Source organism: Macrobrachium rosenbergii, chromosome 21 (assembly GCF_040412425.1).
Source record: "Macrobrachium rosenbergii isolate ZJJX-2024 chromosome 21, ASM4041242v1, whole genome shotgun sequence".
In the NCBI taxonomy this organism is placed as follows: Eukaryota; Metazoa; Arthropoda; class Malacostraca; order Decapoda; family Palaemonidae; genus Macrobrachium; species Macrobrachium rosenbergii.
The window spans coordinates 13,747,390-13,849,889 of NC_089761.1; the positions used below are offsets into that span (position 1 = coordinate 13,747,390).

General features: G+C 42.6%; 2 protein-coding genes across 2 annotated transcripts in view; one reads left to right on the top strand and one right to left on the bottom strand.

Moving 5' to 3' along the window:
• The first annotated feature begins 16,667 nt into the window (after window positions 1-16,667).
• On the top strand, window positions 16,668-98,014 carry LOC136849690 (uncharacterized). Its single transcript, XM_067123035.1, has 6 exons — window positions 16,668-17,196; window positions 27,644-27,832; window positions 29,322-29,448; window positions 85,379-85,537; window positions 88,341-88,499; window positions 97,196-98,014. The coding sequence occupies exons 4-6, from the start codon at window positions 85,531-85,533 to the stop codon at window positions 97,405-97,407; spliced, it is 378 nt and encodes a 125-aa protein (XP_066979136.1). The 5' UTR covers window positions 16,668-17,196; window positions 27,644-27,832; window positions 29,322-29,448; window positions 85,379-85,530; the 3' UTR covers window positions 97,408-98,014.
• A 1,241-nt stretch (window positions 98,015-99,255) lies between these two features.
• Cog3 (conserved oligomeric Golgi complex subunit 3) overlaps window positions 99,256-102,500 on the bottom strand; it is a 200,283-nt gene continuing 197,038 nt past the window's right edge. Inside the window, exon 11 of the mRNA XM_067123036.1 lies at window positions 99,256-101,507. Coding sequence (XP_066979137.1) covers window positions 101,250-101,507 — 258 coding nt within the window. The 3' untranslated portion in view covers window positions 99,256-101,249. The remainder of the gene's footprint in view (window positions 101,508-102,500) is intronic.

Below are 102,500 nucleotides of genomic sequence, written 5' to 3' on the forward strand. Positions count from 1 at the left end.
ATTGTTTATATGAATCATGGCATTCTCCTCTCGCATTTAAACACCTCCCAGCATCTGTGGTCTTAGTGTATATGGTGGTATTGTATTTGTTATCTTTTTGTCACAAGTACGTCCAAGAAGGGAAGCATTTTGTAAACACTTTTCTACGGTGAAGTTTAATGTTGTTTGCTCGGAGTTTATTTACCAGTTCTTCTGTGTCATTGTCGCCCTTTGTTGTGATGAAAATGTCATCAATATATCTCCTGTAGATTCTAGGTTTTGGATGTTCTTCAAAGATGACCTTTAGTGGGTTCCCCCTTAGGGGTACTTTTTGCAAATGCGTACATGGCACACACGAAGATGAAAAGAAAGCCATCCTTGGTATACTGCGAAGAGGAACCACCCCCGTAGCGCCATATAATAAAATAACAACAAGAATTTACTGTAAGCTGAACCACACAAATAATGGCTACCCAGATTAATATGATCCAGCAAGTGATCAAAAAGAGACTACAGGAGTTCCATAACCCAGCCCAGAGGGATGACACACAAGAAAAAGACAAGGAAATAATAATATACCACCAGACAACATACAACAAACACCACGAAGATGAAAAGAAAGCCATCCTTGGTATACTGCGAAGAGGAGCCACCCCCGTAGTGCCATATAATAAAATAACCACAAGAATTTACTGAAAGCCGAACCTCACGGCCTCTTAATAATGAAAAACAGTATGGCCCCGTCAACGGAAAAAGAGGTTCAATCTGATATAGTATACAAGTTTGTCTGTACTGGCGAGCAATGTCAGTCCCCCCCAAAATGCTATGTCGGACACACAACCACTACATTGAAATGATGTATGCAGGCCCACAGAAAGCAAGGTGCCATTCATCAATGCTTTGTAGACACCCATAATAAGAAACCATCCCTGCAAGAACTACTCCTGAACACCAAAATTGTACACAGGGAATACAATTACAGCCGTTTATTGATAGCAGAAGCAGTACGCCATACAATGCCCTAGCCTTAACATCCAACACGAGGCAGAAAGATCCTTGCCCTCATGTAGGAGACAGCCCTTCAACCACGTGGGACAAGATGAAATGGACTAACCAGGCATGCAAGGCCTGAGAGGTTAATTATAACTGGGAAAACTTGAAATTACATCTGTTGGTGTGACAACTAACGAGGCTGATACAAGGCACAGTCAAGAGAGATTTCCACTGCTACCAGACCCTCTGTAAAAGAGAGGTTCACAAATTAAAAGCCAGTAAGGACACAATAAAATATACATATGACAAGGCAAGCACAGAGGGTGCCATGAAGCCTTGAACATACGATTTTATGTAATTATTCAAACACAGGCATTTACGTAACACTGGCCTAACAAGACAAGGTGGATATGGGAATACTAGCACTTAGAAATGGAAATAATTCAAGAAATGGAACAGTGTGACTGACACGGAAGAACTTTTGCAACAGATCACTGTACCGTGTTGAAGAGGTGGCTTCAGCGAGAAATGGCCGTGGAGGAAAGGCTGGGTTTTCACTGTTAAAAATACTGAGGGTCCCTACAAGATGAGGACCACATGTCTTGCTAACGATGTGTCCCCCCCCCACCGCAATCCTACAGTGTCTCTCTCACATCCAGTAGTGCATCTCTCATTGTTTCCTCGGTCTGTCCCTTATATAACGTTGATCAAGGGCAGGAGGATACCTCCAGGTAGAGGGGTTTGGCTTTTACCTATGACTCAAATGCCAGGTGCAAGGCCCATCTGTCATTCTTCTTAATCTTCTCGGCTCGGTTGTGTCTGTAAACAAAAGACCTCCACAGTCATATGTTCCAGAAGAGCAAGTTGAAAGAGGATTAAAATATTATTAAGATTAAGGGAGGGGCCTAATTCCTTTACGCCCTTCCCTCCCTGTCAGGCAGTGACCAAAAATGCACGGTTGTATTTCAAGCATTAAATGAAGCACTGGTGGATGGGATTCTTGGTAATATATATATATATATATATATATATATATATATATATATATATATATATATATATATATATATATATATATATATATATATATATATATATATATATATATATATATATATATATATATATATATATATATATATATATATATATATATATATATATATATATATATATATATATATATATATATATATATATATATATATATATATATATATATATATATATATATATATATATATATATATATATATATATATATATATATATATATATATATATATATATATATATATATTGTATATATATGTGTATATATATGATGTATGTATATATATATATATATATATATATATATATATATATATATATATATATATATATATATATATATATATATATATATATATATATATATATATATATATATTATAATATATATTATATATTATATTTATAAATATTTACGCTGTTCGCCTCTCGAACATTTTGGGATAGTAGTATCAGCCTGATCAAGACAGGGAAATTGCTTTGTCCCACGCTAGGAGCGTCTTCAGTTCAAACTTTAACGTCCGTTGAAAAGGATAGGTAGCATTTAGCCATTTTTTCCCCTATAGGAGAAATTTCCATATTCAACTTTAAGAATAGGTGGTCCTAAAGTCCTTTTTTCCTTTCTACCTGTCTCTCGTGGCGAATGTTTTTAACAGAGCATAGACGCCTAAGGCATGACTGTAGGCCTGTTTTGACCCAGGCTGGTCAGGGGAACTTCAGAGAGAAACTAGCCGCCGTCTCGAGCAGACGTCTGGAAGGTGGCCCTGTCCCCGCTTTTCTTTGTCTATTATTTTATTAGTGAATGGTGGAGCAAAAACACACACCCGAACTTCAGCACGTCCGTTGTAAATGCGCGCCAACGCCGTCATTAAGGTATAGTCCGTGTGCTGTTCAAAACTTCGTCCATTCTTTTAACCTCTTTTCTGTATTTCCAACTCTTTCTTTGTTTTCTTCCTTCAGCCACCACTTAGGGTATATATGTTTACTGAAGTCTAGATTAAGCCTAATTATTATATTGTGAGCTTCAACCCCATTTATTCCAGTAAAATACCTAGGATTTAGGGTAAGCAAAATCAGGTTAAATCTCGATGCTTTGTATGCCTCAAGGTCCGAATGTTTGGGAGAACCGTTGCGTTTAAAATCAAATTCATCTCAAATATTCTTTGTTAAGGTTAATAACCCTTAACTGGCGACCTTTGGCTAATTAACGACTGTCTTTGAGGTTAACTTTTGGCTTCAAGTGGCAGGTTACGTGTAATCTTGGTTTGCAGGGCCGTAAAAATTACGTAAATTGAATAATACATGATCAACCAAGACCCTCACACGTAACATTGGCGACCTTGCCAGGATCTAAAGTACATTTTAGAGAAAGAATCTGGAGAAAAGGAAATTAAAATTACATTAATTCCAAAGATAAAAGTCAGATATTGAATTCCATTTCATTCTTCCAAACAAGGAACCAGGCATAATAATAAGCAGTAAAGAGAATAGTTATAATAACAAGTGTAGCGAGAATTAGCGTAGGTAGGAAGTGTGCGACTCGAGAGCAGAGCGTCATAATTTATAACGGTTAAGACAAAGGGCATTTTACCGTGTTCGGATCGTGAGTCAAGTCGTTCAAGTAACGAATTCAAAGGCCGAATCGCGGAGCCCAGTTCATATACACAAAGTAATGTAGAAATCGCGTCGGCAATTCCGATCGTTATTGTTTGCATATAGCGGGAATCATTCAAAACCGTGTCAGTGAAGTAGCAAACGAACTGAAATAGTAATTTTACAATAAAGGTACCGTTCAACAACGTAAATTTACGCAGGCAGGCTAGCATTTCTCTTTTCATTCTTTTGTTTAATGTCCGGGTGAGAATACGATAACAAAAGACACAAAGTTGTTGGTAATTTCGTTTTCCAACCTTAACGTAAAACACTATGCATGATTGGTATATTTAAAGTAAAATCTGGATACCTGCATTTGTTTCGTTTGTTGTTTGAATTTGTGCAAAAAAGAAAATACCCGCCATTTTGGATTCCTCCGCCATGTTCGCGCGGTTGTTTTGGATTTGTTTGAACTAGAGGACCGGCCATCTTGGTGTTCCTTCGCCGCCAGAGGTTGTTTTTGAAATTTAGGCCTAACGGGACCTTGGCCGCCATCTCAAAGACCTTGTTATTGTGACCAGACTCTGCCCGAGCCACTCTTGGGTCATTTTCTTTTTTTCCTTTCGTAGCGAACCCACCTCCTAATATCTTAGCTAGGAAAAAACCAAAAGATAATTTAGGCAGGGAAAGATAGGCCTTAGTTAGGAGTAATAACAAGTTCTTATACAGATACCTGCTATAAAAATCATATAAAGAGAATTTAAAATTTTACGATAAACTTTTGTGACGTCGGCTCCCAGGAAAATTAAGATAATAAAGTAATCCCTAAGGAAGCCAAGACGACGCATCTATATCATTTTATTAAGATCCATGCCATTGTGCATGTATAAAATCTTTGTTTACATGTTCTCAAGCAGCAAGAAATTAGCTGATTGAAAATCTCTCTCTCTCTCTCTCGTCATTCAAGTAAGCATTCCTAACCTAAGTGTACGTGACCCTCTTCAAAGAAAGAACGGCCGACACTAGGCTAATTAATTCGAATACAATAAACCAAATAAAAGAAACACCTCTGTCCCACAATAGATGAGGACAAGTTAAGAGTAATTACGATACAGTGATAAACTGTCGGTCACGAGTGAGGCCTGCTATCCAGACCGAAGCAAACAGTAGTTTTCACCCTCTGAAAAAAGAAGGGGCCAGCACTGGGGCCGGTACTGGGACCAGCCACTCACGAGGATCTTTAAAGGAAAAAAAAAAAAAAACCCAAATTCACTTTATTCCACAGCGCCAATAATTTGCAGCACTGTCATCACTTGAATAGCTTACTTCTCTCTCTCTCTCTCTCTCTCTCTCTCTCTCTCTCTCTCTCTCTCTCTCTCTCTCTCTCTTTTTACCTTCCCTTTCTCTCTCATTCGATTGTTGCACTCTGCAGGGGTGTAGAGTGCCTTTCCTCCCATATAGCCTAGTTGGACTCAGTAGAGGGTCCCTAGGAACACATTGGCACCATAAGTGCCACTAAAGAAAAACAAAAGGGAACACAGAAGAGAAAGTTCTTCTGGGACCTAACCTGCACCAGTGCCTAGGGATACTGAGTGCCACCAGTGTGACCTGTACACGGCACACCCAAACTACAGTGCCACCTTTTGAAACGCCCGTCGACCCGGTTAGACGCCCTTCCCCACCAGAACCATGGCAGCAGAGCATTATAAAACTTTCCTGGGGCTGGGGACGGCGGCAGGTCTCACCGGCTCGAACTTACCACCTGGGTTAAGGAGCAAGTGGACGACTTGGCCAAGCGGGAGAAGGAAGAAAGACTCGAGCAGAGGAAGTATGAAGCCGAGCAGAGGAAGTATGAAGAAGAAACGAAGGGTGTATGAAGCTGAGCAAAGGCAATATGAAGAGGAAAGAGAGTAAAGAAGGAGACAGCATGAGTTAGCCTGCAAGGAAACTGAGTTAGCCCTAAAGGAGAAGGAGCTCGAGCTTGAGAGAGCGAAAATGGAGAATGCCGAAGCTATGGCTAGCCATCAAGCCTCCAGTCCTACACCTGCTGCATCAAACGCTCCAATTTCGAGCATCAATTCCCTAGTCCCCAAGTGGACTGAGGACGAGCCAGAAGCATGGCTGGAGGAGATCGAGGCTCTTTTCGATAACTACAGCACCACAGAGACGGAGAGAGCCTTAATACTAGCCAAGCATATGGAGGGAAAAGCCAAGGCAGCGCTTCGCTCACTGGAGAAGAGCCAGAGAGGTAACATGGCGGAAGTTCGTAGAGTCATTACAAAGGCCTATGAGATAACCCCAGAAAAATGGAGACAACGGTTCCGAGGTCTTGCCAAGGAAGTCGGCTGGTCTTGGACAGAATGGGCATGTCATAAACCCAGTCCGATGCGCGCTGGTTTGACTCCTTGGCCTGCACGACGTTTGAGGATCTCTTCAATCGGACCATGCTAGAAGACCTTTTCCAATGTGTGCCAGGGCCCCTGCGGTATATCTTAACGATAAACAGCCCTCCACACTTATGGAAGCTTGTCGCATGGCTGATTCGTGGGAAACTTTCAATCAGTCGCATAGCACCTCTCAGAAGCGAATCATCCCTCCGGCCTACCTCTCAAACTCCACTCGCCCAAGAATAGACTGCCTAGCAAGACCCTGTGCAACTATTGCAAGAAGGGGGCCACGCTGAAGCTAAATGCCGATACAAACTCGGCACTAATAAGCAGCCTAACCCTACCAGCCAGAACTCCGCTCCCGATTCATCCGCTCAGCCCTCTCCTCCAACAGTTACTGCAGGCCACCGAGCCCATCCAAAAGGCCCTTGCAGATCCTGTGGGGCTGCCAGCCACTACAATGCTGGATCTCCGGCCTGTCCACATCATGTCCCCACCACCAAATTTGTCAACCTAATCAGCACTTCATTCTCTGCGGCTGGTCCGCACCGGATCCTTTACCCCGAGAGACTGGAAACCCAGTTCATCTCGGTGGCCCCTCTTCAGAGCACTAGCCTGCCAGTGACCCTTCCGGTCACAGTAGACACTGCGGCAGACATTAGCCTGATCACTAGGGCCCAAGTGCCAGCCGGTGCTGTGGTTGACGAAGAAACGCGGTGGGAAATGAAGTGGATAGAGGGCCACACCATCACCGTTCCCACGGTCCAACTCCAGGTTACGACGCCTTGGGGTACGCTACCCCACCGCCTTGGCGTGGTAGGTGGAATTCAGCCCGGAGTGGTCTTCTTGTTGGGTCGGGATCTTCTCTGCGGAAGCCCGTTACCAACGCCACTTCGCAGCCACGTTACCTCCTCCACAGAGGCCACATGTAAAACTCTCAACCATGACAAACCTCCACCTTCCGCCCACCAAAGTGGTCCGCGGAAGGGGCACAACCCAAACTATTCCAGGCCTAGCCCTCTCCAATTGCGAAGGGCTGGCTCACCAAGAGGTCTTCCCCCTCCGCGAAGAGAGATTCAGGAGGAGCAGTACCGCTGCAGGACGTGCAAGCGGGCAGACCACTCCACAAATTGGGAGGGCTGCCCAACCAAGCAACGCCCAGCGGACGCCCCCGAACAAAACTCACCGAGAGGCTACGATCTCCTGCTGGGGCAGGAATCTCTGCCGCAGCCAAACCCAAGTCGTCCGAGAGGTATTGCACCTCCGGACCCCTTGTCAGGCATGCCTGACCCTCAACTGCTGCCAGTGCCACTTGCGAGCACTGAGCAGTGCCAGACTCCATCCGCCACGGACGTTGAGCTACCAGTGGAAAAGGCCCCCCCATGCCGGGTCTAAATCATGAGGCGAATCCTCCTCCGGGAGATTTAGGATTCCCCATGCAGCTGATCATTGCGACTGGAGAGCCTCCAGCACCCGAACCTTCTTCTTCGCAAAATTTGACTCCAGGATGAACCCTGGAGGATCGAAATGGTACCCCTTCCTTGGAAGACCAGGAACTGGCATCCTCGGATGCAGAAGTTGAGATCGCTCTCGCTCCGGTTGTCGCAGCAGCCGGAGTAGGGAGTCCTCCCGCAGCTTTTGCAGTTGCCCCTGACTTCGCGCCCGCTAGCCCTTCTGGCCTGTCCCCGGAGTCGGTGCTTTCATCACCTGCTAGGCCAGCTGCTGATAGGCCTTGGAGGAACCCGAAGAAGAAGAAGAAGGGGCGGAAGAGAGCCCAGTAGTTGCCGAGCTATACGCTCATCCTGGCACTAGTGCCCTCTCGGCACAGTGCCCTAACATCCAAGAGTGATCCTGGCCCCTTGCCCAGAGGAGGTAGCCAGTGTGATCTCTTCCTTTTAGTTGTACATAGCCTAGACAGCCTTAAAGTACGGTACATCAATTTAGTAACCTTGTTCTTTCCACTTACCACTGAGCCGCAGTAATCCCGTAAGTAGCCTAACAAATTTCAATAATCTTAACTATTGTGAACTGAGCCACGATGCTCAGGACACGCATGGCCTAAGACCTCAGTGAGGCACCCATTTATCATATGAGGCAACCCTCATGAATTAACTAGTAAATTTTAATTGTATTAAACATAAACCATGTTGTAATTTAGTTAGAATATTAACTCTTATGTTGGTGCTACGGTCGGGTTAGGATAGGTTAAGCCAGGGAATATCATAGAATGTACCACTAGGCTAGGTCTAAAACACATCATGATTGTAGGAGGTAGCCTATAATAACCGTGAGCACCTTCTAGTACTATTAGAATTAGGTTAAGTAGTGATTATAGCTCATATCCTATCTAGGGTTAGGTAGTTCTGTAGCCAGGTAGGCTAACCAGGACTAATCTGCTCAGGGAAGGAGAGTAACCTACGAGAGGCGAACAGCTTGCTTAGTATAGACCTTCACGCCCGAAAAGGGAGTGAAGGCCCTCTTAAAGGGGGAGCTTTTATAAATATTTACGCTGTTAAGCCCTCGAACATTTAGGGATAGTAGTATCAGCCTGATCAAGACAGGGAAATTGCTTTGTCCCACGCTAGGAGCGTCTTCAGTTCAAACTTTAACGTCTGTTGAAAAGGATAGGTAGCATTTAGCCATTTTTCCCCTATAGGAGAAATTTCCATATTCAACTTTAAGAATAGGTAGTCCTAAAGTCCTTTTTTCCTTTCTACCTGTCTCTCGTGGCGAATGTTTTTAACAGAGCATAGACGCCTAAGGCATGACTGTAGGCCTGTTTTGACCCAGGCTGGTCAGGGAACTTCAGAGAGAAACTAGCCGCCGTCTCAAGCAGACATCTGGAAGGTGGCCCTTTCCCCGCCTTTGTCTATTATTTTATTAGTGAATGGTGGAGCAAGAAACACACACCCGAACTTCAGCACGTCCGTTGTAAATGCGGCATGGCGTTCGTCATTAAGGTATAGTCCGTGTGCTGTTGAAAACTTCGTCCATTCTTTTAACCTCTTTTCTGTATTTCCAACTCTTTCTTTGTTTTCTTCCTTCAGCCACCACTTAGGGTATATATGTTTACACGAGTCTAGATTAAGCCTAATTATTATATTGTGAGCTTCAACCCGTTATTCCAGTAAAATACCTAGGATTTAGGGTAAGCAAAATCAGGTTAAATCTCGATGCTTTGTATGCCTCGCGTCGAATGTTTGGGAGAACCGTTGCGTTTAAAATCAAATTCATCTCAAATATTCTTTGTTAAGGTTAATAACCCTTAACTGGCGACCTTTGGCTAATTAACGACTGTCTTTGAGGTTAACTTTTGGCTTCAAGTGGCAGGTTACGTGTAATCTTGGTTTGCAGGGCCGTAAAATTACGTAAATTGAATAATACATGATCAACCAAGACCTCTCACACAACAACATATATATATATATATATATATATATATATATATATATATATATATATATATATATATATATATATATATATATATATATATATATATATATATTTATGTATATACATATACTATATATATATATATATATATATATATATATATATATATATATATATATATATATATATATATATATATATATATATATATATATATATATATATATATATATATCAATATACATATATATGTATATATATGTATGTATATATTATGTAAATGTATATGAATTTTTATATATATATATGTGTATATATGTATACTGTATATATATATGATATACTGTATATGTATATCATATACAGTATATGTATATATTTGTTATATATGTATATATATTTATGTATATATATACAGTATATATGTATGTATATAAGTATATATATGTATATATATATGTGTGTGTATATATATATATATATATATATATATATATATATATATATATATATATATATATATATATATATATATATATATAAATATATAAATAAAAAAATTAACCAAGTTTTTCAGAGAATATATCTTTAAATTCTTGGAATTTCATTGAAACGTCAATGAGACAAGATCTTTATCTTACATCTGTAAATCACAAAGCAGGTTCTAAATGTTGTAAAATTGTTTAAGTTACTTTCTTATTTAGCAGTGGAAAAAGCTCTCTCAATTTGGCAGTAATGTTGTCATTATTTTGCATGGCTCACATTTTTTAAATGATAAATCTGAGTTAATGTCTAAACTACTATACGAGTATGGTTCCTACTTACATGGAACTTTGAATGATAGCTGTTGGAAATTATCACTTAAGTGTTTTACATAATTCAGGCAATAATTCTAATTATTGGTTGTTATTGATGATGTTGCTAATGGATGGTTTTATCAACTGGTGTGGCTGCATGTTGCATATTGCAAAATGAATTTATTAGACTTAGTAAGAATTTAATCTGATTAAAGAATATAGGTGGTTACATTCTGATAATGAAAAAATCTGAATGTTTAAATGCTTACTGTACACTCACTAGCAGATCCAGAAAAATTTAAGGGGGCGGGGTCACCAATTTTCATACTATACATGCATATGTATATATATATATATATATATATATATATATATATATATATATATATATATATATATAAAAGATGATATCAGACTGGTGAAATTATCAAAGAAAGCTATATGGAAATACCCTGTACAGCCAGAGAAAAAGCACTAATTATTAATTTCGTTCCCCTCTTCCGAGAATATCTGCTATGTCATTGATTGTTAATAGAAAGCTTGGTGATGGTACATGTAGTGTAATATGAAAATACAGTATCCGTACTAAAGAGTAAAAACTGTTTTTGTATTTTGTTTTTCTTTAGAGAAAGGGTAAGATTGGAAACGAGTATTAGGGAATGTGTTGTGGATTACAGAACTGGCCCTTAGAAAATTTATGACAACCTTTTCTCAAGATTGCAAGAAATTGAATTTCAAACATTTCTGTTGTGAGTGTTCTGGGAAAGGTTAAGGCATGACCCAAAACATTCATGGCAGCAAATAACTGTGCTCCATGTTATCCCCAAAAGTTGTCTGTCCTCAACAGTTTGTCATTTCGCTCTGTATTATCCTCAAGATATTCTTTTGTTCCAACTTGTCTGCTTTGACATACCATCTTTTCAAAATGAATCTCTGATCGTGAAGTAGTAATTAATGTTTCATGGGGCACCATAATACCATGAAGTCAACAATCAACTTTTCACATGATTTAATGTAACAGAATTAGCATTATAAGCAATGGAAAACAAAATGTGGTTATAATTTTTTCTTTGTTTTAACTATTATTACATGTGTAACATACCGCAATTTAAAATGGGCAGATTTCTATTGAAGAAGTCTTATTTTTCATTTAACGTCCATAGCATCCATAGATTAGAATCTGTGCGAGCAAAGACAGAGGAAAACTAGGTAAAAAGTTTATTAAAACACACATAAAAGTGAGAAAGTAAAAGTTAATTGTATGTAAATACAGTATTATAGTTGAGGAATGTGATAAATATAAAAGCATTTGTAGCCTGTGGTGATAGGATTTTGTTTTAGAGGCAAGACAGCCAAAGCGCACCGTGTGCGAGTAGTTCCACTTATGAAAGTGTAGGTTTGTATCTTTAAATAGAAATTAATTTTAAAATTTGTAATTTCACTCTGCGTTAAATCTACATGGCACTACCAGAAAGATGGTTTTACAGTTTTGCAAAGGAAACAACACTTTTGTTACTTGAACACTATGATATCTAAGGACTCCTGATTCCTTAACACAGTGTTGCTGATGACACACGGTTATGAGTAGCTCATTCCAGCTACATGCACAGGAGGTAATGACACAAGTCCTCTATGAATTATAAATTACGGAAACCATAGCCTGCGGGAATGCTGTCTAGAAAACGGATCCCTGGGGGCTACAGACTTCTTAACAGGTAAACAATAATCCAACAATGATGAAGCAAAGAGAAACACGATACTGAAATATTGCCTTTGTATTATAGGAAGCTTAATGGACGATATTAAGTTTCATGGCTACACTGAGTTAGTTTTAGGTAGTACTGAATGTACACATGGATTCAAAGATAGAAGCAAGCTTTGTCAAATAAAATATAAGTAACGATTCTCCTCCCCTGAATTGTGGAGTTGAGTGTGATACAAGACTTGCTGTTCAGTAAAGTTTTAGATTTGGAGTCTAGTCATATTGCTCACTGACTACACCTGTTGTTCAAATCCTCTATATTTTTCACAAGAACTGAGCTTATAACTTAGAGGAGGAAATGTTGCATCACCTGCATACTCCACTATCTTATTTTCTTGGCCTGACCAGGAACAACAAGAGTACAATAACATTACCTTGTGGAACATCAGGGATAATAGGTCTATTATTATTATTATTATTATTATTATTATTATTATTATTATTATTATTATTATTATTATTATTATTATTATTATTATTATTATTATTATTCAGAAGATGAACCCTATTCATCTGGAACAAGCCCACAGGGGCTATTGACTTGAAATTCAAGCTTCCAAAGAATATGGTGCTCGTTAGGAAGTGAGATAAGGTAAAGGGGAATACAGAAAGGAGAGATCTCACTTATTTAAAGAAAAAATAAATTAATAAATAGATAAAAATGTATGAAAATAAATAAATAAAAATATAAGTAAATTATTAAAATACAAGGAAAATTGTACTAGGGTAGTAATGCATTGTATCTTCGCTTGAACTTTTTTTTAGTTCCAATTGCATGACATCCTCAGGGAGAACTGTTCCACAGTCCAATGGTGTGAGGAATAAAGGACCTCTGGAACTGGGAAATTTAACAGCAAGGCATATTTACTGCATATTTGTGCTGCTGTTCAGCAAATTTGGTTGCTCTTAGCAGGAAAAGGGGAGCAGGGGTCAACTGTGAATGTGAAAGATCTCTATTAAAATACAACTTATGAGAAATTGACAAACAAGGAACTATCTGTCAATGGTCCAAGTCATGACTGCTGATATTAGGACACAGGAACCTACCACCACGAACCACTCTATTATAAAGAGATAAATTTCTGGCAGAAGCAGCCATCCACAATGAACAGTTTTCTAGTAAAGGAAGGACAAATGACCTAAAACAGGTTGCACTGATTTTATTACTGTTATCAATATATGAGGCTTTACGAACAATACCTAACTTTCATGCGGCATTTGCTGAAACTCATTAGATGTTGCTCAAAAGTAAGATGTGATTCAAAAGTTACACCTAGAATAGCTAAAGCTTTAGAATCATTCAGCAAAGTCCCATCCACCTGAATCGGAGGATGGAGTATAAAATCTGTATGAGATCTGTTAATCAATACTGTTTTTGTTTTACTGGAATTCAGTCTCATATCCCACTGACTACACCATTCCCTGATCCGGTCCATGTCCTGATTGATGCTGATGGCAGCTTCATTTCTCATAAGTGGAGACTTTACTACACCCACAAGTGTTGCATCATTGGCATACTGAACAATCTCGTTTTTTAGGCCGACAACCATATCGCTTGTATACACCAAAAATTATAGTGGACCAAGAACAATACTCTGTGGAACTCCGGACACAATAGATCTTGGTTCACTAAAGATCCCATCAACAGCAACTCGCTGGTTCCTACCTGTAATGAAATTTTGAAGTAATTCTAAAACATACCCACTCACACCAAGATTCTGAAGCTTATAAATAAGTGCTTTGTGACTTAGTAAATCGAAAGCAACACTAATATCTATTTGAATTACTCTGGACTCAAAACCCTTACCAATGAGGTATTAAGCCACAAATATCGTTTAAAATCCGGTTTATTATAAGTTGGGAATTATATCTGATAATTGCTTCCACCCAGGCAAATAACTTACACTCCTGGACGAAGCACGTGTCAATTATAATTTCTTTAGGGGGAAAGTTATTTCCAGTATAGTGAAATGCATACTAGGTGATTTTTTTGGCTTAATATTTGTAAAAATGCAAAAATTCAAGCTACACATACACACACTGCACACACACACACACACACACACACACACACACACACACACATATATATATATATATATATATATATATATATATATATATATATATATATATATATATATATATGAATGTCTTTTCCTGTAATACCACAGTGTAATATGAATATATATAAAATAGGCCCATAAAACACTATTTAAACGTTGCAACGTTTAAATAGTGTTTTATGGGCCTTTTTTATATTCTATATATATATATATATATATATATATATATATATATATATATATGTATATATATATATATATATATATATATATATATATATATATATATATATATATATATATATATATATATATATATATATATATATATATACATATATATATATATATATATATATATATATATATATATATATATATATATATATATATATATATATATGTGTGTGTGTGTGTGTGTGTGTGTGTGTATGTATGTATGTATGTATGTATGTATGTATAAGTTCCTTGAAGGAAATACATTTACATTCTTCATTCAATATGCTAAAATGTTAGGTATAGTATGGTAAAAGGGACTGAACAGCTTTATAATTCTGAAATGTTGGTTGCAAGGGTTTAATGGAAAATGATACAAGAAAGATGTTAAAAAAAGAGCCCATTCCAATACAAGGCTGACTTAATCTAAAATGAACGAACGGCACCCACAGTATTCAGTGAATAGTTTTATTATCTAAAATTACCTGAAAACTAGTCATTCAAGAAGAAATTCAACGACATTACTATCAAAACACACACACACATATTAACTTTATCACATACACAAGTGTTTTGTGCTTTAGTAGAATTACTAAAAGGACGTCATTCAAATTGGATAGTATCTAATGGAGTATTTATTCAGAAAAAGTCACAAGCTTTCTTGTTTGTCCAAGAAAGCTTGTAACTTTTTCTGAATAAATACTCCATTGGATACCATCCAGTTTGAATGAGGTCCTTTTAGTAACACACACACACACACACACACACACACACACACATATATATATATATATATATATATATATATATTATATATATATATATATATATATATTATATATATATATATATATATATATATATATATATATATATATATATATATATATATATATATATATATATATATATATATATATATATATATATATATATATATGTGTGTGTGTGTGTGTGTGTGTGTGTGTTTAAATAGTTATATATATATATATATATATATATATATATATATATATATATATATATATATATATATATATATATATATATATATATCTTCTTCTTTAACGTGCATTTTTCCCATTATTATATGGGGTAAGCACGATGCCTTCTTTGAAGGACTTTTGATTTGGCGGTGGGGTAGGCCGTAGCCTCGATCGGCTGCCCTGCCAGACATCGCTTAGACCCCGGTAGCGAATGTGTACATGTTACCAAACCCCAGCTCCCTTTCTCCCAGCAGCGAGGAGAACTGGGCAGTAGGTTGACAGTTCGAGACGTGTGAGGTATCTGTTATGTTTTTGAAGGTGTTGGAGTGGCTTTGTTTATGTGTGTATTAATCTGTAACACCCATTTGCTTTCAGCAAACCTATCCGTTGATTACATACGTAATCCCGGGGTGTCTACACGGATAGCAAAGTGTCCACCTCTCTGACCGGTCGGCTGCGAGGATTGAACCCTCGCCATAGACTTCTGTATATATATATATATATATATATATATATATATATATATATATATATATATATATATATATATATATATATATTACTAAAAGGACCTCATTCAAGCTCGGATACTTGATAATGTGGACTGTTTGTCCAAGAAAGCTTGTAACTTTTTGAATAAAAACTCCATTAGATACCATCCAGTTTGAATGAGGTCCTTTTAGCAATTCTACTAATGCACAGAACAATTGTGTATGTGATAAAGTTAATATATATATATATATATATATATATATATATATATATATATATATTAATATATATTAACTTTTTTTTTTTATTTGTAAACCCCTACATTATTTGAACAATATCTGATGCAAAGTTGTTACATTATATATATATATATATATATATATATATATATATATATATATATATATATATATATATATATATATATATATATATATATATATATATATATATATATATATATATATATATATATATATATATATATATATATATATATATATATATATATATATATATGAACAACTTTGCATCAGAGATACTGTTGAAATAATGTAGGGTTTACAAATAAAACAAAACTTACAGTTAATAATATTAGGAATGAAAGGACTGGATTGTAGATGAAAGCTTTTTCAGATGAAGATGAGAAATGAGCCGTCAAGTAAATCCTGTAAAGATAAAAGAGAAAAGTAATATTCACGGAAGGATTTGAGGCCCAGCTGCAACTTGCAAAGGTATAACCTCTTGCAACTTAACATCTGAATAAAGAGGAATTTATATCTAACATCCTTCTGTTTGCAGATCTATCAAAATAAGAAATTGAACATATGTAAGAATTTATTAAAAAAAATATATGGTATTACAGAGCAATAAATGTAAACAAATACAAAGGGAAAACAGAACAAGCAAGAGAGCCGTTTCAAAGGCACGCCCAGTCTTCTACTACCAGCGAATTTCATCTCTAAATGGATCTAAGCAAAGTGTCATTCCTGCGAGCTGCGAGCACTATTTTCACATTTAACGGTAGTATATCGGTATTCGGTAGCTGCCACGAAGAACTGTTCTACCTGAAGAACGTGGATGTTACGCTTAAGTAGACTGACTAACAATTAGTGACTTCGAGCTTGGTCCAGACTGTAGCCTGTCATAACATGAACTCGTCAAGGCTAATGTTAACATAGGCTAGCCTAACACAGTTGAAAATAGGCCTAGCCTTACTCAACCCAGCTGGAGAAATCCACCCATCAATGGGTTATCCTAGGCTTTATCGGTAGCTCAGTCTGGAATCAAGTTAACTCGCCTAGGCCTAGACAAGAATATCTGGGGTCAAACATTTTAAGCCCAGGCTACCTTCGCCAAGACAGCCTTCATTTCATCTCTGGGGATCAGTCGAGAAATACCTGGCGACGATGGAAGCTTGCCCGAGCTTAGTGATTCTAACTTTGCACAGCAAGAAGGGTGAAAATATAGTGAAAGGTATGGTTAGAAGAGGTAACAGGTGCCTTCTAAGTTAGCCTAGTGTCCAAATACTTGAATCATATATTTTCATGATTTGTGTTTTATGCATTTCTAAGCATTTTTTTGGTGCATAGCCTACCATTTAGGGTATTTCTAAGCAAGAGCCCCGCACGAACTATTACCTTGGAAATTGATTTTTCTTATGCTTTTAGTGCCGCTGACGAAGGAGGTGGTGTTGTTTATCGTTGGTCAGTTATTATTAACCTCATATCTACCCAACATGGTTGGGGACCCTTTAGGAATGTGGGGTTTTGGAAACGGGAGTAAGACCAGACCGCCATGTTGTTATGGAATGGTTCCACGCATGCGCAAGTCATCAGGGAGCCTTATGTTTAAGAGGGGATTGGCTAAAGAAGCCCATTATAAAAGGAACTATATTAACCTGAAGTACCCTAACCTAACCTAATCCAGCAGGCCATGTTACTTAGTCGGGGTCGGACCCCCCAGTGAAGGAAACTCCAATTTATACCAAAAGCTCCCCTATAACACTGCGCATGTGCGATGGCATTCCAGGATGGCCAGTGTACAGCTTCTGAGGTTAATTACAGGTTAATTACAGTCAATGACAAAAAATAACAGCAAATTCTTAATAAGCAACCAGAATACTGTACTACAGTATAGGAAAAATCAATTTCTAAGGTAATACCAGCTTAGTTCTACCCCATTTAATATGGGGGACCTCAGTTGGAAACTGGATTTTTTGGGTTGGGAGAAAAACTGACTGCAGTGCACCAGTCAGAAATGTAGGACATGCATAAATCACAACAGAATCAGTAAAAACAAATCCAGTATGTAGTTTATATGTTCGAAGATTAATAATAACCAAAAAGTTGGCAAAGCATGAAAATGTTGTGAGAATAGGCAAATTGGGGTAAAACTATAGAACAGCTCCACACGGACTGTTACCTAGGAAATTGATTTTTTCTATACTTTTAGTGTCGCTGATGAAGGAGGTGGTGGTGTTTATTGTTGGTCAATTATTATTAACCTCATATCTCTATCCAGCATGGTTGGGGTCCCTTTGGGAATGCAGGATTTTGGGTGGGGGAAATTGCTGGGAGAAAAATCAGACTGTCATGTTGTTGTTATGGAATGGTTCTGCACATGTGCAAGTCATTAGGGAACTGTATGTTCAAGGGGGTTGACTAAGAAAACCTATTGTAAAAGGAACTATACTAACCTAATGTATCCTAACCTAACCTAACCTAACCTAGTAGGCTGTGTTACTTAGCTGTGGGACTCTGCCCCCCCAGACCCCTCCCGGTGAAGGAAACTCCACTTTTACCAAAAGTTCCCCTATAACACTGTGCATGTGCGATAGCCTTCCAGGATGGCCAGCATACAATAACATATCAGTTCTGAGGTTAGTTACAGGTTAATTACAGTCCACTGCCAAAAAATAATGGTAAAATCTTTGTTCTGACACGATATACAAACCCTTGGTCCTTTACATTAGAAATTACTTTTAGCGTAGCCTGGAAATAGCCGTTGAACTTTCGAACAAGGTGGTTAGGCAGTTAACTACCGTCCGGGAGGCAGGAGTACCGCCTGCCCGGATGTAAACATTCCAATTTGCTTTCGGCCATTGTAGAATGCGGACGTTGTTCTTCGCTCTCTGCCTGACTGCCCTTCAGCTTTCTTGGTGGGATTTTTCCTTATTTTTGTAAATGATGAATGTTGATAAGCCTTCTAAGCCCTCCTATCCCCAGCGTGTGTGTCCTGGGGTAGGAGGTAAAAGATGTAATACCTTTCGTTCTAGTGTTGACACAGACCCACATGCCCTTTGCCCAACTTGCAGGGGACAAGTGTGTTCGCGCGATGCTCCTTGTAGTGAGTGTTGTTGCTGGTCTCCCGAGCAATGGAAGAGGCTCGAAGGGAGGAGACGCTACCGTCGGAAGCCCGCCAAGGAATCATCCGAGGGTAACACGCCCCCGACGACTCCAGTGGTGACTAATGTGTCGGGATCGTTTCTCCCTCCCTGCGAACATCCCCTGCTTGCTCCCTCTCCCTTGGGTGAGGACTCCCCCTCCCCTTCCTCATTCATTTCATTGGGTGTGAAAGGGCGTTGGGAGGTGGTTGATCAGGACATCCTCTCAGGGGCCTCTCCTCGCTCTGGGGGCAAAATTTTTCCCCCAGAACGAGCAGAGGCTTCCCATTTTGACCTGAATGTTTCCTCAGGTTTTGGTGGTGGAAGTTCCTATGGACCAGGTATTGAACTTGTTTTCTGCCTGGATACACCTGGGTCCACCTGGTGTTCGGTCACTGGAGGGCCTGGTGTCCCACCTGTCTGGCGCTCCAGTGACAACCCACTCGGCTACCGCTACCACCACCATGACTGTCACCATGTCTGCGTTCGGGAAGCTGCCTGTGATGGTGGCTTCGCACTTAGACGTTTCAGCTGCTCCTGCCTCTCACCATCCTGTGCCGCTGCCCCCTGGGTTCCTGGCCCCAATATCTTGACCTGGGCCTTCTTACATGGTGAAGTCATCGTTGCCGTACATGACATTGCCTGCCCCTGTTGCTGACCCTGGCTCATTTGTGACAATGGTTCCGGCTCCTCGCTTCCCTGTCTCTCGGCCCGGCCTGGCTGCTGATACGCCTCCCGTGCCTTCAATCCTGGCTCGGCCCGCCTGGCTGCTCACGTGAAGCAACATGCCTTCATCCCTGGCTCCTCCACCGGACATTCCTGGCTACCGAGCTGATGTTTCTGCCCCGGCAACTGCTGGCCCGGGTTGTCCCTGCTTCTGTGGCCCCCCTGGTTGCTCCTGAGCCTCGGCTGCTCCTGAGGAAGATGGCGAAGAAGTCAAAGAAGAGATCGCGGAAGGTGTCGTCGTCTTCATCTTCATCTTTGTCATCGTCGTCTTCGTCTTCGTCTGCTGCCTCTTCTTCCTCTTTTTCTGAGGCTACCCCGCCAAAGAAGAAGAAGCCTGCCTCTCTCCCCCATAAGAAGTCTTGCGCCGAGACCTCTAAGTACCCAGGTTTCCAAGGAGACCGGGATACCCGTCTGGTACAAGAGAAACCTCTCTCTGTACAGACTCGGGCGAGAGAAAGAGTCCGGGCATGCAGGTGCCCCGACTCTTCCTGCTGGTACTTCTGCAAGTGCCAAGCCAGGTTCCCGTGAAGGTGCACCAGTCCCTTGGGTCCGGACACCTGGAGAAGCAGAGAAGAGGTCCCCTGCTTAGTCTTCCCGAGAGGTTACGGCCTCGAAGAAGACTGGGGCACGTCTAGAGGACAGCGCAAGTTCGCACCAGCCAGCCGCACACTCGACTCCTCCCAGTCCCCGGCCATGTCTGTGCGGCCAGCCTGGCTTGGGGGGGAGACTGATGTGCGGCTCGATTCACGCGAGACGCTCCGCTCTCCTCAGGAGACTGCTTTGCCTAGGTGAAAGCTCTCTCCTCCACCCGAGCTGCCAGTGGGAGCGCCCAATCCTCCTCGCCTGTCCCTCTACCTCCTGGGCTCCTTCCAGGGGACGCGAGTCGGACAGGAAGAACTCTGACAAGTTGTCTCCCCAGAGTTCTACCGTGAATTTAAAAAAAAACTGCTGCGTGAGTAGAAACGTTAGCTATGTAATTACTTGGTAAGTATACTGTGTATGAAACTTAATTTTTAAACATCTAACTTACCTGGTAGTTATATATATAGCTTAAGTCCCTGATGTCACGGCAGAATTTCTCAAAACTCATGCAATCGCCGATCGGGTAGTCAGGTGAACCACCTGTGGCGCTTCTCTACCCAGGTACTGGAACTATCTAACTATTCCCTCAGACTTTCCCTGCCGCTGTGTCGGTAACATCGATGGAATTTCATTCGTAGCCTGTGTTTTTCAAGAACTTATTTTGGTGAAGTACACTTTGGCTTTGGCTTTCGCTTGTTCGCTTTTTGGAGATTTTCTTATAACATATCTGACTTCATCGAGTGTGAAAATGTGGGGATGTTACTTGCTAAAGTCTCCTTGGACTTACTTAGTATGTCTGAAGAACGGAATGAAAGACTGCTCAGAAGAGCCAAGAGTACTGTTTCTCACTCTTCTTGATATAACCAGGAATAGCAATTTTTTCCTTGATAACTATCTCTATTGATCCTTCTCCCGTAGTGGTAGTCTCTGAACCCCCTACTGAAACAGTAAGGACCTAATATTCTTAATGATTTGTTACTGCCATTCAGACCCTGGCCCAACAGGTAAAATCCCTCTCAGAAGACAGGGATAATACAGTGATCGAGCACAAGAGATCTAAAAATACAAGTGTTAATATGTTGTTAGTGCAGTGCAGGGGAGGGTGCATCGCCGGTCCTGTTGTGCTCCTAGTCCTAGACCTCTTCCAAGCTCACCAACCCCTGTGAGAAGGAAAGTCGACAGACGGCGAGGCAAGAGGCTTTAGCACGAGCAGTCGCCCTCGAGCGCACCTGCTGACGTGCTTCTCAGACGCCACCGCCATAGGAAAGGCGAGGTTAAAGTGTTTTTCGTCCATTGGTTGCTGTACATCAACCGAGGAAGTTTTTGACCGGATGTCGCACAGGCGCTGCTCGGCAATCCTCTAGGTTTGACGGGACAGCGTAAAGTTAGAAGTATGGACGCCAGGACGCCGAGCCGCCGAAGCTGGACGCCAGGACGCCGAAGGCCGAAGCTGGACGCCAGGATCGCCGAAAGGCCATGAAGCTGGACGCCAAGACATTAAGCTTCAAGAAATGGACAACACGCCAGGCGCCAAGAGACTGGACGCCAGGACGCCAGCGCCAAGATGATATTTTGAAAGACGCCGCTACTTCGCTCTTCGAAAATCGGAAGAAGGCGAATGACATTCGCATTCTCCTGTGAATCACAGAGATTTCTGACTAAGACAATATAAAGCGCCATCAGCTTCTTTTATCAGACTTGAAAAGGCTTATAAAGCTGTTTTCGAAATTTTTCCCAGAGAAATTTATCCTGACTGCTCGCTCCTCGCCTTCAGAATTTACTCTGTAGCGCGCTCTAAGAGGGCAGCATTTACGAAGAATGGATACTTCAAGGAGAAACAATGAAAGACAGCCTTTGTTTTTCCTCCAACCAAATCCAGCTCAAGGTCTAAAGGCTTAGTATCAAACTGGAGAATCGTCTGCCTCAAATACCTGCCCCTTCCAGGAACCTTCTCTAATCTTGTTGACTCTTCTCTGAGTGGCCATATGGGGGAAAACGGTTGTTATCGACATCAGAATTGGACCACCCCTCAAAAGAATTTGGAGATTTAGAAGGAAGATGGAATATTCAACACGCACTGACAATCAAGAACTCATATATCTGATGTCGTGTATGGATAAAGGACTGAGATAGTTCCAACGAATCAACTGCACCTTTCAGCGGACTCCTGGAAGAAAAGGGCCCATCTTTGCTCTTTCCTGGCTGGGTTAATGGGTCACGCCCAATCAAAATCAGAATTCGATTTATAATTCTTTTTTCCTCCTCACCCCTTCTCTCTCAAGGTTTGCATAGAGGCTTTTCATCTTTTGGCCCAGAAAACCACGTAAGATTTGGGTGATTCAAAACAGCAAGAAAAGTCCTACCTACGACTTTCATCGCTAAAAAGAGTAAGGCTGAGGTTCCTGTGTTTCAGGTATCTCAGCTCTTTCGTGGTCGGCCCTCCGATAGAGGTTCCTCTAGGGCGGGTAGATGAATGACAACGAAAAGAGGCTCTACACTGGAAGAAGGAGGACCTGCCTTCTTTCTCCTGCAGACCGCGTGTAGGAGCCGGACTGTCCAGCCTGAGTAGGCCCTCAGTAACAAGACAATCTGACTCCTTCTCTGCCAAATGCAACGACAGAACCAAGGCAAAGGTTCTACAGCAACAAGTGTCTATGATGTTGCAAAGGAGACCAGACAGAGTTCAGGATCCAATTCCCCAGGATTCTACATTCGGCATTCCTGGATCCCCCAAACGCTTGGGGGTTAGAGACCGGTGTGTTAGACGGATTGCACTCAACTTGTGCACAAACAAAGGTCGCTATGGAAACGACAAAATCGGTTCTAGCAGCGTGTCAGACAGCATGACTGGAAGGGCCCACTGGACCTCCAGGATGCGATTACTGTCCCCATGCACCCGATCTCCAAGAATTTTCTGAAGTTCGTCCACGGAAAGGTTTTATAGTTTCGGCCCTCTCTTCGCCCAAACAAGGTTGACGCCTGGCTCTGAGCCAGACCTCTCAAGAGCAAGTTACCCAATATTGAGGGACGCCATGATAAGACTTCATAGACTACAGATTGTAAGCCACAGCAGCAGCTCCGAGCTCTTCCTTCCAGCCCTGGCGTAGCTCTCCGCCAAGAACAAACGACAGTTCTATTCAGCCGATACCGCTGCAAGAGTCGCGGGCGGACACTGTGCTGCCTCTCGCACATCCTCCTCTTCCTCCTTCGGATTGGTACTGCTCATGAACCTCCACGGTCCATTATTGACGATGAGAAGGAAATAATTGCCGTGAGCTGAGGCTCCAGCTGTCCCCAACAGCAGGAAGCCCCGGTGATATAGCTTACTATAAAATATGCAGCAGACTTTGTCTTCCCAAGCATGCAAGCGGGATAACCAGGCAAAGAGAAGGATAATAGACGCCCGCAACTAAAGCTTCGACGTCCAGAAGTTTAAGACGCTGAACGTGTGAATGTGAAACTCTAGATGCTGGATGCAGGGCGTCAAGCATCTAGGAGTGAAACACCATGATGACAAGCGTCGATTTAACCCAAGACGCCAAGCCGCCAAGGCATTGACGTCAGGACGCCAGGCTTCAAGATGTTGGAAGCAGATCGCGGAGCAGCTTCCAGGACGCAAGATGCACTGGGCATCGCCGCCTAACAAAGAATTAGGTCTACTGATAACAGATAGAAATCTCAGCCGATCCCATCCCAAGAGGTTCTGGTGCCTTAGGATGAAGATTCAGAGTCAGGATTTTCGGCTTTTCCGCTTATTGCAAAGACAGGACAATTTCAAGAAAATTTCTGAGCTTTATAAAGAGACAGTCATGTTTGGCAAAAGGGAATTGATGAGTCTGCTAAACCCTTTCCTCGCTGGAATGTTTGTCTCCCTCGAGAGGTTAATTCTATGCCCGTTACAGTTTCATCACCGAACTGGGATATGAAATAGAACTGGAGACCAAGTGCATCCCCATTTCGGAAACCAATAAGACCAGATTTGTAGTGGTGGAATGTCCTGTCAAGCTCCAGGAGGAACCTTCTATATTAGAGGAACCCAGACCTAGTTGTTATCCCACGCTGGCCGGATTCAGTATGGGGAGCAACACGAGGGAAATAAAGTCTCGGCTCCTGGACCAGAGAGCAGGAGAAGTTAAACATCAATTAGAAGGAACTAACTGCAATCCTTCTAGCTCTCAGGAGTTCTAAACACATGCACATAGTAGTGCTGGGTGGGGAACAAAGTGAGGTGCAGGTCAACACCGACAACACGGCAGCGCTGGCCTACATCAGCAAACACAAGTGACTTCACCTGAGGTCTCTATAATGAGACAATAAGAGAATCTTCTTTGGGCAAAGGAGAGAATGTAAAACTAGTAACCTAATTTTATCCAAGGAGAAAATGTGAGGGCGGACATTCTGAGGCAGGAAATAAAGTCCTCTCAAAAGAATGAACGCTACATCAGGACTTCAGACGCTCCATAGATTCTTCACACAAAGGCAAACGTGGTTATGTTGACACTTACTGTTTCAGTACCAGATCCTGGGTTATATACATAGACGCTGCTCTAGTGGACTGGTCCACCTTGGACGTATGCATTTCCTATTTCAAGATAATACACAGGGTACTGAAAAAAAAATTTTGTGTCACATGAGAGGACCGGAATGACCCTTGTGGCCCCTTACTAAACGACAAGAGATTGGTTCCCAGAAGTACTGGATTGGATGGTGGACATCCCGAGTAGCCTACCTCAGAGAGTAGATCTACTCAAACAACCCCACTTGGAAAGATATTACCAAAACCTACAAGCGCTACTAGTAACTGCTTTCGGACTATCGGAAAACTCACAAGAGCCAGAAGTTTTTCGAAGGAGACAGCTGGCGCTATCGCGAAATCAAGGAAGTTATCCACCATTAAGGTATACCAATCCAAGTGGGAGGTATTTAGAGGAGGTACAAGGACAACCATGTGTCCTCTTCCAATATTTCCTGTAACCCAAATTTGTATATAGAGAACTCACAGCATGGAACCCAGACGTGGTCCTGAGGTTCCTCATGGGAGTAGGTTCGATCCCCTTGCAGAGGGACATCTTTAAAGGATCTTTGAAATGGTGAAAACTCTTTTCTTGGTCAGTTTGGCCACAGCTAAAAGAGTTAGTGAGACATGCTCAGCAAGAATATAGATTTTATACAAGGCAAGGCAATCTGCTCACTGCAACTAGGCTTCTGCAAAAAAATGAATACTGTCACAAATTCCTAGCCCCAGAACGCTTGAGATTCGGAACCTAACGGACATAAATAGAGAGTGAGAGAGAGAGTCCTATTCTGTAAGGGCTCTAAGGCTCTACTGGATAGGACAAAGGACTATGAAGAAATTGTAAAGGGCTTTGGTGCTCAGTCAAAAGTTTCTCTTGTATAGATGTTTAAGAATGCTCTGTTTTATTTTATCAGACAGTTGATAAAAGAAGCAAATATGGAATGTAGAGAGATAGACTACAAGATTCTGAAAGTAAAGACGCACGAGGTCAGGGCAGTAGCAACCTGTGTAGCTCTTAAACAGAACAGGTCCCTGCAGAGTATCTTGACACCTAATCTTCTGGATAGCTAAGTTAGTATTTGCCTCTCACTGTATCTAAAAACAAGTCAAGACATTATGCGAAGATTGCTATATCGCTGTGCCCGCTTATAGCATCTAATTCAGTAATGGGAGAGGGGAATAATTCCTACAATCCCATAAACCAATAATTTTTCTTACCTTGAATTGAGAATTTTATGGTTGTTTGTGAAGACTGGACGCAGTCTTCCGCAATCATTGGGATGAAAGTTCCTTGGTAGAGCCCGAACAAGGGTATTGAGAGGAGGTCTAGCTTACAGAGGTTACATAATCGTTGACAGCCCCTAGAGATTTTCAGCCCCCTGGTGGATCAGTTGGATCTCTTATGAATGCAGGCATAATGAGAGGGAGTTCATTGAAGTCAGCTTCCCAATCCAATCCTATAAAATAATACCCTTTGTTCTTGCCTTGGAATGGTTGAAATTTGATGGTTGTTTGTGAAGATTGAACGCAGTCTTCCACAATCATTGATTTTAGGGGTATTATAGGTTGTCTGTCACATAGAGGTTGGTACACCGGTTGGCAGCTCCAGAGGTCTCAGCCCCTGAGGGATCGCTGACCTCTTAAGGAATACAGACATAATGAGGCGGAGCCATTGAACTCAGCTTCCTTAATCCAATTCCATAAAACAATACCCTTTGTTCTTACCTTGGAATGGTTGAAATTTTATGGTTGTTTGTGAAGATTGAATGCAGTCTTCCACAATCATCAATTTTAGTCAAATGATCATTTTTGTTCCTTGGTGGCGCTCGGAACAAGGGTATTATAGGTTGTCTGTCACATAGAGGTTGGTACACCGGTTGGCAGCTCCTAGAGGTCTTCAGCCCCTGAGGATCGCTGGGATTCCTTAAGGAAAGCATAAAATGAGGGAGTTCATTGAAGTCAGCTTCCTTAATCCAGGTAAGGACCTTAAGTTGGTTCTATTAACCCTACAAATTCCAACGATGGCTGTCTTGACCCTCCACCAAAGGTAACTGGAATCAAGCCATATATAACTACCAGGAAAGATAGTGAAATGATATTTTTACAATAAAATAAATTTTTGAACATACTACCTGGTAGTTATATATACCAAATTCCCACCCTCCTCCCCCCAGAGACTAGGGGCATGGGAAGATCTGAGGAATAGTTGGAATGGTTCCAGGTACCTGGGTAGAGGGCTGCACAGGTGGTTCACCTGACTACCGATCATGATTGCCAATGAGTTTCTTGAAATCTTCTGCCGTGACATCAGGACTTAAGCTATATATATAACTACCAGGTAAGTATGTTCAAAAATTTATTTTATTATGAAAATATCATTTTACTATGAAAATATAATTTTGTAAGTTACAGGATTTTTTATTGATTTTAGTGTTAATTATATTTATATAAAAGTTTAGCAAAGTGAAAAATTGTCTCTAGAATTACAAAAATTAACTGTGGAGAATGATTTGCTCTAGTTTTCTGTAATATTTTATTAAATAAGAGAAGAGCAATATGCTGTACTCATTTGTACCATATTTCAGTCTATAAATAATATTGCTTCAGCACATTTTATGGCTTATTAATACATTTAGCATTCTGTAAAATTTCTAATGAAACCAGACTAGCTTACGGAATTCTGGCCTAATTTATTTACATTTTTCCATTTAAAGGAATTTGATGTTGATGCTTTGTACCAGCACCTTCAGTTGTTGATAGTAAGTTTCACTCATGGCCTTGAAGATCAAGAATAAGTGATTATACTGCAGATATTCAGATAAGCAGTGTGGAAATGTTTGGAGAAAGCCATAAAGAACAGAAATACCACTTGTGAAGCCTTGATAGTACGTGATTCACATGAGGTAAGGCATAGATTCATTTTTTTTAAAGTTGCTTGATCTTGTGAGTTATGGTTATCATATGTATTGTCTATTTTTATCCTTAGGTCTTATTTCAGGTCTCATGTCTTACTTTTTACAGTACCAGCATTGTATGTATTATGATGTAATATATATATAGGTGTGTGTCAAGAGTTATTTGTTTGCACTTCCATACACAACCATATAGTACACAAAAGGTGGAGGTTCAGAATATGATATTTATAACATTTTTATGGATTCAGGGAAACACAGTTTAAAAAAGTTATGTAATGCCTATTTTGATAACCTTTAATTTTGAGGAGAAGAATGTTTAAAGTACAAAAATGTCAGGTCTAGGGAAAAATTTATATATCCATCACCAGATTTTGTATCTTATGCCTGTGTGCTTCATTTCCACTATAAACCATGATGACCTAACAGTTGGCAGTCATCAGTCAAAAATAGGTTAAATGTCATGTTGAGTTTTTTACTTAAAGAATAAAAAGAGAAAAATGGAGCAAAAAAGAAAAAGAGGAAGCCAAATCTAATTTCCCAGGAGCAGTTACATATATCTGTGTGTCATTACATGTATTCCCTCTAAGAGTCTAGAGGGAATAGTACATGTAATGACACATGGGTATAAAATTGCTCAATGAAATTAGAGTGGACTTCCTCTTTTTCTTTTGGCTTCATTTGTCTCTTTTTGTTTTTAAGTAAGAGACTCGGCATGACATTGAACCTACTTTTGACTGCTCTTAGAACATCTAGGAGCAGGTGATGATGGATGGCAAACTGCCTCACCTATAGAATTTTAGTAGCTGACATGTGATGCCTGGGTCTCAATTATTATAATATAATTCCTAGGATGCCATTAGCAATAGAACCAGATTAATTTCTGGGTAAAGGTAATCATTTGCATGTAATATTAAAAAATAACTAAGACTAGAGTAAGGCAAAAAATTAAATGTGCAGCCATCCTTTCTCCAAAGTACAGTACAGTATAGTGAATCATCCTATTTGGAAAAAGGGGCCGTAGGAGTTTTGAAATAGTTGCAAATGAAACATGAAATACTACCAGAAATAGTACTTACTCATTGCCATGGTGAACATGATATGTAAAAGTAAACTTAGACATTGAATGAGGAGGAGTAAGCACTTGGTTTACTGATTTAAGTGTGACCATAAGTAAACTACTGTATGCAGATGTTGCCAGAGAAGTGGTTTGCACAAAGGGAAAAAATTTTGGGTTTGTGTGATGTTAGGATCAGGCTCTATTGATCTGTTCAGGTCAGCTTGTAATGTTCAAATATATCTGTCATTTTGGGGAAAAATACTTTCAATTGGTGTTCTGAAACTCTGATCAGATGGTTGGGACCATTTTATAGGGGAATTAACTACCAGGTAATTTGCTTTTTTCTGTGATGAGTGCCAGAAACTTTACATAATGTTTTTTTTTTATATTTATATATATTTTTATATCAAATACTTTCAGGCAACAGCTATAGAGAACTTGAACAGTCTTATGGAATCCCTGGGAGGTTTTGAACCTGAAGTGCAAAATGTTGATCTGTGACACATGTTCAACAGATGAAGATAGCCCTGACTTTCAAGACTGAAAGGTAAGTACTTTTAGGTTGAGAGTAATAGTTTTTTTATTTAATGAAGATGTCTTCAAATCCACCCGGAGAAGTACTAAGCAAAGATATGATCAGCATCAGCATTTACATGCATAAGGATCCTATTAAGGAAAAATTTGATGGAAGTCTTTCTAATATTGTAATTGTGCATTTTTAAACATCTAACTTACCTGGTAGTTATATATATAGCTTAAGTCCCTGATCAATGGCAGACCTCAAAAACCGCAATCGCCGATCGGGTAGTCAGGGTGAACCACCCAGGCGCCTCTACCCAGGCATCTGGAACCATCTCCAACTTATTCCTCAGATCTTCCTGCCGCTGTGTCGGTAACATCGATGGAATTTCGCTCGTAGCCTGTGTTTTTTCGCAACTTATTTTGGTGAAGTACACTTTGGCTTCGCTTTGTTCGCTTGGATTTTCTTATAAACATATCTGACTTCATCGAAGTGCGAAAATGTGTGTGTGGGGATGCGTTGCCGCTAAAGTCTCCTCGATCCCTGTACTTAGTATGTCTGAAGAACGGAATGAAAGACCGGCTCAGAAGAGCCAAGAGTACTGCTCTCACTCTTCTTGATATAACCAGGAATAGTTAATTCTTTCCCTTGATAACTATCCTATTGATCCTTCTCCGTAGTGGTAGTCTCTGAACCCCCTACTGAAACAGGTAAGGACTCACTTAATGATTTGTTGGCTGCCATTCAGACCCTGGGTCTAACAGGTAAAATCCTCTCAGAAGACAGGATACAATATGTGACCTATAATAAGAGATCTAAAAATACAAGTGTTAATATGTTGTTAGTGTAAGTGCAGGGGAGGGTGCGACCGCCGGTCCTGTTGTGCTCCTAGTCCTAGACCTTCCAAGCTCACCAACCCCTGTGAGAAGGAAATGACAGACTTAAGGGAGGCAAGAGGCTTTAGCTAATGAAAGAAGCTTCGCCCCCGAGCATCTGTTGACGCTTCTGACGCCACCCGCCATAGAAAGGCGAGGTTAAAGTATTTTTCGTCCATTGGTTGCTGTATCGCCAACCGAGGAAGCTTTTGACCGATGTCGCGACAGGCGCCAGTTCGGCAACCTCAGGTTTGATGTGACAGCGAAAAAGTTGGTAGCGGCGTGGACGCCAGGACGCCGAGCCGCCGAAGTTGGACGCCAGGACGCCGAACGCCGGTGGTGCTGGACGCCAGGACGCTGAGCGTTGAGAAGTTGGACGCCAGATGTCAGACGTGAGAGAAGCTGGACGCCAAGTGTCGAAGTTGGTGACTCAGGACGCCAGGGCGCCATGAAGCTGGGACGCCAAGACATTAAGTCAAGAAAATGGACGTTGAACACGCCAGGCACCAAAAGAGACGCCAGGACGCCAGGCGCCAAGATGATATTTGAAAGATCGCCATACTCCGCTCGTGAAATCGAAGAAGAAGAGAATGATAATATCTCGCATTCTCCTGTGAATCCTATTGTAGATTTCTGACGAAGACAATATAAAAAGGCCATCAGCTTTATCAGACTTGAAAAGGCTTTATGAAGCTGTTTTCGGAAATTTTTCCTAGAGAAGTTTATCCTGACTGTTCTCGCTCCCCGCCTGCAGAATTTCTACTCTTTGGGAAGGCGCCTAAGAGGGCAGCATTTACTTAAGAATGGATACTTTGGAAGGAGAAACAACAGCACAGCCTTTGTTTTTCCTTCCTCCAACCAAACCAGCTCAAGGTCTAGCGCTTAATATCAAACTGGAGAATCGCTCGCCTCGAAATACCTGCTCCTTCCCAGAACCTTCTCGATCTTGTTGACTCTTCTCGCCGAAAGGGTCATGGGGAAAACTGCTGTTGGTCGATATCAGAATTGTACCACCCCTCAAAAGAATTTGGAGATTTTAATAAGGAAGATGAAATTATTCAACACGACTGATAAGAACCTATATATCTGATGTCGCGTGGCAAATGGATAGCGACTGAGATAGTTCCAACGTAATCTAACTGCACCTTTCTCAGAGGGACTCCTGAAGAAAAGGGCCCATTCGCTTCTTTTCCTGGCTAATGGGGTCACATCCAATCAAAATCAGAATTGATTTATACCTCTTTTTTCCTCTCACCCCTTCTCTCAAGGTTTGGTATACAGGCCTTTTCATCTTTGGCCCAGAAAACCACGTAAGATTTAAGATCTAAAACAGCAAGAAAAGTCCTACCTACGACTTTCATCGCTAAAAGAGTAAGGCTGAGGTTCCTGTGTTTCAGGTATCTCAGCTCTTCGTGGTCGCCCGATAGAGGTTCCTCTAGGGCGGGTAGATGAATGATGAATCGAAGAGGCTCTACACAGGGAAGAAGGAGGACCTGCCTTTCTTCCTCCTGCAGACCGCGGTAGGAGCCGACTGTCCAGCCTGAGTAGGCCCTAGTAACAAGACACCTGACCTTTCTGCCAAATGCAACGACAGAACCAAGGCAAAGGTTCTACAGCAACAAGTGTCTATGATGTTGCAAAAGGAGACCAGATAGAGAGTTCAGGATCCGAATTCTGGTGTGATTCTACATTCGGTTATTCCTGGATCCCCAAATGTTTGGGGGGTTAGGAGATCGGTAAGTAGGACGGGATTGCACTCAACTTTTTTTTTGTGCAATAAACAAAGGTCGCCATAGAAACGATAAAATCGGTTCTAGTAGCGTGTCAGACAGCATGACTGGATGGCCTCACTGACCTCCAGGATGCGATTTTCACGCCCCCAGTGCACCGATCTCCAAGAATTTTCGAAGTTCGGCCCATCGAAAGGTTTTATAGTTTCGCCAGTTCCTCTCTTTCGGCCTAAACAGAAAAGGTTGACGTCTGGCTCTGGAGCCGAGACCTCTCAAGAGCAAGTTACCTAATATTGAGGGACGTCATGATAACACTTCATAGACTACAGATTGTAGTCATAGCAGCAGCCCGGAGCTCTTCCCTTCCAGCCCCAAGGGTAGCTCTCCTACTAAGAACAAACGACAGTTCTATTCAGTCAGGATACCGGCTGCAAGATGCGGCGGATACTGTGGCTTGCCTTCCGCATACTCCTCCTCTTCCTTCCTTCGATTGGCACTCGCCTGCGAACCTCCACGGTCCATTATTGACGATGAGAAGGAAATAATTGTTGCAGTTGAGGCTTCCCCAGCCTGTCCTCAACAGCAGGAAGCCCAGATATAGCTTTACTATAAAATATGCAGCAGACTTTGGTTCTCCCGGCCGTGCCGCACAACCAGGCAACAGAAGAAGCCGATAATGACGTCCACTGCTTCTAGACGCCCAGAAGCTTCTAAGACGCTGAACGAGTGACGAAACTCTAGGACGCTGGATGCAGTGGCGCCAAGCATCTAGGAGTGAAACACCGCTTACTTATTAAATCGCTGATGAACCAAGACGCCAAGCGCCAAGGCATTGGATTAGGACGCCGTGCTCAAGATATTGGAAAGCCAAGACGTGAGTTAGTTCAGGACGCAAGATGCACTGGCATCAAGCTAGCTTAACAAAGAATTGTGGTTCACTGATAAACAGATACCAGCCAGATCCCATCCTAACGTGCCATGCAAGCATGTATAGGGGAAGGCAGAAAGAGGTTCTATGCCTTAGGATGAAGATTCAGAGTCAGGATTTTCGGGTTTTTCCATTTAATAAAAGACAGGACAAGCCTCAAGAAAATTTCAGAATTTTATAAAGAGACACGTCATGCTTTGACAAAGGAATGAATGAGTCTGCTGGGAACCTTCCTCGCTGAACGGCTTCATTCCTTTGAGGTTAATTCTGGCGTCCTTCGCTACAGTTTCATCTAAATCGAACTGGGACAAGGAAACAGAACTGGCACCAAGCACCCCATTTCGAACCAATAAGACCGACGGTGGAACGCCCCTGGGCTAAGCTCCAGGAGGTCCTTCTATATTAGAGGAACCTAGACCTAGTGTTGCTTATCCGACGCTACCGGATTCAGTATGGGGAGCAACATCTAGGGAAATAAAGTCTCTGGCTCCTGTGACCAGAGAGCAGGAGGAGTTAAACATCAATTAGAAGGAACTAACTGCAATCCTTCTAGCTCTCAGGAGTTTTGAATACAGTGGGGAACAAAGAGGTGCAGGTCAGACCGATAACACGGCAGCGCTGGTCTACATCAGCAAACAGTAACGTACACCCAGGTCTCTATACGACAATAAAGAGAATCTCTTCTTTGGGCAAAGGAGGAGAATGTAAAACTAGTAACCCACTTTATCCAAGGGGAGAAAAAAATGAGGGCGTGACATTCTGAGCAGGAAATAAAGTCCTTCTCAAAAGAATGAACTAACATCAGACTCTCAGACGCCCTTGCATAGATCTTTGCCACAGCTAGTTAAGAGGTAAGCTGGGATTAATTTCATTGCTCTCCAGTACCAGATCCCGGCTATATACATAGACGCTGCTCTGGTGGACTGGTCCAACTTGGACGTGTATGCATTTCTCATTTCAAGATAATACACAGGGTACTGAAAATTTAGTCACATCAGAGGACCGAATGACCCTGTGGCTCCCTTACTAAACTTATTAAGAGATTGGTTCCAGTAGCCTACCACAGAGAGTAGATCTACCAAACAACCCCACTTGGAAAGATATTACCAAACCTACAAGCGCTACTTCAGTAACTGTTTTTCGGACTCATCGGAAAAACCTGCTACAAGAATGAAGTTTTCGGAAGGAGGTAGCTGGCGCCATCGCAAATCAGCGAAGTTATCCACCATTAAGTATACCAATCCAAGTGGGAGGATGAGAGGATGGTGCAAGGACAACCATGTGTCCTCTTCCAATATTTCTGTAACCCAAATTTGTGTATAGAGAACTCACCAGCATGAACCCAGACGTGGTCCTGAGGTTCCTCATGTGAGTAGGTTCCCATCCTTTGCAGAGGACACTTAAAGGACTCACTGAGGAAACTCTTTTCTTGGTCAGTTTGGCCGCAGCGAAAAGAGTTAGTGAGTTACATGCTCTAAGCAAGAATATAGATTTTATACAAGGTAAGGCAATCTGCTCACTGCAACTAGGCTTCCTTGCAAAAAATGAATACTCGTCACAACCCTAGCCCAGAACGTTCGAGATTCCGAACCTAACGGACATAACAGGGAGGAGAGAGAGTCCTATCTCCCGTAAGGGCTCTAAGGCTCTACCTGGATAGGACAAAGGATTTAAGAAGGAATTCAGAAGGGCTTTGGTGTTCAGTCAAAAAGCTCTCTGTATAGATGTCGAAGAATGCTCTGTTTATTTTATCAGACAGTTGATAAAGAGGCAAATATAAATGTAGAGAGATAGACTACAAGATTCCTGGTGCAAAGACGCACAGGTCAGCAGTAGCAACCTGTGTAGCTCTTAAACAGAACAGGTCCCTGCAGAGTATCTTGGACACGACCTTCTGGAGAAGCAAGTTAGTATTTGCCTCACTATCTAAAAACAAGTCAAGACATTATGCTTAAGATTGCTATACGCTGTGCCTGCTTGAGTAAGATCCACTAGTAATGGGAGAGGGGAATACCCCCTACAATCCCATAAACTAACAATTTTTCTTACCTGGAATTGAGAATTTTTATGGTTGTTTGTGAAGACTGGACGCAGTCTCCGCAATCATTGGGATGAAAGTCTTGGCAGAGCCCGGAACAAGGGTATTGAGAGGGAGGTCTAGTCATTACAGAGGTTACACAATCGCTGACAGCCCCTAGAGATTTTCAGCCCCTGGGTGGATCGCTGGATCTCTGTGAATGCAGACATAATGAGAGGGAGTTCATTAGTCAGCTTCCTTAATCCAATCCTATAAAATAATACCCTTGTTCTTGCCTTGGAATGGTTGGAAATTTGATGGTATTGTTTGTGAAGATTGAACGCAGTCTTCCACAATCATTGATTTAGTCAGATGATCATTTTGTTCCTTGGTGACGCCCAACAAGTGTGGGTATTATAGGTTGTCTGTCGTGATAGAGTGTTGGTACACTGTTAGCAGCTCCTAGAGGTCTTCAGCCCTTGAGTGATCGCTGGACCTCTTAAGGAATACAGACATAATGAGGCGGAGTTCATTGAACTCAGCTTCCTTAATCCAATTCCATAAAACAATACTTTTTGTTCTTACCTTGAATGGTTGAGAAATTTTATGGTTGTTTGTGAAGATTGAATGCAGTCTTCCACAATCATCAATTTTAGTCAAATGATCATTTTGTTCCTTGGTGGCGCCCGAACAAGGGGGTATTATAGGTTGTCTGTCATACAGAGGTTGGTACACTGTTAAGTAGCTCCTAGAGGTCTTCAGCCCCTGAGGATCATGGATTCTTAAGGAAAGCAGACAAAATGAGGGAGTTCATTGAAGTCAGCTTCTCTAATCCGTGGTAAGGCAAATCTTAAGTTGGTTTATTAACCCTTACAAATTCCAACTATTGGCTGTCTCTGACCCTCCACCAAAGTCAATCAGTTATAGTATAACTACTTCAGGTGTTAGATGTTTAAAATGATATTTTCATAATAAAATAAATTTTTGAACATACTTACCTGGTAGTTATATATAATTAAATTCCCACCCTCCTCCCCTCTAGAGACTAGGGGCATGGAAGATCTGAGGAATAGTTGGAATGGTTCCAGGTACCTGGGTAGAGGGCGCACAGGTGGTTCACCTGACTACCGATCGCCATTGCCGCGAAGCTTGAAATTCCGCCGTGACGTCAGTGACTCCTAAGCTATATATATAACTACCAGGTAAGTATGTTCAAAAATTTATTTTATTATGAAAATATCATGTTCATGCAAGTTACAAACTTCTGCTAATGCCCTTGTGCTCCATCACATCAGTATTAATTGCTACTAATACAGTAATTATAGAGGATGAATAAATTTGTTTGTATTTAGCATTTCCCTAAACGTGCTTTGAGAGAGAGAGAGAGAGAGAGAGAGAGAGAGAGAGAGTAGGAGAGAGAGAGAGAGAGAGAGAGAGAGAGAGAGAGAGAGAGAGAGAGAGAGAGAGAGAGAGAGAGAGAGAGAGAGAGAGAGAGAGAGAGAGAGAGAGAGAGAGAGAGAGAGTGTAATTGTCGTAAGTGAGTGCTTCGGTTGTTGGAAGAGGGATGAGGTCGTTAGTTTGTTTACGGCGCTGTCTGTCTGTGGAATATATGTGAGGATTTTTCGGTTTTGAAGGCAGTTTGTATTGAGTCAGAGCTAGTGCCAGTCAGTCGTTTTTTTGGTCAAAAACAGTTTGTGTGCTGATTCAGAGTTGTTGTTTTTCCTTGTTAGTGTGCTGTTCTTGTTGCTGTATGTTCGTAGTCGTGTTTTCTTGTTTTGGTTTGGTTTAGTGGTTTTGTGTGCTGTGTTGGCGACCAACAAGGACGTTTTACTCCATCTTCCAGCAACCGAGGACCAGGGTGAGTGTTGTGTACTGTTTTTTTGTGTTTTAAAATCCCGCCACATAATGAGAAAACCAGTATTGCAATACATTCCCTGAACACTTGAATTCGCCCTAATTCCAGTAGTTCAATAACTCTCAATTACCAATCCACTATTGGGAATTTAACAGCCAGCATTACCAACGCTGAAGGTAAAATCTTGTCACTTGAGCTACCATAACAGACGGTTGGCAACGCTGATGCAGGTGTGCACCGACACTCCCACTTTCGTCAATTTGTTCGCTGCTGGAAGGTTGTTTCTTGCAGTGCGCAGGTTTGATCCACGTCTCACTTCTCTTTGCATTTTGGACCTGTGGTGATGACCTGGATTATATTTACCTGTTTCTTCTGGTTTCTTCTGGATATCTTCAATGTGGAACATCTTGTAGAATTGGACTCGCTGGTTCCTGGTCTCGATTGGTCATCATGGGGTCTTTCACCTTCTACTACTGCTTAGTGCGGAGGTTCGGAGGGTTATTCTCTTAGTCCATGTGTAGCGTAGCGGCGAAGTCTATTAACTAGGATGCGTTCATTTAGCTGAGGTGGTATTCACTTACTGAGGAGATTCTTAGGTTAACCAGATAGAGGAATTCCTTTTAGTCTTTAGAATTCTTAGGCAACAGTGATAGTATAATCACATGAACTTAGGTTTAGTGCTGCTTTAAATATCTTGTGTCTTTGATAGCTTCCTACTAGAGTCCAAGGGGGTGCTCTAGTAGGCTAGGCTATTTCGTTGGTGCTGAGATACTTTCGCTGTTGATTATTGGCCCTTATCCGAGGATCAGTGGCTCGGCACACTGCTTCATTTCTCACATACGAGAGTTGCGAATAGCCACATGGGAGGTCGACGGACCAAGAGTACTGACCTGATTGTCAAAGTACTCTCCGACATGTCTCTTCACTGAAAGATTTGATTGATATGGTGAGCGTATGACTAAACGGATATTTTATGCAGAGCAGATTGGTGAGCTACCATCTCTGCGGTTGTCAAAAGGCGTGCAATAGAACTGATCCCTCCTCCTCTAAATGTTGTTAATCAGGCAAATTCCGACGTTCAGGGAGTGCATTGCAATATGAAGTTTTTATAATTAAACTAATATTGTAATACTTAATGCGGAACACCTGAATGATTCCCACCCTTCTTTCCCCACATCAATTTTGACCTGGACAAAAGCAATCGACTTAAAGTGGGAGTGTCGGCATACACCAAGCGCCGCTGCCAACAGTTTGTTATGGTAGCTCATGACAAGATTTTACCACAGTGTTGGTGTAACGCTGGCTGTAAAAATGCCCAATAGTGGATTGGTACTGAGAGTTGTTCGCTAGGTGGGATTAAGTAAGAATTCAGGTGTTCAGGTAAGTAATACAATATTAGTTTTATTATGAAACTTCATATACTTTACAGTACTGTATTTAGGATTGTTGAGACTTTCCAGAGTAGAAGTCCCTATCCCACATACCCAAAACTTCCAGTTATATGAAGCAGGCGCTTTTCAGTTGATCTTGTCTCTTCTCACTTTTTTCTTCATAAATTATTTTCACTTTTCAAAATTATTACATCATACAGTACATCTTGTTTGTTCCGACACAACTTACAAACCGTCGGTCCTTTACATCAGGAATTACTTTCAGTGTAGGCTGGAAACGGCTGTTGAACTTTCGAACAAGGTGGTTAGGCAGTTAATCATCGTCAGGAGGCGTGAGTACCAATTGCCCGGATGTAAACATTCCAATTTGCTTTTGGCCATCGTAGACTGCAGATGTTGTTGCTCTTGCTCTCTGCCTGACTGTTGAGCTTTTCCCTGTGGTAACTTTCCTTTTGTTTTCAGTATGAATGTTGATAAGCCCTCCTACCCCCAGCGTGTGTGTCCTGGGGTAGGAGGCAAGAAATGTCATACCTTGCGCCCTCTGCCCCACTTGCAGGGGATGTGTGTGTTCGCGCGCTTCGCCTTGTAGCGAGGTTGTTCCTGGTCTCCCGAGCAGTGGAGGAAGTTTGAGGAGAGGAGATGCTACTGTAGGAAACCCGCCAAGGAATCGTCTGAGGGTAACACACCCCCCCCCCGACTCCTGTGGGAGGCTGATCCGCTGGGTCGTTTCTCCTCTCAGCAAGCTCTTCTGCTGCTCTCTCCTTGGGGTGAGGACTCCTTCTCATTCATTTTTTATTAGGTGGAAGGCCGGGGAGAGCGGTTGCTCAGGACATTTTTCTGTTTCTCGCCTCCGCGAACTTTTCCCCGGAGCAATTAGGAGGCTTCCTTGACCCTAATTTCGTCCTCAGGTTTTGGGGGTGGAAGCATCTTCGTTGGTTGGGGACCTGATCTGACATCTGCCTGACTGCACCTGGGTCGCCATGCCATCACTGGAGGGCCTGGTGTCACACTTGTCTGGCGCTCCGGTGACGACCCACACAGCCACTACTTCCACCACCACGACTGTCAACGTGTCTTCTTTTGGCAAGCTGCCTGTGACGATGGCCTCACACTGACACCCAGGTTTCGCCGTGCTCGCCATATCTCCCACCCGCGCCCCTGCCTCCTGGATTCCTGGTCCCGTTGAACCTTGCCTAAGCCCTCGTGACATGGTGACGTCGTTGGTGCCTTATATGACTATGCCTGCTCCTGTTGCTGACCCACGCTCGTTGTTGACCATGGTTTCGGCTCCTCACTTCCCTGACACTTGGCCCGGCCTGGCGCCCAACCCTGGCTTCCGTCCCTGATCCTGGCCTCATGCTGCCGTGTATCTGCTCTGGTAGCTACCGGGCCCTAACACCATCTCTGGGCACCCGGTTGCGCCTGCTTCTGTGGCCCCCTGGTTGCTCCTGCTTCTTGGCCCCTGGTTGCCGCCTCTGCTTCCATGGCCCCTGGCTGCTCCTTTGCCCTCTGCTGCTCCTCTTCTTCGTGGGTTTGGGACTTGACTATGATCCTGAGGAAGACAGAAGAAGAGCCGAAGGAGGAGATCGAGGAAGGTGTCGTTGTCTTTTCTTCATCTTCGTCATCGTCGTCTGCTGCCTCTTCTTCCTCTTCTCCTTCCAAGGCTCTCCAGCCAAGGAAGAAGTAGTGTGCCTCCCCAACCACCAAGAAGTCTGGCACCGAGACTCCTAAGGACTCGCCTTCCACAGGGAAGGCAGTGATCTCTGGCTCTTCCCGGGATCCGTGATCAGGAAATCGCTGTGCTGACCCCTGGGTCAGTCATACTGTGGGAACCAAGGTTTGCAGACACGGGTTTGCACTCCCGCTGTGCCAAAGAAGCTCGTTTATAAGGCCAGCCGGTCCGCTGGACACTTGCTCGCGAGTCGCCCGGTCAGCCTTGTGCTTGGTACTTCGAGAAACCTTCTCTCCGTACAGACTCGGTGTGGGCGAGAGAAAGAGTCCGGTATGCAGGTGCTCAACTCTTCCTGCTGCGCTTCTCTAGTACTGTTGCTCCCGAAGGCGCACTGGTCCCTCGGGTCCGGACACACCTGGAGAAGCAGAGAAGAGGTCTCGCCCAGTCTTCCTGGAGAGGTTTGGCCTGAAGAAGACTAAAAGGCCCAGAGGACAGCGCAAGTTCGCACTAGCTAGCCACAAGACTCTAATTCTCCCAGTCCTCGGCCGCGTCCGTGGCCAGCCTGGCTTGGGGAGGTGAGCGCATGGCTCAACTCGCACGAACCACTCCGCTCTCCTTGGGAGACGGCTTTGCCCAGGTGAAAGTGCTCTTCTCAACCCAGGCTGCCGTCTCCACCTCTACAGACCGCCTGGCCCACTTGCCCCTATTGGTTCTGCCAGCAAGACTAGTGGGAGCGCCCAATCCTCCTGCTCGTTCCCACCTCCTGGGCTCCTCTGGGGCGCGAGGTCGACAGGAAGAACTTTGCAAGTTTTCTCCCCAGAGTTCCCACTAAAGGATGTCTGGCTTGGTCCCTCGGTTCGACCAGGTCTTACGCCCATGGTGCAGGAAGGATCACGGGGTTCGCCGGTATTGTCCCTTCCTGCAGGAGTAGATCGAGGCACCGCGACTTCGAAGGCACCACGTAATCCTTCAGGATGACACACCCGAGATACAGAGGACGTTGCTGAGGCAATTGGCGCTGATTTGTCACACAACGCCTGTGGATTGTCCGTCGGGCCTCGAATCCTTACCAAAATCGGCGCATGGAAACCTGGCTTTGGTGGCTGTTACGGAACACGCCGCTTCAGGTACTCGATCAGGTGAATAAAGGCCCGTGTGCAGGATACCTTCCCATCGACCTCTCGGGCAAGCTTCTTCCCCTCCTCCTCTGCCTTGCCAGAAGCCGCTTGGGCGCACCGTCGGAGAGGTCACTGCCGCCTAAGCAGGCTGACCTGGACCTGGTTCGCCTAGATCCAGGTCTCTCGTTGCAGCAACATACTGCAGAGAGCATCTCCCTCTCTCAGCAAGAAGCAGCAATCCTGGAAGCCACCGCCATGGCGACCTTCCAGGCAGTCTCCTGGGTGGATCTGTGGTCCTTCACAGTATCCAAGGTGGCTGCTTCCTCAGCTGCCATTGTACCTCGAGGACTCTGCTTCGAGACTATGCCAGTCTGGGAGGTAAATATCTCCGCCTCACCCACCAGAAGGCAAACCTGTGGGCTAACCTGGTCCTGAAGCAGCGGGACGTCGTTCTTCTCGCTTCTCCAGGTCTTCTTTGGGTCTGAGTTGGCAATGATCCCAAGTGAATGGACCGCCAAAGGCTCCGCCTCTCTTCCCTAGAGAGTTGGTGGATGCTGCGGTGGACAATCGCTGGGCCGATGACAGCAACTGGTTTGTTCACCAGGCAGTGGCCAAGACTTCCGGGTCTTCGCGTTCCACTGCAGCCAGGCCCTCGGGTCAGGCTAGCTCTTCCACGGCCCCAAGAAGTCCTAGTCTTCAAGGGATCCTATGGATTATCTCTGTCCTTTCTTCTTCCTCTCTAGAAAGGGTGGGTCTTCCTGCTCTCTTTCACGCCCACTTCTTCCAGTCAGGAAAAGGGGGCAAGGGGAAGAAGAAGAAGAAGAAGAAGAAGAAGAAGAAGGAAGTGAAGAAGAAGAAGAAGGGAAATGCTAGGGCGTATGCCTCCCAAATGCTGCCGAAGGTGGGGGGCTGCTTGTTGAGCCATTGGTCAACATGGCAGCGACCTGGATAGTGGATGTCCTTCGGGAGAGATATCTACGACCCTTCGAGTCTCGGCCTCCCCTCGCCTACTCTCTGGTCTCTCTCCGCACATACGTCCAAGGCACTCTGAAGGACTCCGCACTGCAGCAAGAAGTGCAAGCCATGCTGAGCAAGGGTGCTGTGGAAGTTGTGTCAGACCAGTCTCCAGGCTTTTACAGCTGTGTCTTCCTCGTAGAGAAAGCCACAGGGGGATGGAGACCAGTCATAGACCTCTTTCCCCTGAACTGATTCGTTCGTCAGACTCTATTCACGATGGAAACAGCGCAATCCTTGCTTGCCTCCATCAGGGAGAAAGACTTCATGCTTAGGGCAGACTTGAAGGATGTGTATTTCCAAATACCCATTCATCCGTCTTCTCGCAAGTACCTCTGCTTTATCCTTGGGGAGCAGTCTTCTGATTCAGGGCACTCTGCTTGGGGCTCTCGACCACTCTCCAGGTGTTCATGAGAGTCTTCTCTCTCTTGTCAGCTTAGGCCCCCCTCACACGGGATACGTCTATTGAGGTATTCGACGACTGGTTGGCCCTGGCGAGCCCCGCCGCAGTTGCTGCAGACAGGATGGACTCTCTGAAGTTTTGCCAATGACCTGGGATCTTGGTAACTGCAGTTGATCTCATCCTCGTACAGAGGAGGCAGCTCGGGCATGCTGATCACGTAGCAGTGAAAGCCCTCTCGAACTCGTGATCAGCAGGTTTAGGCAGGCAGCACAGCTGTTCCTGTCACGACAGGAGCAGCCAGCCCGGCAATGGCAAATCGTTATCACCTGTCGTCGCGGAGAAGCTGGTACCTAAGGCCTTCACCTAAGTGTCTCTACAATGGAGACTGAAGGAGCATTGGTCCCAGTCCTGAAGACCCCAGTCCTTTTCTCATCCTCTTCCTGAGTAGGTGAGAGAGGACCTTCACTGGTGGATGGACGACAGGAACCTCTTGATAGGAGTATCCCTGCATACTCCCTCTCCGGACATGCTGCTGTTCTCAGACGCATCGACCGAGGGATAGGGCACACACCTAGAGGAGTTGCTGACTTCGGGAGTGTGGCACCGAGACGACAAGCACCTTCACATCAACATCCTGGAACTCAAGGCAGCCTTCCTGGCTCAAGATTCGGGATCGAGTGATGGACACTCCGGTACTGATGAGCGACACCATGGTAGTGCATATGTCAACAAGCAAGGGGGTCTAGTATCCTCCTGCTCCACCAGTTGACAGCACAGGTGCACGAGTGGGCCGTGGTCACTCGGGTAGAGCTGTGCGGGGCCAGGCACCTTCCAGGCAAGAGGAATATAGTGGTAGATAAGCTCAGCCGCCAAAATCAGGTGATCAGAACCGAATGGTCCCTTCACTCGGAAGTCACAGAAAGGCTAATCGACCTGTGGGGGCGTCCAGTCATCGACCTGTTCGCCACCCGGCACAACAGAAAGCTCCAGGTCTTCTGCCCTGTTGTGCTGGACCCATGGGCCGCTGCAGTGGACGAGTTCCAGCACCCATGGGACAACCTCGACGTTTACACCTCTCCTCTGTTCTGTCTGATTCGCCGAGTTATCAGCCAAGCGATGATCACCCCAAATCTCAAAACGATTTTGGTGGCGGCCATTTGGTATCCCGGCCTGCAAGCTCTCCTCTCCGAGGCGCCGAGAGAGATCCGCCCCTGGCCCAACCTGCTGTGTCAACCCCACATGGAGCGGTAAAACCAGGCAATGCAGTCCCTGTGTCTTTATGGCTGGATGTTATCCACCATCTCCTGCGAGCGAGAGGCTTTTCGTGTCGCGCAGCAACAGAGATGGCTGGGTACCTCAGACGATCCTCCACAGCGGTATACCAGGGGAAGTGGTCTGTTTTCTGTGGTTGGTTTCATGAACGGGGTATCTCTCCGGTCGGAGCTACTGTTCAGCAGGTCGAGACTTCCTGGTTCCTTCGCCGAGAAGTTCGCTTCAGCTGTAAAGGCTACCGCTACCGCACTCGGCCTATTCTTGCAGCTGAAAGGAATACACATTTCTCCTCTCCCTTCGAGATCTCCCTACTGATAAGAAGCTTCCAAAGGTCTTGTCCACCCAGGGATCTCAGGCCCCTTGTGTGATGTGACTCTTGTTCTAAGGAGCCTGACTCGCAATCGTATGAGCTCTTACGAGAGTCGTCAGACAGGGATCTGACCCTCAAGACCGTCTTCCTGCTGGCCCTGGCATCGGTGAAGAAAGTTGGCAAACTACATGGACTTTCCTTTGATGTTAAACACTTGTCTCGAAAAATTTACTACGTAATTGGAAAATTAATACAAAGAGCAATTTTCTTATTTTAATGAAACCTTCATAAAATTATGAACTTTAAAAACTTTAATTAAAGAACAACTAAGAAATTGAATAAGATATAATAAAATGGTTTCATGTATTGTTGCTCAAATTAAACCAATGCTGTTGTTGCTGCTGTCGGCATGATCGCCTTAAATGGAGGTCAAAGCGATGGTCACATCTCCAACTTCCAATCATCATTTTCAAGAACCCCTGTAGATAAATATAAAATACCAAATATCAGTTACACTTCAAAAAAGGGATTTTGACAAAGGAAAAATCTATTTCTGAGGGAGGCCCTGTCAACCGGTGAAATTCCATACTACCAATTTCTAGGTATAAACTGCTAGATATACCAGAGAAAAAGAGCTTTCAGGAATGCTAGTTATTACCCTGAGATCGAGCCGCTTCCTTCCCTAAGGAAGACGTCGGTATAACCAAGGGTGAGTGAAAGGATCACAACCACAGAGCCACACTCGACAGACATCCCCATGTCAAAACCCTCGAAAAGAGCGAGCCGCTCCAGCCCCACGTCATCTTCGCCTGGGCCAGGCCGCAACCCAGCGCCATCTACACTCTTATTCCCAGACTAGCACCACCCCAGGCTTGGTAGGCAAGTAGGAGGCGAAAGCAACTTGAAACATTGGAGTGGCTCAAGGCCTTCAGAAATAGATTTTTCTTTGTCAAAAATCCTTTCTGAGTCCAGCCCCGTGGTCAGCCGGTGAAATAGTGATAGGAGAATCATGCCAAGACTGCAAAACTACAGAAAAAAAGACAAGGCACTTTGAACAAAAACACAGGCTATGAAAAGGATTTAATTAGAATATCTCTCCACATGAAAATATGATTAGTAACAGGTATACATTAATACAACCTTAAAAGTAGAATAATACAAAAATAGGTAATACAATGGCAAAACATAGTAGGCAAAATACATCCAATAATACAAAAATTACAAGGAGTAAATATAAACTTATATCTAAGAACAACAAGAGAGAGATTTACAACATGAGAAATTCTTTAGTATATGAGCAAAAATAAAACAGCCCAGTACCCCTAAGACAATCCAAAATCACAGCATGTCAAAATACAGTCACCAAAAAAGATAATAATAAAGGCTATAATAATATCAATTCTGAGTCCAGTCCCGTGTCAGCCGGTGAAATTCCATTACAGCACGAATTTCTAGGTATAACTCAGATATACCAGAGAAAAAGAGCTTCAGGAAAGCTGGGGTTATTACCTCAGCCTTCCAGCTGGCCTCTAGAAGATCGCCGGTATATGAGTGTGAGTGAATACCACTACCACGAAACCCCACTGGAAGATCTCTCCCTGTCAAACCCCCGAACAGGAGCCGCAGCTCCCACACCAAACACTCCGCCAGGACGGCGACACCAGCGCCACCTACCTCATTCCATTTTCTAGCACGTGAAATCTCTGTTTCTTTGTGTGTCATTTCCCATTATTTTGGATTTTTCGTTTTCTGAGATGGCGCCGAGCAGCTTTACCATTTCCGTTATACCATCTTCTTTAGTTTTGTTCTGAATTTTGGCTGTTAAGGTTCGTATTTTCATAAATGTTGAGATCTTATTATAACGCCACGAAGGCCCCTGCCAGTTATGTCGACCATGCAGGCGACTCTTCTGGTTCTTCCAGCTGGAGCGTCTCCTGCCGTTATAGATAAAATTTGCCCTCGGTCCCCTTCCTGGTGGTTCCCGCGGCCCCTTTATGAATTATTTCATTGGCCTACGGGCCTTGGTGAGAGTGATGCCCCGTCTAGGTTCCCCCCCTCCAGGTTGGGTTCCTGTTATTTTTGGTCTTACTAGGCTAATTATTTTGCTTGAAGATGGTGCTCTCTCTTTTAGTTTTATTTTTATTATTATTTGTTGTTTGTTTAGCTCCTGGTGCTGGCGGCAGCCTCAGATCTAACCGCTCGTAGTTACGCTCTCTGTTGAGCAACATTTTAGTTTTTATAGTGATGGTTATTTTGTGGAGTAGGCTGTTTGCATCCATCCTTGCCCTGGGTGAGGAGTTCAGGTTGAGGGAGTTTTGCTGCGTTTCCTCCGGGATCGCTGGCCTGTGCAGAGTGAGCCCCTTAGTCCTCTTCCTCCATTTTGGGGGGGAATCAGTTCTTGCTGTTTCCTCTAGGCTAGTCGCCCCCTTGCCCGCCATTCTCGATCCTGGTTGGTTCTCAGCACAAAATTTCTCTCCCTGTTGCTTCCTCCTCCCTTCTGCCCTCCCTTTTTTCCTAGCCTATGTTAAGGTTAGGACCATATTAGGCTTCGCCTAGGTAGAGTCGGGCTTCGGGTTGTGTTGTCAGCATTCCACCCCTTCCAAGATTCACTGCCTGGGAGGTATGGTGCAGCTGGAGCCGGGTGAGCTTCTCCCACTCCTGTTCCTTCCTGGTAGCCTACTCTCTCCCCTCCTTCCCCCTCCTCCTCTCCAGCCTCGTTTCACTGCGGCGGTGACGCTTAGATGATGCTTTTCTCCGAGTTCAGGGACTTCTCCTATTGTTGAGAGATTCGCTCCTCCCATATCATTCCTAGCATCGCGCTGTATTGGGGTTAAGGTTTGTTTACTTTCTCCCCCGGTCAAGTTACGCTTGATACGGTAACATATTGCTTCAGCCTATGTTAGAATCATACGAGCATTTTACCTGTCTTGTTTCTCCGCGGGAAGTAAGGCGGAAGGTTGTTCATTCTGGAGAGGACGGATCTCTTCCGTCTCTGAGTTCTTACTTCATCACTTATTATTGTTTTGCTTTTGTTTTAGATAAGTTTATCTACAGGAATATTTTCCTAATTCATTATATAAGTGAGTCCGGTCCTATACCCGGGCTCCGCCAAGTATTTTACTGGCAGCCCTTAGGGCTGGTCTCCTGGTCTCTTCTTTCTTCATCCTCCGGAGTACCCGGGTCTGAAACCTTTACCTTCCACTCTATGTAATTTAGAGCTTATTGGCCCAGTTTATGATTAGGAGTTCTTTCCGCCGGAGTATTCCGGGCTGTGGTGGAGCTTCCCTGCCCGCCAGCTTTAGCTTGCTTAGAGTGGGAGGTTCATGTACTGCTTTTACTTACAGACTGTTCGCTGTGAGGAGCCGGGTGTACCGCTCCTCCAACAACCCACGGTCACGAAATTGTCGGACTCCACGCTGGTTGTGCGTCCGACCGGGATGACCTGGTTGTTCACACCCTGATGGTTGTGAGGTTTGCTTCGCCTCTGCACAACTGTCCAGATGAGTCGGGTAAGTAACAGTCTTTACATTATCTTCTGGCCTTATGCCCCTATATTATATGTGGTATATTGTTTATGAGTCCCGAATGGTTTTCGTTCTTAGCTAATTGCTGGCTTTCACAGGCGGATGAAGCTCAAGAAGTCTGCCTTGGAATCCCTCCCGAGCCTAGTATGGCTGGGCTTGCAGGAACGTTCGCTGGGAAGCCCTACGCCCTTTGACGTAGCGAGACTGCTTTACCCCGGGCGCACGGTGGCGCGCCGAGTGCCTGAAGACCTTGCCACCCCTATCATCCAGCAGATCCGGGGATGAGACCCAGCCACCCCAGCGGATATCCTCTACGCTGAGGTCTCGGAGGACGTAGCCGCCATGGATCTCAATCTGGAACCCATGAACGTAGAGCAGGACCAGGTGGTAAGTGGTGAGGTAAGTGAGGTTGTTGGGGCGGGCCCCCCTTTATTTGACTCCCCTGCTTCATCAATTTCTTCATTTGCAGGTTTTGTAAAGTCTCTCCTGGGTGATAGAGCTCCGCCTGCTATCCCTGTTGAAGTTGAAGACTTTATGGCGCTTAAGGGCTACAAGTCCCGACTCTAGCAGGCACGCTCCTCTCGCCGGCTAAGGCTTCAGGGCCTTGTAGCCTCCCGGGAGCAAGTCTGGTTCTCCAGCAAAGGCGCGAGTAAGAGGCAAAATCAAGCCTCCTCGCCAACCTGCTTCGACGCAGAGGCCTTTGCTAATCAGCTGTACAAGCGCTTACGGAGATTCTGATTCGAGATTTACAAAATCTCGGAAGTTGGCCAGTCATGATAACATACTGGCGTGGAATGGCTCACCCACCCCAGCCAACCACAGCATGTTATCCCACACCGCGGACCTCCCGCTCGATGTCGGTAACCCTTGGCGATTTGCACTCCGGGCCATCCAACATGATGGCAAACTGACACTTGATGGTCTTGGCACGAGACGGTTGGAGGAATTGGAGTTCTTCCCCCCCGATCTCCTGCCCCCTTACCCAGGCTTCGTGAGGCTTACGGAGGAAGCTTGGATTCGGTCAGACAAGGTCTCCTAGGAGACTGTCATCGTTCCTAGACCAAGCCTTCAGTCGGCTCTTCGCAAGACTTCTGACGGAGTGGCAGGCAGACAATACGGTTGACTTTCTTCAAGGCAACTTCACTATGTTTGCCCTGGGAGACAACCTCCCACCCTTGCTTGACAAAGTCGCTTCCTGGCTACGGCCCTGCTGCTTTGATGGTAATCCCTACCACAGCTAAGGGAGACAGACCCTACTCTCGGTATTCCCAGGAAGTAATGAGTTCTGGCTGGAAGCCCCGTCCACTCTCACGTCGGGAAGTTGGACCCTTCGCGCCCATCAGTTTAGTGAGCAGCTCCCTAAGCCGCCGGAAGCCTTTTGAAAGCAGAGTTTGATGCTCGGTTAAGTTAGCCCGATCCTGAACTCCGCATGCCTTTCTGAAGTTACCGCCGCCTCCCGTTCGGTTTAACCCTTTCTTTCAGGCATTGGCAAACTTGCTGGCAGGCTTCCAGTCTGGACTTATTTGAGTTTATTATGGCTTCAGACTGGAATGTCGAAGTTCATCTTGCCGATGCGACCATCCGCCACGAGCCTAACAAGCCTGAAAGCTCGATCTAGACCTAACCTCTTCCTGAAGAGGAGGTCACGAATGTTATGGCCGAGGCTACATCGGCCAACCAGAAAGCCTCGCTCGCTGGCATTTTCGCCTATGTTTAAGACCCCAGAATCGGCCGCCCCCAATCGAGGAGGTAACGCTTCAGGAAGCTAAGAGGCCCTACCATCAGGCGGTAGTCCGCCGCCCCGGTCTCGCAGTAGAGCAGCCTTCACTTCCAAGGCTCACTCCCCAACAGTATGTGCTGGTCCAACCAGCTGCACCCTCCTATGTGGCCTCACCGGCACAACCCATAACACACAAGGCCGTGGTTACTTTCACCGGCCTTAATGGGCTGCAAGGGGAGGAAGAGGCCCCATAGAGGAAGCCCAACACCACCCCAAGGGGAAGACCTGACGTAGGGACAAACCCGCTCCTCCCACTGAGAGAACACAGGTAGGCGGCTGTCGCTGTTTTGGTTCAGGGACCAATGGACCTTCAGCCCTTGGGCACACAGCATTGTGTCCAAAGGACTAGGATGGAGCTGGATCAAAGACCCTCCTCCTCTAACCAGGTTTTACCAGCCACCCACGTCAATCCTAAAGGATTACGTGACAGAATTGCTTCAACAAACGGGCACAAAGAAAGTAAGGCACCTAAAGTTTCAAGGCAGGTTATTCACTGTTCCCAAAAAGACTCCGATCAGCAAAAGAGTGATCCTGGATCTGGTCAAAGGCCTAAATCTCTACATAAATGCGACAAATTTCGATGCTTACGGTAGCTCACACGACTCTACTCCGCGGAGCCGCTACCACCTCTATCGCATCTTTCTCAGACGCTATTATCATCACCCGGTTAGCGCCGAACTTCTCTCAGTTCCCTGTTTCAGACTCGGGAATCAAGCCTACTCCTTCAGGTCATGCCCTTCGGGCCCGAACATTGCGCTCTGTGATATTACAAAGCTGGCGGACACGGTAGTACAACAACTCCGTCTCAAGGGATATCCCTTTAGCAGCATATTTAGACGATTGATAATTTGGGCACCAACAGTTCCGGAGCGTTTGGTGCCACGCCCATAGTCATCAATTTCCTGGAGTCGCTAGGTTAACTGAACAGAGAGAAGTCCCGGCCTGACTCCGAGTCCCGGTTTCAGTGGTTGGGTCTCCAGTGGATCTGTCGCCTCACACGCTCAGTCCCTTCCGCCTTCCAAGAGGAAAGAGATAGCATCTCTCACCAAGAGATTCCTCAAAATCCATCAGCATCCCGCCGTCCCAAGAAAGGGTCCTTGGATCTCTTCAGTTTGCCCCAGTGACAGACCTGGGTTGTTAAGCAGAAATTAAAAGACATAAAATGAGTGTGGCGGGAGTCGAGCCATGCTAAGCTCAGAGACAAGGTCTCCTCCATTCCTCAAATCTTATAAAGACAAGATTGCGCTCCTGGGCCTGGCCGAAGGGCCTGTCCACAGTTCCGCTCAATTTCCTCTCCGCACTATTGTTCACACAGACGCTTCCCGGCTGGGGGATATTCACCAAACAGTTTGCCATGAACGCGTGGGTCCACAATGTTTCAGCAGTTCCATATAAATACCGAAGCTATGCATGTGTCTTTCTAACTTTGAAGAAAAATCCCCAACCGATTCATATCAGGTTGGTATTGACAGCGAGTGGTAGTTCATTATCAACAGGCTGCCCAAATCAGGCCGAGTAAACCAAGTAATGGTTGCCATCTTCCTGGCGAACAAGCACAGCTGGCACCTGTCAGCCACCCACCTAGCGGGGTGCGAACGCAAGTGGCGCGGATTCCCCGTTCAGGACCAATTGGAGACGGAGGGTCCCTGGATCGCGGATTCTTTCAAATGGATTTGCCGGGTTCCACCCAAGTGGATCTGTTCGCAACGGAGAGCAACTTCAAGCTCCCCGTTATGTGGCCCCCAACCTGACCCTCAGGCGATGCCATAGACGCAATGACAGATTGGAACAATTGGGAGAAGATTTATCTTTTCCTCCAATAAATTTACTGTTGAAAGTTTTACACAAACTCAGGACATTCAAAGGTCAATTAGCCCTAGCCCTATTGGCCGGAGCAATTGGTTCCTCTTCAGGAATCGATTACGGAGTCTTCGATTCCTGAAGCCCATTCTGACGCTGACAGTACAAACCAAGACTGTGCGTCATTTCCTCAAGAATTCAGAATGCCCTAGTTTTATGGATTTTATAAAATTCGCAGCCCAAAAAGGAGCGAACATTGGACCCCGGCTTTCAACACTCTTGTTTTTAGAATCAGATAAAAGAGATTCTACTATTAGACAGTATGACTCAGCAGTCAAAAATTAGCCTCCTTCCTAAAAGCATCTGAAGCCAAAGTGTCATGACAGCTAATTTAGGAGTTTCCTTCTTTAGATCATTGTTTGAGAAAGGCCTTTGTTCGCCACTATTACCAATAATCAAATCAGCATTAAAGAAAGTATTTTAATGGGCTTTAAAATCACCTTACAGATTCTATCATCTATCCTCAGAGCTGCCTGAGCACCAAAGTATCACGCCCACAGTCTGTTACGTGGTTTCTCAATGACGCCTCAAGTTAGCATCAGAGATGGATAACTTCATTGTTTTGTATTTAGATCTGTTAAGGAAGACCTATTTTTGATTAGCTTATTTGAAAAGAATCTCAGAGCGTCGGCTCTCACTAGAGGTGATAATTATGTGAACTTCCTCCCGTCTGGAGAGGTCCTCCTTTCCCTGGACCTCAGATTTAGCTAAGAACGAAGACTCATAAGACAGGTGGTCTCCTTGGAAGGTGGTGCCCTTCCTCAAGACCAGTCTTTATGTCCGGTTTATACACTTAAATCTTACCTTAAGAACTCCACAGTGTGTCGGGTCCTCTTTTATCAGGGAGAAAGGTGGTACTCTTTCAACAAATGCTATGGCAAACTACATGGACTTTCCTTTGATGTTAAACACTTGTCTCGAAAAATTTACTACGTAATTGGAAAATTAATACAAAGAGCAATTTTCTTATTTTAATGAAACCTTCATAAAATTATGAACTTTAAAAACTTTAATTAAAGAACAACTAAGAAATTGAATAAGATATAATAAAATGGTTTCATGTATTGTTGCTCAAATTAAAACCAATGCTGTTGTTGCTGCTGTCGAAGATGATCGCCTTAAATGGAGGTCAAAGCGATGGTCAAGCATCTCCAACTTCCAATTACCATTTTCAAGAACCCCTAGATAAATATAAAATACCAAATATCAGTTACACTTCAAAAGGGATTTTGACAAAGGAAAAATCTATTTCTGAGGGAGGCCCCGTGTCAACCGGTGAAATTCCATACTAACACGAATTTCTTGGTATAAATTGCTAGATATACCAGAGAAAAAAGAGCTTTCAGGAATGCTGGGGTTACTACCCCTAGATCGAGCGTCTTCCCTAAGGAAGACGTCGGTATAACCAAGGGTGAGTGAAAGGATCACAACCACAGAGCCACACTCGACAGACATCCCCATGTCAAAACCCCTCGAAAAGAGCGGTGAGCCGTTCCAGCCCCCACGCTCATTCGCCCACCAGGCCGGCAACTCCAGCGCCATCTACACTCATTCCAGACTAGCACCACCCCCAGGCTTGGCATGTGCAAGTAGGGGAGGCGAAAGCAACTTCTGGGAGGGTCACCGGGTGACACGGGGCCTTCCTCAGAAATAGATTTTTCCTTTGTCAAAATCCCTTTTCTGAGTCCAGCCCCGTGTCAGCCGGTGAAATAGTGATAGAGAATCATGCCAAGACTGCAAACTACAGAAAAAAAGACAAGGTGACCTGAACAAAAAACACAGGCTATGAAAAAGGATTTAATTAGAATATCTCTCCACATGAAAATATGATTAGTAACAGGTAAGTACATTAATACAACCTTAAAAGTAGAATACAAAAATAGGTACACAATGCAAATATAGTAGGCAAAATACATCCAATAATACAAAAATTACAAGGAGTAAATATAAACTTATATCTAAGAACAAGAGAGAGATTTACAACATGAGAAAATTTTTGGGGTACATGGAGCAAAATAAAAACAGCCCAGTACCCCTAAGACAATCCAAAATCACAGCATGTCAAAATACAGTCACCAAAAAAGATAATAATAAAGGCTATAATAATATCAATTATGAGGAGCAAGGCAGTGAGGCATGATCGATCCAGAAGGGCAGGCAGAGAAGTAAATGAGGCAGGCGGGGCGGGGAAGGGAGAAGGATAAAGGATAATTAAGGTGGGGGAATGACACTCCCCACAGCCACTGCTGAAAATTTTAGGGCTAAATAATGGCGTTTAAACACTAGAGGTGATTTCCATCCCGTATATTTGGTAAGTTCGGCAAAATCCATATTATGAAAATAATTAGTGGAAGTAGCTACTGCACGGATATCATGAACCTTAGGGACTGAACTGGGTTGGCTTGTTTAATAAAATACAGAATTTGCTGTCTTATAGCATTCAACGAAAGAGTTCCACCTTTCTCTCTGATAAAAAGAGGACCCAACTTACACTGTGGAGTTCTTAAAAGGTAAGACTTTAAGGCATAGACTGGGCATAAGGACTGGTCCTGTGGAAGAGGCACCACCTTCCAAGGGGACCACCTGTCTTGAGGGTCCTTGTTTTTAGCTAAAAATCTATGGTCAGGAGAAAAGGAGGACTTCTCCGGACGGAGGAAACTAACAAAATCATCACCTCTAGAGAGAGCCGACAGCTCTGAAATTCTGGCACCTGAAATGAGCTAATCAGAAATAAGGTTTTCCTTAACAGATCCAAATAAGAGCATTGTGAGTTGTCAATCTCAGATGCTAACTTAAGAACATCATTGAGGAACCACGTAACAGAATGTGGGCGCGATACGGGTCTCAGACGAGCGCATGCTCTAGGGATAGATGAAAAGTAAGAATCTGTAAGGTCAATTTTAAAACCATATAAAATACCTTCTTCAAGGCTGACTTAGCTGTGGTAATAGTGGCAGGGGCAAGGCCCTTTTTCAAACAATGATCTAAAGAAGGTAACTCGCTAGGTTAGTAGTCATAGTTTGAGCTTCAGATGCCTTCAAAAGGAAGCTAATTTCTTGACTGCTGAGTCATATTGTCTGAGAGTAGAATCTCTCTTATCTGATTCTAAAACAGAGTGTTAACGGGTCAATGTTTGCTCCCTTTGAGCAGCGAACTTTACAAAGTCCATAAAACTAGGGCATTCTGAATTTTTAAGGAAGCTGACACAGTCTTGGTTTGTACTACTTGGGTCAATCTGGGATTGGGAACCGATGACTCCATTACTTGAGTTCCTGAAGCAGAGGGAACCAGTTGCTCTTCAGCCAATAAGGGGCTATCAGGGCCAGTTGACCTTTGAATGACCTGAGTTTGTGCAGTACTTTCAACAACATGTTTATTGGGGGGAAACAAGTATATCTTCTCCCAATTGTTCCAGTCTATGGTCATTAAACTGTCCGTGGCATAAGCCTGAGGGTCCAGGTTCAGCCACATAACAGGGAAGCTTGTAGTTGCTCTCCGTCGGGAACAGATCCACTTGGAGTCCCGGAACCCGGCAAATCCAATTGAAAGACTCTCCGTCCAGAGACCACTCAGTCTCCAACGGAGTGGTTCTGGACAGGAATCCGCCACCATGTTCCGCACCCCGCTAGGTGGGTGGCTGACAGATGCCAGCTGTGCTTGTTCGCCAGGGAGAAAATAGCTACCATCACCTGGTTTACGCGACCTGATTTGGAGCCGCCCTGTTGATGCAATGAACTACCACGGCTGTCAACACCAGCCTGATGTGAATCCAGCTGGGGGCGGATTTTCTTTAAGGTTAGAAATACCGCCATAGCTTCCAAGGTGTTTATATGGAACCGTTGAAACATTGTAGACCATGTTCCTTGTACTTTTGTTTTGGCGAATACCCTCCCCAGCCGCTAATGAGGCGTCTGTGTGAACCACCAGCGCTGGAGGAGGGAACTGAAGCGGGACTGTCTTGGACAGGCCGCTGACTGTGGACCAAGGCCGCAGTCTCGCCTTTAAAATTCGTGGGATGGAGGAGACCTTGTCTCTGAGCCTGACATTGGCTCGACTCCGCCACACTCTGTTTATGTCCTTTAATTTTGCTTTTAAGAGCAGGTCCGTCACTGAGGCAAATTGAAGGGAGCCGAGGATTCTCTCTTGGGACCGGCGGGATGCTGCTTTGTCCCTCAGAAATTTCCTGGTAAGGGAAGCTATCTCCTTCCGCTTGGACGGCGGAAGGGATAACGTGTACGAGGACAGATCCCACTGGAGGCCCAGCCACTGGAACCGGGACTCCGGAGTCAGGCGGGACTTCTCTCTGTTCAGCTGAAAGCCTAACGACTCCAGGAATTCGATGACCATGGCCGTGGCCTTCCGGCACTCTAGAACTGTTGGGGCCCAAATTATCCAATCGTCCAGGTACGCTGCTAGGGAGATCCCTCGGGACCGGAGCTGCTGCACTACCGTTTCCGCCAGCTTTGTAAATATCCTGGGGGCTATATTGAGACCGAAAGGCATGACCCTGAAGGAGTAGGCTTGTTTCCCGAGTCTGAAACCCAGGAACGGAGAGAAGTTCCGCGCAACCGGGACGTGATAGTAAGCGTCTGAAAGATCGATAGAGGTGGTGACGGCTCCATGCGGAAGTAGAGTCCGTACCTGCGCTACCGTAAGCATGCGAAATTTGTGCATTTTATATAAAGATTTAGATGCGACAGATCCAGAATCACTCTTTGCTGACCGGAGTCTTTCTTTTGGGACAGTCAACAACCTGCCTTGAAATTTGAGGTGCCTTACTTTCTTTATTGCTCAAGCATTGAGCAGTTCCATACATAGTCCTGTAGGACTCTGGAGGGTGGCTGGTAAAACCTGATCAGGGGAGGGTCCTGGTCCAGCTCCAACCCAGACCTTTGGACACAATGCTGTGTGCCCAAGGACTGAAGGACCACTGGTCTCTGAACCAGTAAAGACGACCACCTACCTGACTGGTCTCAGTGGGAGGAAGCGGGTTTGTTTCCTCTACCACGTCCAGGTTTTCCTCTTGGGGCGGTGTTAGATTTGCCTCTGTAAGGGCCCGACCTCTTCCCCCATGCATTCCTATTAAGGCCGTGAAAGAACCCACGGCCCTCATAGGTGGGATTATGCGCGGTGAGGAGACGTACGAGGGTGCAGCAAGGGATTGAGCTGGTTGGACCAGCACGTACTGTTGGGGATGAGCCTTAGAGGTGGAGGGCTGGGCCACTGCCGAGACCAGGACAGCTTGGACAACCGTCTGGTGATGAGGTCTCTTATGTCTCCTGAAATGTTTACCAGACTTGGTCTGGGAGCCGCCAGATTCTGGGGTCTTCCGCTTGTAAGCGGAGATACCCCAACGAGAGCGAAGACTTTGGTTGGCTCTAGTAGCCTCGCTCAGCACATTGGCTACGTCTTCATCTGGGAAAAGGTTAGCGCCCCAGATAGAGCTCTTCATGAGCTTGTTAGGCTCATGACGTATGGTGGCCTCAGCAAAGATGAATTTCCTACACTCCAGTTTAGCCACCATAAAGTCATACAGGTCTGACTGAAACCCTGCTAACAGGGATTTAGCCAGAACCTGGAAGAAGGGCTCTTCTGCACAGGAGACGGCAGTCGCTTCTGTGAGGCAGATGGAGTTCAAGGACCGGCCTAACCTAGTCCGGGCCTCAAATTCTGCCTTTAGCAAGGCTTCCGGGAGCTTAGGAAGCTGCTCGCTAAACTGTGTAGATGCGCAGTGAGCATCCAGCTTTCCCACAGTAAAGGTGGACGGGGCGTCTTTCCAAAACTCCTCACCTCCTGGGAATACCAGGGATGTGGAGTCTGTCTCCCTTAATTGAGACAAAGGGTTGCCTTCAAAGCAAGCTCGAGCCGTAGCCAGAGCCACTTTGTTGATGCAGGGAGTAGGCAACTTATCACCTAGGGCAAACATGGTGTAGTTGCCCTTGAAAGGTGTAAGCTTGGTATTCTCTGCCTGCCACTCCGTAAGAGTGCGCAGGAGAGTAGACTGAGCTTGGTCCCTAGGAAAGATCACTGTCTCTCTAGGGACCTTGTCCGACCGTACCCAGGCTTCCTCCGTCAGCCTAACGAAGCCTGGGTAAGAAGGCAGGAGATCGGGAGGGAAAAACTCCAACTCCTCCAAACGTCTCGTGCCAAGACCTTCGATCGTCAGCCGAATGGCAATACACAATAAAATAGAATATTAAAGTGGCATGAATGGTTATGTTCAACTTTCCACACAAGTTCATAAGTGTCTTGAAATATGGTAAAAATCACAAGTTCACAGTTCACACAGAAAAAAGAAGAGTCTGAACTTTACCTTATTCTGCCAGTTTCTAAGAGATTGGAACACTCAAAGCTACGTCTGGACGATCTCGCTCTAGCTTCGATAATGAACGATCAGACTTACTTTTGGGCAGAATTAGACACAAAATCTATATTTTCTAACGCACAAACTTATGTACTCGCATATCAACTCGGTCGTCTGTTTCACATACCAGAGCCAATATTGTGTGTTCACCACGCCAAACAGCTGAAGTAACCAAACTATTTGCTGAATGCAATGATTTTGCGACTGATTGCTTGACCTAGTACCATCTTGCAGCTATCTCTCTTTCATCACATCTTATAGTATGGCAGTTATGAATTGGATATATTTCCCTTAAATAGTGCACGGCCACCCCATAAGAGTGTCTCGCTCTCTTAATGGCGAACTAAAATGAAAGCATATGTATAAAACATAACAAATAGAGCTATGCTCAATTAGCAATGTCTACTGCACTGCAGTTTTAAGTACTGCTCTCATGAAGTACTTGCAAAGTCACTGAGGTCGTTTTCTTAGAGCCCTTGCATGTAGTCTTACAAGCACAAATAAGCTTTACTACCCCCACAATAAGAATTATCAGTAAAATAGCCACTAAGACTACCAAAATAGAAGGTAATATATATTGCTGATACTCGATCATCAATGGATCATCGTCTTCTTCTAACGGCGGAACAGTTACCGGTACCACTGTTGTAGGCACTGGAACTACATCATGATCGTTACGCATATGACACATGAATATCTTCTCGGAACTGTTAAACACAGCACGGCTAATTACGAGGAAGTCTGTTGATACCACACGACACGAAGTGTCAAACAGCTTAGATCCTTGAAGAATGAATGACGTCGACTTGTTACCCTTGCACATCGTCGTAACAGGACATTCTTTGCAGTATACGGCAGTAAGAGTTCTGGTGGAGATTATGTGGTATTCACGTGGAAACTGTATAAAGTCACATTCTGTCGGTGTCTGTCTATGAACCAGTGATAATTCACAACCACCCACAGATACAGCTCGCAACTGGAAAACATTACTGTCACACACATACTTCTCCCTAACCAAGGTACAACCTGTCTTATAATCAACTCCCGAACCTTGATATTGATCTCCTAAAATGAACATGGTCTCTAATCCATCCCATGTCACTGTTAAGTCTCCAAAAGCACTTTCGGAAAAGGTCTAATAACAAAACTAAGAAAAGGCTTCATGGTACTGACAGGAACGTATACTATTAATCCCCGATCAGACAATCTCACTCTCAAAACATTATAATATAAATACAAATCTCCTCCCATGAATAATACTTTCGCCCCATGTAGATAAGCGGAATTCCTTAGAACGTTTTCTAAGTATCCTAAAGGTAATATATCACCATACACACGACCATCTGCTGCAGCAATAATTGCTTTTATTTGCATTTGCACTTCTATCCTTAGAGAATCAGTTTCTTTCTCAATATTAAGAAAAGTATGTTGGATCGTAAGAAGTGCTATTGTCACATCAAGATCTTTCAACCCTTCTACTGTAACTGACAAATCATTCAAAGAATGTCTAATTTTTCAAAACCACTTCTCAATTTCTCATTACTCTTGCAACTGATTTAACTGTTTCCCCTGAGCTATTAGGTCTCTTTGAACTTCTGCTACTTTGACTAAACTTCCGATAGACATAGCTCCAACCGCGCAATCACACCAACACCTAGAAGAACTAAAGGTGCTGCTCTTTTACTTCTCCTATTCTGTACAGAAGGTGAATTTCCTGGAGTAACGTCAGGAATCCATTGTAACATTTTATCTATCCCTTTATCAACTCTATCTAATGTTATTCTTATTTCTCTCATTAATCTATTTAAAGAGATTGGCAAAGTTCTCTTATTTTCTACTTCATCTAAAATGAACACGAGAAAAAAAAAAAAAAATAAAAAAAATAAAAAGCAATAAATATCATATACAAATATCAACCCATTTATCCCTCTAATTATATACAAATGTTCCATTACATCCCAACTTTCTTTAATTTTGAAATATGAGTCAATTTCGTCACACCAGTATTTACATCTTTTATTACAAATCTATTCCCTTTTTTGATCTCTACAATCTCAAAAGGTCCATGGAACTTTGGACTTAATTTATAATTCGGATCATTCCAACATTCACTTTAACAAACACTCTATCACCCATGGAAATAGCTACTCCCCGATTTAGCGTTACTCTTCTCTACCATTGCACGCGAACTAAGTTCAAGTTCTTTACTGATACGCCGCAAATCTTTCTCTCTCTGTATTTATCAACGAAGTAACCGTAACATCGCCCTTAACTTGCTCTGGTGACAAATCAAAAGGTCCTTTCAACTTGTACCCATACAAAGCTTCTGCTGGAGATATCTTAATTGTGTCATTCATCATAGTGTTGATACTATATCGCACTTCATCCAGAGATCTGTCCCAATGTGTATCGGAACCACCACTGTCATGCGTAAAGCTTCGATTATTTTCCGATTCGCCCTCTCTCACATAACCCGTTCGCTTCAGGTCTATACGGGATTATAGATACTTTCTTTATTCCCAGTAAATTAGCAAGACCCTCTAAAGTCTTATTAATAAATTCCCTACCATTGTCTGTGAGCAGACATTCAGGAACACCATATCTACAAATTATCCCTTAAAGAATGCTATAGCTACTTCCTCAGCTGACTTGAATTTCAGTGGGAAAATCTCGACAAAACGAGTTAACTTTCGTCAACAACTACTAATAGATGTCTATATCCATAAGTAGATTCTGAGAAGTTACCCAGAATATCCATATGCACTCTCTGAAACGGCCTATTTGGTATGGGATATGAACCCAAACGACACGACACCGTCGCCGCCAATTATTCGCATTGCAAATAGCGCAATTCTTCACAAAGGCCTCTACTGCGGAAAACATATTTTTCCAGAAAACTTTGACCTGACGTTTTCATCGTCTTGTCAACACCTAAATGAGGAGAACCAAATTTACAATGTACAATATCTAGAACTTTTGGTACTAGACTCTCTGCACGATGATTTGTGTAATTTCACCCATGCTTAGACTACTTATGCAAGTTATACTTAACCTTCCTAACTAATAAATTATTCTCCAATTCTAGTCCAGAAAAAGGCAACTTATACCCTTTCTTGGTGAAACTCCTCTGAGAAATGCCTTAGCATCTGATAATAATTTATCTTCATCTTGCTTCTGTTCGAGCAAAGGTATGTCCCAAGTGACATTTTCACCAGTAACATAACACACAGCGTTTCTCTCAACATCACGAATAACAATCTCTTCCGAGACTGCCGACTCTCTCCGAAGTATGCACTATAGGAACGTGTATGTCCCCTACATGCGATATCTCAGAACTACTAGTATCCGAGACATGAGACACCAAATGTCTACCCTCGTCTTCCTCACAGGATTCGGTACTCCCTCATCCTCAACCGGAAAATATCTGCTCAATGCATCTGCAACTACATTATGCTTACCTTCAATGTATTTGAGGCTTGCATCAAAATCTCTCAATGTCAAAAACCAACGTGCTCTCTTGGGCGATAAATTTGGCTTATTAAAAAGCTCTAGCAACGGTTGATGATCTGTAAAAATCTCAACTTTATTTCCCAACAACAACATCTTGAAATGAACAAGGCTAGAGACGACTGCGAAAGCCTCCTTGTCCACCACTGCCATCAGCCTTTCGTTACTACCACGCGTTTTGAACTTTCTGCTATAAAAGCAATTGGGTGTAATTTTCCTCAAATTTTGCATCAAACACGCACCTATACCTTCCTGACTTGCGTCAGTCACCAAGGTGAACGGTTGACTAAAATCTGGAAACTTCAAAACAGGTGGATTCACTAAAGCATTCTTTAAGCTTCTCAAAAGATAATTGCTGACTGTCACCCCAAACAAATTTAACGTCTTCTTGTAATAGATCTGTCAATGGAGACGCTATCGTAGAAAAATTCCGCACAAAACGGCGAAAGAAACCCGACATACCTAGGAATGAACGAATCTGCTTCCTGGTTTTGGGAACTGGAAAACTCACGATAGCCTGACTTTGTCATCATTAACTCTGACTCCTTCTTTAGAGATAACATGACCTAGATAGACAATTTCTTTCTTCAGAAACTCACATTTGGCCAATTTGACCTTTAATCCAGCGAACCGTAATCGCTTGAGGACTTCTTTTAACACCTTTAGATGTTCTTCGATTGTATCTGTGCATATGAGAATGTCATCCATGTACACAAATACCGACTTTCCTAATAAACCATGAAGTACTGTGTTGACCAACCTAGTAAATGTTATTGGGGACCCTTGTAATCCAAAAGGCATCCTATTAAACTCGTAATGTCCCTTTGGTATAGAAAATGCTGTAAATTTACGACTATTCTCGCTAAGTGGAACTTGCAAAAATCCCTGCATAACATCTATAGACGAATATATATTCTTGCCACCGATTTCAACAAACAAATCAGGCAAACAAGCTGCAGGGTATCTATCTGGGCATGTCTTTTCGTTCAATTTACGAAAGTGTACGCATACTCTGATGCTACTGTCTTTCTTTGGGACCGCTAGTAAAGGAAAATTAAAAGGTGAGGAACTCGGCCTAATAATACCTTCCGACTCCCATTTCTGAACTTCTTTTTCTACTTCTCTGATCTTAAAAGGAATTCGATACACTGGAATATATATGGGATTTGTACCTTTCTCTAGGCGGATTGAATGTTCTAAAACATCTGTAACCCCTAGTTTATCTCCCTTCAAAGCAATAATATCTAAATATTCTTTCAACACTTTCTCTACTTTATCTGAATACTCGGAATAATCAGCTTTAGCCAAATGTTCGTGAAGAACTTGACTTCTGAATTGTAGCTCCTCACTGGGAAACATATTACCGTCTCCACAAAAACTCACTATCTTATGTTCTTCCTTAAACTCTTCAAAATCAATTACGTAAGTACCCTTGTGATATTTTTTCACTGAGTCTTGATAGCTTACTAATTCTACTGCAGTTACGCCTGCGACTGAAACTTCATTTACTGACACCATACTTACAACGTCTTTGAATCTCTCGGTTCCCTCAACAACGCATACTTGAGAAGGAAAATTCTTCTCTTACACCGACACTTTAATCAATGTAGGAACTCGCGGGTGCAATTCAATGTCTTCTAACAAAAATCCTTTGAAAGACTTTTGCGGAATGTCTTCATTCTCTAATGAATGTGTTACACGTGTCGCAATCTGCGTCTTGGGTTTCTCACAAGTTTTTTCCATGTGTCTACTTTGAACGAAACAACCTGGCTCACCTATTGTAATCCCCTGAATTCTCGTAAGAATATTGATGTCATGTCACATACAAGAAGGGTGTCCTAGCAAAACCATTTCACGTAAGGCTAATCCTTCTATGACCAAAAATGGTTCTACTATTGTCTTTTCACCGATACAAAGCGTAAGAGATGACGAACCTAAGATATTCAATCTTCTCGCCTGTACATCACACACTGTCTCATTAGTTGGGACTAATTTACACTCTGGAAATTTCGAGTGAGAAAAGATCAGCATCTATCAGGTTAACTGAGCTGCCAGAATCAATGAAGATAGAAATTTCAATGCCATTAGAAAAACCACGTACAATCGGCCTAGGTTCTGGTGACTCTAAGACCTGATTGCTCATTATCCTGTGTCCGTCTTCGAACTTATCTTGTGAAAATTCTGATGTTCGTTTGTGTACCTAGAACTTGCATCATGTGGAATTCTTCTGTCATATCTAGTAAAACTACCCCGTGTTTTCCCTGAATATTTCTCTATTCTTTGTGGCTGGGCAAAATTTCCACCCATGGTCTGAAGATTTGCAAAGCTGAACAATATCTCACTCTGCAATTTGACTTACTATGTCCTACTTTATCACAGTTAAAACAACGAAATGTTGTTACTGATCTCTCTGAGGTTTTCTTGATTCCACCCGCCACACATGCCTTCGCTCCTGCATCGTTTCCTAGATGTGAGGAATTTGCATTATTCTGTGGTTTTGAAACTGTTGCTGAAATTTTAGCACCTCCTTCACAAAACTACTGTCCAGCGTCGGACATTTTGATAGATTTTTATTAATCTGTGCAAACAAAAGGATTCATCTGTATCCTGATCAATTCTTTTATCAAAACTATCTGTAATTACATCTGGGACTGATGTTAAAAGGCAGGCAAAGTGTAGCAGTTTTTCAAAATTATCTAAGAAGATATTATTTCCATTTACCCATGGAGAGTTTTTCATAGATTTCTTTAACTCACCTACTGCATCAAACAGGCGAGCACTGTACGCGATTAATGAATCGTTACCTTTCCTAGTTCTGATAAGCGCTCGCAGATTCCGAACAATGCATTCGCGGTCGACCCCGCCATACGATGCACGTAAAAATTCCTGAAGTTCTTTCCAAGTTTTACACTTTCTGAACCCAAAACTGCGTGCTTGTTCTCCAGTGTCCCCTTTGTCTAAGTCTAGAAAAGCTTTCGCTTCTGTTAAAGCTTCGGCGCCATTTGTAATTTTCTTAGAATTCAGATAATTTTCTACTGATTCAATAAATGTTTCCACATTCTGAGTTAACTTCCCGTCAACTAGGCCCTTAAAGTTTGTAATGCCTGCATTGAAGTTCGTCAGCCTATGAGTCACAATTGATTGTGATGTACTTGCGTCTGAGTCATTCATTTTGTGAATAATCACACGCCCTGATCGTAATAACATGAAAAGAAAAAAAAAAAAAGGCGAAGAGAACACTCCTAATAAAAAAGAACAGAAAACGGAAGACTTGCCTTATCACTCGTGCTAACAGAAAACAGAACTCTGTGCGAGAATGGGAAGTCAACCAACTCGAAGAAGAGACAGAAGATGATATCTTCGCTCAGAAATTGCAAAGCTCATCACACACTTAATTAACTCACAGTCGCCACTATTCACACTTATTTGGGTGTTTTCTTAACCCCAAACTACTCTACTTATCACCCAGATCTATTTTCACAATCCGCCACTCTCGAATACTTAAACAGAAAGAGAAATCACTATATCGATGCCTAATTGTCAGAGTATAGTTCTCCCATCACTCGAGATCTCAACACTAATCATTCAGCTAAGCCTTGCAGCCAGCCAGTCAGTGCCCCGAGGCATAATGTTATCAATTAGTCTATTTCTAATTCCTATCCCTCTTTCGCTATCTTAACCTTAGACATCGCTGTTATCAATTAAACTTTTTAACCGCTGCCACCAAATTAATCTGTTATACCCCCTACAACAGATTCAGCATTTCGTGTAGAAATGTTTACGTAACGTGTCTTTGTGATCTATCAACAGGAAAGCATGGTGATTTCGACCCTGGTACCTCTCCCTGACACTCAGCCCACACAGACCCTCCCCTCTCTCACTCGCTCTCTCTCTTACAGCACACCGATTCCTCTCTCTCTCTCTCTCTCTCGAACATACTCAAAAAAAGAAATGGATCATCTAAGGAAACACAATCTTTCCTACAAAAATAGATTTATTATTCAAACCAACCCAACCAGTAATGAATGAACAAAGAAAAGATTAAAATGCATAATAAATGAGTTATCAAGTCAAAATAATCTAACTCTGACTAAAAGTCTTATTATGGCTAAGCCTTTTAAACACAAAAACTCTCACATACTCCATATTAGACATCATAAGTCTAGTCTTAAGTCAACCACATGAGAAACACCGACATTGCAAAGGTTTGCATTGTCTTCTCTATAACCACACCAATTCCACAGATATCATCATAATGTCACCACAGTGTCACCACAGACATCTGTCGAAAGAATTAAGCACAATAGTAATCTCCCAAAAATATACAAGTGCAAAACATAATAACGAAAGTCTAAAATGCATGATTAATAATGGTTAAGCAATACACAATAAAATAGAATATTAAAGTGGCATGAATGGTTATGTTCAACTTTCCACACAAGTTCATAAGTGTCTTGAAATATGGTAAAAATCACAAGTTCACAGTTCACACAGAAAAAAGAAGAGTCTGAACTTTACCTTATTCTGCCAGTTTCTAAGAGATTGGAACACTCAAAGCTACGTCTGGACGATCTCGCTCTAGCTTCGATAATGAACGATCAGACTTACTTTTGGGCAGAATTAGACACAAAATCTATATTTTCTAACGCACAAACTTATGTACTCGCATATCAACTCGGTCGTCTGTTTCACATACCAGAGCCAATATTGTGTGTTCATCATGCCAAACAGCTGAAGTAACCAAACTATTTGCTGAATGCAATGATTTTGCGACTGATCGCTTGACCTAGTACCATCTTGCAGCTATCTCTCTTTCATCACATCTTATAGTATGGCAGTTATGAATTGGATATATTTCCCTTAAATAAATGTATGTCTCTAGGCCTACTGGTTCACTTCAAATGTGCCCATTCATTGGCAGTATCAAGTGGATATTTTGCTCAAGCACTAAAATTGTGAGTCAGACACTTGTAATGTTGAATTATTTTGACCGTTGACTGCTTGTCTTCTCTGTGCATTGTTAAGCAGCTTTTTTACAAAAACAGTATAAAGCATATTAGGTTTAGCCAATGTTCTCTCCTATAATATTAATTCCAAGAGGTAAAAAGACAGAGAACAACTAGGCATTTATAACTTACTTTTCCTATACAAATAATGTTTTTATTTTTTTCACCAGTATTTGAATAAGAATACAAGTGGGCAAGCAGTTAGCCAGTGAACAAAAGAGCTCCATGTGTAAAGAGTCAAGGAGTAACTGTAAAGTGCGCTGTGTGATTTTTTCCAGCGTTACACAGTATTTTGATTGCTAGATCCAGATTTTTTAACTTGAGGGAAAAAAACAGTTCTGGTGGAATTCAGAAACAAAATACCAGTAACACTTTATCAAAAATTATAATGATAAAAGTTGAAAGCTAGCAAATTTTAGGCTTAGTTTAACTGGGAGTGATATTGGTAGATGCTAATATTTTTACATGATGATCACTTGACTAGCCAACAATTACTAGGTTTTCAATGAGCAAACAAACATAGATTATACAGTGAACCCCCTGTATTCACAGGGGATGCGTACCGCACCCCCCCGCGAATAGTTGAAATCCACGAATACTTGAGACCCCTCTAAAAACACTTAGAACTGCCCATTTTGATAGTTTAAACACAAGAAAAACCTTGTAAAAAAGGGATTTTGACAAAGGAAAAATCTATTTCTGGGGGAAGACCTGTGTCACCCGGTGAAATTGGTTCCATCAAGCACATTTCTAGGTATAAGAATTGCTAAAATTACCAGAGAAAAAGCTATCTAGAATGCCGGGGTTACTACCCCCAGTTCGCTCATCTCCAATCTCAAAATCCCGGAAAGTGAGGGGCCGTCGCATATCCAACGCCCATCACCCAGCCAACCAACACCTCAGCTGCCATCTTAGCCTCATTCCAGGTTAGCACCTCCCCAAGCTGGTATGCCACTCAGGGGAAAGGAGAATAGGGGTGGGTCACCGGGTGACACAGGTCTTCCCAGAAATAGATTTTCCTTTGTCAAAATCCCTTTTCTGGGTTCGACCTGTGTCACCCGGTGAAATCGTAACAGAGAATTAATCATACAAAGCTTGGATAAACCCCCTGACAACTACTGTGATGGAGATAAATAAAACTATCAGTAATTACTGAGTTTTAATTACCCAAGAAGCAAAAATAGGACATGATTAATAATACAGGATAAGACCTGGTTAATAACATAGGGCATATATACACAAAATATTGGTTAAGACCAAGACACTTGAATGCTAACAAAAGGGAATAAAAGTAATATACAATATGGTCAGGAGTCAGGCTGTGAAGCATGCCTGACCTAAGGATAGACGGCAAGGTGAGTAAACGAGGCAGGTAGGCGAGAGAGGAAAGGGACAGGAAAATTAAGATTGCATAGGCTAATCTAGGGTGGAAGGGACAATACTTCCTGCAGCCACTGTGGAAAATTTAAGGACCTCTAGAGATTTAAGATAGTGGCATTTGAATACTGATGGTGATTTCCAACCCGTATATTTTTTAAGATCCTCAAAGTTCATATTATGAAAATAATTAGTGGAGGTGGCCACTGCTCGGATATCATGAACCTTAGGTACTGAATCTGGGTTAGCTTGCTTAATAAAATACAGTATTTGTTGCCTGATGGCCTTTAAGGAAAGGGTTCCTCCCTTTTCCCTGACAAAAAGAGGGCCAGACATTATATTAGAAGTTCTATCTAAATAAGCCTTTAAAGTAGTAACTGGACATAAGGACAGATCCTGTGGAAGGGGGATAACCTTCCAAGGGAACCATCTATCTTGTGGATCTTCATTCTTAGCTAAAAACTTGAGATCCGGGGATAGCAGAACTTCTCCTGACGGGAGGAAATCAACATGGTTCGGTTCTCTAGAGAGAGCGGACAGTTCAGAAATTCTGGCACCTGAAGCTAGGCTAATTAAGAATAACGTTTTCCTTAACAGACTCAAATATGAACACTGTTCATTATCAGTGTCCGATGCCAATTTTAGTACGTCATTTAAGACCCAGGAAACCATGTGGGGACGGGTTGCTGGTCTCAAACGAGCGCATGCTCTAGGGATTGATGAAAAATATGAGTCCGTTAAGTTAATATTGAAACCATGTAAAAATATCTTTTTTAAAGCCGACTTGGCTGTAGTAATAGTACTAGAGGCCAGTCCTTTTTCAAATAATGACCTGAAGAACGAGATTGCAAGATTCGTGGTCATCACTTTAGCTTCAGATTCTTTCAGGAATAATGCTAACTTTTAACTGCTGAATCATATTGTCTGAGAGTAGAGTCCCTTTTATCTGATTCTAAGAACAGAGTATTAATAGGATCAATATTAGCATCTCTCTGAGCTGCAAATTTCATGAAGTCCATAAAGCCAGGGCATTTAGAATTCTTGAGGAAGCTGACACAGTCCGAGTTTGTACTATTTGAGTCAACTTTGGCCTGGGGATTTGAATACACCGGAGTTTCAACTCTAGAAGAAGAGGAAACCAACTGCTCTTCGGCCAGTTGGGTGCCACCAGGGCCACTTGACCTTTGAATGACCTGAGCTTGTGCAAAACTTTCATCAACAGGTTTATTGGTGGAAACAGATAGTTGTTCCGACACAATATACAAACCCTCGGTCCTTTACATTAGGAGATACTTTCAGGCGTAGGCTGCAAAACGGCCGTTAAACTCTTGAACAAGGTGGTTAGGCAGTAACTACCTCCAGGTAAACGGGGATACCCGCCTGCCCGGATGTAAACATTCCAGTTTGCTTTTTACGGCCGTCAGCCGTTGCTGGCGTATTTTTTGTTCTCTCTGCTGACTGTCGTTAAGCTCTTACGGTGGGATCTTTCTGTATTTTTGTTTATATATTGCGTGTGTTTGATATTTGGTAATACAAACCCACGATTTGTGATAACCTGTGTAAGCCGTCGTTTCCCTGCCTGTGTCTGGGGTTTGACGGCCAAGGGCATAGCTGGAGTAGCGTAGCCAAGTGGTAATGCTTCTCTCCAGCGGCCCTTTTCAAAACCTGGAGGCGCCCTGTACTTGGGATTAGTTTGGGACGCTTTTTCTTCACTTCCCCTACATCCATCGGGACGTAAGATTAGTCCCTTCTTGGAACTTCCGCCCTCCGTGTGTTGTGTAAGGGGCATCACTAATTTCTTCCTTCTTTTGCTGAGTGTTTGTCTCCGCCTGCGCTTAGAGATTTCCGGGCTGAGTGGGAGGTTACGGCGTCGTCGATAAGTTCCTTCCACGGGCGCCCTTGGTGGCCTCCCCTCTGTCCTTTTTCTCTTCCCGTAGGTTCTTCCCTTCTCTCTCCTTAGCCCTCTTGGCTCGCCTCGTCGGGTGAAGACACGAGGGAGCGAGCAACCTCGTCTAGAGTAACTCCTAACGCTGCGTAGGGCTGTTCCCCTTGTAGCGGGAGGAGCCTCCCTCTACTAATCATATTTGTTTTTTCTTTCAGGTTGACAGTGAGCATTGCAGAGACAGCAGTAGTTGGCTGGATATCATATATCAAGAATATCTTGCATGAAGCAGTCCCGACTTTCATTCAGTGTTGCCGGGATCGACCACAATACCTGATTAGATGACATATTACCACGTCGGGGATTGCTCTGACTCTGTTCCCGCTGATGTAGTTCGATCGCTGTCATTGCTGGTTTTCATGTATGCTGTTGCAATGCTTCCCTGCGTATCTGTGGTCTATCTGCTCCTGCTGTTCCCTGTGTTTTGCTCGTGTCAACTCTCACGACAGTCTCGGGGCTGCTCTCCTGGTCTCCTGCAGCCGCAGCCGCCTGATCGCTCCTGTCGATGCTGGTGACTTTCAATGACACTCTGTCTGTTGCATTAGCTCCTGCCTTCCGAACAGCTACGTAAAATGCATCGAATGTCCTGATCGTGCCCGCTTCTCCCTGGTATGGTCGTGCCCGGGGCCACTTCCGTTGTGTTCTGCCTGCTGCCATCCTGTAGAAGGCGTGGGCGTGAAGGGAAGGAGTCGCCTTGTGGAAGTGACGTTCCTGGCCGTTGCATAGCTCCTGCTCTCGAACCTTTGCCGTAGCTCCTGCATCGGCTGTCCTGATCATTCCTGCTGCTCTGGCGGTGGTGCCCGGTCCGCTTCCGTGCGTTCCTGCCAGCTGCCCCAGAGGTTACGATGTCCGCCATCCTGTAGAAGATGTCGTGAAGATTTAGGAAGTGGTCCTGTTGAGGTGATTTTCCTGGCCGTTGCAGTAGCTCCTGCCCTCCGATCTGCTGCTGTAGCTCCTGCATCGGCTGTCCTGATCATGCTTCTCCTGCGTCCGTTGTGTTCCTGCGGACTACCCTGGAGGTTACGATGTTTCGTGTCGACCATCCTGTAGAAGATGTGGGAGTGGAGATGAAGGAAGCTGTCCTGTGGAAGTAGCCGCCGTCTTCTTCATCTTATCTTGATTTCGTCTTCTGCTGCGTCTTCCCTTCCTCTCCGAGGTCCTGGAGGTCCCGAGAATCGCAGACCTTCATCGGCCGAAGGAAGGATGCTGCTTCTTCCCTTGATGCCCTTGGACATTTAGGGACTGCCTCCTTCGAGGAGGCAGTGGGTCTCGTTGGCTCTTCCGACCTTCGGGTTAGGGAACCGATTACGCATAGCCGTGGGTTTTGTGTTTGGAGCTTATCCAGCGCAGACCTCAGTTTGCGTTCCCGTTCCCGAGTCTTAGAGGTTCCGCCTCTAAGATGGGGGCTGCTTGGCGCTCGTTCGCGGAAGCAGCCGAGTGCTCGAGATTCTATGGAATATCGAGTATCCCGATCTGGTCGGAGAGATTTTCCTGGGCCCAGTTCGGGAGCAGTCGCGAGAAAAGGGCCGAGGCACCCAGGTGTCTCGGGTTCCTCTTCCTGCCAGCACCGCAGCGCTCCCAGTGTTTGCCAGTGCTCGATCGGGTTCCCAGCCTGGTGTCTCGAACCTCTCGGTTGAACACCAGAAGAAACAAGAAGATTCACTTTGGGAGTCCTGGGGACTTCCAAGGGACTGACACTCTTCCGAAGACAAGTTGGCGTTCGCATTTTCCTGTGGGATCTTGGTTTTGGGGGCCGCGAGCACGGCCTCTCGAGGCCATTCCTTCGTTGCCAGTCTTGGAAGTCTGCATCTAAGACTGGTTCTGTGCTTGCTCTTTTAATCTATTAGGTAACAAAGCAGCCGCTCCCGATTTTCGAAGTCTCGTGGGTAGCTCGAATTCTATGAATCACGAGCGCTCTCCTTCGAGAGGCATAGGGCGAGAAAGTGTCGAGACACCCAGGTGTCTGGTTGCGGGACACCCAGGTGTCTGGTTGCCGGGGCCTTTAGGTAGACACCCAGGTGTCTGGTTGCCAGAGACACCCAGGTGTCTGGTTGCCGGGACGCCCAGGTAGACACCCAGGTGTCTGGTTGCCGGGGCATTTTGTGTCTGGTTGCCGGGACACCCAGGTGTCTGGTTGCCGAGACACCCAGGTGTCTGGTCGCCGGGACACCCAGGTGTCGGTGTACCCGGACGCCAGGTGTCTCGATTCTGCCCGCCAGCTGCCCGGTTGCTCGAGGGGCTTCGTTCTTGTGTCTCGAACTTTGGGGTTCGAGCATGCAAGATAGCAGACACAGAATTCCCCTATGAGCCTTCTTCTCGAGGGCCTTGCCTCGGTTTCGGCCTCGAAGGAGTTTAGAGTTCGGGAAACTAGCAATTGTTCACAGCAGACGAGTCTGGCCTGCCCAGTTATGAGTCTGGCTCTGGCTCGGCTCGACTTGGCTTGCCAGACTGGCTCGGTCGACTTCGACATGGCTTGCCAGACTGGCTCGGCTCGACTTACTTCGGCTTGCCAGACTGGCTTGGCTCGTTTCGCTCGCCCCATCTCGCCTGCCTCCCAGTCTGCGCGCCGACCAGCTGGATCGCGTTCTCGTGATCGGCTCGGCTCGCCGGCCCTACTCGGTTTTTTCGATTGGGTTCGTGGTATGCTCGAGTGAATTTTGCTCTTCCCAGGAAAGCACTTTTGCCACGGCATAGGCGCTCTTCTTTCCCGTGGGCAGTAATCTCCTTGGTTGATTATTGCTCACGGTCCGCCTCCTGCTTATCATTCTGGCAGGACAGGTAGGGCTACTCTTTTCTCCTCACCTGTTCTCCTCTCCTTTCGGTTGTTCCGAGGAAGCGAGAACAGAGAGAGCTCCGGACGAAATTTTCTTTAGGAGTTCGGCTGCCTGGCGTGCTTTGGGTATCGGTCCCCGATTCTCTCGTATTATAACCAGGTAGCTGAGAAGGGTTTCTGGGATCTGTCAAGGTCCCTCCAAGGGAGAGAAGTACAGGGGTTTCACGCATCGGAACAGCGAGGTCTTCCTCTTCAAGCACGATCGCCCCCCGTGTTCTCGGGAACTTCGCTGATTCGTCAGCGCGAGATCCCTGGGACAGGACCGCGGCTCCCCAATGAATAACCTTCATCACTTGCAACCCTTGCAGTTTCTGAGGGGCCGAGAATGTCAGGGACCGCCGCAGTCCTGTCTTCCGAAACGTTCTCGACCTGATGGATTCTTTTCTTCGATGGAGTTAATTCAGGTCGAAACACCAAACTTCCACCCCTGCCTCGGCAGAATATGAATTCTTCTTGCCTCGGAGGGTCTTGCTGACCACAGTTTTTTGGGCAATTCTGGTGCTAAGAAGAAGGACTTTGTCCCAGAGATCTCCAGTTTCGTAAGTCCCGAGTTGGCTCGACCCTTTGGGAACGACCTTTACTTGGTTCTGCCTTTCTCTTTCAGAGATTTGCCAGATACCCTGGTAATCAAGGTTCCCACCAGGGCACTGCCTTGTCCTTTGGACAATGGCCAAGAATTTTTAGGTCTTATCATTTCAACTCGACCTTGGGTTCAAGCCAGCCCACCTCAACTCCTTAGCTAAGAAGTCCTAGGCTTCAGAAGAAGATTGCAACTGCTGATGCCTGGACAAAATGATGCTTATCGAGTCTCTGGAGCTGGCAGCAACATTGCCGAGACCTGGGAATGGATTCCTTCAGGAGAAGTATCTATTTCCCTTAGGTCTCGGCAATTCTTTCCATCGCCTCTCCCGTGCTCCCGATTCGGGAAATGCCAGCCCGGCTAGAGCTAATTGTCTCGGTTCCCTGTCATCTTGCAGAAGCTTCCCCCATGGTCGAAAATGGAAGTCTGCTTCCTTTTGCCCGTTCTTTCCTCTTTGAGGTATGAGGAAAGAGTTAGGCTAATGCTTGATTATAGGAACCTTCGAATATGCCTTCATATTTCCCTCAAATCTTGTGTCTACTCACAGATTCACAGGTTGAGGAATAGGCGCACACTGGTAAAGACCTTGTCTTGAATTTGTGCGACCGAGATGATTAGTACCTTCCCGTCACCGTCCTGGGCCCAGGGCAGCCTTTTGGCCGTCCGAGAATCCAGGATGGGTTTTGCGGTACTCACTGGTTTCATTGAACAATAAAACCACAGTAGTGACTTTTGTCGACAAACAGGAGGCAATCGTTTTTCCCCTGCTTTATCTCGACATTTGAAGGTACTTTCGGAGTGTTGTTCTGTTGCACACTCGACAGCTCAATTAACCAGATGCATCCCTGGTGGGGATGTATTGGTAGGCAAGCCTGGCCTCGGGTTTGAGTGATCGGGACAGAACATGCTGCTCACTCTTTTTCACGAAGACTCATACAGAGACTGCTGGACTGAGAAATCCCTACCGTCCTTCTGTTGCCTCCTGCACACAAGTCAGTAGTGTTTTCTCGCTCCTCATACCAGACCAGGGGCCGCTCTGTTGAGGCATGCTGTCTTTTGGTGAAAACTTCGATATCAACGTTTTTCCCTCCGTGTTTGTCCGTTTCGCTAGGGGTTCACAAACATTGCTCACCCCGAGTTACAGACAAATACTTAAAGACTCCCCTCCTTCCGAACTGATTGCTGAGGCATCGAGAAGAATTCCGCTTGACCCATCCTCCTGTGCAGCTACACAAGAAGCGGTTCTTGAGGCAGTACATCCCTGTGGGTTCAGGACTGGGAGACTTTCCAGCTTTCCTTGCAAGCACAGGCTTTCTCGCTGAGCGGCAACAGATATAGCTGGATATCCTTTGAAGTCCTCTGCAACACTGTCCCAGGGACTGGATCCGTCTTCGCTGGTGGTGTCGTTGTCGAACTTCTTCCCGGTCAGAGTCGCTTGTCAAGTCTGGACTTCCTCGTCTTCTCCATGAGGGCTGCTTCTCTCCCTTTCAGTTTTGAAGAATGTAGGCCCTTGCGACCTAGTCTTTATCTGAAGTAGCCTTCGTCTCCTTAGTCGAACCTAGCTACGGACGAAGCTTCTTCAGTCATGCTGTCCCAGGAATGTTTCCTGGGTGGCATGCGGCTCGTTTGGGTTCCTGTCCGTGCTCTGCACTCGCCCCCTACGAGTCGTCGGATAGAGATATGCCCTCTTAGGTCCATCTCATGTTACCCTGGCCTTGGCGTAGAAGATCGAAGAACAGGGTGGGGATCATCCTTCTCGGATGTCGTAGGTGGACTCCAAATCCATTGGCATCGACTGTTGGGTTCGAGTCCTTCTTGTTCCCCTCCTCCTTGGACTTTGTATCGATGATCCAGATCATTCGTTACTTTGTCCTATTGGGAGCTGTGGTACTTTCGAAAGGTTCGACATTCCTAACCTGGATGTCGTCAACGCGTTTCGCCAGTACTGTCTCTCCCAAGGAAGAAGTGTCTAAGGGCACATCTTCCTCCTGACTTCGTGAAGCGATCAAGGAGGTACTTGGCAGCTGATGACAACGATACGGTACCTTTCACCCGAGCTCACAAAGTCGATGGCTTGGTCCATCCCTTGCATTCGGAAGAATATGTCGGTACCACAGGAGCTGAAGGCGGTGTGTGGTCCCAACAGACTACCTTCACCTCCTTCTACCTCTGGGATGTTGCACACAAGTCCTTGGACACTTTTTTCCTTGGGTCCTGTGGTGGCTGCTCAACAAGTTGTGTAGCTTATCCAGCTCCCTTAACGGGACAGGATTGCATCTCGCCTATGTTGTGCGGCTGTGATGGCGAGAATGGAGGTTGAGTGACTGGCCTCTCTTCTTTCTCCCCATCCTGGCTCTCTTCCCACGGGCAGGGAGCGGAAATGCCGTTACAAGCTGGACCGGGCGTCGAGGCAGATAAGAGCATAACAGGAGCTCCGTTCTATTTCCGTTAAGGTTAATAGAAACAACCCCACTCCTTCCTCTTGCAAGGGGAGGAAGGAGACCATGACTATGAGACAACCCAATGCTTGTATTTGCCTTATTGTCATCCGACGTCAAATTCTTCCCAGCCTACTTTGCATGAACTGACGTTTCCTCTTTCATGCAAAGGGGACCCAGAAGTCTGACAACTGATCCTGCGTTTCTTACAACCCGATCTTTTGTCAGAGGCAGTTTTTTCCTTCCTCGCTCTCACGACCAGGAAGGGAAGACAAGTGGTGAACTCCAGTCAGTTCAGAGAGACTTTCTCAGATTCCTCCCCTCCAATAAGTGAGTCTCCTAATGTAAAGGACCGAGGGTTTGTATATTGTGTCGGAACAAATAACAATTTTTAAAGTAAATTGTATTTTCCTAACTATACAAACCCGAGGTCCTTTGCAATATGCCCACCTCATGCCACCCCTCAATCTGTACCTGGGCCGAAAGGCAAACTGGAATGTTTACATCCGGGCAGGCGGGTATCCCCGCCTACCTGGAGGTAGTTACTGCCTAACCACCTTGTTCAAGAGTTTAACGGCCGTTTCCAGCCCTACGCCTGAAAGTATCTCCTAATGTAAAGGACCTCGGTTTGTATAGTTAGGAAAAATACAATTTACTTTAAAAATTGTTATATTTTCTGCCACATGTTCCAATCTATTGACATCGCATCTGTGGAGTGAGCAAGAGGGTCCAGATTGGGAGCAACATAACATGGAAGTTTGTGGTTGCTCTCTGTGGCAAACAGATCTACCTGGAGACCTGGTACCTGACGGCAAATCCACTCGAATGATGTTTTGTCCAGAGACCATTCCGACTCCAGCGGAGTTGTCCTGGACAGAGAATCCGCAATGACATTCCGGACACCTGCCAGATGGGTGGCTGACAGATGCCAACGGTGTTTTCTTGCTAGGGAGAAAATTGCTATCATGACTTGATTGATCCGGCTCGACTTGGAGCCTCCTCTGTTTATACAATGCACCACTACTGCGCTGTCCAGTACCAGTCTGATATGAATCTGTCTGGATGGACGTAGTTTTTTCAGAGTTAGAAATACTGTCATTGCTTCGAGAATGTTGATATGGAACTGGCGGAACACAGTGGACCATGTTCCTTGAACTTTTTTGTGTTGGGAATATCCTCCCCACCCGCTCAGGGAAGCATCCGTGTGGATCACCAATGATGGAGGAGGAAATTGGAGGGGTACTGACCTTGACAAACTCTTGACTGTTGACCACAGTCGAAGTCTTTTCCTCAACACCAGCGGAATTAGGGACACCTTGTCTCTGAATCTGTTGTTGGCTCGTCTCCACCACACTCTGTTTATGTCTTTCAGTTTGGCTTTCAGAAGCAGGTCTGTTACAGATGTGAACTGAAGAGAACCCAGGACTCTTTCCTGGGTACGACGAGAGGCTTTCCTGTTTTTGTGGAACTGCCTGGTGGCTTTGGCTATTTCCCTCCTTTTGGCTGGCGGAAGAGACAGTTTGTGTGAGTCCAGATCCCATTGGATTCCTAGCCACTGAAATCGAGCCTCCGGAACTAGGCGGGATTTCTCCCTGTTTATTTGAAAGCCTAGGGATTCGAGGAAGTTGATCACTATGGCTGTTGCTCTTCGACATTCCTCGGCATTGGATGCCCAAATTATCCAATCGTCTAGGTATGCGGCTAACATGATCCCCTGGGACCGCAATTGCTGGACTACTGTTTCTGCCAGTTTGGTGAAGATTCTGGGCGCTATGTTGAGCCCGAATGGCATGACTCTGAATGAATAAGCTTGTTTTCCTAGTCTGAATCCTAGGTAAGGAGAGAAATTTCTCGCAACCGGGACGTGATAATAGGCGTCTGAAAGATCTATAGAGGTGGTGACGGCTCCACGGGGAAGTAGGGTCCGCACCTGCGAGATTGTAAGCATGCGAAATTTGCTGCATTGAATGTATAGATTGAGACAAGACAAGTCTAGGATTACTCTTTGCTGACTGGAGCCTTTCTTCGGAACGCTGAACAGTCTGCCTTGAAATTTCAGGTGTCTCACTTTCTTTATAGCCCTCTTTTGAAGCAAGTCCTTTACAAAGTCCAGGAGGGCTTTGGATGGGGATTGATGGAATCTGACTAGCGGAGGAGGACCTATGCTCCAGCTCCATCCTAGACCTTTGGAGACTATGCTGTGGGCCCAAGGACTGAAGGTCCATCGGTCCCAAAAGAGATACAACCTCCCGCCTACCTGAGGAGACTCATTGGGCGGGAGAGGGCTTACCTCCTCTGCTACCTCGGCCTCCTCTCCCTCGAGAGAGGGAACGTGACGCAGACCTACTTCTGAAGGAAGCTCTGGCTCTGCTTCCCCTCACGTTCCTATTGAAGCCTCGAAACGCCCCCTGGCTTTCAAACGAAGCGTTGAAAGCCGGGGATGTCACGAAGGTTGGAGAAGCAAGGGTATGCTGAGCCGGCTGCATCAGCACAAACTGTTGTTGAGGCTGGGCCTTTGAAGTTGAAGGCTGACCGACCTGGGAGACCAGTACAGCTTGCAGCACAGTCTGGGTGTGAGGTCTTTTGTACCTCCTGAACCTTTTCCCTGATTTGGCTTGAGGTCCGGCGGACTCGGTGGCCTTCCTTTTGAAGGGGAGACCCCAGCGGAAGCGGAGGCTTTGATTTGCCCTGGTTGCCTCCGCTAGGACATTGTTAACTTCATCTTCGGGAAAGATATTGGCGCCCCAAATAGAGCTCCTCATGAGCCTATTGGGTTCGTGCCTTATGGTGGCGTCCGCAAAGATGTGCTTCCGGCAATTCATCCTCGCCACTATAAAGTCGTACAGGTCCGCCTGGAATCCTGCCAACAGGGATTTGGTTAGGACCTGGAAGAGAGGTTCTTCGGTGTAGGTCACAGCCGTTGCCTCCGTCAGACACAAAGAATGCAGGGAGCGACTCAACCTGCACTGTGAACGTGGCCGGAGCTCCCAACCAAAATTCCGAATCTCCGGGGAAGACAAGAGAAGTGGGATCTGTCTCCTGGAGTTGAGGTAGCGGCTTACCCTCGATGCCTGCCTGACTAGTCAGCAGTGCTACCTTAGTCATGCAGGGGGTGGGGACAGTCTCACCTACCGAGAACATAGTGAAAGTCCCCTTGAAGGGGGTAAGCTTAGTATTCTCCGCCTCCCACTCCGTGAGAGTGCGCATCAAGGCGGATTGGGCTTGGTCCCTAGGGAAGATGACTGTCTCCTTCGGGACCTTGTCTGATCTGATCCAGGCTTCCTCTGTGAGCCTGGCGTAGCCTGGGTAGGGAGGCACCAGGTCGGGTGGAAAGAACTCCAGTTCTTCCAACCTGCGTGTACCCAAGCCCTCAATGGTGAGAGTATCTTCATGCCGAGGAGCATGAAGAGCCAGACGCCAAGGATTTCCCTTATCAAAGGGAGGAAGACTGGAGGCATCCGGAACAGCGTACGTCTGTGCCGCCACTCCAGAGCGCATAAACCCGGAGAGCAAGCTCTCCTGGGTTTGCATCCTCTCGGCTAAAGACTTCCTAGAATCGTCTGAAGACTTTAAGCCCGAAGTGAGCTGAGAGGAAAGGTCATTCATCCTAGCTTCGACCTTCTTGTTGAGCTTCTGAATGAGAAACTCTGCAAAGGCCACAGGGTCAAAGTTAGGTTGAGGGGGACTTGCCTTAACCGCCCTGGATCTCGACCCCTTGGTAGGGGGAGTAGCCTTACTAGTAGACGCCACTGGGCTAAGAGCCCGTGACGACCTTGAGGGAGCTACAGGATTAGACCTTTGAGGCCTAGAGGACTTAGATAAGCCCTTCGTTTTCAAGGTTTTCATCTTGGGGACAGTAGACCTCGATCTGTCTTCAAGGTAAGAAGATTTCTGGAAACCTTGAAAGGAAGAAGAGGAAGAAGGAGAATTGAAAAGGGAGCTAGGAACACTCGCTCCCCCTGCCTCACTTACCCCCTTACCTTCTACCTGGTGGTCCGGATCAACGCTCATAGGTTCCAGGTTGATGTTGATGGCCGCCACCTCTTCCGCCACCTCTCCGCATACGTTGTCTTCTTGGGAGGGTTGTGTCTCCTCCCGGATCTGCTCAATCAAAGGGGCGGCTACTTCCGCTGGAACTGCGGCTGAGATCCGGGCGCCGGGGTAGAGGAGATTACAAATCTCCTCTGACAAGATGTAAGGCTTCCCCGACGTGATGTTCCTCCCAAACCCACCGACCCAGATCTTGAGGGTCGACAGCGAAGAGTCGCAGGAACTACGGTCGGACTGAAAGAAAAGAAAGGCTTACTAAAACAATCTCCAACCGCCATATCTATCAATATAAGCAATAAAGTCAAAAGGAGACTAAAGGTTAGCGGACTTGAAGCTTACCGACTGATCCAACACCTGCTCGTACAGAGCGTAGCACACCTCACAGCCGTCTGGGTGCCAGACGATCAGGTCCCCGACGCGAACCGTGCAGCCGGAGTGGGAGCGACACACCACATGGCCACAGGGTTGCTGAAGGACCGCCGTACACCCAGGCTCCTGACAGCGTACCAACTGTAAGTGGACAGATGATACATGAGTATGCTAGTTAAGGCTCGCCGGAGTAGGTCCGACGGAGGTAAGGTACCTTAACCTAATATGGGTGATGGAGCATGCTTACAGTCAATTCGAATCCTGCCGGAGATAACTCCGGCAGAATAAAGATAATATATAATACATGAATAACATTAAGTTAAGGACCGCCGGAGCAAGTCCGGCGGTAACAGTACACCTTAACCTAGGATCATGCATCATACGACAATTATAATATGATTATAGTATAATTAAATAAACACCGCCGGAAAGAGTCCGGCAGCGGTATGGTAAAGATATGCTACAGAATGGTCAACTAATTATGTAAACAGAAGTATTTAAAGATATGCTGGTTATGATACTCCGCCCTGATTGCCTCGGAAATCTCGTTACCTCATGCCTATGGTAGCGGCGAAGGAGGCGGAGAGGAGTCCTCAAAATGGCTCAACTCTCAACGCCTGTGGCGGGGAACAGGTAGTGGAAAGCGCCAACCAACCGAAAACCATACCCACCGGAGTGGTAGCATGTACAAGAACAACGGGAGACCTGACAAACCCGGCGGAGAATGAACCTAGCGGAAGTCAAGAAAGTGTCCCTGGACCTGTGTTCGATGCTCCAGCTAACCTGAGGAAAGCGAACAAACGAAACACTAACAGAATGGCGGAAACCGAAAGGCAGAGGCCAGATAGGTGGGTAACGCTATCTGGACACCGACCGAAACTCCCCACAGGGTGCCGGTCATAAGTGATCGACGTCCCTCGCACGGGGAGAAGTCAAGGCCACACGCCAAATGCTAAGGAATAGGGAAGGAATAGCAAAATGGAGGGGACCGAATAGCGGTGGCCAGATGGGTGGGAAACACCCCCTGGACACCTATAGAAACTCCCCACGGGGTGCTGGTCGTAGAGACCGATGTCCCTCGCGCAGGGAGAACTAGGGACACCCGCCAAATGCTAAAGAATGGGTAAGGAAGGGCTAGGCTAACGACATGAAAAAGACAGTGTAACCTTCGACCCCAGACCACTACCCAACGTCAAAATTTTTTGACTTGGGTAAGAAGGCTAACAGAGGTATGGAAGGGGGGGGGAGGGGAGAGGGGAAATCCATGCAAGGTCTGGCCACACCCTCCAACGCCGACAGCCTGGTCAGGTGGGGGGCTAAGTAATAAGGAGACCCTCACTATTCTAACCTTACCTTCCGAAAACCAATCGGTCTGGTCAGGTAGGCTAAAACAGGGGAGGGGGGCGTCTCACAGGCCTAATAACACCCTCCAACAACATGACGGCATGGTCAGGCGGGCCAAGAGAACGAGGAACTCCCTCAACCATCCAACACTTCCGTCCAAGCCTCAAAACGACCTGGTTGGGGGAGCTAGGAAGCATGAGTGTCATGAAAGTCGCCTAACCTAACTAGCCTAGCCCACCGACTGCGGACAAGAGGGCTAGGCCAGAATACCCATCAAGGAAACTACCTGACTTAAAGTATTAAATAAAAGTTAACCAAATGATGTGTGAAATATAAAAACATATAAATATGTATGCACAGAAATTATAATATATAAAAGACTCGTGCTATAGAGAAGGCCAAACAACCCGTGACATGTTTGACGCGGGTGATACGTAAAATGGCCGACCCTAATGCTGAATCATAAACATTTTTAATCCAAAAATATACATGTCATCCATCACCGTACACATCAGGAAAGATCATGAGCATAACAGTACCATCTTGGAGAATGTACCCGCTTGCCGACAGAGGAAGGGGCCCAGGGAAAAGGAATATTTATGATCAGAAAGGCGGGAGGTGGAAGCCTCCAATACTAGCCTAGATCAGTCATGATACGGGCACCTCACCCCCTACCAGCGAAAGGGTAATTCGCCAAAAAGAACTCCCTGAAGGAGTAGAAATATTAAAAATATATATGAAATATATAAGTGTAAAAAACAAGCAGAATCTCACTGCTTAAAACCATACGAAGACTGAGGGTCCAATATAGCCGAGAGAGGCGAGCGACCATGACGACCGACCGTGTTATTTAACCTCGTAATTACTAAATTAAAGGTCAAATAAGAAGCCTCTATAAGAAAAAACCAAAAGGAGATGGTACTCAGTTTAGGTGAAGAAAATTCCTAGACGGAAGACATGATGAAAATGCAAAATTCGCAAAATAGCAGCACAAGGGAAAAACACGGCAATGTTTACAAGCATGCTAAGATGGAATGAGGCTAAGATGGCAGCTGAGGTGTTGGTTGGCTGGGTGATGGGCGTTGGATATGCGACGGCCCCTCACTTTCCGGGATTTTGAGATTGGAGATCTCTACAGGGCAGAGGCCTGTGGCAGTGGCAACACTCACCCTTTGTGTATACCGACATCTATTTTTATTAATCCTTAAACGCCGACTGGACATATCATATGTCGACTAAAATTGTCTGTTGGGTGCCAAGTGGACGTACCGTACGTCGACTACAAAAAATTTCAACCTTCGGTCAACTTTGACTCAACCGAAATGGTTGAAAAACGCAATCATAAGCTAAAACTCTTACATTCTAGTAATATTCAATCATTTACCTTCATTTTGCAACAAATTGGAAGTCTCTAGCACAATATTTCGATTTATGGTGAATTTTTGAAAAAAACTTTTTCCTTCCGTCCGCGCCAGAAATTCTTTCGTCACGTTTTCATAATGTTTGCACCATTTTATATTAGTCGTTACATAAAGTTTTATATATGGAAATGTGTGCAATTTCATGTAGAATACAACAGAAAATAACTCATGGTTGTAGCTTTTATCAGTTTTGAAATATTTTCATATAAATCACAATAAGTGCCAAAATTTCAACCTTCGGTCAACTTTAACTCGACCGAAATGGTAAAAAAACGCAATTATAAGCTAAAACTCTTACATTCTAGTAATATTCAATCATGTACCTTCATTTTGCAACAAACTGGAAGTCTCTAGCACAATATTTCGATTTATGGTGAATTTCTGAAATAAAACTTTTTCCTTCCGTCCGCGCCAGAAATTCTTTCGTCACGTTTTCGTAATGTTTGCACCATTTTATATTAGTCGTTACATAAAGTTTTATATATGGAAATGTGTGCAATTTCATGTAGAATACAACAGAAAATAACTCATGGTTGTAGCTTTATCAGTTTTGAAATATTTTCATATAAATCACGATAAGTGCCAAAATTTCAACCTTCGGTCAACTTTAACTCGACCGAAATGGTAAAAAAACGCAATTATAAGCTAAAACTCTTACATTCTAGTAATATTCAATCATGTACCTTCATTTTGCAACAAACTGGAAGTCTCTAGCACAATATTTCGATTTATGGTGAATTTCTGAAATAAAACTTTTTCCTTCCGTCCGCCAGAAATTCTTTTCACACGTTTTAAAATGTTTGCACCATTTTATATTAGTCGTTACATAAAGTTTTATATATGGAAATGTGTGCAATTTCATGTAGAATACAACAGAAAATAACTCATTGTTGTAGCTTTATCAGTTTTGAAATATTTTCATATAAATCACGATAAGTGCAAAATTTCAACCTTCGTCAACTTTAACTCGACCGAAATGGTAAAAAACGCAATTATAAGCTAAAACTCTTACATTCTAGTAATATTCAATCATGTACCTTCATTTTGCAACAAACTGGAAGTCTCTAGCACAATATTTCGATTTATGGTGAATTTCTGAAATAAAACTTTTTCCTTCCGTCCGCGCCAGAAATTCTTTTCACACGTTTTAATGTTTGCACCATTTTATATTAGTCGTTACATAAAGTTTTATATATGGAAATGTGTGCAATTTCATGTAGAATACAACAGAAAATAACTCATGGTTAGCTTTTATCAGTTTTGAAATATTTTCATATAAATCACGATAAGTGCCAAAATTTCAACCTTCGGTCAACTTTAACTCGACCGAAATGGTAAAAAAACGCAATTATAAGCTAAAACTCTTACATTCTAGTAATATTCAATCATGTACCTTCATTTTGCAATGAACTGGAAATCTCTAGCACAATATTTCGATTTATGGTGAATTTCTGAAATAAAACTTTTTCCTTACGTCTGCGCACGGTAACTCGGCCGAACATCTCAGAAATTCTTTCGTCACGTTGTCGTGATGTTTGCATCGTTTTACAGTAGTCGTTACATAAAGTTTTATATATGAAAATGTGCGCAATTTCATGTAGAATACAACAGAAAATAGCTCATGGTTGTAGCTTTTATCAGTTTTGAAATATTTTTACATAAATCACGATAAATATTCAATCAAGTAGCTTCATTTCAACAAACGGGAAGTCTCTAGCACAGTATTTCGATTTATGGTGAATTTAAAAAAAAAAACATTTTTTTACGTCCACGCGTTACGAATTCGTGCATCATTTTGTGATAATATTTTCTCTGTGTTGCTTTGATCGTTTTACAATTTGTTATATACCAAAATCATGGCAATTTAGTGTACAATGCAAAGAAAAAAAAAATAACCCGTTAGCTTTAACCGTTTTGCTCACAGCGCGATTTGTATAAAATTATATATGAAAATTTTTTTTTGCGGTCATATATTTCAATATTTATATATGATAATGATATTTTTTTCATTTCTGATGGTTGCATACTAAACTTCAGGCAATGACAAAAAAAGGAGCCAAAAATGAACTCTTAAACTTAAAAACTAAGCGTGCTGTGATTTTTTGAAAAAAACTTTTTTTCCGCTTCGGCGCTAACTCCCGAATGCCACCGGCATACGGGAGACGTTTTTGTAAATAGAGGCTTGGCGTTTAAGGGTTAATTAGATGAGCGAACTGGGGGTAGTAACCCCGGCATTCTAGATAGCTTTTTCTCTGGTATTTTTAGCAATTCTTATACCTAGAAATGTGCTTGATGGAACCAATTTTACCGGGTGACACAGGTCGAACCCAGAAATGCTTATACCTGAGTGTTTTAATAGTTTTATCTTAAAAAGTGCATTTATTCATGAAAATATGAAAATACAGTAATTAGTGAATATTTCTCAGTAAAAAATACTGTGAATGGCCGAACAAATAATGGGTAGATATGTTCCACTGAGAAACCTGTGAATTGTGAGAATGTGAATACGGGGGGTTTACTGTACAGTAAATCTGTATTTTTGGGGCTATTGCACGTTATACCAGTCCATTCTAATTGGCAGATTCCTCATCCATAGGCAGAGACAAGAATTGAAAGCATTGGGTAGTGGATAAGAGGCCCTCCCATGTGGAGATCATCTGTTGGCCATCACCATTGTTATGTCAACTTTTTCTGTGTGGGTGGGTGTATTCTTGAAACAAATTGTCTCTACTCACTTTTGTTTTGTTTTATTCATCTTGTAACTTGTTTTGCTCATAGTAACTAGCAATTCTCCAATCTATCTACCTGCCTGATATGTCATACAGGTATTAATGAAATTTTAATATGGCCTATGAAACATTATTGATCTGAGTAAAATATGAACATTTAGATATTGAATTTATATTCAGAAAACAGAAGCTGTGGTCAAATCACTAAAATTTTAAACTAGATAATCACATATATATATTTTTTTTAGCTCAACAGTGGTGTATAAGTAATAGATGGGAACTGATCGAACTTAATAAGATAGAGGAGGAGGATTCAGGTCATGAAGATGACTTTCCTGAAAGCTGGGGTTTTCAGCGTATCCGTCAGGCCTTGCATGCACACACTTGGTCCAATCTGGAAATGAAAGGTATGTAGTTCATTTATCTGTAATATTAAGAGTTGAGCTTTTATATCTTACATTTCTGTGGTGACAGTGTAACATTAAATGAATCATTTTAGGTTGCTGTATTGCCATAAGTAATTTATTGTATATTTAGCAAGTATCTTTTTCAAATCTTGCATTGCCTGCACACAGATGCAAACCCTTCTTTTGAAATCCTGTTTTCATCAGCTAAAATACATCAAGTCTGAGACACCCTGACTTGCTGTTTACAGCTTGTCAGCCACAAAGGAAGTGAAGGTGGTTGATGGGTACTTAACCCTTAAACGCCGAAGCCCTATTTACAAAAACGTCTCCCGTATGCCGGCGGCGTTCGGGAGCTAGTGCCGAAGCAGAAAAAGTTTTTTCAAAAATCACAGCACGCTTAGTTTTTAAGATTAAGAGTTCATTTTGGCTCCTTTTTTCTCATTGCCTGAAGTTTAGTATGCAACCATCAGAAATGAAAAAATATCATTATCATATATAAATATTGGAATATATGACAGCGAAAAAAAACTCGTATATAATTGTATACAAATCGTGCTGTAAGCAAAACGGTTAAAGCTAACGAGTTAATTTATTTTAGTTGTATTGTACACTAAATTGCGATGATTTTGGTATATAACAGATTGTAAAAGGATTAAAGCAACACAGAGAAAATATTATCACAAAATGATGCATGAATTCGTAACCCGAGGACGTAAAAAAAAGTTTTTTTTCAAAAATTCACCATAAATCGAAATATTGTGCTAGAGACTTTCCAATTGTTTCAAAATGAAGGAAATTTATTGAATATTACTAGACTGTAAGTTTTTTTTAGCTTACAATTGCATTTTTTGACCATTTCGATCGAGTTAAAGTTGACCGAAGGTTGATTTTTTTCTATATATTGTTATTTATATGAAAATATTTCAAAAATGGTAAAAGCTAAAAGCATGATTTATTTTTTGTTGTATTCTACATGAAATTGTGCACATTTTGATGTATAACACTTTATGTAACGAATAATATAAAATGGCGAAAAAATTACGACAAGGTGACTCAAGAAATGCTAGGATTTTTAGTGGAGTTCGCGCGCGCGAATGGAAGGAAAAAGTTTTTTTCAAAAATTCACCATAAATCGAAATATTGTGCCAGAGACTTTCCGTTTGTTGCAATATGAAGGTAAAGGATTGATTGTTACTAGAATGTAAGAATTTTGGCTTACGATTGCGTTTTTCGAGCATTTCGATCGAGTTAAAGTTGACTGAAGGTTGATTTTTTTCTATTTATTGTAATTTATATGAAAATATTTCAAAAATGGTAAAAGCTAAAAGCATGATTTATTTTTTGTTGTATTCTACATGAAATTGCGCACATTTTGATGTATAACACTTTATGTAACGAATAATATAAAACAGCGAAAAAATTACGACAATGTGACTCAAGAAATGCTAGGATTTTCAGTGGAGCGAAGGAAAAAGTTTTTTTCAAAAATTCACCATAAATCGAAATATTGTGCTGAAGACTTTCCGTTTGTTGCAGAACAAAGGTAAATGATTGATTGTTACTAGAATGTAAGAATTTTGGCTTACGATTGCGTTTTTCGAGCATTTCGGTCGAGTCAAAATTGACCGAATGTTAAAATTTTGTCAGTTATCGTGATTTAAATGAAAATATTTCAAAACTGTTAAAAGCTAAAAGAATGATTTATTTTTTGTTGTATTCTACATGAAATTGCGCACATTTTGATGTATAACACTTTATGTAACGAATAATATAAAATGGTGAAAAAATTACAACAAGGTGACTCAAGAAATGCCAGGGTTTTCAGCGAAGGAAAAAGTTTTTTTCAAAAATTTACGGATGCCCCTCAGGACACCCCGATGCTTCCTAGGGGTTGTAAAAGGCACAGGATGTGGTCCTTGGTCCCCTTCGGTCACACGTGGCCGCACAACACGGCGTTGAGAAGCTGGGTCATCTTGGGTGCTTGGTCCCTCTCCAGCATCCCAGTCTAAAACTTGTCTCACACGCTCACTACCGACAAGCAGTATGCGCCTTTCACGGTCCTGACGACGTTGGGACATCTCTGCAAACGTCCTGTTGCCTCACAAATACGCAAACACTCGCCAAAGTTCTGCAAAACACAGATGCGTCAAAAATCGCTCTCGGACGATGCGGCGCTGATGCTTTCTGGTGCGGGAAGGAGGAAATTCGGCGCATGCGGCGTCTGGTGTGACGCTTATAAACAAAACAACAGCTTGATCCGTGAACTCCCAGCATCCCTTAAGGCTAGTGATTTAAAACCTTTACGCAAACTAGGCCTATAATTATTTTTCCGCGAATATTTAAAAAAGCATTTTTAGTCGACATATGGTACGTCCACTTGACACCCAACAGACAATTTTAGTCGACGTATGGTACGTCCAGTAGGCGTTTAAGGGTTAAGGATGCAGGTGGCATTGGTTTAGTAGCTCTGCTATAATCTTATACAAAAGACTGCAAAGTCTAGACATATGCACACAGTGAATATGGGCTTGTATATGAATGATGGTTTGGAATGAAGCATTTTTTGTTATTCATAATTCCAACCATCAAATCTTTATGCAAAACCAAACCCATATAAGAGCCAGCCTTGTGAGAATTCACCCTTTTAACCTTTAAATGCTTAATTAAGGATAAGCTTCCTAGGACGAAACTTCCTAATTGACTGTACAGGAATAAGTAAGAAAAGAAAGGTTTCTACTTATAAAACAAAACTTATGTTTCTCAAGTAGATGATTTAAAACTGACACTGAGTGTTTATTTACAGATACTAGTAATGCTAATAGTCTGAATGCCATGATGCAGTCTGTGGTTGCAATGGATGAGAGAAAAGCTGAGAAAAATGAGAATTCCAGTGAAGTAATGTACTCCCGACTAGAAGACTTAACTCTTAATTCTGATGTTAGCTCCAGCAATCACACATCAGGTGAGGTTTATTTCTCATCTCCTTAATATGACTTGAGTCATATGTTTGCAGTTTACTAGATATGCACATTTGTTCCTACACAAGTACAAACCTTCATTCTTTGCATAGGATTTAGATTATGCACTGTGAGCTGGAATGGCCATTTAACTCTCAGACAGGGTTGTTAACTATCAACAGGTAGGGGAAAACCCTGCCTGCTTGTCAGCATGAACTCCACTTTGCTCCTGGCCACCATTGTGTATAGATGTATCTGCGGATTCTGTCCGACTTACTGTTTGCTTTCCTTGCTTGTTTTTTTTTTTCTATTTACTTGTAAGAGTTTGAGTTGTTTTTGTTACCATGCCACAAACCCTTCAATTAATTAAGCCTTCAAAAATTCACCATAAATCGAAATATTGTGCTAGAGACTTCCAATTTGTTGCAAAATGAAGGTACGTGATTGATTATTACTAGAATGTAAGAGTTTTAGCTTACAAGTGCGTTTTTCGACCATTTCGGTCGAGTCAAAGTTGACCGAAGGTTGAAATTTTGGCACTTATGATTGATATCAAAATATTTCCAAACTGATAAAAAGCTACAACCATGGGTTGTTTTTTGTTGTATTTTACATGAAATTGCGCACATTTTCATATATAAAACTTTATGTAACGGCTAATATAAAATGGTGCAAACATTACGACAAAACAACGAAAGAATTTCTGAAATTTTTCATGAGTTACTCAGAGACGTAAGGAAAAAGTTTTTTTCAAAAATTCACCATAAATTGAAATATTGTGCTAGAGACTTTCAGTTTGTTGCAAAATGAAGGTAAATGATTGAATATTACTAGAATGTAAGAGTTTTAGCTTACAATTGTGTTTTTCGACCATTTTGGTCGAGTCAAAGTTGACCGAAGGTTGAAATTTTTTGTAGTCAACGTATGGTACGTCCACTTGTCACCCGACAGACAATTTTAGTCGACTTATGATTCGTCCAGTCGGCGTTTAAGGGTTAAAGAAGTTTGAGAAAGATGACATGATAAAAGAAATTAGACCACACATGAATTTCAGTTATGGAAGAGGAGTAGTTTTTGATAGAGACCTTAGTGAATTGACAGAAAGTGAAATATTAGAAATTAGTCCAACCCCTGTATGGAAAGTAAGAAAAATTCCAAAGGCAAATATGGTCATTTTAACTTTTGCCATCTTATGTCAGTTTTGGAAATGAAAAGGTCAGAGTTAAACCATTTTTACTAAAACCTTTGCAGTGCTATAACTGTTTTGAATTTGGTCATCCATCTAGATTCTGCAAAAACGATAAAATTTGTAATAATTGCTCTGCCCCTGAACATGGTCCTTGTTCGAAACAACCAAAATGTATTAATTTTTAACTGGATCATACCCCATCCAATAAAAATTGCAGCCAATGTAAATATGAAGAGACAGCTGTTTGTAAAGCAAACGCTGAACATACAAGCATTAGTTATGTAAAAATATTAATTGGTCAGACAAAGACCTATGCTATGGTTCTGAATTCCGTAGCCCCTATAAGAACTCAAGCCAACAATGTAGCACCTTTACCTACTGTGAAAGTAAGAACTCCTGAGACTAAGACCCAGTCATCTGGTGTAGGTGCTCAGTCCACTAGGGTTGAAGCACACTTCTTTAAGAAAGGTGTGCCTACTTACACAGTAGAATCAGCTCCAGCTGATGACTCCTTCCCTCTGTCTCTCCCATCTCTGCAACAAGAAACCCCTTCCCAAAGAAATGGAACAAGAAGAAAGTAAAGTTCCGAAGAGAGTAAGAACTCCTTCATCCTCTCCTCCACCTGCTCAAAGTATGGAGATTTCCAAACCCCATAAGTTTAAGTGTACCTTAGTTTTACCAGACCACTGAGCTGATGAACAGCTCTCCTAGGGCTGGCCTGAAGGATTAGACTTATTTTACATGGCTAAGAACCAATTGGTTACTTTGCAACGGGACCTACAGCTTATTGTGGAATCCGAACCACATTATAGCGAGAAATGAATTCCCAATAAAAAGTGTAACAAGAGTGAGGCCAACAATGAGGGTGCTTCTGCCTCAGAAACAGCCAAGGAATCAAGTTCCTTGGATAATAAGAAAATAGTAGTTGAAATCCACTCTGCTCCATATCAAAAAGTTAATAAAAAACATAATGGAGCTAATCGTAAGCCACATATTTCAAGACAATCTAAAGAAACTCCTATAAAGTCCCATAAGGAAAATAAATCAAAGAAATAGTATAGATTACGGTGGAATTGCCCTTGGTGGATCCTAGCACTAAAACTTCAATCTTGACATTTTACATTGGAACTGTAAGGGACTAAGGACTCGTTCAGAAATTCTAAAAGTATTGCTGCCTGAGCATAATCCAGGGGTTGTATGTCTCCAAGAAACTAAATTAGCAGATGCAGTATACAATCCTGGTCTAAACTGTGAGATCTGTAAGACGAGCCCCACTGGTGGGGATCATGCCCATGGAGGTGTTGCAATAATTATTGCTAAAACATTGCAACATTTCATTGTTCCCCTGAACACACAGCTTCAAGCAATTGCTATCCGGGCTACTTTTGACTGTGAAATCACAATCTGCTCTCTTTACCTTCCCCCGAGATGTAGTTTCACCCTTGGGACATTCAAGGTTTAATTAATCAACTTCCTCCTCCTTTTTTACTACTTGGTGATTTTAATTCTCTCAATCCACTTTTGGGGTGGTAATTTTTTAAACACAGAGGGTAGGATCATTGATGACATTGTTAATAATAATGATCTTAGACTTTTTAATGATTCATCTGCTATAGACTTAAGGATTTGCTCTTCTTCTCTCCATCTGAATTTTAACTGTTCTGTAGATGAATTCTACATGGCAGTGATCACTTTCCCATTCATCTGAAGTTTGTGAGAAATGTCCCCTCTAATTATCCTGTTAAATGGAAGGAAAAGGAAGCAGATTTGGTCAAATTTTAAGAAGGTATTAACCTATCCCAGGAATTTGAGTCCTTCGAGTCTCATATAAAGGCTTAGAGTGCTTTGTCTCTGAAATATTTAGTAATGATGAAAACTCAGTGCCTAAGACCAAAGGGAAACCACGCAGACCTGCTGTTACATGGTGGGATAAAACCTGTGGTAATTTGAGGAAAATTACCGGGAAATGTTACAGGCGTTATAAATCCAGTTAATCTGCATCAGCAAAATCTATTTACAAACGAGCTATGGCAAAACAGAGAAAATATTTTTAAGAAGTGAAAAGAGAATCTTGGCTTTTTTATATAAATGGCATAACTTGTAAGACCTCAACCAGGTTAATCTGGAAAAAGATAAGAAAACTAATTGGCAAATACGTTCCTTCACCAACCAACGCCTTGTCTGAAAATCAATGGAGACTTTGTCACCAAGCCTGATGAAGTTGCTGAAAAACTGGGGTTGCATTTCTGAAGTGTCGAGTTTTAGGAACTATTCAACTCGGTTCCATAATATTAGGAATTCAGCCATTTCCCATAATTTAAATTCCGGAAATGGTGAATCTTATAATGCCAAGTTAACTTTAAGGGAATTAATGGATACTCAGTCATCATCTGAATCGACATCGCCTGGGAATGATATTCTTTTAGCATGGTAAAAATTCTTCCAGATTCAGCTAAATCTTAACTTCTGAAAATCTTTAACAAAATATGGGAAACTGGTATTCTTCCCCCTTCTTGGAAGATTGCAGTTGTTGTCCCTGTTAAGAGACCATTGAAAGATCCACATCTTCCTACAAGCCATCAACCAGTATCTCTTACAAGTTGTGTGTGCAATTTGTTTGAGAAAATGGTGAATTCTAGACTAATGTGGCATCTAGAGAACAGTGGTTTGTTATCATCTGTCCAGTTTGGCTTTAGGAGAGGTAGTTCCACTCTGGATCCACTACTAAGAGTATCATCCCAAATTCAGCAAGGTTTCTCAAAAGGCAGTCAGACTATTGGTGTCTTCTTTGATCTCGAAAAAGTCTATGACACTGCTTGGCATTTTGGTATTATTAAGCAACTTCATGACATGGGAATACAAGGTAACATGTTAAATTTTACCAGCTCAGCTCTAAGTGAGTTATATTAAAGTTAGAATTGGAAATACCTTGTCTAATACTTTTGAGCTGGAGGAAGGTGTTCCACAAGGCAGTGTATTGAGTGTCACCTTATTTGCTGTGGCTGTAAACAGCATTGTTGAATATTTCTCACCTCCAGTAAAGGCATCTTTGTTTGTAGATGACCTTGCTATATATGTCACTAGTTATAATGCTATTGTACCTTGTAATTTCTTGCAAAAGTCAGTTAATGCAATCAGCAATTGGGCTAATGACAATGGCTTTAGATTCTCCCCTTCTAAAACTGTGGCAGTTCGTTTTACTAGAAGTACTTGAAAGGAAACCACTCCAAATATTAAGCTGAAAGGCACTCTGATACCATATGAGGAGGAGGTGAAGTTTTTAGGGATTTTTAGGGATGATTTTTGATAAGAAGCTAACATGGGCTAGTTATATTGACTCCTTGAAAATCAAGGTAAAGAAATCCCTTAACATTTTAAAAGTAGTCTCAGGTTTTAACTGGGGTGCCTATAAGAGGTGACTTTCATGGTTAAATGATTCGTTATTTAAATCCAAGCTTGAGTATGGTTGCCAAGTCTACTCTTCAGCAAGTGCAAGAAAACTTAAGGAGTTGGATGTAGTTCATTATACTGGTCTTAAGGGGATCGGCAGCCTAAAAAATCCCAATAATCTTTAAAAAATTCGATTTGCTGAAAAAAATTCTATGGCTTCATATAGGGTTCAAGAATGTGTCCACGAAATATTATGCTAAAATTTGCCATATTTCTCTAGTTATGGCCTAAAATGTAACAATAACTATATACCCATAAAACACCAGTAGTGCAAATGATTTAGTCTGGTATAGTTTTTGTGATATATATTACTGAAAACTTCCTTTGAAATGAAATGTATAATGTCAATAATATCCTACTCGGCACCTTTTTAGTTATTCCTAGCCATGACAACGCACACGCATACCATGACGCCGACTGTAACCAGAACCTATAAACTTCCAAGTTAGAAGGACACGTTTTCATGCTCGCTGCCTTGACTGAACTCTGTATTTTCTGCTGTGTTTTTGTTTTTTTCACCGTGCCTAAAAGGTCAAGAGTTCACTTCATGCTTCTAGAATGCGGAAAAGCCAAGTGGAAAAGTCCAGGCGAGAAGTAGAAGAAAGAGTTCAAGAAATTAGTGCCATAGAGGGAATGGAACACGGAGAGAGAGAGCTGTCGCCCAGCAAACGGCGCAGGCAGCGATCTCTGCTGACCAGAGACCAACCACATCCACCCCTAAACGCCTCTTTATTTGTTCGTCACTACCAAAGGGCAAAGATATTTTAGAAAAGAAAGCAGTAGCTTAAGGCTGATATTATAGACGATCCTGAAAATAAAATGATCATAATAAGTGAAGCAAGACTTGATGAATTCCTTGAATCACGAATCCCTAATTGTGAATGAAAAGTAATTCCCAGGATCCATTTGGCAAGGGATGGATTGAGACACTAATAAAAAGTGTAGGCAACTATGATACCCTAGAGTAATACCTTTGCAGCAAGATCAGACAGGGGACCAGGAACCTAAAATTTATAAGAATGTGTCTTAGGCACATAAATAATCAATTAATATTCTTATTTATAATCATTTTGCATTAATTAATACCCAAAAATAAAAATTAAAACCATAGAATTAATTGTAACACAGTCTTTGAAGTCCCTTTTACTTTTTTTATGTAACTAAAACTTTGAAGTCCCGTTTCTCAAAACATAAGTTTTTCGCCTTTAAAATGCATCTCCTCCCTTAGTATTGGACCAATCTAAATGAAATTTTAAATATAACATGGGGAAACATGGTAGATTAAAACAAAGCCGGGATTTTAATATTTTGAGTTTCTGATTTTTGGCAATTTTTTTTTCTGTAATTTTTCCAGGAAAATTTCATTAAAAAAAAAAAATTCATATCTCGAAAAATAATTGAAAATCAAAAATCACCGGCTTTGTATCGAAAGCCATATGTGTTTTATATGTGGTTCAAATCTCATCCCTTAAAACCAAAAAATGGAGGAGATGCATTTTTGAAAATGGCCATTTTTGGCCGAAAAATGCTCTGGCGTCACAAAACCTAAGGTCACTGAACAAAAATTTTTTCCCAGAAGTTCCACACAATATCCTTTAACAAACCCCCTACATATCAACAACCTGTCGTTAAAAAAGTCGGAAACCGGCCGATCCCCTTAAGAATATGCTCTGGTGCATTTAAGACTTCACCAGTTGAAAGCTTATATACCGACACTGAAGACCTCTCTCCAGATTTACGTTGAGAGGAACTGGCACTGAGGTATATGATCAAATTAAGAGGTTCCCCTGAAAACCCCACAGCATCCATTCTTAACTAAAACGATGCACATGAGTTTGCAAATGCTAGAATATCCAAACCTTTTCATGTAAAAAATAATGCTGCAGTTGACAGTGTGTCTATTATAAACCAAAAAATTAAGGCAATATGTTGCTCTAAGTTGCCTCCGTGGTTGACTCCAGAACCATTGGTCTGTCAAAAAGCTGCTGTTAAAAAATCAGTTAATGTCCAAGAAATGAAGGCACGTTTTCTTGATCATGACCAAATACAATTGGGTTCTGTTCAACTGTTCAGTGATGGATCAAAGACATCAAGTGGTGTTGGTTATGCAGTTGTTCATGGTAATAGCTCATATGTGGGCAGACTATTTAATAGTGCCTCCCTCTATTTTTACAGCTGAATTAAGTGCATTATCCAAATCTCTTGAGATGTTTCTACTCTACAGGGTAATACTTTCACCATATACTGTACTCAAATTCTTATAGTGCACTCATGGTCATTAAGCAATATAACCCTAAACATCCAATTATTCAATATATTCAAGAATGGTTGTATAGGCTTGCTTCCAAATTCAAATTAATCCATTTTTGCTGGGTCCCTGCCCATGTAGGCATTTTAGGTAACGAACTTGCTGACCATGAAGCAAGAGATGTCATTACTACAGATGACATTCTATTCCGCCATATTCCCGCTACCGATATGGAATGGACTATTCGATCATATATAAAAAATAAATGGCAAGCCCGTTGGTCCTCTCCCCTTCTGGCCAACAATAAAAAGTACAGGAAGATCAGGCAAAGTATTGAACATTGGCCGTCTGGATTCCAACAAAACCGTAGGGTAGAAATTGTATTACGTCGTCTGAGAATTGGCCATACTCGATTGACGTACATATTCCTTTTAGAAGGGGGAACTGCACTAGTCTGTATACAGTGTGACTCTCCTCTTTGTGTGGAACACACTATTACATTGCTGTAGGTATGCTACAGCCTGGCAAAGTCATGGGTTAGTGGGCAGGGATATAGCAGAACTGCTTGGTCCTGATGTAGTTGTTAATAACATAATTTAATTCCCTAGAGACATTAACCTCTATAACAAAATTTAATATTGACCTCTTGGTATGCTGCCAAGTGTAGTATATACACTTACAGTTGAGTGTATAAGAATGTTTATGGATATTTGTTTATTTTTTTACTTTTTTACACTGTAAAGGTTATAAGCATATCCTAAATGCAAAGTTATTATTTTTTTATGGGTAATACCAGTTTTTGCCAAATGTTAATTTTTACCATAGTTTTAAAATAATTTTTTAAAAATTTTATTTAATTCATAAATTCATTGCCATGACTGTTCTTCTCAAATCAAATTCATTATAGTACTGAATAATCCCTCGGATTCCAGTGCTTGGCTTCAAGCCTAAATTTCATATTTCATTCCATTCCATTCCACATGGAAGTGAGAGAAAAAAAGTTGTTTTCAATTTTTATATTGTATAAGGAAAATAGGAAAAAAAGTGTTACCCGTGTTATACAGGAGTGTACTGTAAGTTCAGTATAACTGCCATATTGTGTGTGGGGTAAGAGAGAAAAAGCTTTATTTTTAGCTTTTTTTAAGTTTTTTGTGTAGATGATGTACTTTTATAACACAAAACAGGAAATAAAGTATAATCCTTGTTTAACAAAAGTAATGTACAGTATTGTGTACTGCACCATATGCACGTTGCCTACTGTATTGTGTGTTGTGTTTAAGCATATAGTGTATGTATATTTTGTTACAAATATAGAAAAAAAAATATAGGAAAAAAAGTTACTAATTTATAGTTTAACATCCTTTCTTCAGTTTAAAGTGTGTTGGGTTTATAGGCATATTTAGTGTACTGTATATGGTTATTTAGTATTGACAAGATAGGGAGCATGAAGTTTCCATTTTACACTCGTAGAGTGTTTTACTTTGTCAGACTCTCATATCACATGCCTGCCTCCGTAAGTGCTTTCATGAAACATAGCGTGGCAAAAATCGGGCTGAGTGTAAGTTGAACTGTTGAATACAGTAATCTTATATATTTACTTTGATTTTTATTTATTGTGCTTCTGGTTTTTTAAATGTTGTGGATATCTGCAAATGTGATAAGTGGAAGCTTACTGTATTTTAATTTTGGGAATGATTAATGTTGAGGTTTATTATTCTTTTTTGTGCACAAGTATTTTATTTGAAGTAAAACAAAATTTTTTGTAAGCTGGGATAATGTATTCTTTTTCATGACAACATTTATTTCACTTACAGAGGATGGTCTTAATTCTTCTACCTTAGAAGAGTATTTTGATACTGGTGATGGAGATTTTGAAAAACTGTTCTCCAGTTTTGAACAGATGAAAAGGACAGCAGCAAGTTTACCTTTGGAACATCGGCGAGACTATGCAGAAAAAGTAGCAATATCCTTTTGGAAGGCAATTGGAGGACCAGAGGATGAATTAGATGGTTTAGACTCTGACTGATGGTTCTCTATCCCATAGCCATACTTTGATAGCACACTTTCAAGTATATTTAGAAACTTTTACAAGTGTTGCAATTATGTATCATGACTGTACCTAGAGTTGTTTCAGTAGAACAATAACAGTACACATATTGAGTTGTGAAATTGAACATACAGTAATTGTACTGTTTAATATTATATACATTTTTTAAGTTTTATGAATGAAAATCATTGCAAATGAATGGATTAACCTGATGGACTCTGTACAGAAATGCTTTTCAAACATGGTATTACTAATAATGCAAAGGACATAAAGAATTGTTTCATGAAAGTAACAAAAAATTATATATGTATTCCCCTGATACAGTGAAGTCAAACTTCCTAGAGTTTGAATAATCAAGTTGTGGTGGAGTTCCTTAGGTTAAGCAGAGTATTAGTTGCAGAATTAAATTTTCATTTTGACATTATTGCTCTTGATACACATTGATAAGCACTAAATTTGATCAAAGCAATGGTAAACAATTTACCGAATGTAAAATTTTTTTATCCCCGGGTCATTCTGAAAGACTTTACCAAATTCTATTCAAGCAAGCCTGTTTTAGATGAAGTTCATTACATTAGCAAGGAATTAACTTTTAATATAATTGGCCTCATTCTTCAGTTTGCAGGTTTTTCATTATTTTTCTTCTGTGATGGTGAAAAGCCAAGATAGGCATAGCTTCACAGGCAGAGCTTGGTGAATGCAAAATATTTCAGTTCCCTTTTTATTTGATGTCAAGATGTTCTGTGAGTTCTGTCTACTCTGTGCTGTCTTAGCACTTTTCTGTCTGGTCCGAGTCTTCATCTGTGCCCTATGTAAGCTCTAAGCAGTGGTTCTCAACCTTTTATTACCACGCCCCTCTAAGAGCTGATCCTTCCCTCCACGCCCCTTGCATCTGTGAGTAAAATTCCCTCCCAGATTAGGAGGAAAATAAAAAAAAAGAGAAAGAGAAGGAGTTTCTAAATAATTACAAAGTAATGGTAAACCTAAGCGAGTCTAACTAGAATGGTAGACTATAGGAAACTAACGTTATAGGCTACATTTGCATTTTTTTATAAACTTGAATATTAGTTCCTCATCTTGTTAAGAAAATAACGAATATAATTCTAGAATTTTTAAATTTTTTTCATAGGCCTCGCGCCTCCCCTGGAAATACTGAAAGGAGGCGCTCCCAGGTTGAGAACCACTGCTCTAAAGAGAAGCAATTTGAATTATTCAGGAAACTTAGAAAAACACTAAGTAAATATTTTATTCAACATGTGGGACAAAGGAAGAGTTTCACACCTAAACCAGTCTCTCATGAAAGCAATGACATGGGGTGATATGGAGTTTGATGAAGCCTCTGAACAACTTTCTCCCTATCCAAAGATGTTACTCTTACTATTATTCACTGAATTGCTATGTCACGAGCCATTTTTGAGTGGTGGGATTAAAAATTGGTACATCTGTCAGTTACAGGAATAAGATTACATAAAGATGAAAAGTGGCATTGCCCTTGAACTCTAACCTTTGCTTTTGTGGGGAAGCTTGGAAGCTTGCCAAAATTGTTTATGAGAAAAACATCAACCTCCTCCAGAGAGAATGCGATCATAGACTACACAGCTTAGTTTTAAAAACTTGCTTTTCACAAAGAGTTCTTATTTGCTTTCCATACAGTAGTGTACATACTTATTCTTAGACCTTAGTATACCATAGTTAATTTATTATTCTAAACTGGTGCTCTCACAGTAGTTTTGCTTTAAATAGTGGTATAATTGTGTTTGTGTGCACTTGCGTGCACTCTGAAATAGGGGGATCTAATCATAAGGTCATAGGAATGTAAGGATACAATTTTTAATATAAAATTTTATTAATTCTCATTTTTCTAACAAATGTAAGGCAATCATTCGCATAAACTTAGCACACCATCCTTGCATAAGAAAACACTAAAAATATTCATAATTAAATCTTTGGCAAAATAACCTATAAATAACTTATTTAACTTGAATTACCCATTTGTATAAATACGTTATTATTTACATGTTTTAACCATAAATGTCAAATTGAGGACCGAGCTCAGGACTTCAACTACTAGACATAAAGCCAGTACTTGAGAGACCATAATATTTCCTCTTCATTTGTGTTTCATTTGTGTTCAATTAAATTCACAAACATATCAAATGTACCAAATTGCAAAATACAACCTTGTTTTTAGACCTCTAGTGTCACTTGTACAGGATATTCATTGCAACTCAAGTTGTAGATAACTATATTCTCATCAAATGGCATTAGGGGTCTAATCATAGCTTTATGCCTAGGAGATGGACAAGGAATTCAGTCCTTTGGAAATTGATGGTTATATCTAACAAACATCTTAAGACCATCAAGCAGCACTCTTGTGAAATGATGGTTAGTGAAATTATTAGTTTAACAAAGTACCTGGTTAAACAGATTTTACAATAAGGCAGAAAGCTGTTTATTATGAATATTTGGGAAAAAATATAGTTATAATAGTTTCAAGCCATTATAAACAATTTATAGAATTGTAATATGTCTTACTTACATAAATTTGAACTTCTGTTTTAATCAACTTCAGTTATAGAGGCATTCTTAATTGGCATCTGTGAAGAGACTGATTCTAAGTACATAAAGTACTGTATCTTTTTTCAAGTGTTTGCTTTTGAAAGTGTGCAGACACTGACTTGAATCTTTATGGCAACTCAGATGGTTCTACTTTATTGGATATGGTGGCTAACAATGGCTGAAAACTATTTCTCAAAACTAATGTGCTTTGGTACTTAGTTTTACTATACCCCATACTAGGTTTAACAGCCCTACAGTGTACAGCAAATACCTACTTTCAGTTAGTCACATCTGGTAAACTTCATTGTGGAAACTAAAGAGATTCAGTTCTTATCCATCGTTACCACGGAAATTTTATTTGACACATTCCTTTATAGTCAGCAACACATTAAATTTTATTCATGATCTTCAATAAGAGATAAGAAATATCCAGCTGTATCACAGGGGAGATATATTTTAGTATTTACCCAAATATTTTAACTGTTAAATGCTATCCTTCCTTTAAAAGATTTGGTAATAATCTCATTTCCCTTGGTAAATGATACTTTAAGAATTTTGAATAGTTTAGATACAAGAATTTACATAATTTCCAGAATGCTCTTTAAAAATTCAAATGATACCCTTATGAACAGCACATAAATTTTCATTGAATGTGTCACCTGAACGCCTGACTCCCATAAAATTGATGTTAACATATTGTGGACAAAAATTTTTGGTAATGGAAGTGGTGTGAATTAACATACTGTTAAATAATTCCCTTGAAATAGTGAGGTAACCATTGTATTCATAAAGATATTTAAGAACTGTAGCTACTGACACACTACACAGTATTGATAATTTAAAAATGAATATTACTGTATGCATCAGCAATTAAAGACACTTTGCCAATGATTTTCTGCCTTCTAATACTCTTTGTATCACACATTTTGTGTTTCTTACATTTATAGTATTAAATAATTTCTTTAAACTAGTTATGTAACCATTGTATTTATATTTATGAACTGTACTAGCTGACACATTATACAGTACTGTATTGGTAATTCAATAATGAATATTGCTGTACTTAGTAGGTAAAGAAATTTAGCCAATAATTTTCTGCCTTCTGATACTCTCTCTGTACCACATTTTGTGTATTTTATATTGAAGATCCATGAAGAAGAAACTGCAAGACATCTCATAAAAAAAATTAAAGACTTCACAATAATGCTGCTCAAAATCCTATGGCAACAAGAAATAACAATACTTTATAAAAACTAAATGTATTAACTCTTGAACAAAGATGACAAAAGGGCTGAAACCTCTTCTTGTGTTGGACAGGCTATGATTATTTGCTCCTCTTCATTGTAGTTGTTTACAATTATATTGTGGATCTTGCTGAAAGAGTTCAAAATATTTGTGCGAACTGGTTTGAAGAGTATGAATTCGGTGTCTCGATTAGCTAGATAAAGCTGCATACTTCGCTGGATGTTTGGAAGGTGAGTTCGAATGTTTTTCTGACAGGCATTCACTGTATCTGCTAACTGCAAAAGTTTATGACATTTTTACCAAGCTTAAGGAAATTACAATTGTTTCAGGTTCAGTTACAGTATCATAAAATAATACACTATTATTACTACTAGGTACCATCTGCAAAGTGACAATTAAAACACTATGAAATGTAACGAATGAATATTGTTATAATAATTACAAAAATATACATTTAATAACAAAATATTGGTGTTATTCTTCTTGGATGTTTGCATTAGTCTCAATTTGAAGACATCTACAATTTCATGGGAAATTTAAAACTTAGTATGAAAATGACTGTATAAATACAAACCATTACATTACCAGACCCATATTCATTTTACATACTAAATCAGTAATTGTTGTCTTCACTTATGTTCTTGATTCATCTCATGATTTTTTTTACAGCAAAGCCTTCATTGATAAGAGATGCCTCAGTCTCACAGTCTTTTCCTCAAAAAAGAAGAGCAGTACTAAGTGAAATCCCCATGGGTCTAAGCTGGTAACAACTTATATCAAAGGACCCAAGCACTCAACAGAAGCATACATCAGTTTTATCTTCTTTTAAGCATTATTTTTATTTAAATAAATACAAACCCTCAGTCTTTACATATGGAAATACGTCCAGCACAGCTGGAAACCAGCTATTCAATTCTTAACAAGGTTGTTAGTTAACTACTGGACAGTCGGGTGGGGAGTCCCACCCAACTGTCCGGTGATGCATCCTCTTACCTTCTGGCCGTCTCTTGACCTGTACGCATCCAATTCTGCTCTGCCTGCCGGCTGGTTTTCTTCATTCGCCCATGATCCTGGTTTTTCATCTGATCGTTTTTTGTGTGACTCTGTGATATTGTGACTTACTGTTCTTTTGTGAGTATGCAAACCCATGAGTCATCTCAGCCCAAGGAGTGGAAGCCTCGTGACATGTGGCATTGCCCAGGCACAGGAATGTTCCTTGCAAACGCTTCCTCTTCCCTCTGGAAATTGATCCTCACTCTATGCACTCA

Excerpts from the sequence above, each read along its gene's own strand:
- LOC136849690 (XM_067123035.1), top strand. Across the intron at positions 88,500-97,195 it reads CTCCAGCAATCACACATCAG|AGGATGGTCTTAATTCTTCT; the intron begins GTGAGGTTTATT and ends TTTCACTTACAG.